We start from the raw sequence: 116,001 nt of genomic DNA, 5'->3' as shown, positions 1-116,001 counted from the left end.
TAATATAAAAAATAAATTTAAAATTAAATAATATAAAAAATATTAAAATAATATTATTGGAAGTTGTAATAGAAGTGTATGTAAAATTGTGAGTTTTCAATGTATGATTCACCAATAAAATACCATTACCTTTTACAACACATTTATTAGTTTCAAATTCCTGTCAGTCAATCCTCTTTTTCTTCTGGTCAATAGATAAATTTAAGCATTATGTAAATATTTTTTAACAGTGATATAAGTTATTCAAGTTAAAACCCCACTTAATGAAAAAAAACATGATGTCCTAGTTTTGGGTCAAAGGAACATTTCAAACAATGGCATTCATCACCTCAAAAGGGAAGAACCAAGTGCATTGTTTCAGTAATCCAACACTTCCTCGCCAGTTTTTGGAGTGAAACTAGATTCAGGCATGTTTGGATATATGTGAAAATTGTTATTTGTAAACACCAAAATTGTTTGTTACTTGCTTCCGAGTTTATATTGCACCTCATCCAAGATGCCTAAGGAAGAAAATGTTATTTTAAAATAATTCAACTCAAACTTACAATGAAACGTTTAATCTAAAATGACTTTTTGAGTCATTAAAAAATAATTTATGAAGTTTTATAATCCATAATTGTTGCTTTTGTTCTTGCTCTTCCATAATTTAATAACCCAAAACTAGGTAATCGAATGCAAATTCATTTTCATTAATCTTTTCATTAGCCGAAAAACCGTCCAAACTAAGCAATCCTTAAAAAATGAAAATTCATTTTCATTAATCTTCAACGGCTTAGCAGATTAATAAACATTGCAAAATGAGAAGCAATTGATGTTAGCAAGGATTATAACTATAATTAGGATTGATTGTGTGTATATACAAAATCCAAAAAATGTTACTCCATCCCTCCTGAAGCCGTCACTGGTACTTTTCTCTACATATCACCACCACCAAGGACTCAAACCTCGCTATCGCTATCCTCAATGCCCGGGTAAATACAGACTCTGATTTACCTGGTCTGCATGCACACCAGCAGATGCCAGAATTGGGGTACACAAAAAGTGACGACAAAAAATTACTGAAGGGCATGGGGGAGAAAAAATGAGATGTTACAATGTCAAAATTTGTACTCTTGGATATGTACACTGACTCTGATATGAATCTGGGATATTAGCCATTAAGCCTCGCTAAAAATTGACTCAGATTGTACTCCTCTGTATACTGTGATTGGTCCCATAGCTCCTCCAACCCGCCAAGTATCGATTTCAATCTCTTCCCACTGCCTACTAATTTGGCGTCTCCATCAGAATTGTTCTCCGAACTCTTCACAGCATTAACACCCTATAAATGATCACGTTCAAAGCATCAGAAAAGAAAAATAAACTATGGTAAATTATTATTCACCCAAATAACAAAAAATTCATGTTTGTTTTGTATATCTGGGAGTTCTCTCATACTACAATGGTTCAACCAAACCTCAGAAGAATGTGGCATGCTAATTCCAACACCCTAGCCCAAGACAAAAGCCACACCCATAGAATTAAGTAACGCTAATCTTCTAGCAAGATCAAATTGCAAGGAAATACATATATCGCATAGAAAAACACAGTAAAAACACATAATAATGCTCGATCTTCATTGAACCAAACAACTGACCAGATCAAACTCATTCAAAATCTAATATTCTGCATTTAGAGTATACTACACCAGCCAAAAGCACGTAGTCATACCTTTTTGGAGGTTTCTGCTGATGCAAATAAGTCAAGCAACTGATCTGTATTCATTGTTTTCATACTAGCATTTTCAGCATTAATGACAGCATTAGCCACGGAGACTTTGAATCTTTGTAGACTCATAACTTTCTCTTCCAAAGTACCACGCATTATTAGTCGATGGACATTAACTACTTTTTTCTGACCTAACCTGTGTGCTCTATCCATAGCCTGCAGATTATTAATATAAGAACCAGTAACATTACAAAAACAAATATTAGAAATTTCATCCCATGGAAAGCAAGAAAAGCTCCATGTTGTTAGCCATTAAATATATAAAGGGCATGCAAGAAGACAGTATATACCCATACCACTAACAGCTGTTAGCTTGAGCTTTTGAAAAGCTACTATAAGGTTGTGAAGAAAGAAACCACTTTCTTCTTCAGAGACTTTATAGAAATAGAAGACATTTGGCATGTGGCAGCCATAATCTCGTGAAAACACTTCCATAAAAGTAATTTTAGGTTGTTCAATTGTGTTAATGTAAAATATATTTTTCTCTCACAAACCATACATGAACAAGACTTTTACTTATTTTCATTAACAAGGAATTAAGATATTTTTGCTTAAAAAATGGTTTCCTAACTAACTGTACTTTCTCTCATTAATCACAAGTGATCATGTTCAAAAGCTATTATTGCTATTAGCTTCCAGAACAAATCTGCAATTGGATAATTTTTGGACCCCGCTCTTTTTGTCAAAAGTTGGCTCAAACAACTTCAAATATCAATATTTTATAAAAAAAAATTGATTTCTCAATATAATCTTAAACAAGCCTCTAAAGCTAGACACATGTAACAAACTACTATCTAGTACGAACAGTTATTTGAATCTTAACCTGATTAAAAAACTGTTGGATGAAATCCAATCCCATAATCAATATAAAACTCTAAGCTGACAAAATTAGGATTGTCTTGGTCTGGAAAGAAAACCCAAAGAAATCACCAAATGCATCATGATTACCTGATGGTCTCGCATTGGATTCCAGTCGTGCTCCACAAAGACAAGGGTATCTGCAGATGTCAGGTTCAAACCAAGCCCACCAACTGCAGATGCAGAATTTCATATAATTTCCAAATACTAAGCTACAATTACAAGAAAAATAATGGTTAGATTGATTAAGGCATGATGAAAAACTTTACCATGTGTTGTAAGCAGTAAGACATCAATGGTAGGGTCTGAATTGAAAGCTTTGACAATTTCAAAACGCTTCTCTGATGCAACTGATCCATCCAACCGCAAATATGTGACACTGTAAAAAGAAGGAAAAATGCAAGATGAAAACTCTGAATAATATACACCCATCTAAGATAATCATATTTCCGTGCAGAAGTGAGCGGCAACTGTTCAATAACAATAATCATTGAACGCAAAGAATTAAGCATGGGAATCCAAACCATTAATTTATTAGGTGGATGACTAGGTCCAGGATCTAACCTTTTCATGTGTGTCTGAAACAAGTCTCTTTCAATTATATCCAGGAAAGCCTGCAAAAAAAAAATCAGTTAATCATTTACTAATCTTCAGAAAATAGGTAGCTCCAAATAAAAGGCAATCATCACCTTATGCTGAGCGAATATCAAGACCCTATGCTGCCCAACGTTAACTGTACCCTCAGAACCTGAATTATCAACTCCAATTCCACATTCTTCAAGAATCTCATGAAGAGCAACTAATTTTGGGGAGTGGTGGAGTTTGTGAAGTTCTGAAACAACATCAGAGCCAGCAGGAAACAGTTCCAAGAGGATGGAAGAGAGTGAATCTGGAATCTTCTCACCAGTGACAAGCAATGGATGACTACAGAGTTTTAGCAAATATTGGAGTGCCTGAAACATGGAATGTATTTCTGGGTGTTAAAAAACAGAAGGAACAATAATTAACTGATGATTAAAGAAATATAATTGCCTGGAAAACATGTGAAGACGCTTTAGTAGAAGTGCCACTTCCTTCTGGCGCAGCAGACTCATTCGTTGTTGTTACAATGGATGACATTTCTTGTTTTACACGAGAACCAGAAAACTGTTCGTAAAGTTTATATTGTACAGGGCTCAAATCACAGTATCTGTCTTGGATTATTTTCTCTGGCAGATCAGACAAGACTTCATCCTTTGTTCTACGAAGGAGGAAAGGCATCACCTAGAGGACAAAAGTACATCTAGTAAGAAGGCAAAAACAAAAAAACACTTGTATGTTGATAAAAAAGAAAATCACCTGCTTATGCAATGCCTCCATAGCAAGTACTCCTGCTTCAGCATCCTTAGCAGAGCATTTTGGATCTCTTGCAGCTAAAAGTGGTTTTCCATATGCTGCTTGGAACTGTTAAAGCCACATTAAATGAACGCCCATTGTGAAAATAATTAAAAGAAGTATGATAAAATTGCATTGGTGCTTGGTAGAGAAAGCATTAACATTAAAAAAAATAGGAGCTAGATGGCTAAACATGCTAAAGAAACTCAACTAAATATGATAAAATGACACAATATCACGAGGGAAATTTACAAAATGCTAAAGAAACTGTTTATCTTTTCTCTGTTCTGCTTTTCTTTTCTATTCTTGGATGGGTGCCTTGTTTTATAATGGCAGCAAGTGATGAGGTGAAGAAAAGGAAGTGGAATATTTTAATTGTTTTATGCATTTCTCAATTTATTAGTTGTTTTATGCATGAATATTTTATGAAGTATGAACCTGTTTTTAGTTTGTTATGTATTGAATATTATTTTTCATATAATATGATCCTTGAGTTAGATCTTTTATTTTCTTTCCGACGATCCTCGAGTTTAACACATTGGTTGCAGTTATAATATTGTAACAACATAAAATATAATGACAAGCAGCAAAAAATATACCTGTCTGTCGGTTCCAAGAAAGCCTGGCATCAGAAAATCAAAGAGGGACCACAAGTCCATTATATTATTCTGAAAGAATGGGTAACATTTATCAGATTAGTAGTGACAGATTGTAACTTTAATGAGACATAAACTCATCACAAACCTGTATAGGTGTCCCACTCAATATCAAGCGGTGCTGGGCTTTCAACTGTTTTACAGCAAGTGTAACTTTAGACTTGGCATTTTTTATTATATGCCCTTCATCTAAAATGCAGTAATTCCACAGCAGCTGTCCCAGAAAATCAACATCTTTACGCACAACATCATATGATGTTATAATGACATTATGCTTACAAAAATGATCTCGAAGAAGCACTCTTTCCTGAGCAGAACCAACATACTGAAGACTAGATATAACAGAAACATCAATATACTTCTCTATCTCAAAGGCCCAGTGCCCAACTAGAGTTGATGGGCAGATAATTAAAGATGCCGGAAGATCCTCATTCCCAATTGTAGTCCGATGCTCAGCTATATCAGAGGCCACAATTGCTGATGCTTGAAGTGTCTTTCCAAGTCCCATGTCATCACATAAAATTCCATGAAGCTTGAAACGTTTCAAAAAAGCTAACCAATTTATGCCTTCCTGCTGATACCTGAAAACACAAGAACAGCAATAATATAATATTAAAGGTAAATTAATATAATATTAAAGGTAAATGTAAAATTAATAGATCACACATTTAAGAATATAAATAAAAATATATAAATATAAGTAATGAACAAAGTAGCTAGAGAAAAAAGAAATGGGGAGAGAGTGCATGGTCTTGGACGATAACACTTCAGAATTATCATCTTCGCCATGAAGACTTCAACACAATTTCTTTTTCTCAACTTCACCATCAAACCATACTTTCCAAATTGGAATATTGAAGTATCATCCCCTCCCCAAATAAATGTTAGCTAAATAAGTCCAATTTACCTCCTCAATGTTACTTTCAATTCAGTACACAAGTTGTAATCTTCAATATGAGAGTTATCAAGCAGTTGCTCTAAAAATTGCAAGTCTTCTGCATTTCTGGATACACCTTCCCCTAGTCCTATAGGTTGAGGAAGGCCCCGAGCCAAAGGAAGTAAAGGAACAAGAGCAGCAAAACTATGAGTCACACTCTGTCTGACAGACTGATCACAATCACTCATACACCTTAGAAGAGGAACCACCAACAGAGGAGCATAAGGTACCAACTCTACACCCAGCCCCTGAACTAGAAAACTAATCAACATGCCTGCTCCTTGTCGAGCATAAACAGATGATGAATCTTCCAACATAGGGATAGCCTTTTCAATCACAGCTCCCATAACTTTCACAGTCATTGACTGTGCCAGGGAAGTGATGCAGCGCGAAGCAGCTAATCTAACAGCAACATGAGAATGCTGAACACATTTGAAGATGCATGGAAGAAGTGTCAACAGTTTTGGCTTCAACTCCTTGATTAACACAGGAGCAACAGAGCGCACCACCTACAAGAAAACCATGTTGCATATTAAGCAGTTAAGCAGAATACTATGTGCCATAACTAAACAAGTTACAAATGAACAAGCAAGAGGAAGAATTATTGAACTAGTAAACAATCAATGCAAAAACTGATAACTCCAACCAACAAACAGGTAATATTTCTACTTAAAACCATTGACCTGCAGTGCAACATAAAACACACCCATATACAATTAGAGAGAGAGAGATAACACTTTCTAAGAATGTTTCAGGTAACCAAAAAATTTTCTAGAAATTTTTCTGCACCTTGTCATGAAAAGGAAGAAAGATTCTTTACAATGAATAATTCTGAAGAATTTTACCGTGGAATTTTTTTTTAATAGATTTATAATGAACAGCATATTTATAGTTAACCAACCACTCCAAAATAATGTTCAAAACTTCAAAAAATTAAAAAATATACAAATGCTCAGAGAAGGACATCTTTTCGACAATTTAATCCCGTCTTCTGATACTGCAGTATAACTCATTCATTCACAGCTAATGATGCAAAATCTTACATTTAATGAACCAAGAACACAGGAAAAATTTTAAAATGCCAACCTGGATATTGTTAATCAAGGTCTGAGGATCACTAACAGACTCAATAGACACATTAGCTTGCTTTTCCTCAATGATGGGTACAGGTTTAAGAACTTCAGTAAGGCAATCCCACAGCTTAGGAAGCTTGTCAAATAATGACGCACCAAACTTTTCGCATAGAAGCCTCAATGATAGCTCAGATCCTCTTCTACTTAAAAATCCCTCCACCTTTGAACGATCTTCACCAGCCAGCACATGGACCTTTGACTTCTGTTTGCTCACAGGAGTTCTAAAAGACAGAAGACCTTGGTCATCGATACTTTCAATGGTACAAAGGGATTTGGCTTGAGGGGTCTCAGAGGGATCCATGCAAGTTAAACTACATATATTTTTTATTAATTTATCATTGGGGCAAGGTTTACGTGCAACACAGTGATACATTAGCTCAGCAAGGGCCTCAGCAGACTTCATTTGGAGTATTTCCTCCTGAAAGTTGACATTTGATCAAATATCAATAAATTAAACAAGTAAACAAGCAAAAGAAAAACATAAAAAGCTAAACCAACACCTGCTCTCGTCTGATTGAAGCCATCAAAGGCAAAATGATTGGCGTAAGTCGTGTAGGAAATTCAGACATCCAGACAACTGCAGCTGCAACTGCAGATGTGACTGTAACATGCAAGTTGCTCTGCAAATCATCAGATGAACCATAAGCAAGTCAAAATCATTGGGGCAACTTAAAGCACATGAAATACAAATCATGTAATACCTACCACTTCAAGAAAGTTCAAAATAATAATTTTTTAAGTATACCTGAACACATTTTAAATATCCAGAAGTTGTCAAGAGTCTCTGTTTGGAGGACTCAATATCATCCAGGATGTTCTTTGCCAAGGATTCATTTGCAGAACTATCATTACACAAAGCTGGAATTTTTGAAGCAAAACCAATGGCATCATCCACACTCAAGCGATCCAACTCAATTTGTGTTGCTGTCAATAACTCATCAAACATACCAGAAGACTTGACTACATTTAGTAATTGACCAGCCTCACTGCGCATCTTTGCATAAGTTCTGGAAAGCTCAGCATAAGGAAGAAGTGAATCTTTTGTTGGGAATGCTGGGTCAGAACATGCTAATAAGTCCAGCAACCAACCTTTGAGGGCACCAGGGATACCATCAAGGTTTTTGGACAAATTTCTGATCTTAATCTCCTTGAACCAAGAAATAAGTACCATAGATGCAACCTAAATACAATAGAAAATATTAAAGGCAGGTGGGGAAGGCTGAAGTTTGCTTAGCTATATATTTATTGTACACAAATACATACCTGGCGTTGGACACCAGATAAAGAGGTTAGGGAGCTCCACAGTGGATCAATCACATATTTTAAAGAACCCGCTGGCAGCTTAGAAGCAAAATATCCCAAAGCAGTTGCTGTAACTACTCGGGTATGAGTAACAGACGTGTCCACATCAGCACCAACGACCATCTTAACAGAATTCATGGGAACATCTCCATTTCTATCGTGTGGAATAGTTCCTTTAATAGAATCAAGACTAAATTCCACACCACATTCATTTTCAATTTTTGCAGCTCTCATTTTAGCAGCTGCTCTAATCTGACTTTTTCGTGGAAAGGCAACAGGCCAGTACATCTTTGATGCATCTAATGCTGATCCAAATGGTGTAGATGCAAGTTCTATCCAAGAAGCCCCATAAGAACTTGCAGCCATCTCCAAGTCCTCCATAGAACACTGCCATTAATAAGGAAGACAACTAGATGGATTAGAAAATAGAGATATCAATTCAATGTATTTACATAAAATTTAAACAACCATGACCAAAGGTGGAAGACTAAACAATCACTTTTTAGGGCCTCAAGGGATGAGGTAAGCAGAAAATTCTACAGAAAAAATGAACTATCTTGAACATTTATTACACCACAACAATGATTGGCTAGAAATATAATGCATTGGGAAGATGGACTTGAAACAAAGCAAACTTTCAACATAAAATATTTTGATGTAAAAAATATAATACAAAAAAAAACAAAGTTACAGACAGTCTATTGAAGCTTAAAATAAATATTCTTTAAAAAACAATTCTAAAAAAACTCACTTATTTAAGCGGACAGAATGTGCTCAATCAAATTACATAACTTTCAAAATCCTTTCTCTTTATTTCTCACCTATTTCTAGTCCACCAAACAACTAAATATGCAATCTTATTTCTACCTAGACCACTTTTCAGAACTTCTTTATTTATATCTTCTCAATTTCTGTCCTCAGAACCAAACAGTACGCATGTAATTTTACAACTTATTTTAAAATACTACTGTACATGATTCTGAAGCCATATAAACTAATTTCTCTTAACAATCAACGTATAGTCCTGAAAATATGTTTATCTCTGCATCAGATAAGCTGACAGAATGTGAAACCAGATTAAATAAACCTTCTCTCCTCCTCAATACAACATTAAATCTGATATACCTGAACAAGGAGACTCCAAACTCTCTCAGAACATTGCAAAATATCCTCATTTGTTTCTAATAGCAGATTCTGGAATACGATTCTAAGGGTATCTCCAAATATAGAAGAGGGCCAGAATGAAGCACCAGACAACTCAGACATGCTTCTTTTATATCCAGCTTCAAGTAGCCTCTCCTGAAGATAGAAAATTTATGGCACGACATCAACACGTGTACCACCTTTTGTGAGAAAGAAACCATTTGATAAATACATTTCATAAGATGTGATTCAATTTTTTCACTAAACATCCAAGAAAGAAAATATATACCAAAGTCCGTATTGCAGAATAACGAACAGATGTGATACTGTGCCTCATAAAGGGCCACAAACGTTGTGCCAAAGTTGAAAGCACATAAGGATTTTCTTCTCCATCGTCATCACCACAACCACCTCCTCCATTTTCCATTTCCTTGTCTCCCAATCTAAAAACTTCATACATATTTGGCGCCATTTCTTCTTGAGAATAGATTTCTGCCAGTAGATTCATTACACTGCAAACAGATAATTAACAAATTAATACCAATATATTATTGTATAACGATGGTTTGGCCTCTCTACAATATAAAACTATAGTGCAAAACCTAGAATTAGAGGGAAACTTCTCTTTGAAATTATAAAAACCATTTATTCTCAGCATAACCTCTGAACTAAAATAAATTATGGTCTTGTGTTGATGTGAGTATTCAGATTCAGCTACTTCAAAAAATTTATCACAAAAAACATGGCATGATCAAACTACTGTTATAAACAATGGGAATGCATCACATTTAATTGGCAAACAAAGTTATGCTATTAGTTTAGCAAATGATAATTAAAAAAAGGTTTTAATATGTTTTAAACCCATGCAGAGATTGTTCTATCTTCTTTTAGTCCTTGAATAATTTTGTATTACTTTTAAACCCCTGACATTTAGGGTAATAAAAAATATTAAGACAATAAGGGTAACAAAAAACATTTTAAATTAAGATAATTAGATTATTTTTAACAGCATAATTTAATTAAGTAATGTATTTACTAATTTCCATAAATAAGATAGTTACATATATTTTTATTTTATTTTTAATATACTATGACATGACTAAACTTTTATATTCTTTTTCTTAAATAATCATTACTTTTTGTTCACAGAATATTATTTTAAGAATGTAATTAAGTATAATTTTTATTTCATAATTATATGTCTATCATTCTATACCTAAAGAAAGACTATTAATTGAGCAATCATATAAAAATAAGAGTACTGATTACTTTTTATATTAAATTTAACTTTTAATTTTTAATAATCAGTAATTCCAAAAATTTAAAACATTTAATAATTTTTCTATTTCTGCCTATGGAGATAAATTACTGTTTGTGATATATTAAAAAATAAATCATATTACACTCATTGAAAAATATCAAAATATAATAAATAAATTATCATTTTTAAAAAAAATCATAAGGTAAAAGTAAATTATTGAATGAAAAAAGTAAGAATAATGTATAATTAGCCTATTTATATTAAATAACAAATATATTACTTAATTGAATTACATATCTAAAAATAATCTAATTACCTTAATTTGAAAATTCTTGTTAACCTAACTATAGCTAATGATGAACGATAAAAAAAAATGAGACAGATTTAAAAGTAACAATTTTTCAAGGACACGAAACAGTCATATTTGCAGAAACTAAAGATATGGTTAAACCTCAAAAACATCTAGCAAGCAGTAAACGTAGAATTGCAATAAAGAAAACCTTCACACACACAAAAAATAGAGAAATCAAAAATAAGTATTTTAATCCTAGCAGAATAAAAATGTTGGATAAGGAAGCAATGAAGAAGAAAGGCATTTTGCGTGTGATGACCGTTACTTGTTTAGGGAAACCAAACAAAAAAACTCTATTTCATTGTTCAAAATGTTGGCTTTAGTTGAATCCTGGAGTATAACATAAGGTGAAACAATGCAGGAAGCCCCCACCTATTTCGGTCTGGGCAGGGTAAATGTGTGGATCCATAGTCAAGTCACTAGGTAATAACCTTACAACTGTTCCGAGGCTTGCACACATAAAGTATAACATAAAATTTAAATCTTCCTAATTCTTTTAAGAATATTTGTGAGTAGACAATTATTACGTCAACATTTAATCCACATCATCTAATAAATAAGCTAAGGTCCACTCAACTTATAGGCTCTGTTGTTGAGTATAATTATTGTAATTAATATTCATTTTTATCATTAATTAGCACGTACAAAATTCTTAGACTCTTGAGAATTGTATGGTCTCTTAGTCACTTGAAATTCCAGTATTAAATGTAATGAAGTTTATATTCAGGAGCAGCAATCTTCCTTTTGTACTTATCAAATTAAGAAATAAAAATTCAGTCTCTTCAAAATGTATAATTCGTAGTATTTAACGAAGTCTATATTTAGAAGCAGCTATCTTCTTTTTGTGCTTATGAAATTCAGAAATAAAAATTCAGTCACTCAAAAATCTTTAGTTTTCAAGAGGCTCTATAAATGATGGTGCATTGAAAACTAATAAAACAAACAATCCTTATTATGTCTACATAAAAGGGGACACCATAATTAAGACTGTACAGGTAACTACCAAAACTTTAGCCAGTAAAATACCTGCTGGTGGACGGACTTAAATCATCCAAGTCAAGCAATATATCCCATAAAAGCATCACAATGGAATGCAATGTTTGACCCTGCAAGGAAACAATTGCAGATGCAGCAGGTATTAAAGCATCAGCAGCAACTGCCCGGACATCATCATCTGGGTCCTCCAACCCAGATCTACAAGCAGGAAGAACTCGTCCAAGCAAATCAGAAAGCATCTCCTAGCATCAGTAAAAGACAAATCAAGCAAAACAAAAAGCCAGAAAGATCAATACAAAACCTCTCTTGAATTTTAAGCAGTAAAAAACAAAGCAGCACATCGATTAAGAAAACACTAATAGGTTTTCATAAATGGAACAACACCCTACACCCTCAGATATAGATATTTTTTCTTTCTTCAGGAATATAGATTATTCAAATGGTGTAGGCTCTCCACTCAAGAACTAACTACTACTGAATTGGATGAGGGACTTTTCCCTACTGTTTATATTCTTTGGGTATTACATTTAAATCCTTCATAGACATAATTTCAATTTGAACATATAAACAGTTGACATCACCACTCAAATCAAGCATTAAATTCAATCATCACAGACTTAGGAATACATTAAACAGCTATACATGTTGGCAAAACAATGAAACCCAATCAAAGAGATATTGGCAATAAACACACACAAAAATGTCTTGAGCTAGAATAGTTTGAAAGTCATTCATTTTCATGTTGCTGATTTATAGTTTTCAAAATATATTTACACACATATGAGAAGCACATTAGGCTTCAGTAGATCAACAGTGCCAATATAGATAGACAGAAAGAGTATCAAAGATAAATGACAGAAAATAGATATGCACCTGCCGGACAGCAACCAAATATTTTATACCAAGAAGACTGCCATGACGAATCTCCCATTCTGGCCTACACTGAACAAAAGGCAACAACAGAAGCATAAAGATTAAAAACAAAACTAAGAAGACACAAACCAAAACCCATCAGAAAAGGAAATTGCTTCAAGGAGGAAAAGCACAGAGATAATCTAAAAAAGCAAAATGCATAGTTAAGCATTGTACATTACATTATTAAAAGGAAATAACTTGCAGCATTAAACCATGTTTACCTGCATTCCCAACAATATGTTCAATGTTTCATTTACTAGTGCAGGATGCATATACTTAAATGCAGCACCTAAAGCCTGTGCACAGGTTTCACGCACTGGAGCAACAACCTGATCAGATACATAATCTCCAAAGCTGAAATAAAATAAAATGAACAAAGAAACTTGCAGAATAAGAGACAGCTTTGAGGTATCTATTTAAGAAAAGAGTCATCAATAGGATATAGAAGTACAGCACTTTGGAATCAGTTACATAAACCGAAGTTCAACAGGATCTAGTTCGTTCATTAAAAGAAATAAAAGAACGAAAAATATCATACCGATCTAGTGACAACACGCACAAAAAGCGTATCACACAATCTTGAAGAAATTCACAGTTTTGAAGCCAGGAACTTCTAGCCACTTTAACAGAGTTCATCAGCTCGCAGTTCTGAGGAAGATTTCTCAGCGCAATAAGATTTCCAGGGGGCATCTTATTGTCATCAAAATGAACCTTCTGTTCTGCTATACTAGCAGACTCTTTGCATGCATCATGTGAGCCATCAGGTTGAGACTCCAGATCCATGTCATTGGAATTACCATTAAATTTTCCATTCCCGTAATCCAATGTTAAATTGCATCCATGGGTTTCAGAAGTAATGCTGATTTTAATATCACCTTCATTGTTGCAAGTCATCACACTATCCATAAAGGTTGATGATGATACATCTTCAAGTTTTGGCCTCTTCAGGTTTGAATCAAACTCATCAGCTGAAACGTGCATATTTAAATCAATTTCCCTCTCTCTCTTCAATGTGCTTGGCATACTTTTGTCTTCTAATTCAATAAACAGGGTCCCATCCATGTGTGAGTCAGGTTTAAATACTCCAGCAGAAGCACCTTGATGTGCTAAAATCTCTCTCAGTGCCATCACGCTACCATGTCGTATCTCCCAAACTGCCAACAGCATTTGATATATAAGCATTCAAAGAACATAAATAAATGTGAAAATACAGCAGTAGATAAAGCATCATGGTACAAAAAGTGACACAAAGGGCAAAATGTTTACCAGAATCAAACATATCTATAATAAGTTGCTCAACAAAAGTGTGGAAAGGCCATTGCCCATCTCCATCATGCTCGAAGCCATCATCGTCGTGATTAACATCCATGAATACCTATACAAAATGATGCATGAAAATAATTCCAAATCATGCCTTGTCATTCTAGATGAAAAATGAATCTACTTGTGTATCAACAATTTAGAAGATAAGATCATGGTAGTAGTATCATGCGATACACGATACGAATCGTACTATACGATCCTTCTCTCTCACGATACAAATAGCTAAAACACTTGTTTTACTCATGTGCAGTTGTATCGTTCACAGAATCACAAATTGAGTTTGTATCATGTCCTAAATAGCAATAAATTTCCATTTGGGTTTTACCGCACACTGGGTCGGGTCTCGCAACTCGGTTTGGTAAAAACCTAACTTTAGTTTTTTTTAACCACGAACTGACCTGCAACTCCTTTGCTTCTCCTCCAACAGCTCAAACTTAATGAAAGAGTGGACCTGCGGAACAGCAAAGGAGCAAACGGCAGGAGGAGTGGGAGGAGCGAGACAGCAGGACAACGGGAGTCATGATAGGAGTGAAAGACAAGGGAGGAGTGGACAGCATTACTGAGTTTTTTGCGGCAGTCTTGCTTTTCAAAAATGGTAAATCAAAGAGGGACTGTGATATTACTTGGAACTATTGTGAAAGTCTTCCTATAAATAGACTACAAGTAAGATGTAATTTTGTTGACATGCTTGTAGGGGTGGCATAGTAAGGAAGAAGCATCATCTTGCTGGAACAAAAGAAATGTTATTCCTTCTTGTGGTGTCCCAAATGAGGTGAAGGAAATATTTGTGAAGTTGTTGAAAAGTAAAGAATGGGCTACTAGTCCACGTGCTACTAAAACTGAGGGCAAGCAAGTGATGAATACAGTGTTAAGTGATGGCAGATTTTGGAGATCAATTACATTTTCTAAAATGTGTGAAACTGCTTGCAAAAGTGTTGATGCTTATAGATGGTGATGCAAAACCAGCCATGCCATATATTTATGCAGCAACTACACTTTTTTTTTAAGGTTGTGTTGCTGAAATTGTACAGTAAATACATGTAGATACAACACTCTTTTCTACTATGAGGTTGTTTTGTTATTAATTGTATCTTTGCATGTTTACATATCTTATGAATTCAAGTATATGTTACATTTTTTAATGTTTATAAATCTAATAATTCACAATTCAAAACGATTCACAATTCACAATATAACCTCTCTGATACATAATTTGTATCTTGATTCAACTACCATGGATAAGATAGCATTTTCCAAGACACCAACAGACCAAAGCTTGTTCTACTGTTTAGGTGTAAAAGGTTGTATCATACAACAATAATAATAGGATAACACCACCAGTAGCAATAACAACAACCAACAAATGTTTAATAATTATAATAATTAAAAATCATTTGCTACCACCAATGACTGTAGTAGTGCAATGAAATCATAGGGATGCCCTTGAGGCCAAAAACTATCATTTAACTAATGTGCAAAACAGAATACTACCTTACTGTAATTCAGTGAATCAGGACATGTGCCTTTTGAAGTCAAACTTTGAGCACCTGATGCCTCTGTACCTCCATCTTCACACCAGGTTTTTGTTTGGTCCTTTGAGTTTATTTTCGCTTTACGCTTTAAAAGATTCAATTCTCTTGCGCTTGGCCACTTTGATTTGACACTAGGAACCATGTTTACCACCATTTTCTGGATGTTATGAGCAGAACAAGAAGTAAAAACTCTACCATCAATCCCATTCAGATGTGAGTCTGATTTCGACACCATAAGATCTTCGTCTCTTATGACATCACTGATATCCATAAATTGTTCACAGACATCCAAACCTACATTAATCGAGAGCAACTTCTTGAATCACAAGGACATAAACTTAGGCAGAATTAGTTTAAGCTTGGCAAGTGAGCAAGCAAATTCAATGATATAGTTTTCTTTGAGTGTGTTTTGCATAAACTACTCAGCTTCTATAGAAAGCCCGCAAATGCTTTTTTATATGCTTGAGCTTTATAAGAACATAATCAAAAAATAATGATGCAGTTTTTAAATTAGAAAAGCACTTAAACAAATAGATTCATAAGTGAATAGAAAGTTAATTAATGCCTTGATTCAACTACTATAGATGTGGAAAGTAAAAGGAGCATCAAAGCATTGAGCATCTATGGTGAGTCCTTCTTTTATTAAACCCCATAATACAATGTAATTGCCAACAAATCAACTTCTCAAAAATTGTCACATCCACTAGAGCAGATAATGAATAAGAATATGTCATACAAGTTTAGCAATCAACAATTTATTTATTAGTCATCATTTTAATAGCACTTACTGGCCAATTAGATACTACATCACAAGGCATTCTTACTAACCTAAACGACGGCGAAGACTTTGCTTCTGTCGAACCAATCGCTCCTTCGGGTTCTTTATATTATCATTTCCAATATCATATTCCTGAAATGGAACAAGACATAAAATACTTTTGCAATAGCACACATGCAATAAGGAAAATAGAAAACCTCAAAAGGAATTAAATTGAAGTATAGAAATACATTTATAGGCTGGCTCTATGAGAACTTGATTGCAAGAGCTTCTCTTACACTTTCATAATCAATGTAGTATCTAGAAACATCTAATTCTAATATAATGTAATTGCATTAAAATAATCACTAAAAAATTTCATGGAAACCATTGGAAGGAAGGATCCGACTCTTTGGTATTCCGCAACACATGCTTTCATTTCGTGCTTGATCCTTTTTATGGAAATCTAGATTGCCATCAAGGCTAATATCAATTATTAGACGGAAGAAACAGATTTAGATTTATAAAAGTTTTACAAAGTAGAGAAGTACATTTTCACGTTACTATTATAGTCCTTACTCCTATACCATTTACATTACTTCTGTCTGTACTATTTATTTTGGATGAAGGAAAGCAATTAATATGGTATTTTTTAATCCTAACATATTGACAACAAGTGATAAAATATTCATGTGTGAGAGAGAGAGAGTATATTGATTTACCTGACCCCCTGATGCTAATAAGGCACCAAATTCAAGCACCTTGCTCATATCAAAGCTGTCGTCAAGGGACAAAGTCAATATCTTCCAAATAAAATGTACTTGTCATAATAGAAGCAGGGTTAAACTATTTTCAAACAATATCAAGTTATAACTTTTCAGTTCGTGGTACTCTCTAGATGCAATTTAATTTGGAGCAGATTGTTGTAGTTCATTCATTACACAGGTTTGGGAAAAAACATTGGGCTAAAACACAAACATTGTGCAATTCTTTGGTCCAACAGACTGGAGTACAAAGTCGCAAGTTTTAAAGATGTCTTTTTGCCCTTGAACCTGTTTCATATAATTTTTGCTGATTCTTCTCTTCAGTATTCAGCCAACAGTTGTTTGAAGATATTTCCAGCTTTTACAAGCAAAGAATTGGGCAGCCTGGTGAGCACTGCCAGTTTTTTGTTTTTTATTATTTTAATTTTCTATGTTGAAGGATTACTCCCCTTACCTGTACCATCCTCTTTTTTTCTCAAATAGAAATATTTTTTATGCAACTACAAAAAATTGTCAAAGAATATTCTCTGTACAACCTTCTAAATGCGCTTCCTGTAAGTTTTGATTGTAAATACGGCCATGCACAAAGATCCTCAATGCTACAAGATATCCCATTCTCACTCATTTGTGATATAACAGAAGCAAAAAGTTCAGTCAAACTTATGTGCTTAACATTCTCGGCGATTGATCCAATTGCATGAGCAGCTGCAACTCGTGTATCCCAATTTTTACTGCGGAGGTATTGAGAAACCTAAGCATCACATGAACACAGGGTGTTAATACCCATTATCGCTATGAATATTAAATAAAAGAAACAATCATTAGTATTTAATGATTATCTTGCATAGCTTTCAAAACACTTTGAACTTAAATTAAGTTATTAGATGATGTTTCAACACTAACCTGCTCTTATTACAAAAGCAGGCAGTCATCACCTTGTGCTGAAATTTTATTTATTAAAAAAAAAAGCAGCAAGCAAGAATTAAGAACTTTAATCTTATTTACTGCATGAAAGAGGCTAAAAAAACATGTCAAAAAAATATTCCAAAAGCTTGAACCATTACAAGCAGGTCAAGGAATGGTTTTATATCTCAACATTTAAACATAGAGCCATCTACCAACAATTTTTTTTTGATAGCAGAGACACAGAGATGAAAGAGTACACTACATTGCCAATTTTGTTTTACACCAAAGTACACAACATAATTGCCATACAATGAAGACGGTGCATAACAGAACATATTACAACAAAACAATGTTAATAGAAATTTAGCAAAACTGATACCTTCTTGAGAAGACTGGTCAAGTCTTGAGGGTGTGATTTTGCAATGTCCCCTATCTGACGAGCAGCGGTCAACCTTGTAGCTTGGGTTGACCCAGCTTTAAAAAAGTTTAGTTAAAGAAAATTCAGGAGAAAATTAAATAAAAGATTAAGTAAATGTAAAAATAAGGAAATTGTGAAGGATACTGTCCAGGAGAGTAAGCAAACGCTGGAGCCTAGATGACTGCTGGGCCATAGCAAATCATTCCAAATGCTTTGATCCCTTGGCCTAAGATCTACAGTACCAACCAAAAAATATGCTATCGAATAAAAGCATGGATAGTACTTTTTTGCAACAATGCATCAAAGTACTTTATACCTTCAGCAATCTGCATCCACATATTATATATGAATATTATCAAAGACATAAATTACTTTAGTAACATCAAGCCATACACTTTGTAGTCATTCCTAGGGCTAGAGACACTTAACATCATGGAAATGCCAATATTTTTTATTTGCAATTTTCCAAATAACTATAGACTCTACCTGAAAGTGATACTTGATAGGAATAATACAAATGACTTGTTGGAAATATGCATGATTCACAAAGCTCCTTCGTCTTGTGAGCAGATATATTATGGAATTGCTGATCATTTGTTTTTTGGCATTGTGAGCCAGTAACTCTCTTATGAAACAATATAGTAGATGATCTTGGTTAACATTGAGTGACTCTGTTATAGACAGGCATGTCAAACAATAAACTAGGTATATATATAAAAGTGATAAAAATACTAGCGTCCTTCAACCTATAGAAAACTATGCATAAATCCATATGCAAACGGAGGGGGATTATAGTACGACCCAGGATTGTTACAAAGTAGAAACCATGCAACAACCAAACCGTTGATGGAGTTATATCCTTTATGCATGTCCATACCTTTGGGTTCTGCCGCAGGAATTTCAGTCGGCATTAGTGCTTTCAACAGTGTCCCATAAAGCACTTTTAAGGATTTGGCTTTAGCAAGGATACAGACACAATATTTGATCAAAATGTTCAGTTTTATGGTGCACATGGACATAAAGTAATGTCTATATCTTCAAATGCATACCTTGGCTGCTTAATTTGTAACCGGGGTAGGATCTGGTTTGTGGCTTCGCTTCAGTGCTCTCTTCATGGTTGTTTTTGGGGTAAATCTGACAAAAAAAAAATATAAATGATCTATGCTGCTTCATTAGAACTTCTAACTTACGTGGCTTGCTATATTCTTCTAATTTTAAACTGCAGTAGTATATGTCACCCTCCCCACCGTACTCTATGTTAACCTATGCTAATAAAAAAGAATATTCCTCTTGAATAAGATAAAGATGACAGTAATACTAGCGGCTAAATAACACATGAGCAAATGCCCAACTTGCAGCCAGATTAGTTTTTGTTGCTGCCACTAATTGGTTCTTCAGCAAAGCCACCAGTTAGGAGTTTTCTATCTTTATGCGCATTTCATCCACCATAAAAATCGATTGGTTTTTATTCTCTCTGGCATTATAGAGTGATCTTACTAAACGGTCATTATACGCAAAAGGAAAAGAGCAAGTTCAGCAATAAATTGCGAGTAAAAACGGATTGCGAAGAGTTGCATATACCTAAGGGAAAACGCGAGAGTGTAAATATTGAAAGGAACGATGAAACAAAAGAAGCAAATCGTGAATTTCGAATCGCTATTAAAGCTCCATTGTAATATGCGGAGTTGAAGGATTCGAGAACCCTGGATACGGGATTGGAATGACAGATGTATGAATTGAGAAAATAACAATGAAAATAGATTTTCTGAATCGGTACCAAAATGCAGACAGCAAGCAATAATAGATCAAGCGGTGCAGGGAAGAATAAATTGAAGAAGATGAAGGAAGAGGGAAGGGAGTGGAGAATGAGAACGAACCGGAGGGTGCGGTTTGAAGTGATCGACGGTGGAGGGCGGTGCCGGAGCGGAGAAAATCGCCGGCGAGAAGAAGGCGGCAGAGTGTGGGAGTGGAGAGAGAGAGAGAGAGTCCGTCAATAGCTAGGGATTAGTCGAGAGAGGAGGAGAGAAAGTGAGTAATGTACAACTTTCAATTTTTCCCTTTTTTATTTTTATTTTTTGCAGTTCCTACTTTTATTTTTAAGAAATCAAATTAATAAATAAATAAAAATTGTCTGGTCTAATTTTTTGCACATCGTTTCCGGTCATCAATTTGTGACCCAAAAGTTTGCTATCAACTCAACCAGTTACCGGTTAACCATTCAAAATTATATTTATATATATATATATATATATATATATATTATTATTGAATTTTTATTTTAAAATATTAATTGATATTTGTTAGACGGAATCTTCTTTGGGTTGGTATTATATCGAATTTCTATAACTTTTGTTATTCCACTCCTCGTTTTCATCATTGTCGCATATTGTCACATTTAAATGATATTTATAAAAGACACTTCGACAGACTCGATTATTTTGGATTTATTAGTATTAAACGATAACATACCTGATTATTTTGGATTTATTCTTATTTATATAATTATTGTGGATCTTTTATTATTATTGGATTAATAAAAACAAATTAACTAATAATATATCATTAATTAGTTTCGTTATTAATTATGATGATGGAGAATGTTGTTTAGGGTTTAAGATTGCGATCCTACTAATAAACTAATAAAAAGAATATGAGAGAAGAATACACTTCTTTCTTTATTAATCAACATTATCTAAATAGTATGTCAATGTTTTATTTTTATTTTATTTTATTTAAAAAGCAAAGTCTGAGGACTTGTTTTTTATTTTGAATATGAGGAATGAAATGCGTGAAGAAGCATAACGTAATTATATAATAATTTATAATGTGCTCTTTTAATTATTATTATTATTATTATTATATGTATTTGTGTATTAAAACAAACTATAATCAATTATAAAGAAGCATTGTGATATGATTTTTTAAAATGGATAAAATACATTTATAGATAAAAACTTTCGCCAGTTTGAAAAAAATATTTTAAAAAAATTGCAATATTTTTTGGAAAAAAAAAGAGAGTTTTTTTTCAATGAACATCCAAAAAAATATTTACTATAATCAGTTTTTTAAATTTAATTGTTTTCATTAATTCGTTATTAAATTATATTGACTGATAATAGTTTGATGATATGTATACACATGTATATGTTATACTTTAGATTTGTTACTAAAAATATGTCAACTTTTAAATAATTTGTTTTCTTTAACGTAATTGTTTCTATATGTATGATTTAATTACACATTTTTTTTAGTTTAAAATATTTTTTCAGTTAAAAAGTATTATAAACTTCTTCCTGTGGTGTATTTCCAAATGAAAGACATGTTTTCATCTTATATGAATTTCTGATGTTTTCATCCTTTTTGTTTTGATAGTTTCTTTCTGATCTTACTTTCCTTTATTATATTTTCCACTGGATTTGTAACCTAAAAAAGAAAAGTTAAGTTAATGTAATTTTATTTGTTTATTCAAATTCAATCATATATCATTTTGTCATTTATTTTTGCTTTTTTTTATTTGTAATCTGTTTTCAGTAACATTATGTTTTTGTTATGTTAAAAACATTTAAACAAATTATATACTATTTTTATGGTATAATATAATGTACGTGTAGGAATGAAAATCATTAATATTAAAATATTAAGTTAAAGCATAATTATCTAACACAAATTTAACAACTTAGTCAACCATTTTAAGAGATTATAACGTTATCTAATAAAATATATTAAGTAATAAAAATTGGAAAAAAATAAAGATATCAAAGTAGGATAGTGCAGTGTGCATCATTATAGTGAAGTAGAGTAATATCCTAATAATAACAATAGTTAGATCAGTATTGACTAATTCGATTTATTGAATTAAAATAAAATAAATAAGTTTTTATAGGAATTGATACATGCTTATATCAATTTAAAATATTAATTCCATGGAGATTTCAATTAATTAGTCAAACCTTTAAACTTTGATAATGACGATGTTTTTAAGTCTTTGTTTTTTTATCATCAGTAATTTAGAACAATAGTTATTTCTTTGCAAAAAAAAATCAAGAAATATAATTTCACATCAACATATTTCTTTTTTTTTCATATGATTGGATTTTTTTATAGAGTTATTGTAAAAAAAAAAAGTATACTTGCATTTTATTTGTTTGAAGTGTAGTTCTTCAAGAATTCTTTTCAAATACCATGTCTTGATAAAAACAAGTTATAGTTGCAATATTCAACTTTAATACTTAACAAACTAGCGACCACAAACCTCATCTAACAGAAATGAATTTGAATATTACTACTTTTAGGATTTGATACACTTGTCAATAAATTATTAGTAGATTACATAATTCCCAAGTGTGATTTTTTTTTTAATAAAACTCATTTTGTCATCCATTGTTTTTAGCAAAAATTGTAGAAACACAATCTACGAACAAAGAAATATGTTTTCTTGCAATTACTTGTTTGTACCTCGTACAAGCTGTTGCATTATTTTCTCCGTCATCATCAGTTATGCCTGATATGTTTTCTTTTCAGTCACTATCAAGCTCATTAGCGATTCATGTAATTGATACTAAGGTCAGAATTCTGTTGTTTAATAAAATGATTTCCAGAAAGGTGAATGCATATATAACTTTTTTTAGAAGGTGTCGTGCTAATTACAGGTTTTAATTAATTTGTTTGTTTTGGAGTAAATAAAGTTTGAGGCTGTTTCTTCCTGCACTCCATCATTTTTAAATAAGACTGTTCTACCCATTTTAAAAATGATTTCTGGATTGTTTCCAGAACATATTTTATTAATTTCAGATTTCCCAATCTAGAAATAAAAAAATGTGTTTCAGAAAGATATTTCAGAATGATTTTTTTGTCTTTCAAATTTTTTATTTTCTATTATGGAAACATTTGCTTAGGAAACTCCTATTTTAGAAATAAGTTTTGCTTACAGAACCCTTACTCAGAAATCACCAAAAACTGTTAAAAGGGTAATTTCAATATTTCAAAGAATGTAGGGTGAAAGAAAAATGGAAAGGTGCAGGAAGAAACTCTCCAAGTTTGAACAATTAATCCAAGTTCCACAGTCTACTTGCACTTGAAATTAATTATTGGAATTTTGTGAAAGTCTAAACTCATCTGCATTGTTCATCTAGTTGAAATAGATAATACATTATGTATATCTTATACGAATGTAGCTTACACGATAAAGGATAAGATACAAAATAACTACATATGAAGTGATCTTAGTATGACACCTACACTTTGTTTGGACATGAAAAATGCTAGAAACTCAAAATAACAAACAAAGGAAGCACACAATTTTAATTCATCAATTAGCAAACTAATGCAGAAATGAACCATAAACAATCAAAATACATTTGTTACACTACAACAAGTCCTACAAAATGAGGTCAAGCAAAAAGAATACCGTTTTCCTTAATAGTATCAAGAACGATCCCTAGTCTACCTTCAATTCTTTCATCCTTTCTTGGTTCATAGGCCACTGCGTATACATCAGCTTCCATTGATCGCTCAGCAATAAGCCTTCCAACAACTCTACATGCGTTGTGATCAATCAAGGATGGAAGGGAGTTTCGAAGATCCTTGGCGTTTGTGGTAGCCACACATATGACTTTGCTTGTTCCACGGTGTACCACTTTGGCATGAATAAACCTTTTTGAGAAGAAAACATTCAGCAAGAATGGTCTCATGTACATATCTGTCCTCTGCTTCCATGATTTCCTGTTCGGCTTCTTTGCAGCTTCACCACGAGATCTTCGGGTATAGGCAGCTCGAATGAAAGAATCCTACACATGTCAAGGGAAAAATATTTAGAGCATAAACTCTTTTTCCTCATGTCAAATGTCTAGATTTCATAATTCACAACCCCTAACAGAAGTTCATAGCCCAAACTGAATAAAGTGTAGAGTAGGATCCTCCTTCTACAATGTCTTTGATTGGTTAATAATAACAAGAACAATATTCTAAAATAACCTTGCTGCTGTATTGCTCTAATCTTAGATGACAACCGCTATCCGGAAAAGTGCAAGGTCTAGAGTAACAAACTCTCAATTACATGATTACTAAGAAGCCCAGACTGAAAATTATAGGACACGGGACACGGCTATATATAAATTAAAATGTAGTAATATATTTTGTTATATGAAAAAAAAATCAAGAAAAATATAATGTTTAACTTTTACTTTTTTGAGATTTTAATATTTTGTTTGAGATTTTGTTTAGATTTTATCACATTTTATCAAGAGATTTAGTGTGGAAAAGAAGAGATCTTTAAAACACTGAATCAAGTTTTTTTTTCTAGCTTTTCTGGTGTGTCCAAGGAGGGAAACGTGCCTCCTCTGACGTATCCAAAAAGAGGACCGTTTCCGGCCCAATATAAAGTGTCGGGCACGCTTCCACCGTGTGTCCGTGTCCGCAGTGTATGGGAAACACCGACGGCGCGTTTTTAGTCGTATCCGAGCTTCACAGCATGAGCATGATTATGAGTGGAGCCTGAAACCAATATTTGTGTAATCATGGACTCTGTTATTGAAAACTCTAGTAGTTTCATGTTGAAGGAAGTAATACTCTGACTACATCTTTTCTTTTTCTATTCTTCATCTCTTATCTTTCTACAGCAGTATGTATATAGACACGATACAAACATGAATATGGATATAAGTATCATCTCTAAAATATAAAACACGGACACAAACTCATTCAACACGGATATAAAACACGGGATACAAACTCATTCAACACGGATATGAATATACTTATCATTTCTAAAATATAAGACATGAAGATACGGATCAATTTATTGTTACCTGAGAGAGTGAAGGATTGGGAGGGTTTCTAGAGGAGCGAGATGCAGTTAAAGGTAATGAGGGAAATGAAGAAAGCGATGAGAATGAAAGGGAATTAGAAGTGGAATTGGGCGTGCGAGACGGAGGCAGCGGAGAAGAGAGTGATGCACATACTGATAATACTGTTCCGGAAGAGCAACTCATCTGTTCCTCAAATCAAATCGCCGACGAGAACGAGTGGTGAAGAGTGTTAGCGTTTTCTGATTCGGTACCAAAATGCAGACAGCAACCAGTAATAGATGACGCGACGGAGAACGAGAACGAACCGGAGGCTCTGGTCGAAGTGGCGGCCGGTGGATTCCGGCGATGGAGCGGAGAAAATCGCCGGCGAGAATGAGGCAGCAGGGTGTGCGAGTCGAGAGAGAGCGTAGATAGGTAGGGATTAGCCGATAAAAGGCTTCAGAGACTGAATATAATACTGGTGTTTTTAAATTTAAAAAATATTTATTATTTTTTTATATTTATAATACGATTTTAATATAATTTGAAAATAATAAATATATTATTTTAAAAAAAATTAAATTTATTATATAAAACTTTATTATAATTAAAAAATAAGAAATAAATTATTTTGTACCGTTTAAAAAAAATACTAAAACATATTTTTTTTAATAAATTTTTATTATCAATTTAAAATTATATAATATATAAATTTATATTTTTATCGTCCGTTTTAAAGATTATAGGTATCTTCAATGTCGTATCTATGTCAATGTCGTATCCGTGTCAATGTCGTATTTATGTCAATGTTGTATCCATGTCAATGTCGTATTTGTATCTATGTTATATAGACTATCACTTTTTTTATTATGATTATAATTTTATTTTTATGTTAATATTTTATTTTTAATAATTTATATCAAAATATAAATTATTATTAAGAATTTTGAAAGAAATAATAAATGCCCTCTTTGATTGGTAGCAAAATAATGGAAGTAAATATACTTCTTTCTTTATTAACGGATATGATCTTTGATTTAATAAGTAAACTCTAACTACTTGTTATTTTTTTCAAGGATTAAACTTGGAGTTTTATCGAATAGTATTTAAAATAAATAATTTTATTATTATACTAATGTTGTACTGTTTAAAACTTATTTTGAAATATCAGAACGAAACGTGTGAAGAAACACAACAAAATTATATAGTTAATTATAATATTTTAAAAGTATATATTAAAACAATCTGTATATACAATCCATTATGGAATATGACTTTTTATTTATTTTTAACTGAATAAAATCTATTACATGTATAGATACAAACTTTCGCCATAAATAGTTTTTGAAATCTAATTATTTTCATTGATTCGTTATTATATTATATTGACTAATAATTCAATAATGTATTATTCTGTTACTTATTTATTTGTTTGTGATTTTGTTTTCAATAACCTCGTATCTTTTCCTGTTAAAGATAATCAAGAATAAAGTTTCAATGTACGGATAATAAATATGAATTTTTTTTATGTGTTTGTTGCATGGAATATATCTCCCATTAATAACGGAGTTTGTTTGTGATAAAATAAAAGTTGTTTAAAACATTAATGTGTAGTTGTTAGCATATTTAATATTTAATTTAATTTAATTATAGTGAAGAGATGGTTTAGAGTGAGAATTGTTAGGAAGAAGGGTTAAAAGAGAAGAAGATTAGGAGAAACAGACGAAGAGGGTAAGGTGTTGTGACATTGAATTCAATTCCTTTATTTGCTGATTTTACTATTTATTCTTCTTCTTCTTCTTTATGATCACAATTATAATACTAATTATTGAAACATCTAGAAGAGAGAGGGGTGGCAGAGTGGAAGCAAAGGCTTCTTTGCTTGGTGGCGGAGGAAACGACGGTGGCGGTGGCGATGGCGGAAGGGGAAGAGCTTCGGCCGGACTTGCTGAAGAACACGCCTTCTAACATTGCGAGATTGGAGGACGTGATCGAACACTCCAAAGCAAGGCAGAAGTATTTGGCGCAGACGAGTAGCCCCTCTGATGGCGGTGATGTTAGGTGGTACTTTTGTAAGATCCCTCTGGCTCCCAACGGTAACTGTCTAATCCCATCCCTAGGGTTTTAGGATTTCAATTCAGGACTCGCATTGCATTTACAGTAATAGTAACTGTTTCTCTATGCATCCGGATTCTGGAGACACGTATTCCTCTTCATGAATGCCGCGTTCATAAGCAATTGTTTTTTTTTTTTTGTAACAGAGTTGGCAGCTTCACTCCCGCGAACAGAGATTGTAGGCAAGAGTGACTATTTTCGTTTTGGCATGAGAGATTCTCTAGCCATTGAAGCATCTTTCTTGCAGGTCATTTTATGAAATGTATACTTGAATATTTCGTTTGTATTTCTCTTTAATTTCAATCATGACCCTGGTGACCTTTAGTGAGATTCTGTGTTGTGTATGGATTGGTAGAGAGAGGAAGAACTGCTTTCTGGTTGGTGGAGGGAGTATGCGGAATGCAGTGAAGGCCCAACAGAACGGCAAAGTTCCGGTATAAAGTTAGATTCTGGATCTTTTTTGGAACGTCCTCAATCATCTCAACTCTATGAAATAGAGGAGGAGAGGGTTGGTGTCCCTGTTAAGGGAGGACTGTATGAGGTAGACTTGGTTGCCAGACATTGTTTCCCTGTTTATTGGAATGGAGAAAACAGACGTGTCCTAAGAGGCCATTGGTTTGCGCGTAAAGGGGGCCTGGATTGGCAACCACTTCGTGAAGATGTTGCTGAACAACTAGAGATTGCTTATCGTAGTCAGGTCTGTATGATTATTTAAATTATTCATTTCAATTCTTGGTCAACTTTTACAATTTTACAAATGATTTAGCTGTAAATGCTGTTCTTGCACACGATTAAGAAAATATATGTTCAGCACAACTATTGCAATTCAGTTGCTAGGTAAATACTGGATTTTCCTAACGCTCTATTTTTTGCCTCTTAATTTTTATTTATTTGTATATCGTTAGAAGAAAAATTATCAGATCAGAATCAGAATCAGAAGGTATGTTGTAAACCTAAAAGAGGTGAAAGCAAAATAGGAAAAACAAGAAAGGACAGTCAAATAAAGCATTTGATTTTAGTAGAGCTAATCTGGTTGCATATACCAAAGGCACTTCTCTAAAGTCAGGCAACTACTTTTCTTTGAAAATTTTAGCATACTTCTCCAATGATAAACATCAAATAGCAGTAATAAGTATTGCACTGTCAAGGGGCATTGCCGTCCTTAGATCTTTCCAAAACATTTTTTGTAAAACTGATACGAAGTAACAATGCATCTAAGTAGGTGATGTTATATTTAGCTAATTTTTCTCTTTTAAAATACTTTTTTTTTGCTAGGTTTTGATTATAATAGTTTATTTTCAATTTGTGTTCTTCATTGCTTGAAAAAGTGAAAGATTTTTTTTAATTTCTATAGGTTTGGCACCGAAGAACATTTCAACCATCAGGACTTTTTGCTGCCCGAGTTGATTTGCAAGGCTCCACTCAGGTATGCAGATTCTTTCAAAAAGAATGATACAATTTATTTGGGTTAAATATATCTTTAATCCTTGTAAATAGGGAAATGTTTTCCTTTAGTCCCTAGAAAAACAATTTCCTTTTGATATCCCATTTACAGAACCGTCTGTGGTCACTATTTCCTTAAACTGGGGACTACAAAAAGACATTTTGTTTTGTGAAGAACAAAAACCACACCTATTACATTTCAAAAAACAAGAGATAAAAGGAGCAATTTTTTCTCGAGGGACTAAAGGTTAACATTTTAAATATTTATAGGGCCTGCAACATATTTAACCCATTTATTTACTCTTGTGGATTGAATTTTATTACTAATATCTTGTGCATTATTGTATACCGGTGTCGAACATGCAGGGCCTGCATGCCCTTTTCACAGGAGAAGACAACACCTGGGAGGCCTGGCTAAATATTGATGCTTCTGGCTTTTCTAGTTTTGTTAGTTTTACTGGAAAAGGAATCAAGCTTAGGCGTGGTTACTCTCCATCAAATTCTCCAAAACCAACCCAGGTTTTCTATTTTTATTCCCCTCCTTTATTGCTATAACAATGTATAGATACAGACACTATGCCACTAGAGTGTTCCTCATTCTTTCCTTAGGAGAACAAGAGTGATATCCCAATTTTACTTTGTAATTTGATCTTATACTATTTCTGTGATTCTAAAGGTGTGTTTGTGCTGACATACACATTGTCATGTCTACCATGCCCAAATCAAATATTATTCAACACATTTTATATTAGAAAATCAGCAAGTTTATCACATTCAATGTAAGTGATGATTGAAATGGGCAAATTTTACTATGTTTCTTATAATTGCACATATATAATTAACTTGTTTTGGTAACCCGTATCTCATTTTGCATGTGTTTGATTTCATTTGTGGTAGTCATTAGCTGCTGTTGAACAAACTGTATGTGGATTATTTTTGGAAGGACATAAAAACAGATATTTCTACTGTGATTAACTTGGAACTTTTAGCAGGATGAACTAAGACAGCAAAAGGAGGAGGCTATGGATGATTATTGCTCCCAGGTGTGTAACAGAAATCAAGATTATTATCATTATTATACATATGTCTCTCACCAGTCTCGGTATAGTCCTTACATTTCTGCTGACACTGGGGGGACTCTGTTTTATCATTTTCAGAAAACTGAATTTATCAGATGGTATAGCTCCCCAGTCCTGCCTTGATTTATTTGATGTCAATTATGTGAAAGTAATTGTTTATAGGTCCCTGTTCGGCACTTGGTCTTTATGGTTCATGGTATTGGTCAAAGGTTGGAAAAATCCAATTTGGTTGATGATGTGGGCAATTTCCGGCACATTACAGCAAGTCTTGCAGAGCAGCACCTTACTGGTCATCAGCGTGGCACCCAAAGGGTCCTCTTTATCCCATGCCAGGTATTCAATAAGTTATTATCTGTGCGTTCTGAACCTTTTGTGCTCCATTATGTTTCTCCTGTGTTTTGAGGCTGTTTGTAAGGTTTCCCTTCTCTATAAAACTTAACCCTATGTCGCCTAGATTTTCTTTTTTATACTCTGAACCTTATTTTTGCGGTTAGGGTTAAAATTGAAGATGAGTTTGTGCTAATCTGTAGTTATTATATTGAGATATGTACTGTGGACCTGAAGACCTGATTCCTGAGTTGTCACTTGTACTGCACAGTAAGAAACTTGCATTAAATATATAAATCTCCTTGAAATCTCTCTCGTAGTTTTTGATTGTCAATTTCACATGCTTCCCTTTCTTACCCAAATTTTGAGCATGTGTGGTATTTTACATTTTAGTTTCCTTGAGTCATGTATTCTGATTAGATTAAAAATAATTATGGTAAATTAGATAGCATATTAAGGAATGATGAAATTATGTTTGGTAGAATTGAAATGTAGTATGGACTAGTCACTTTTACAAAATGTGCTTTTCTTTTGTTTGTTTTGACCTTTGAGCCACTTAATTTCTATGTCGTTTAGCTAGTTGCACAAGGTATGATGACGTAGGAAAGAGCAATCCTATTGAATCAACCAAAATTAATCACCAAAGAAATGCCAAGACATAAACCAATCACATACATGTTTAGGGCCACAGAGAAATCCTTGAGATCACTTCTTTCCAAGTTAATGCTTGAATGAATACATAAAGAGAACACTGCAATTTTCACACAGAAACCTGATACCCTTATTTATTACGTTTGCTAATTTTAGTCATGATCTTTTATTTAATTCTAACTAATTGACTATTTCATGTTATCTAGTGGAGAAAAGGTTTGAAGCTGAGTGGTGAATCTGCTGTTGAAAAAATAACATTGGATGGAGTGCGGGGATTGCGTGTCACATTGAGTGCAACTGTTCATGATGTGTTATACTACATGAGCCCAATTTACTGTCAAGACATAATTGACTCTGTATGTCTTCTTATCTTTTTTGAGTGTATGAGTACTGCTCTGAATCTATATTTAATTATACACAAAATGATAGCACAAGGGAGAGTATTGCTTAACTCTTGTAAGAAGTACTTAGTTATATTATTATCCAATATGGGATATTAACCCTCTTTTTGTACCTTTAAACTAAGCAAAGCATTAATGATCTTGACAGCAATGACGTTGGGAGTGCTTAAGCTTATTTTGGTTTCATTTGATTGTAATAGTTCTATACCTTGGTTAATCACTATTGTTTTGAGTGGTTTGGCTAATTAAATTCTTATTTTTGTATTTTTCAATCCTTCTGGCTTTTAAGATTTGAACTGTTATTTATATTGATACTTTTCTTGGCTATGATAAGGCTGATAAAAGGATTACTTAACTTTGTTTCTTAAACTGTGTATTTGTCTCTCAATGCTTGTATAGTCCAATGTAAATGATGAAGCTGGCTTTCATTGAATCTATAAAATAAAGGTAAAATAAACTGTAGCTTCCCTGGCATGTGATGCCTGATGCCTGAGAACTCTAGGACTGGAACTTCAATGAATCATCTTGACCTTTACTCTCTTTTCCTCTCATTTTCTAGCATTTTCAGTTGTATTGTTGATGGAACATATAGGCTTGGAAATTCATTCAAACAACAGTTAGTTGTTTCTTCATTCTTCCAATCTTGCTTTAGTTTCCTCTAGAACCCATAAATCCCAAATTCCACTTTTTAAGAGCTTAAGGAAGTTTTATATCTAGAAGCTCCCTTGCATGTGCAAGCTTGATTCCAAACATATTTTGCAATTTCAAAGCTATGCTGCAAAGATAAAGGAAACCTTTGCATTTTAGGATTGTGTGTAAGTGCACTGCAGACATCATTTTTAAAAAGTCGATGAACAATCACTTTTTTTATTTCTTTTTTCTCAGCAGTTGAATACAGGTTGCATTAAAAACTTGGATTTTATACCATTGAAACAGAGAATTTTAAAAAACACATATTTTGACCTGTGAATTTACACTTGTCTAGGTATCCAACCAACTGAATCGATTATATTTGAAGTTTCTCAAAAGGAATCCTGGATACGATGGAAAGGTACGCCAGTGAGTAGATTTCCTTCGTTTTCCCCTCTACATTTTCAATTTTTATAGTGGTTCATTTCATGTGGACTTGTGTAGGTTTCATTATATGGTCATTCTCTGGGAAGTGTCCTCTCATATGATATCCTTTGCCATCAAGATGTTCTATCGTCCCCATTTCCAATGGAATGGATGTACAAGGAACATGATCAAAATAAAAAATCACTCCCTGAAGAGGAATATAATTATGTGCAGAACTCACCAATCAATCAGGATGACACATTTAGTATGGTGAGTCCCTCTGAAGAAAATAAGAGTGCACAACATACTAGTCCAAAAATGGAGGCAGAATATTGTGAGGAGTCCTCAGTTATAGGCCCTGAGTTATCAAGTGTACATGAATTTTCGGCAGAACCTAGCTCTCTGGAACCAAGTAACAAGGGAGACGTTTCTGAGTTTCTTTCTGATTCCAGCGACGCGGATTATGAGAAAATGGGTGCATTGGATAAGCCTGAAAGCATGAATGTTGGGTTGCCAGTAGATAAGGAAGAATGTAAAGTTACAAGAAATAAAGATGAAGTAATAAACAAGCTCAGAGAGGAGGTTAGTTTCCAGTTCTACTTTTTCCATTTTTAGAAAGATTTGTTTCTGATGGTCCTTTATTGCATGCTTTCCCCTTTGAAGAGAGGATGTAAATATGAAAACAGCCTTACTGTTAACACAGGTCACTCCTTTTAAGATGAAGCAAGAATGTTCACGTGCAGTGCAACACGTTTCAATGAAATTATCTTTAAGTTGTTAGGTTCATGTCCAGTAATGATTTATTTGTAACTTGCAATGACATTTAAGGCTATGATATTTGTGCTAAAATTTAAATTTAATGATGAAGAATGACAGAGACAAGGATTAAAATTTCAGTGACATACATGATAACTTTCCTACTCTTTTATGTTGTGTATAATGCATCTTGTTGATATATTTAATGTAATTGTACTATGTTTTTTTATACCATGTCAAGTCAACCACCATTTTTCCTATTTATAGATTAGGAGCAGGCTAATATTTTATAATCCTCTAATTGTAGGGAACCATATATTGATTAAAAGTAAAAGTCTGTATATGATGAAGATTTATGCTACATTTTCTCCCATTTTGTTGGTCTGTTGGTGCTGTAAATCCTTCTTCTCACCAATAGTGTGGGAATCTGTCCCAATTTGATTTGTTCTCTAATAAAGCCTTGGGTTTTAGTCAATGTGAATGGTAGCTTGTTTGTTACACTTAAGTTTATAGCGAAACTGTTTAGCAAACCAAGATCATGATGCTAATTACTAGACTGTCTATATCTTGCTCATAATTTGTGACCATCCAAGTGTATTTGTTCAGATTGATTCATTGAAAGCTGAACTGGAATCACGTCATAGCAATAATCATACCGAGGAAGAGTTACATTCTGGTAATTACTGGTTTTCTTGTCTTGAGATGTTTTCTACGTACATCTTGATTTTTAATTTATAACACAGCAAATAAGGATGCTTATGCATTTTGCACTATGGCAGTACAGAAGTTACCTAAACAGTCATCTCCCATACAAGATGCATCCAAGAGTTATACTCCATATATAAAGTACACCAAGCTTCAGTTCAAGGTATGGAAACAGATACGAACTTTGATTCTGTCATCTATGTATAACTCTTAATGTTTTCATTGAGATTTGCATTTAACAGGTTCAACACTGACAAAAGATGGACCACTGTTAATTACTACAGTAAATATTTAGTAGTTGAGGTTAAGATGGACCACTGTTAATTACTTCTCACATTGTTTTTGTAAAGTAGTAGAAATAATTTTTTTGAGGCCTTTTCTTTTTTATTCCTAAAATACATATATAATCATTAATTATAATGTTTTTAGATATATTTTTTTTTTTCTTAAAAAGATATTTTCCTTAAAAAACAGGAACAAAAAAGTTCCCTATTTATTCTTTTGTTCATTTGTTTAACTGCATTTATGTCAGGTCGATACATTCTTTGCTGTTGGATCTCCTCTTGGTGTATTTCTTGCACTTCGTAATATCCGCATAGGCATTGGTAAGCAAGTCTTTTATATGGTATTTTACATTGAAGAAGCTCCTTTAGAATATTGGTCGTTGTATCTGTATGATGAAATCTGTACTTAAAATCAGTACAATTTAAGACTGACTTGAGGCTGGAAGCGAATCATGGAAAGAGAGGACACTAGTTGGAAGAGAAAAATGGTTGTTGAAATAAGGTGGAGTTTTTAGTTATTTAGAGAGTTTGCCAACAGAGTAGTGAAAGATTATAGAGGATGGTGCCACTTGGATACTTTGTTATGGTTTGAGGCATATAGGGTGGAAAAGAAAGTAATAGTCTACTCTATACTGCAAAGTTAATGTTGTCTTGATATGATATGAAGATCATGAAAGAGAGATGAGGGGGAAGATAACCAAAGAGATTTTATTATTCGGCTCTGGCAAGGTAAACAGGTTATTACCATCTCAAATAATGACTCCCTCACTCTCCTATTAGAAAATTATATTTATTTATAAGTCCCTCTCCTCTCAACTCCGAAATTTTCAAATAGACCTCTCTAACTACTCTAACCACCTCCTTTTCTAACCGGGTTTCCCAATTACCAGTCACCCTTACATTTCGTTGGTTCATTTGCCTCCTTGAATAATAGACCTTTAATATTGGAATCACTTGGTGAGGTTCATAACATATGATGTTTTCCAATGTTATACACAACATAAATCATTGGCCTTTATTTATGGTAATCCTAGATCATAATTCTAACTGAATAATGAATCATAGGGATAAGGATATATGGAAACTAATCTTGAGAGGTTCCCAATATATACTCAAAACTATTGTAAAATACAGTTACTATACTATTGAATTTTTGTCATGTATTCTAACACTGATCAGCTTTCGCTGTGTACTCCTTTTTACTAACAATCTCCATTCAATTTTGTTTGGCTTTATTAGATTAATTAATGTTAAACTTTATATCCTTTTATTAGCAAAAAAGTTATGACAACAAGTGTCAGTCACTTAATAACATCCAGTTTTTAATCATATATAGATTGATAACTATGTATTCTTTCTTGTTTGTTTCAGGTAAAGGACAAGAATATTGGGAGCAGGAGAATATAAGAGAAGAGATGCCAGCTTGTCGGCAGTTGTTCAACATTTTTCACCCCTATGATCCAGTAGCATACAGGTTTGCTAAAATTTCAGTCCCAATGAAGTATGCATAGTGATTATGAGTACCGTAGGGAACCTTATAATTTAATTTCTTACCATCAGTTTATTTGTATAATATTATTCTGATGTATAGATTATGATAAGTAGATATTCATACAACTCTACTTTTTCTTCTGTATCTATCTCTATGACATCATTAATTACATGTAATGCTTTTCTCTCCTTTCTCTTTTTCACTTTGTTGTGCACATAACATTTCTCTTATGATAAGAGAATTATCAAGGTTGAGAAATAAACATATATCATTTAATGATACACCAAAGCTGTTGGAAATTGGAAATTGGAAGCTTCCTTCTTGCTACTAAAATGGTGAAGAATAAATGGGCTATGGGCTATATTTAGATTATATTTAATTTTCTTTTTGGCTTAAATATACCTATATTATGTTTTAGTCCTTATAAATTTTTCTTATGGTTTGGGTCCCAAAAAAAAATTAATTTACAATTTTAATTCTTAACTGTATTTTGTTAGTTCTTACGAAATTGTAAACTATTGATATTGACCCTTCTTGTATTACAACACATTCAGTTTAGTCCTTACTATTTAAGAAACATCAGGCATGTTCTGGAATAGATGGTTGCCACATCAAAATTGTTTGTTACAGGGACTAAAACCATAAAATAAAATTTAATGGATACCACAACCATTAAATTAGTAATTTAGTATATAAAAGACACTAGAAACATTTTTAAATCTTTTTTTTATTTGTTTCCTTATTTTAGTGGCTTTGAATCTGTTATTGAAACTAGGGATTTCCGAAGCTGCTCCAGTACCTGACCTAAGTAGTAATTATTAGAATAAATAGAAGTTTTAGGTGATGGTATTGTTTGCATAATATATTACATCCCAATAATATACCGTGTTACTGTTTGCTGCCTTTTTTTCCTTTCCATAACATTAGCATGCGGAATGATAAATACTGCTTCAAACATGAATTTGCACATAATTTCTATTTAAATATTGTGCTATTTTTAACCACAGGATAGAGCCACTCGTCTGTAAAGAACACATCGGCCAACGACCAGTTTTGATTCCATATCACAGAGGAGGGAAAAGGTTGCACATTGGATTTCAGGTGGGGCAACAAAGATGATAGAGTTATATGACTTCTTTTGGACCATAATATCCATCTTAAATAATGCTCTTAAATCTTGATGTAGGAATTTACTGAAGACTTAGCAGTTCGAAGTCACGCAATAAAGAATTATATGAAATCTGCAAGGGTGAGCTCCTCTTTTTTGTACAAAAGAATAACTAAGTGTAAGAGATGACAAAAGGTTTAAAGGTTAAGTGAAAAAAATATATGTTTCAACTATAATTACACCTTGATTTCTTTTTTTCTCTCGTGCTACAGTTAATCCAATTTTCTCTTTAATAAAATGTCTTTTAGAATATTGTATCATTACACTTTGGCTTTTGATGTTTGATTTGACATGCTCAAGAAATATACAGATGGTAATTTTTTCAGTTGTCATTAATAAAGAATGAAAGGATTTTAACACGAGAAGTACATAAAAAGTAGCAATAGTTATCCCCCTTTAGCAGCAGCGAAGAAATGAAGGGTGAGACAGACAGAAACGTCAAGCCTAAGTGCTGGATGATCATTTGTTGTTTATTTTTATTGCTTTATAAGTTGCTTGCTTTTGAGTGGTTTTCAGGACTCTGGTGTTTTCATTATCTGGTTAGCAATTCTTGTTGGAAATAGAAATGTACCAAATAAGCTAAGCTTTGTTAAAGTTTTGTTACAAGCAATTCTAATTATTATGGATTGAAAACACAGTGTAATATTTTTCTGACATTCAAAATTGAAACAAAAGATACACAGAATTTAAAATAAGTCTATCAGATTGAACAGAAAAAGCACCCTCTCTTGCGTTTTATTTTCTAGTCTTGTGCATGGTAATGATTATAATTTCTGTTCTCTAAGCAGGATAAGGTAATCACAGTGTGTCAGTCGGGGAAAATGGAGAACATAGAAGGTAATATTATCATCTATGTTCATTTTTGTTTGATAATTTTTATGAATTTCAAATTCATGAGATTGAGAATTCTATCCTTTTTTAGGATCACTGGTTTAGTAGCTGTTAAAAGGGAGATTGTAATCTTTGTGGCTTTCCACATGTGGTTGACTTAGAAGGATTTTTCTTTTGACAAGCATTTGAATGGTTTTATTATTTAGCTTTAAATGCTTTTTTTCAATGTCTAACCTCACTGTAATTGACTTCAGATAAGGAATGTTCCCTTCCAAAAAAATGAAATAAACATGAACAAGTTAATTTCTCTAGGTTAATAGGTTGTATTTCTTGTCGGCAGTAAGTTTCATTGACTAACTTTTTGGCAAATATTATAGAACACAAACAAAACCAAAGATGTTAAAGTTTTTAGGATTGTATTATAATCTGTTACTAAGCCTGGAAAATAGTACGGAGCTCATAATTTTTTAAAACTTAGGGGGCCTGCTTGCCAAATTCCATGCTAAATCTTAAACTATTATCTTAGATGAGCTCATACTGACATTTCATCGAAGACTTGTGAGATTAGATCTTACTGGTTTGCTTTATCTTCTATCTAATTTTTGTTCCTAATGTAGAAATATATTTTCATGCATGCATGGTTTTTATTATGAAGTTTCTATTTGCAAAATCCATAGCAGTTCCAAAAAGGTTACGGGTTTGAGGTTATGTGTCTGATGCTAATTTTGCAAAGGTTTCTGTTTATCAAAGGAATTTACTCCTCTAATGTGTGCAGTGTGCTTTATGGGATTAAGTGCAGGGTTATAATTGTTGATTGATAAACCAATGGTTGAAATTATAACTATTACATAATTTGTTATGTGTGTGCACGTACTTAATCACAATTTCAACTGCTAATTTTTCCATCGTGGTTCTAACTGTGGTTTTACTCTCTGAAGTGCAGCCCGCCAATTTAGAGGAGGGCCACTTACTAAAATATTTATTTTTCTTAATGCTGCAACATCAACGTGACAATGGTTTTCTTGTATTTTTATTCAATTTCTTTCTTGCCTATTTGTATTGAAGGGGAGAGTTCGGAAGAGGAAGAAACATCATATGGATCTTTCATGATGGAGAGGTTGACTGGAAGCAAGAGTGGTCGAATTGATCACATGCTTCAGGTATGAAGTTATTCTAGTTAACTACTGCACTCTGGTATCTCTAGTATTGTGCAAAATGAGAACATACAACGCAACTGAGATATAAACTCTTTGGTGTAAATGAAGCATCCATCATGTCCTTGGAGATATGTACTATCGACCCTTCCTTTTCCATGATAAGTCAAAATGGCCTACAGATAACTCAATGTAATGACCAAATCTTGTATTGAGTGAGGAGCCTCCAGTCAATTTGTTAGATAAATGCAAGTTTGGCTCTGTAGATGCAAACCCTAGAAGTCAGATACCTGACGTCAGGGTACCAGTGGCCTGGTGAAACAAAAGTGTTGAAGTACTTGTATATCTCACATATCTTATTCTGGTTGTAAAGTGCTTCTTTTCAAGGAGATCTTGGTATTTGCATGAAAAATATCAATCTCAAGTACCGAGACATTAAAAATTGAAATTTTGGAAATAAAATAATTTAACAGGAACATGTTTGAACGGGAAAGGGATTACCTTAAGGGTCATACCTAGGTTCTTTCCAAATAATGACTGCCTTTGGTTTCTTTCATTTAGTTTTCTGTCCAATATGGTGTTTATTTGTTATTAATTTCACTTTTTCTTCATAAATCGTATGCAGGACAAGACCTTTGAGCATCCATATCTGCAAGCAATTGGAGCACATACGTAAGTGTGTTTACAACTGACATTCTTGTAGAGTTGTAGTTATACTATCAAAATCATAGTTATTAGAACTGAAGTGAATGAGGCAATTGGGTTATAGTTTAGGTCACCGATTGAGCTGGTATTTTTTTTAAAATTTAATACTTGACTTGTGGGCCTTTTATTTTTGCACTCAAATGAAATTTTTGGACACCTCATTCATTTCAGAATGGTTTTTCCGCAATGTATATTTTACATTTCGGGTCCATCCCAAAATGAACAGGAATGCCCAAAAAATTTATGTGATGCACAACGAAACATTATATCTTGTGCTACCTTGTGGTCACGGATTCTAGTCATGGAAACCATCTCTTAGCTTATTAAAGTACGGTTGCATACGTTTGTTCTTTCTAGAGCTCTGACCGTGGTGGTCCATCTTTCTACTATATTTAATTTTTAAAATTTAAGAAATGTGTTTAGAAACAGTGCCCCTCCCTCCCTCCTCAAGAAATTATTCATATAAAACTAATAAAATGCAATTGAATAGAAATCACGACTTATGACTCTTCTGATTAGCATATGTTTTCTTTATCCAACTACCTGGTTGATGGTGCAATTGTTGGGTCAGAATCACATGTGAAACTGTCAATGAAATCAGATGCAATGTGGTGACTGAAATGATCCAGGCCCTCTGTTTCTCATCATATTGTGTCCTATATTTGTTTAGTCTGGTTCCTGTTTCGATCTGTTTTTGCTCAATATACTTGCACGTTTGGTATTCTCTGCATTCTCTACTGGTTTCAATGAATTTTCCTCCCTTGTTATGCAATTAGGCAGTATTTTTAGAGAATTATGATTGTGTAGTGTCCTTAAAGAAGCATATCCATTAATTAACATGCCAGAACTTGCTTTGGAACTTCGTTTTTTTAACTACGTGACGATTTATTTTGACAGATTTGCCATTTATGTCTGCTTATTTTTATTACTGCCGTGTTTAATCTTTCTATCTGGTTGACAGAAACTATTGGCGGGACTATGATACCGCACTTTTCATATTGAAACACCTGTATCAAGATACACCAGAAGATCAAGATATAATAGAAGATCCCGATTTGTCAGTCATATCTAACATGGACAAATCAAAACACGAGAGTACCTCTGTTGGCTGGTATGAACCAAGAGATACCATAGAGGAAGATCTTCCGTTGACATTCTCGGACAACGTTATGGTCAAAAGCTTCTCGAGCAAAGCTAAGAAGGTTCTGCAGAAGCACACTGCGCCTAATTACTAAATGCATGGCTGCTGGTGTAATCCCTCAAGGTTACCTGCTATGCCATTCAATTGTACATGTTCGTATGATATTATTAACATCCATCTCAACCTGCGGTTACCATCTCTACGCAATGTAATCGAGATTGTAATGTATAGTAGATGATCTCCATCTTAGGATTGCTTCATACAGCTCGCTTGTGTAGTGTTGAATTAGACTCTTAACAATATACACGGCATAATTAAATATGTGATGAAATAAGGAAATTTCCCTTCTGCACGACTATTAGTAACTTAGTATAAGAACTGCATAGTCCCTAGTGATAGTTAAAGAAACTGAATAAACATTGTTTCAATTTTGTCAATTAGGTAGTCATCAAGAGATCCATTTTTGTAGCGTTGATTAAAAATGAAAAAGATTGTAAGGGAGAGAGATCCATTTATGCATAATACACAATCAAGAGAAACGAAATTGGAAATTTTAAACCTCCAGCCTTGACCCTTATTTTTTAGACATTTTTCATGTGTTGTTTTTTATTCAACTCACGTTATTTCTAGAAAAGAGACTTAGATTTGAGGAAAAATATAGAGAAATACGCGGGAAACTGAAAACATGCGAAAGATATCCAAAAATACAGAAATTGTATTGAAATGCTTATAACACTCATCTCAAATATTTAAAAACCTCAAGGAGAAAGGGGCAAGGTGCACCAGGTCCAATTGATGACAATATGCTTCATCTATGACGTGGGTGACAATCGCTAATCCAAAGAATTTGACGAAAAAGTGATTCTACCTAGCTTACCTAACCAATGCTGTTTTCTACAGAGATAACGAGATGGTATGGTTCCCCAATATGTTTGCACTCATTCAGAACAGGCATAAATGTCTATTTTATTCTTTTTGTTTGGTATCCCATTTCTTGTACTCATAACATGAAGAGAAAAAAATTTACAGGTGCATAGATGTGAACTAACTTGGTATGTAAAAACAAAGTAGAATTGTAGAGAAAAATGGCAAGACAGAAAGAAAGAAAAAATATTGCGTTTAACAGAGCGAAATGGATTGGTAGGTCACTTCACTTCTCCTCAAAGTCGACATCAATAATGTCAGGTCCTGATTTGGGGTTGGTTCTACCACCACCACCTCCTCCTCCTGAAAAGAAATCCCCTTTACCACCTTTAGGTTGCCACACAATGTTGCCACAGCCTGTACATCGAATTACTTGGTTCTTGTAGCCAGCAAATTGCATCTTGCAAGCCGGACAGGATCCCTGTCCAATTTCAATTTCAATTTTAACACATTATGAAGTAGCAGAGATTGAGAACAATGGGATGTGATGGGTACCTTGATGACTAAGGAGTTGGCCAATGTTCCAATGAGAAGAGGCCCAGCAAATGGAAGTACCCATGTTGCGATTACGAGAATGCGAAAAAGCCAACCAGAGAGCGCGAACCAGATGAAGAAAAGCGTCTAAGCAACCATAACCACTTCAAATTAAGAGTGAAACAAGACATGGTTGTGTTATACACTGATAGAAGAAGGGCGAATTTACTTACAGCGAAGCTCTTTCCGATAGGACTATCGAGAAAGTCGTTGAGCTGCTTCCTGTACTGCACCAGTGCAAAATCACAGTCAAATCAATCCATCCACCAAACCAAATCACCAAAACAAACAGGCACACTCACCTTGGGCAAGTTCCGTTGGAAATCGATGCTGAAAGTGCGGTACCGCTGTCCAATCTCAAACTCACGATCAATCTCGCGGGCTCGGTCGGCGGCGGCGCTGGCGACGGAGGAGAGACGGCGCGACAGGGCGTAGCGGCGGTCGATGCGCTCGGCAGTCTTCCTGGCTTCGAAGACGAAGCGCTCAAAGCCGTCGTTGGCAGTTCTCCAGGCCTCCCTCCAAACCCTACCCATGTCTCTACCTTTTCCATCTCCATTACCGAAGGCTTTCACCACCACACTCCCTCTTCTCTTCACCGCAGACTCAGCCCTAAACCTAACGTTGGGTGGTTGCCACCGCACAGGCACAGTTCCGGCTATCATTTTGTTGGTCACGCACTTCACGCTCCTCTCATCCCCTCCTTCACCTCACCTCTCCTCACCTCGCCCTATGTTATGTATCTCTCTATTTTCCTCTATCACCATAATTATTATATTATATTTTCTTCTGCTTTTTATTTTTTATTTTTTCTATTAATCTCTTGTTCTCCTTAATTCCAATTCACCCATTATCTTCTACTACCATCTAAGCCAAACAATACCTAAACTATTCATGTTTTTAATTTTTACATGAAAAATAAAATAATTTATTTAGACCTTCATATGAAGTTCGGACATTCCTTTTAAATGGCGTGTCGATGTCCGATACTCGTATCGGATATCGACACTCGTATGACACCTGTAGGACACGTATCCGTGAAATGTATAAATCAAAAAGTATTTGTTAGATTTATGACAATTATAGTACTGTTCTAACACAATTATAAAAAGGAAAAATAAATTAATATTTTATTGTATAATTCAAACTTTATTGTATAAATTGTTATTGTGATTATAAAAATAAGAAACAAATCTTTGTAAACCAGTTATGAAAAATATCTTTCTGCTCAAAAAAATAATCTGAAACATACTTGTGCACATAAATATTTATTGTCAATTTATATAATTTATAATTATATAATAAATAGATATGTGTCCCCGTGTCCTACATTTTAGAAATTTTAGGTATATTTGTATCCGTGTCTGTGTCGTATGAGTGTCCGTATCAATGCTACATAACTTCATAGCTAAAAATTAAAGAAAACATATTATTATCCTATCATAACCAACCCAAAAAAGCTCATTGAAAATGGTAAGAGAATACACATTTCTTCTTACTAGTACTATAATCCAAGAAAATATACATAGTTGAATGAAAATCAAATTTACGATGATTATAATGTAACAAGCACAACCAAAAGTCTTTAGGTAGGTTTCTTGTGAAAAGGTCTTTCATAAGGACTACGATTTTGAAAATTAATGGTGGATAAAATGTTAATGATAGTAGTAGTTGTGAGAAAAGCCTAATCCCAAAAATTTAGAGGTAAAGAAGCAAGTGATAAGAGAGGTAAACTAGTTTCAGTTATATGTTTATATTTTTTTTTTCAATGGAGTCATTATGTTTTGTGTGTATAGACATATACAATGATGTTATATGCCATTATCATGGAGATATAAAGTAATAAATAAAAACTCCTTAACTTTGTCAGATTATAAGCTATGTAGCACACATCCAATTTGATTTTTTGAAACGAATGAAAACATTTCATAGCAAACTTGTGATTTAAATTGTAGAAGACATATCCAAGTGTAACAAGAGTAAGCATCCACACACAATATAGTAATGGAAACCATTAGAAGCAGTCTACATGGATGGTCCTTAAATGTAAAATAGAAAAACAAGGTAAAGAGCAGTAAAAAGTAACTAATGAGTCTTAGCAATAGCACACTATCACAGGAATATTTTAATTTTTGGAAGGTGTATTACAGACTTCATAACTCAATGAACAATAGTAAAAGATGCATGTCTATGACAGGAATGCTATAGTTGAGGTTTAGAAGATAAATCAGTAATAGTATTATGAAAAATATCAGGTAAAGAATATTTTTAAGAATTCCTTGTAGAATAATATGCTTTGAAATCTGATGTTTAACAAGACAAGAAGACTGTTGGAGATCCCACATCGACTAGAGATAAGGATATTTCATAATATATAAATGGGTGCAAACCTCACCTTACTGAGTCGGTTTTATGGGGTTGAGTTAGGCTTAAAGTTCACTTCGTAATATGGTATCAGAGCCATTTCGAGCCTATTCTAGCGAGTATTTGTTGGCCTTATCAGGCCACCCGCTATCGGGCCACCACCCATAATATATAGTCCCACGCACGTGAGGAGGGTGTGTTGGAGATCCCACATCGACTAGAGATAAGGACATTGGATGCAGAAGGAATGCAAGAACCATTATTAAAACATCGCCAAACTTCAAACTAATAGGTGTATGGAAGGTTTGCAGAGGAGCACAGAGGATTTAGAGGGTGGTGTGGTAGCAGAAGACATAGACATGGTCCTGAAAAAAAAAACTCTAGATATCATTGAAGATTGATATGAGGGGATGAAAATAGAAGAGAAAAAAGTAACTTATTTGTATGTTGAAATAAGAATAGAGTGTTTAAATAAAAAACAGAAAGAGATAAACGATTCCTGATGATCGTCTAACCCACAAAATAAATCAATCAGTCTCTTGTCAGTTAACATTATGTCCACCTTAAAAACTTCATCCCTCTTTTCAATTAACATTTAATAATGCCACTGTCACAATTAACATTTAATAATGCCACTGTTCAGTGGGGTCTCAGTTTTTCGTGCCTTTCACAAAAATCTTATTTCTTTTACTTTGTGGTCCTGAGTATTACTCTAATTGTTGAAATTGTCATTAATGTTATTATAAAGATTTCCCAAGGTAAAAATATTAAACTATAATTTATTTATAAAAAATTGAAAAGACGACTATTCTGGTGGGTATATATTGAAATTTCTTAAGCACGAGCACAACGACTACTATTTACAGAAGACCATTCTGGTCAGTGATCAGGTGTGAAAAAGGAAGCCATATAATTCATTAATATCTAATAATAAAAAAAAAATAATGAATATACATGGTTATGAACATGCCACCTATAGTTTTGAAGCTTTGAGCCGAAATGGAGGAAGAATATCATTTGTCCCTACCATCAAAAAATGATTTGTCAAACAAAAATGTAGCTTTTAAAAGCCAAAGTTGTGAGAAAGCAACCAATACATTTCTGAAACGAATAGTGTTAGAAGAAAATAATTGTGAAGAGATGACAAAGAATGTGATGAACGCTATTCAGTACGAGAAGTACGGGGGAGGTTCAGCAGGATTGAAGGTTTGTTGCTTTCTTATTTTACTAGTCGATATGAAATCTTCAACACAACACACTTCGAGTTTATCAACTCGTCTTTAACACAACACACTTCTCTCACGTTGAGTCTACCAACTCGTATTCAACACAACACACTTCTCTCGTGTTGAGTCTACCAACTCGTCTTCAACACAACACACTTCTTTCATGTCGAGTCTACCAACTCGTCTTCAACACAACACACTTCTCTCGTATTGAGTCTACCAACTCGTCTTCAACACAACACACTTCTTTCACGTCGAGTCTACCAACTCAACTTCAACACAATACACTTCTCTCACGTCGAGTCTACCAACTCGTCTTCAACACAACACACTTCTTTCACGTCGAGTCTACCAACTCATCTTCAACACAACACATCGTGTTGAGTCTACCAACTCGTCTTCAACACAACACACTTCTCACACGTCGAGTCTACCAACTCGTCGTGTATAGAAGATATTATGATTAATTCATTAAGTAATGTTATTAGTGTTGTTTAATTGGAATAAAAGTGATTAATTAGTTGGCTATATTGTGTTGTTTGTAAGCAGCACGTTGAAGTTGGGATTCCGAGTCCAAAGAAGAAGGAGGTTTTAGTGAAAGTGGAAGCGGTTAGCATTAACCCGTTGGATTGGAAGATACAGAAGGGTTTGCTGAGACCTTTGTTTTTCCCCGGAAACTTTCCTCATACACCTTGTATGCATCTTTTCTCGTCTCTCCCATTCATTCTTTCCTCCCATTCACCTCTAACAATCTCTTGCTTCCAGGCACCGATATCGCCGGAGAGGTCGTTCAGATCGGACCACAGGTCAAAGATTTCAAAGTTGGCGACAAAGTCCTTGCTCTGCTCAATACTCGAGTAATTCACCTCTCATCTCATCTCAACTGCAAATACCCTTTTTTTTGTTGGAACTGTGATCGAAATTATACATATTTTTGTGTACATATTCTATTAGTATCAGTGTTGTGTTTTTTTGTGTTGTGTGTGCGATTAATTCTGTCTTTTTTGTGTTGTGTGTGCGATTAATTCTGTCTTTTTTTGTATTGTGTATGGTGAATTACGAAATTGCAGTATGGAGGTGGAATGGCGGAGTTTGCTGTGGCCAGTGAGAGCCTAACAGCTTCCCGGCCACCGGAAGTCTCGGCGGCTGAAGCTGCAGCGCTACCTATTGCCGCCCTCACAGCTCGTGATGCCCTAATTCAAATTGCAGGATTGAAGCTCGATGGCACTGGCAAACCCAAGAACGTTCTGGTAACTGCTGCTTCAGGTGGTGTGGGTCACTATGCTGTTCAGCTAGCAAAACTAGGGAACCACCACGTGACCGCCACCTGTGGAGCTCGGAACATTGAGGTTGTGAAGGGCTTAGGCGCCGATGAGGTTCTTGATTACAGGACTCCGGAGGGTGCAGCCCTGAAAAGTCCATCTGGTAGAAAATATGATGCAGTGATAAACTGCACATCCGGAATAGCTTGGTCAATTTTTGAACCTAATTTGAGTGAAAAGGCAGTGGTAGTTGAATTAACTCCTAATCCATCTTCATTTATCACTGCTGCTCTAAAGAAAATTAGCTTTTCGAAGAAGCGTTTGGTGCCATTTTTTGTAGTTGTGAAGCGTGAGGGCCTGGAGAATCTGGTTCAGCTATTGAAGGATGGGAAACTGAAGTCTCTTATTGACTCCAAGTTTCCTCTCACCAAAGCACAAGATGCTTGGGCCAAGAGCCTTGATGGTCATGCCACTGGAAAAATTATTGTGGAACCATAGTTTATAGAAATCTGATATATTGAAAACTTCTATCAGTCTACAACTTCATTTCTCATATTGTTAAGAGTGTGAGAGAGTAAGATTGTGAGAAAAAAAAAAGTGTGAAAAACGTAAGTGTATTTGGATTAACGTAAGTGTATTTGGATTAACGTACGAGTAAAGAAAATTTGATTGAGATACGTGAATGATGTGATGGTTGTAAAATTACATGTTAAAATACCTACTGAGTAGATTGTAAAGGTATTATTACTGTAGTTTATAAGCTTGGAAATATTGTAAGTCTATGGTATAAGTCTATGGTATAACTGGTCCTGCATATCATACTGTAATTCGGTTGTTTATGTTATTTTTCAAGTTTTTGTCTTCCTCATTCATATACAAACTTTTAGTTTGATTCCTTTTGTAATTCAGGTTGTTACTTGTGTTTCTTATTTCTCTGAAAAAAAAGTGAGTAATTTGAATTCATCATAGATTCACTATATGTTAATCCTTCATATGTAACTTTTTAATGTGTTTATATTTATATATGTAATGCACACATAAAATTAATAAATAAACATAGAAATACTCTTTAACCATACTCGCAATTTTAATATACAAATATAAAACAAAAAATTGATTTTAATAGATATAATATACATTTTAATATAATATTTATTTCCTTCGAAATAGTTATTATAAATTCAACTTAAATCAATTGCCAATAAATTAAAAATTTATCATACATTATATTATAAAATTGTTCAAACACAATATAATTGTCATTGTCAAGTATAAAAAAATAAAGATTAATACTTTTTTTAACTTTTAGAAATATTTAAAAATATGTTTCTTTAAACTTTAGAAAACTCTCACTTGAACATTCTTTTTAGTTCTGACAGTGATGAATAAAAAATTATTTCAAATTTTATGGGAGAAAGTTAGGGCTTTAATCTCATCCAAAACTCAATACACAATTTATGGTAAAAGTTTAAGACTAAAAGACCCAAGGAATAAAGCGTAGTAAGTCCCTGACCGAGAGTGAACAAAACTGATTTTCTGAAAACAAAACGACCTAACTTTTCTACCCTATATATCATTTTTGTGTTTTGTTTATGGACGTGACTCTTTAACTCGATGCAAACAACATATGAAAGTACTTGCATTAGAATTTTTCAACATAGTATGGACCCATAATAAAATTGTATAAAGTATTGTGAAATTTCACAAATTTTGGTAGATGATAGCCTTGATTTTCACAAAATTTCTGAAAAATTCTCCCGAAATAATATATATTTTGTTGCAATTCCATGTAAGAATATCAACTGAATTCGGGACAAAACCCGACAAATTTCAGGTTAAACCGATAAGTATTCACCTAGAAAAAATATCAAACAGTTTCACACACAAACATACATTACTTTCAATCTTGGCAATGATGAATAGAAAATTTATTGCAAATCTTGTAGAAAAAATTTGAAACTCAAATCTTAGCCAAAACTCAATACACACAATAACGAATGTCTGATAAAAATTTCAGAAAAAAAAAACCCATAAAAAAATAATATGAACTACCTTTATTACCCTATACTAGCGTTTTAACTCTAAAAACACTAATGCAACATACTTTGTTTGGAAGACATGCATAATTTTTCATTCATGACTCATAAAAGAGGAGTAGAGAGAAATTTACTTTAAATAAAAAATTGATTATATAAACTTGTTTTATTTTTTACTGGGATTTCAATAACAAACTTTGATCTTCAAAATCATAAACTAATTTTTCAGATCTTTAGAAAGGAGTCGAAGAAAGAGAAAGAAAAAAAAAAGTTTTAAAAGAAATGCTGTTTTTTAAAAATAAAACTTAAATAAATATTTTTTTCTATTTATAAACTCTTTACTTTAATATTAAAACATTTATATTCTACTTGTAACACTTCTATTCTTATAGTATAATAAATAATATGATTTTTTAATTCATTTAATTAATAGATACGAATATAAAACAATGTTGCTTGGTACGCAAACATTAGAAATGAATTCTCATAATCTCATTCAAATGCTTAAAACCATATACCACTGTATGATAAAAATATTACATTGCAATGCATTTGTTTAATATTTATAATTTCGATTGCAATAAATGTATTCAATTAATTATAAATTTTATAATTTTTAAAAAACTCTTAGTAAAACGAAATAAATAATATTTATCAACTATTAAATAGTAAAGCGCAATTCTTAAATAACTAAAATTAATAATTACAACTTTAAATAAAATAAATCTATTAACTCTTTATTTACTAATTAGAAATTAAAATTTTAAAATTAATATAATTTTGAGTAAAAAATGAAAAATACTTAAATAAGTAATTATAAATGGATAATTAGAACAATTATAAGAAAAAGATTTGGAGTTGTAATCTGTGAGAGAGTAAGAAGAGATGACAACGAGAAGCGCAACCACCACTCCCGATCTCATGAACGCACTTCACTACGACGCCTACGGCGGCGGCGCCGCCGGCCTCAAGGTTTTCACCTTCCTCTCTTTCTGTTCTGTTCAATTCAATTCACTTCCTTTCAATTTAACCTAATTTCTTCATTTCCACTATCAGCACGTTCAAGTTGGCGTTCCCACTCCCAAGACAAATGAGGTTTTGCTGAAATTGGAAGCAACCAGCATCAACCCCATTGATTGGAAGATTCAGAAGGGTCTTCTGCGCCCTTTGTTTTTGCCCAGATCCTTTCCCCACATTCCTTGTATGCTTCCATTCATTCGTTCATTCACTCTCTTTTTTTCATTGCTATTCATAATCATGAATAATTGCCATTCTTTTTCTGCTTCATCGCCATCACTGTCAGGCACTGATGTCGCTGGAGAAATCGTTGAGATCGGACCGCAAGTCAAAGATTTCAAAGTTGGCGACAAAGTCCTTACTAAGCTCACTCATCAAGTAATTCAATTCTCTCTTTCTTTCACTCCTTTTAACTTCTAATTGCAACCCTAAACAGCTTTAAGAAGGACGGAAAACTTGAATCAATTTTTTTTGGAACCACCACCATCCTAATTTGCTGTTTCACGAACATCTTTGTTGGCAAAAGAAGTAGAGCTTCATAGATAGTCGTTGTTATACAAGATACTCGCTGTTACTGCTCTTATAGTTTTTGTATGTCAAAACTACAACCACCAAAACATTGTCTTATACATTGGGCATAAGATTAAGTATTGAGTTTTAGAGCAATGATATATTGAGCTCCACTATACAACCTCTAATTGATGATATAAAAGAAGGTATTTTTGTCATTTCTTACAAAAATTGAAATTTTAGGCAAAGAAAAAGAGTTGTATACTGGAGCAAAATTATCGATGATGTATCATTTTTCTTGAGTTTTATAAGAACTTCCGAGTATGCTGACATGTATAAAAATAACACTTAGGGTTTTTTTTTTCATAAGAATACCAAATTATTTAATATATATTTCTACCAATAACCAAATAAAAACGAGAGTGTGAATCTTAAAAGACTCTTCTATTAGAGTAAAAACTACAAAAAGGTATTAAGAGTGATGTCATACGTGGAATCCACAAAAATTAAATTAAGACCTTATAGAATGTTGCAAAATATGTTTGCCACTTGAACAGTAAGGCTTTCTTAATTATTATACAATCATATTTAGACAGCAACCTTACATCATGCCAAAGCTCATCCTTTCTTAGTCACATAATAATACTGCTTCAATGTTTTTCTTTTTGCTTAAAAGAAATCACTTATTGCCCCTTGAATGAAAGTGTATTGTGCCTATAAAAAACTAGTAAAATGTAGAATATATGATGTTGCCAGATAAATTCTAGTGTGAAATAATTGGCATGTTATACCTGAACTTGTTCCAAGTTAAAGAATATTTTCCAATTCATATGCTGGTGGCAACTGCCTAATACCCATTTTGTGTTGTATGTGTTGAATGTCAGTATGGAGGTGGACTGGCTGAGTTTGCTGTCGCCAGTGAGAGCATAACAGCTTCCAGACCACCTGAAGTCTCAGCTGCTGAAGCTGCAGCATTACCTATAGCTGCACTCACAGCTCGTGATGCCCTCACACAAATTGCAGGAGTGAAGCTTGATGGGAGTGGCCAGACCAGGAACATTTTAGTAACTGCTGCTTCAGGTGGTGTGGGTCACTATGCTGTTCAACTAGCAAAGCTAGGGAACACCCATGTCACAGCCACTTGTGGGGCTCGCAACATTGAGTTTGTCAAGGGTTTAGGTGCCGATGAGGTTCTTGACTACAGGACTCCAGAGGGGGCAGCGCTCAAGAGTCCATCTGGTAGGAAATATGACGCAGTCATACACTGTACAACTGGAATATCTTGGTCAACTTTTGAACCTAATTTGACTGAAAAGGCAGTTGTAGTTGATTTAACACCTAATGCAAGTTCGTTGTGGACTGCTGCCCTGAAGAAAGTTACTTTTTCCAAGAAGCGGCTGGTGCCATTTGTAGTAACTGTCCAGCGTGAGGGCCTGGAACATCTACTCCAACTAGTGAAGGATGGGAAACTTAAGTCTGTTATTGACTCCAAGTTTCCTTTGAGCAAAGCTGAAGATGCTTGGGCTAAGAGCATTGATGGCCATGCTACTGGAAAAATCGTTGTGGAACCATAGATACAGTTTGCTTTGAGTTGTTCAATCTCTAGTTTCTACATATCAGGACACGGTTTGTGTAAAGCTCATATGATAATGAATAACTGCGCGTGTTGTATGCTTGTAAGGATTTTAAGTTAATATTTGTTGTCTGTTTTTGACACTGTGATTGGTTTGTATATGATGGGATGCTTTACTACCAGGCAACTTTTCTTGTGTCCTACTTAGTTGTTCATTAAGTTGCTCATTGATTGTGCACATTTTCTCCTTTCCTTTTCTCGTGGTTAAATTAGAACTTGTTTGCTTTAGCTTGATACCTGATAAATGCTTATTTTTCACAAATTCTCTTACGAAGATGATAAGACCAAGTGATTATGAACTTAATTTCTAACAAGTATTAGTTAGTTTTCTCGTTAGTGGATGTTCGCGTGATACAACGCCTTTCTGATCCAACATCTTTCTCATATTACGACCGGAGTTCAAGTCCAAGGCTTCTCACTTGAAATGCAAAATTAACAATCTTTATTTGTTGATTACGTCTATGACTGGGCATGTAGGTTTTGTAGATTTAATTTGTGTAATTAGATTTAAAAATCATTCAGATCATTAAATAAAAACTAATTTTAGAAACTAAATTAATTAATTATTATTTAATTAAATTAGAGATAATTTTATAAATGAAAAAAATTATTAGTATATAAAGTAGTTTTTATTAGTAATAAAAATTTACAAAATGATTTCTAAATTGCTATGTAATTAGTTATCAAGATTTTAGCTACTTATTGTTTTATATTTTAAATTAGCTTTTATTAATCTTTTAGAGACTAATTTAGAATTTAAAATAGTAGTCACTAAAACTTTCATAGCAAATTGAGATACAAATTTAAAAATTACTTTATAATTTTTTATTATTAATAGAAATCACTTTAAATATTAATAATTTTCTAAATTAATATCTAATTTAGTTAATATAGTGATTAATTATTTTTAATTTTTAAATTTAGTTACTATTTAATAATTTTATTGAGGGAGGTAAAAATAGTTGAAAGGGTATTATTTGTATTTGGGATAGAAGGAATAGATTAAGAGGGTGTGTAGAGGTGAAGGATCTTTGAGACAAACTTCAAACCCAAACTATTGATTAAATTAAGGAAAAGGGGGATTCGAAATGGAGTTTGGGTGGTCAATTAATTGAATCTTGTCTTTGACAGGAAAAGGAGGTGAAATGTGAGAAATAATGAACAAATCACACCAGCACATACTATAATCTATTCAACTATTGATTACAGTTATTTTGTTTAGATGTCTACTCTAAATTAAGCTACTTAGGCAAACTAGTTCTTTTGATCATAAGAACACGACATTTCTTTCCAATCCAATTACTTGTCCACGGTGGATCTCGAGACACCACTTGGTACCCAGCATTTGCGTACAATTTGCGAGCACCCACATCTTCTTCATAGGCTCGAAGGGCAAGAAACTCAAAACCCCACAAAATGGAAAGCATGTCGCAGGCTTTCAACAGTGCAGTCGCTATTTTCCTCCTCCTGTGCTATCAATCAGTTTCTTAAATACACCTTCACAACAACACCAGCAAGATCATTGTAATGATTATGAAATTGTGCTTAATCACCTGAAAGTTTCGGAGACTGCTATTCCTGATATGTAAAGGTACTCTTCAGCTTCAGATGGAAGATGTTGAAGCACATTTTGGTCTCTTAAGACAGTCACATCTATGACACCCACAAGCTGTTTTGCTGAATCTTGATCATCTTTTGCTGCCTCAGCTACCAAACAAGCATACCTGAATAACATGTCACACATTACAGTCTAACGTTTCACAGAACAGTTGCTGAAATTTCAATACTCTTTAGCATGGCACATGATCATTGTTGTGGTTGATATCTATTGTCACATTGTGGCGTATATAACTAAGAAATAAATAGGTGAACACAAGAAAGGTTATTGAATGCTACATCAAATTTTTTTCTCTTTTTAAGTACTTTTATACTTTTATATTACAAGTTCACATATTTGTTGACTATAATATTCATAAGAAAAGGACAAATTTACCTATTAGGTGGTGAGTTTTTAAGCTTGTAAAGGAGCCCTGAAAGCACTTCCGCCTATTGGTTCAAGGCAAAAAAAACAAAAAACAAAACAGAATAATTAAGAGGTGGGTGGGTGCCTGGTCAGAAAATATAAAGCTCAGCTTCACACAAATCAGTAGTTGAATTGAAAGCTTCTGCAATTTCTACTAAATTTCACATTCTTTCACACTTATTTCATACTCCTTAAATATAATAGTAAATTTAGTGGAAAGTGTCCTTTTGAAAAGCGAAAACAAGAGTTGTTTTGTTTACTCTTTTTAAAAATTGATACAAAAGAATGAAGTGATTTGTTTGATTGGAAAAGGAGAAAGAAAAAGAAAAGAAAAAGAGAGAAGCAGAACCTGAAAGAATTGGAAGAACAGGTCGTTGAAAATAGAGATAGGAACATGGAATGCTTCGGCCTGAACTTGAGATGCCTTCCTTATCTCTTCTGCGTTTTCAAATAGCTTCCTTACTCTCCATCCATACTCACACGCCAAATACTCAAACTGCTGCTTCAGCTTTCCACTGCTACCATTCTCTATCTGCAACCTCACATCCTCATCAACACAAGGTAGTTGCGAACTGGTGGTGCTTGTGGTTGTGCTGCTGCTGCATTGCAACACCAAACCCCCACCTCGCCTTTTCCTTCCCACTCTGTAAGAACCACTTCTGGATCCTCTTCTAGCACCGTATCCCAAGTTTGAGCACACAAGTTTGTGTGAAGCATTGGGATTACTCGCCAGTATATGAGCCATTCATGCATGAACCAAACCAACACAAGCAAGGTTAGGCTACATATACATCACAGCTTGGTTTTTGGTTGATATCGCAAAATCAAATATAGAATTCGGATCGGTATTTATTTGTGTGGCCTCTCTTTTTTCTGTTATTGTGGCTGCCAATTACACATAAATCCAGTGGCCACGTGCACTCATCTCAGCCAAGAAAACTACTATTTTCGTTTCCACTTTTCATACTACATTCTCAATCTCAAGTTTAATTCCAATCTCACTCCATCTTCACAATCCATATTCAAGCGAAAACTCCCATCATCTTCTATTTCTGTTTCACACAACAAAAAATATCAAACATTTTTCCACACAAAACATCAACATCAACAACAACCACACTCATAAGAATCTATAGCCCAGAAACAAATACACACACACGCACATTGGCATCGGTTTGGTTTGCCTCTAACTAAGTGTAACCATGGAGTGTCACAGGGTCAATCTCACAGTCAGTTTGGAATCATCCTAATTCAGTCCTTGGGACCCTTTTTGATTTTCTCTTGTAATGTTTGGACTGAATAAAACAGAACTTCTTGACAAATTTCTAACTATCATTCATGGCTTAGGATGGATAAATCAAGACAGAACACAATCAGAACCCAAAAAGTTATATATCCACCAAATACAATGCATCATATTGTGTCACGAAAATAGAAGTAAACAACATGTCAATGAAACAGAGACTTAAATTAATCACCTAAATAAAAGATGCTAATGATTCAATAAGAGAAAATAACACCATCCAGCAAAAACCGTAACTGTGTTATCATGTACAAGATGTATAATTTATTTAATTATATGTTAAATCTGTATGATTTTAATATTTATACATTTATTTATCTTCATATGACGATAATAACTGTGAAAAGTTCGAGGTTTAAACAAAATAAGAAAGACCTAGGATGGGGAAGAATGTGTGAACAGCAATTGGATTTGCTATCCATCACGAGGAAGTTGTTTCTTGTTTCTAATCTCCAGTACCACAAATACAGCGAGAGAATGATTACAGATAATAGATTATACGATAATCACAGTGACAAAGCAAAACAACGTAACAAGAATGTGTTCTCCAACGTGGGAGAGACAAAGTTACAAACATGCTTACACAATCTCTGCGGCTATAACACCAGGCCCATGGCCCAACCCATTCCATAATTTCTGTTTCTTTTTCAACCTTATACTATAATTTAATCAAACATTTTTTTATGTAAAATTATTATACTCATTGCACATATTTAAAACTCACATGTAAATTGTGTCAAGAGAAAAAAGTATTTTCTATTTAACTAAAAAGAAAAGTACAAAAAATAATTTTAAAAATATAAAATGGTAAATAATGTCTTTACTAGATTTTCTTTTCTCAAAATTAAACATTAAAATTTATTTATTTTTGTCTTACTTGTGTATGGTAAAAAAATATAATTGAAAATAAAATGTGTATGTATATGGGCCTGGGTCTGGGTCTGGGCCTGGGCCTGGGCTGGGGTGGAGAAGAAAGCACCGTAGTGTGTCATGTGTGTATGGCGTGGCATAGGATTCGGACCAACGAATCAATGAATGTTTCTTTTAAAAGACAGAACAGAACAAAACCTCTATCTTGTCTTCTCCACTCTCACTCACTCTCTCCCAAATGGCCCAAAATGATTCAAACCCTCCTCCTCCTGCTCCGGCCGCTTCACCGCCTCAGGACCCTCCGTCACTGTCGTCGGAGAATGATGCCAAAGCCGACGATGTGGTTGAGGAGAAGGTGAAGGCTGAGGAGGTGCTTGTGGATGAAGAGAAAGGCAAAGAGAAAGAGGAAGTAAAAGGTACTGAGGAGGCGGTTGTGGTTGAGGAGAAGGAGAAGGAGAAGGAGAAGGAGAAAGAGAAAGAGAAAGAGAAAGAGAAAGAAGAAGAGGTTACAGGCGGAGAGACAGAGAGCGAGTCATTGAAGGAGGAGAGCAATAGGGTTTCTGATTCGGAGAGAAAGGGCATCGAAGAGCTGAAGAAGGCGCTGAGGGAAGAGTTGGAGCGGAAGGAGGAAGGCGAGGTTTCCATCTGGGGCGTCCCTCTCTTGAAGGACCAGAGGACTGACGTCATTCTTCTCAAGTTTCTGAGAGCGCGCGACTTGAAGGTGAAGGATGCTCTTGTGATGATTCAGAACACTCTCCAATGGAGGAAGGACTTCGGCATCGAGAAGCTTCTGGAGGAAGATCTGGGAGAGGAGTTGGAGAAGGTGGTCTTCATGCACGGCCACGGAAGAGAGGGGCACCCCGTCTGTTACAACGTCTACGGAGAGTTCCAGAACAAGGAGCTCTACCAGAAGGCCTTCTCCACCGAGGAAAACCGAACCAAGTTTCTCCGATGGCGGATTCAGCTGCTGGAGCGCAGCATCAGGAACCTCGACTTCACTCCCGGAGGCATCAGCGCCATTTTCCAAATCAATGACCTCAAAAACTCCCCTGGCCCTGCCAAACGGGAACTTCGCCTTGCCACCAAACAAGCTCTGCAGTTGCTTCAGGACAACTATCCCGAGTTTGTTGCCAAACAGGTTCCTTTTCCTTTCACTTCCTTCCTTGCTTCCTCCATTTCTGTTTTGACTACCTCTAACAGAAGGGATAGTGATTCTGCAGGTTTTCATCAATGTCCCTTGGTGGTATCTTGCATTCTATACCATGATCAATCCCTTCTTAACTCAGAGAACCAAAAGCAAGTTTATCTTTGCAGGACCATCCAAATCTCCAGACATTCTTTTCAAGTTAGTCACTACTCAACTCTACTCTACTCTTCTCTCTATTATCATCTAACCTTCCGTGTTTCTTTCCTTGAATTGAATAGGTATATTTCTCCCGAGCAAGTGCCGGTGCAGTATGGTGGCCTCAGTGTAGATTTCTGTGACTGCAACCCCGATTTCACTACGTCTGATCCTGTCACCGAACTTTCTATAAAGCCAACCACTAAGCAAACTGTCGAAATTGCTATCTATGAGGTGGCTTTCATTCTACTCTTCTTTTTTAACTAGATTAGATTCTGTCATGCTCCTGTGTTATGAATCTATGAATTGAAGTGTCTTGCTAAATCGAGGCATGCGATTTTCCAGAAATGCATTATTGTTTGGGAGCTGCGGGTGGTGGGCTGGGAGGTTTCCTACAATGCTGAATTCAAGCCTGATGCTAAAGATGCATATACAGTTGTCATACAGAAGGCCACAAAGATGTCCCCCACCGATGAACCAGTGGTTTCCAATAGCTTCAAAGTTGGTGAACTGGGGAAATTGTTGCTCACCATAGATAATCCTACCTTGAAAAAGAAGAGGCTTCTTTACAGGTTCATGATCAAACCCTACTGTGATTGAGCGAAAATCACCTCTAGACTCTTCGGTGGTATTCGGTACATGAAAGAAATTTAACTTCAAGAGTGAGAAATATGCATGTTGCCTTTTGTTCTGCCCATTCTTCATCTATAGTTTTGGTCGTGAGTCGTTTGCAGATTGTCTTTTTCTGTCTTTGTTGTATTTAATACGTCATTGCAAGACAAAAAGTTCCGCTAGTCTAAATTGTTCTTTTATTTTCTAGTGATGAACAATATTGGGGAAGAGAGTAACACATGGAATTGATATTAGAGTTGGTTTGTGAGAACACATTTGTCACCAGAACTATATATCACTTTGATGGGTGAGCCAAACCAACATGTAGGAAGGATGTCTGCTTGTTAGAAGTTTCGATGTAAAATTTTGTTCCTGTACTTGTCCGGTGTGGAGTTTGGTTTTGGTCCAATTCTGAGCATTTTGCATATCATAGATATTTAATATAGAAGGAGTAAATGAGAAGTATGATTGATTTCTATATTTTCTCTCTTGCTTATTATTCTTCATTTTAATATATTTCTATTTGATTTTCATTCTATTTATAAATGAAATTAAAAGAGTAATTACTTCAGATTGGTTACCTTTGGTTGAATATTGCAGAGGCTGCTTCTGTCTTACTTCTTATTCTTTGGTTGAATACTGCAGAGGCTGCTTCTGTCTTCTTATTTGTGCATTTACCCTTTATTTAGTGATACTCGGCTTCTTCTTTGTTATTCTTGATTTTTTATTCTGTTTTACCCGAGGACTGTAAATGGTTGAGAATGTACTTTTATCCATTGGATTTGACTTCTCCAAAGTCCATGCACATTAGAGGGTAAAATATGGAACGAGGACTGTTGACTGAAAAATCAATGGTTGAGATTTTTTAACTACCTAAATGACTATAGACACACATGCAAATGTATTTTATCACGGTATCAACCGCTGATTATCCAATTAATGACTAATATGTTCAATTCAGCCTGTAAAGTGTGGGGAGGAGACAAATCCTTATTGATCATCATCTGACCCTCTGCTGCCACCATAGATAATCTGATGCCTGTTCACAATGTCAATACATCTGTAACTATATGTTCCTGGCCTATTTTTCTGGAAACAGGAGATAGCATTTTAAGGATGTTGTTTAAATGTCTTTAGACAATTTTTAGGTAGTGTTCTCTAAGTTGTTGAACTTTGATATTCTCATTCCATCATTTTTTTTTTCATATGGACAGAAAAACTTTGCAACAGCTAAGCATACTTGAGACCGATTCCTCCTTATTCCTAGTCTTCTTACATAGACGAAGCATGTATTGTGAAAGTCCACATTATAGTAATATATCGTTCATCTTAACAGATTTCATGATGACATTATTTTCATAATAGTATAAACTTTACTGTTGATTCTATCCACAATAATTGGTTTGGAGAATGACATGCAAGTCATATGTGCTGTTTCGTAAATTCTCCAGATTTTAGTCATGTGGAGAATGACATGCAAGTCTTGTGTGCTGTTTTGTAAATTCTCCAGATGCATCATGAACCTTGTTAGGTAAGGGGGGAATATTTAAAGGAGGTTCTCTGTGGAAAGAAGCTTTAATAAAGTAATTGTTTTTAGTGCAAGTATGCAAGAAATAATTGCGGTTTGCTAGTGTGGTAGTTGCTTGGAATTTAGAAAGAAGTGACCAATCAAATGTTGAATGAGTATATAGGGTTAAATTCCAAAAGTAGCTAGAATGTCCTCCCTCTAGGTCCCTCTTCTAGCACAGGCTGTGTTTTTGTTCTTTGTGCCTCTATCATGCATGACAATGGGGGAATATATGCATTCAGATTCTCATAATTACGTGTTCATGTTATGTTTAAAGTGATATAGTTAATGAAAAAAAGTTTAATTGTTTCAACTTGTGGAATGTATAAATTCCATGGAGATAAAGGTAGTTAACAATAAACCTTATGAATAATACAAGTATCTCCATATGACTCCAGCTTTCAATTCTAAGTTAGGTAAAATCTCCAATTGCAATTTCATTGGTTTTGTTCATTTTAGATATAACTACTTTTTGCATACGTTGACAGTTAGAGATCAATTATTTTGAAATTAAACATGTTCTCTCTCAACTCTTACACTTAAAACTTCATTTCATCACTTTTCAATGCGTTTTACTAATTTTTTCAATTCTAATAACATTTCATTCATTTATAACTTTCCTTCTTTGCCTAAATAAGGTATTATAGTAGCATTTGTTAACCTTTTTTAAGAATGGCTAATTATTTTCATCTTCAAAAAAGTTATTTCTTTACTCTTGTTTTCCCTATTACTCTTGACAGGAATAAACCCTAAACAACTAATTAAAGGGATCGTAAATATCCATCTTTTTACTATGCTATGTTTTGGTTTTAATATTTACACTGATTATTTCAATTTTAATAAAATATTAAACTTTAACCAATTAAAATTATCGTTATTTAAATTGCAAGTTTGTTTAACAATTAATTATTAATTTCTTACAAGTTAATTTAACATTTTTTAATGAACAGTTTGATTAAAGTTTGACTTTTTAATTAGTTTATCAGTGTCTTTTACGTAGTAAGCTTCATTTCACAATACCTAATTATTTGTTTGGTTGGAGGGAGAGAATGGGCACAAAGCGGATAATATTAATTCATTTTATTGAAATTAAAATAGGTAATATAATTAATGTTTTCCTACTTTATCTTTTTCTTAAATTTACTCTCTTTTTCTTCAACCAAACATTTTTAAACCAGTAATTTATTTTCATTTATTTGTTCGTATCATACGTTCGTAAGTTTGGATGTTAACATTGATGTAATGTAAGTTAATGAATCACTCGTGGACTAAGGTTGTCGAGAGCAGTAATAATTGATGCCATCATTTATACTTTCAAATCAATCATTATCTTTTGCAACACTTTCTTCCTTTTTCACTGTTTCCACAATAACTTCAATATATATATATATATCCATCTCTATCTACTTTTGTTTCTAACAATACCAATACAATTTTAACCTAAAAATTTCATATAAATTACTTTTTTTTTATCATGTACCCGATAATTAATGGATAAATAATATGCCTTCAACTTTGTTTTTCAAAAAAAGTTGTGTTAAAATAGTGATTTTAGGACTTTTGTTGAAGAAAAATGTGTACATAATATATTATAAGGGGTTGTTATACCAAGATGTGATTTATTATTAAAGTTATATAGAAAATGAGAAAGTTATTAAATTGAAAAGAAAGGAATGGGTTGGTTGAGCTTTCAAAGTTTTGGTGGAATGTGTATGTATGTGGGGTACCTCACATTTTGTTCTTTCTTCTTTTGCTTCAATCATGGATTGAGTGTGTAACATTACCAACACATGGCTGTAATCATTATGTTTGGTTCCAGCTGTTACCATAATCCATTCTTTGCTTTGCTTTCATTCATTCCAGTTTTTTTTTTTTAATAAAGCAAATTTTCAGTTTAGTTCAACTTAATGCTTTATTGACACTTTATTCAATATTATGTATGATGATCAATTTTATATGTTTATTTTTCGTTATTTTAATTAATGTCTTCTCATTTTCTGATTAACTACTCTTATTTTTCTTTTCACCACTTTTATTAATTATAATTGAATCAGCTTTATGGATTCTAATTTGAGAGAGGCACATATGAACATCACATTGGACTTTTGGGTTAGATCGAAAGCAATTTGTACTATTAACAATCTTGGCAATTGCTTCCTGTACTCCCTCAATTTGAACATGTAGCTCCACAGTTTCTAAAATGACTATTTTACCCTTATTTAAATTAACCTTAGTGATTACCTATTTTGCTGTTTTGAAATGTTTTTCCTTGACACATTTTTTAAAATTCATGAAATATATTTTGGAACACATTTTTCAAAACAGAGTAAAATATTCAGAACGAATGTTTTCTAAAACAAGATTTTCAGAAGAACTTCCATTATTCACATTCTTGTGCTCGATTTTCCCGCATTGCAATGCTAGTTGCGAAAGATACTCACATCCATGACTGATGAACACTGGAGCATGAGAAAACAGTGAAGAAGAAGCAGATCGATTCATTGCCCTATTGTAATAACTTGTTTATAACTTGTTTGTATCTATAAGAAAACTAAATTAATAAAATAGTTTCCTACTTTTCATATTATTCGAAATAGTAAAATAAAAAGATCCAAATTGTCTTCAATACTCAATATACTTGGCTAGTTTTATGAATTTCTGCACACCAAATACAACTTTAATTCATCCATACAAAACAGACAAAGTTTGGAACAATGAAGTAAATTTTAATTATATACTTTAGGGGAGTAAGGAATACATTATCACATTTAAACAAACTTTACAGCCATAAGAGTATCACAATGCAAACAGTCCAGAGTGACATAATTTTTGATGTACAAATGAACCCCCACACTGTTCTTCCCTCCCCACCAACCTTTCTTGGCTTAGCCCAGTTGATGCATTCCATTTCACAAATTTCCAAGCACCAAAGGTTTCATCCAATTCCAGAATCAAATAAACAAAACACCAAATTACAGTAAGAGACTAGGCAGCGCCAATGAAATTCCCAATCCCAGACCTTAAACAAAAATAATTTATGAAGCAAATAACCCAGTATGAAAGAATGAAGTCCCCACCCACCCCCGAATTAAGTTGCATAGTTGTAATGATGATGAATATACATATAACAGTAACACCCCTTTTATTGTTGTTCACCTCCACATCCTCATGAACATGAACATGAACATGAACTTGAACACGAATGGTAATTTAGAATCTGTTCCTTGATGTCACTCTGCGATGGCTTTGGTCTTTGACCTGTAGAGGAGTTTCTTCTTCTTGGATGTTTGGTTGTCTATGGTGAGTACTACCTTGCCAGCTTCACCACTTTTGAAACCGTTGCTGATTACGGTCTCATCTGCGGGAGCAATTTTCCTGTTCTTCTGCACAATGACAGTGTATCCATCCTCAGTGCTGGGCACAAATTCAGCCACATAGCTCACATCCCAACCCACCACTCGGATTTCCCAAACTAGATGGCTTTTCTGCAGGTTCAGAAACATTTATATATCAGTACCCTACACTCTTTCTACTTAAAGAAAGGGAGAAAAAAAATGATTGGTTACCTCAGAAACTGGGAACTCGACAGCATGTTTGGTTGCAGGTTTGATTGTGACCTCCGTAACAGCATCAGCAGTGGTGAATTCCTGTTCACCCTCTCTGCTCAGTCCACCGTACTGAAGCGGCACCAGCTCCGGAGCAATATATCTGTGCATCAATCATCTGAATAAGACCGAAATACATGGATGGGGAAGCAAATAGAGAAAGCAAAAGAGAGAGAAATGATTTACTTGAAAAGGGTTTCTGCAGACTTGGATGGCCCAGCAAACACAAACTTGCTCTTGGTCCTCTGTGTGAAGAAGGGACTGATCATCCTATAAAAGGCAAGGTACCACCATGGAACATTGATGAATATCTGCACAAACAAAAAACAGTTGAATAGGAGTTGAAATGATGATCAAAAAAGGTAAAGGGGTTGAAGAGGGTACCTGCTTGGCCACAAACTCAGGGTAGTTATCCTGAAGCAGGAGAAGGGCCTGATTGGTGGCTTGCCGGAGCTCCCTCTTGCCGAGTCCCGGAGAGTTCTTAAGGTCGTTGACCTGCACAATGGTGGAGATGGCAGTGGGAGAGAAATCAAGGCTTCTCACACTCTTCTCCAGCACCTGAATCCTCCACCTGATGAACTTGTTGCGCTTCTCCTCGTCGGAAAAGGTCTTGTTGTACAACTCCTTGTTCTCGAACTCACCGAACACGTTGTAGCACACTGGGTGTCCTTCTTTGTCCTGTCCATCGGTGAACACCACCTTGTCCCAATCGCTTCCAAAATCTTCCAGTACCAGAGCGTCTATTCCGAATTCCTTCCGCCAACGCACGGTGTTCTTGAGCATGGTGAAGGCCTCCTTCACCTTGAAATCCCTCGCTCTCAGAAACTTTAGCAGAATCACATCGCTCCTCTCATCCGCCAGCAGCGGAATTCCCCATATCTCCACTTCCTCCGGACCAACTTCCTCTTCCACCACCGTCGTCTCTTCTACCTTCTCCTTCTCTTCTGTCACCTCTTCTTCCTTCTTCTCTTCCGTCACCTCTTCTTCCTTCTTCTCTTCTTTAACTTCATCATCCTTCTTCTCTTCTTTAACTTCATCATCCTTCTTCTCTTCTATCACTTCTACTTCCTTCTTCTCTTCTTTCACTTCAACATCCTTCTTCTCTTCTGTCACTTCTACTTCCTTCTTCTCTTCCGTCACTTCTACTTCCTTCGTCTCTTCTTTCACCTCAGCATCCTTCTTCTCTTCCGTCACTTCTATTTCCGTCGTCTCTTCTTTCACTTCAACATCCTTCTTCTCTTCCGAAACTTCCGGTGCCTTCTTCTCCGCTTCTTCCGCGGCCTCTCCTGCTGCCACTTCCGGCTCCTTGACGGTGTCCGGTTTCTTCTTCTCTGGTTCCGGTGTGGCGGGCTTGGGCGCAGTTAGGTCGCGTTTGTTAAGCGACTCTTGAACAAGCTTCTTGAGATCCTCAAGGGCTTTCTTCTGGGCCTCGGGGAGGTCGCCGACGACATTGGTCTCCTCCTTAAACGAAACCGATTCAGAAATCTTGTCTTCAACACCGGCCTGAGCCTTCTCCGGGGTTTCAGTTTCAGCTTGAGCTTCGATGGTGGGTGGTTGGACTTCAGGTTCAGGTTCCGGTTGAGGTTGGGTGGTGGGTGGGTTGTCGACAGGAACAGGGTCGACGAGGGGCGGAACTTCCTGAGGAGGAGGTGGATTTTGGGGTTCTTGGGCCATGGAGGAATGAAGAAGAAAGGTAGAAAGAAGGTGAAGAAATGGATGAATGGTTGTGAAGAAGAAGAAGAAGAAGAAGAGAGTGAATATGTGTATGTTGTTGTCCTCTCTGTTTGATGGTAGAAACCAGTCTGTCATGCCAGCAGATACACCACTTTCTTTCTAATTTGGTGGGTCCCTTTTCCCCTAATCATTCTTCTCTCTATGGATACTAACAAACATTGCTTCTAACCTTCAATCTTCTTCCTTCCTAACGTCATTTCAATAACATTTCCAAAAACTTTACCATTCCCAATTTCAAAACCATTTTCTATGCCTGTCTCCATCGTTTACCCAATAACTTCAAAGATAAACTCTTCAAAATGCCCGGATCCAAGATTACTAATTACCTCACCAGTGTCGATAGGTTGACATCTTCTCCTTAACACACATTTAACGTTGTAAATGTGATAATAACGTGATAGAGTGAGATTGCACGCGAATGAGCATTGTAACTTCAAAATATGATAAAAAAAAATATTACATCGGTTCTTAGAAATAATCGGTGTAATATATATTTTTTTACTCATAATGATCCATATTACATTGGTTAAGTCATCTAACCGATGTAATATATGATCTATATTAAAAAAATGATTTTTTTTGGGTGGGTCATAAACGTCATATAAGTAATCACTTATAGACACACTGGTAATCAGTTTTGCATGTGTCTGTATATGTGGGAAACTCATGGCTAGGTAACCAGTTATGGTAGGGTTATTACATTGATTAAGTCATCTAACCGATGTAATATATGATTTTTATACCGGTTGAGTCATCTAACCGATGTAATACGTGATTTTTATTAAAAAAATTGATTTTTTTTCATGAAGAGTTGGTGACCATAAACGTCACATAGGTAAACACTTACCGATACACGGGTAACTAGTTTTGCGTGTCCAGTATATGTGGAGGAACCTGTGGCTCGGTAGTTTTGGTATGGTTTGCATGTGTTACGAGTTATATATTATAATATAGAGTCAATGTCACATCCTCACCAAATATTACGTCTGCAGCGTCAATTAATGTCACGCAGAATGTGTCAAGTCTGTGTTAATGATCGAGAGTGATAATAAAACATTTTTCTTAGCTCACCTAACCATTTTTAACAAATTTATTTAATTTCTTTTAATATAAACAAAACAACTCTTTTAAACTCAATTTTTTCTCTTATGACCAATCAAACATTACATGAAACTAATTTAAATTCATGGTACGCATTAATTCTTTCGTTTGGTATAATCTTAAAATTGATATTATCACGTTTACAGCTAATTGCTAATTATTTTAAAGTCCTAAAAAATTATGGTTATAACTTCCTTGTTCGTAATTAGTAACAACCAATAACAGAGCAGCAGCAAACAAAAAATAGCTGTCTACATTAAAATAACCTAAAATATTGCATATTTAAGTTATATCAAACGAAAAACAAAATAAGTTATACAGTTTAAGCTTCATTGAAAATTGCAATTTACTTTCGAATTTTTCAAATTCGATACTCACATCACATCAAATTTTATCACTGAATTACTACAATTAATAGTTTTTGAATGCACAATATTAACTAACAAAAATTCTCTTAACTACATTTTTTTTTACTTCTACAGAAAATTCTTTTGTCTTCCTAAAAAGATTTTCTCATATCCAAAGATTATAGCCTTTTAAAAGAAAAAAAAAACAATTTGGATTATTTCCCTTTTAAAAAAATGGCACTTATATATAAGTGAATCAAATATCTTAGATATGATTGTATTCTAACATATAGTGTGATTCCATAACTTCACTATATTCAATTAATTTATACAACAATATGCTTTTCTTTCATTTACTAAACAAATAAATGATTCTTTTTTGGTAGACACAAAAATATATTTATTAAAAAGTCAATTCATCACTGTATACAAATAAAGCTTCTTTATTATATTCCAATAAATTCGAATAAAGTTTGTTAGGAAAGATTCAATTTGATTTTCATATTCTTTTTACTTTTTTTATAAATTCTATGCTAGTGCACTGTTTAAAACATATATTCAGAATTATTACAAGGCGAGAGCGATTATTTAAATTTATACTGGTAAAATATTTGCAATATATATATATTTAATAAAACTTTTTATTACTGAAAATAAAATACAAAGATTAAATTGTAAATATAAATAAATAGGTTGATGAGAAGAATAATGTGATAAGGCATGTATGTATGTGTATGTATGATGTATGTATGTAAAGTAGTGGGGTCCACCTTAATATGCATGAAATCCTGGACACAGGCTGTGATTGGAATAGATTAATGTTGGCAGCATCATGATGATGACATGCTATGCAACCCTAACACGCTGCCAACAACACACATTTGAATATTTCGATTCATATCAAACAAAATGCCAACATTACAAGTTGTGATTAAGCTTTATAAGACTATTTCAAATCCTAATATTTCAAAATTAGTGTGATGATAAATTTTAATGTATAAGAATTAATTTATAAATCTTTATTAGAGAATATATTTAAGTAAAAAACAGTAGTTTTTAAACTTAAGAAATATCATAGCTTGATGATTGATTTTTCTGACTTTTATACTAGGTTGTTGCTTTTTTTAATCCTGATTGTAGGTATCTTAGGTATCTGTTAATTATCATGATTTCCGTTCTATCACTTATAAATACTATAATCAAGATTCAACTACAAATTTTATCGGATTCGACCCATGATCATACAATTCTTTAACCTCTTACATTCCTTAACCTCTTGTATAGACCAATAAAACTAAAAGGTCCTCAAACCTTAAATTTTTACCATATATATTGGAAAGACAATTCATTATATATAAGTGGGTGCAAACCTTACTCCATGAATCGATTTTATGAGGTTTACATAGGCCAATAAAACTAAAAGGTCCTTAAACCTTAAATTCTTACCATATATGTTGGACTAGAGATGATGACAATTTTTTATATATAAATGGGTGCAAACCTCATTCCATAAGTCAATTTTATAGAATTAAGTTAGACTTAAAGTTCACTTCTTAATATGGTATCAGAGTCATTTTTAAACATATCTTAACGAATATTTGTTGGACCTATCAAGTTATTTATCGGATCGTTATCAAATTAATCCAATACATTATCCCACACACGAGCAACCCACCGGTAAACAATATCGAACTTGACCATTATCATACAATTATGTTTTTTTATATATCTAAAATGAGGAAAATGAAGAATTATTGTGAGAAAAAAAAAAAACAGAGGAAAAGAATGGTTACGTGCGAAAGACTAATTGCTACGTGGTTATGCTAAGCCAAAACCCATTCATATTTTTTAATGGATAACTCTGAAACCAGTCATCGTCTAATGATTATTAATGTAATAAAATAGAAGATGATGTATTCACCTTCATTCACTATTCTGACTTTTCTTTTCCTATCAAATCACTTTCAATTTTTTTAACTTAACCCTCACAATCAATTAATGTCACAGTTTCAATCTTATCATCTCTTTCACATAAAACCCATTTCTCAACACGCAACTCCTCCTCTATTAACCTACCACCTTCAACTAATACATTTATATACTAGAAATTGGAACCCAATTTATTACTAATTTTTAAATATATTTGGTCAACAAACAACACTTCATAAAACTTTAAAATTATAGACAAAAAAAAAACTAATTATTCCTTCTGTTTCCAAATTATATTATTCAGAAAGTTATACAAACCTTATTTTAAAAAAATAATAATAATTTTGTTTAGTTAAATTATATGGTGCCACGATGTCTTGATCCCGAATTTTTTTAGAATTGCAGGAGATTTCTAATAATTTATCTTATAACACGTTGTAATTAATTATAACAAATATTAAAACGTAATATTATTATATATGAAGAATAAAAAAAACTGATGATGAAGTAGACACGATAAAAAAAAATTAAGATACTTCTTTTATGTTTCTAAACATAAACTGATAATTTCTATTAGGCTTTTTCCATTCCCGAAGAAAAAAAAAGTTACCTATATATTTATTGTTTCTACTAATTTCTTACATGTTCATCAAAATGTTTTTGAAATATAAGAATTTGAATAGATATAACACTCAAACTAATTTAAGTGATCTTATTTTTTTTAATTTGGATCCGTAACACAACACTAACGCATCATCTCTCACTTTCAAATTACCTTTAATTAATAATATTGGTTCTACCCATATTTAAGTATCAAATTTTTCTATGATTACAAACTTAAAACTAATTTTTTTTATAACATAAACATTGATACATATAAAAATTTAATTTTAAATCAAAATAAAAACATATTAACATTTTAAACTTTAAGATAAGGGTATTATCATAAATTTCTAATTTATATAATTATTTTAATATCCTTATTTAGTCACATTAATCATATAATTTACAACTTCTTCACTAAACACTACTCACTTTTAACTTGCTTTTCTTAAATTCAAAAGAATATAACTTGAGAGTATCTTTTCATTCCTTTCTTTGTCTATTCACTTCCAACCTCAATTAAACATGGTGTAAGTAAAAGATGACTTGAGCGTCTAAGTATATGAGTGCTTTAGACGGTATGACTGTTTGACACCCTTCACATTGGTCCTCATTCTTAAGGGCTAAATTAGCTCAATTCATACAATAAAATAGACCATTACTCTTAATTCACTGTCTAACTCCATGTCTTTTTTTTTAAAAACAAGTCCTATATATTTGAAAGTCCAAATACAGCAACAGGTACAGTGATAAGAGGGTTTATCTGAACAAGCAAAATATAATTTTCACCCCATATAGCCATGAAAAAGAAGGAGTGAACAGAATATAAGAACTGTCTATTGTCGTCTGATACCTTTGTTATTGTAAATGTAAGATTTACCAAAGAAAGTGAAGAAGGCCAATCCCATGACACTGAGAGCAGCAAGTAGCCAGTAAAAGTAATTAAGATGCGCCTTGTTCAGATTATTAGCAAACCAACTATCTTCTCCATCTTTGCCTGTCACTTTCTCTATCACAGAAATCAGAAAGCCGCTTATAAAGCTCCCAACACCAAATATGCTCAAGTACAGAGCAAGACCCATGCTTCTCAGTTCATTTGGGACCTGGTCATAGAAAAATTCCTGTAGACCAACCATGGTAAAAACTTCAGACATTCCGAACAACAAATATTGGGGAACCAACCACCATATACTCATCGGAACAGTTGCATCAGCTTCATCAACAACACCAGACTCTTTAGCTATTTTCAATCTCTTGGTCTCAACAAGTGCTGCAAGTACTATACTAAACACGGATATTAAAATTCCAGTTCCAATTCTTTGCAGCATTGTGATGCCTGAGGGTTTGCCAGTGATAGCTCTTGCCAGTGGCACAAATAAGCGGTCATAGATGAGACTGAAGAGAACAATGGCCACAGTGATGAGCGTTTGAAGAGAAGCAGGAGGTATGTCAATGCCGGGTAATATTGTTCTCTCCAGAGTAACCCCTTGCTTAGTAAAGAATGTTGGAACTTGAGCAAACACCACTGCATAAATCAGAGTTGAAGCCCAAATGGGAACCAGCCTTAGTACTGCTTTAGCTTCTTCTACCTCACTTGGGCTACAACTCTCCTCTTCCATGGAATCCTCGTCCTTTAGCTCCAACAACGCTTTGTTCAGAAACCTGTCAATGTGCAAAACACTTTAAAGGAAGTTGCACATAGCGTAAAAACAAAACTCAAATGGGACTAAGAATAAGACTCCAAAACCAGCAGAAATTAGCATTGTGATTCTTACTCGAATTGTTCAGAACTTTGATGAGGAAGTATTCCATCACGGCCAATTCTGCGATTTCTTATAGCAGCAACAAATACACGGCCAATTCTGCGAAAGGGTCTTTTGTCTTGCTGCTGAATGTTAAACCTGTAGGTCATTGTTCCTAACAAGAAAACAAGTAATGCAAGAATCATGGCAATACAAGGAATTCCAAATCCAAGAACCCAACTAAGGTTGTCTTGTATATAGTTCAAGACCGAAAGAGTTGCCATGCATCCAAGACACATAGTAAAATACCACCAATTAAAGAACGAGCTTCTATCTTTGTGCTCCTTTGGATGTTGTTCATCGAATTGATCTGCTCCAAAAGCCTGAACACAGGGCTTATGTCCACCTTGCCCAATGGCGACCAAATAAAGGGAGATGAAAAACAAAATCACTTGCGAGCGAGGAGGAGAGCATGATTTGAGTTCATTGTCGACTTGGCATTCAGAGTTGGAGAGAGAAGGAAGCATAGCTGATAGTGTTAACAGTCCTAGACCCTGTGATTCATATTAAGCCATGGATTAACATCAAAACAATGTAAGAACACATCCTTCACAATCAATTGTGTCAAATCAAATCATCGTATCAAACTTTTACTTAATTTTCCATTCACTAGCAATTCAAGATCGCTGAGAAAAACAGAAACATAATGGAAATGAGTGTAATCAAATCATCATATCAAACTATAACCTATTATTTAAAATAAATAATACAGAATGCACAATCTTTTCTTTAACTAAGTCGTTCATGAACGAAATAAATTTCAATGATTTGGCGCCTTCAATTAAGAAAGCCCTAAAATTGAAGTTCCTGTTCAAACATCGAAGTGAAGCAGAAGTAACCCAAGTGCAAACAGTTCGATGATAATAACATCATCTTATTATGAACGACACATTTTTTTCCTGGTCTTATTACCAAAACACCACTGAATTTAATTGCAATAGCAATTTTAAAGTATATGTTTTGAGGGTAACTAAACATATTCAAGTTAAAAACCAAAGTAAAAAAAGACATTTTAGTATTACTAAAGATTATATGTTGAAATAAATTACGTTTTTTTAACAATCAAATGAATAAATTAAATATATTAGCATTAGTTTGTAAAATTAATTGAAACCAGTTTTACAAAAATAGTATACATCCTAAAAAAATTTAAGAGAAATGTAAAAGTGTAATTATTATTACTACTATTACCACTGAAAATACGTTTAACATGGCGTTTGACTCGGCTATAAAATATATATAAAAAAATAGTAGTTATGCCAAAGTGCTGGGAAACTTTATAAATTCTTCTAGACAATGAGTAGTTTTTAACCATTCGTAATTTTAACTTTATTTTCAATTTTTTATTTACTTTAATTTTAAAGAAGTTTTTAAGACTATAGTTAAGTTAAATGTTACCTTGAAATTCAAAACAAACAAGAGTAGAAAATATATAATAAAAATGAAACTATTTAAAAAAAAAATACATATTTATTCTTATGATAGTTAAAAACTTTAATTAGATTCACTAACTAATACTTAGCAATTATTACCATCAATAAACTTGTTAAATAGTCATAACTCGAAGAAAAATTTGACCGTCTGAATAGTGAATAGTATTTGGAATTGATGAGCATACAAAATTGATATTTAAAAAAAAAATCTAACAAAATTGAAACCAGTTCAATAATAACGAAACTGGCTACACGACAATCATTTCATTATTCTCACTTATATTTTAAAAGAAAATATTAATATCAAGTCAACCTAAGGACTAAAAGTTATTTTTCCTATTTATGATAGGGATTAGTATGAATAAAAAGTAATTTACTTATTACTGTATTAAATTAGATATTCGTGATTCTTTATTATTTTAGTTGTTAAATTCAGTACTGAAGATAATAAATTATTGAAATCTATTAAATATGTTAAAATAGAAAATTGAAAGAATGAGTGAGTGACCAGGATGTAGACGAGGGAAGCGAGTATGATAGTGCGGTAGCGGCCGAGAAAGGAATCGGCGAGGAAAGCCCCAAGCAGAGGAAGCAATGAAGCAGTTCCCGACCAGACATTGATGTTCTCTGCGGCGGTGGCCGTGCTCTGACGGAGAGGTCCGGTGAGATACGATATCATGTTCCCCTGAATCCCATAATACGCAATTCTCTCCGCCACTTCCACACCTGATTCCGATTTCACACATGTTCATGTTAAATTCCTCCTTAATTCAACTTCAACTTCAATTAATCACTACCTTACCTATGATAAACCCAGCGGATCTCCACGACCCAGTTTTGGATCTCACGGCGGTTCCACCTCTGAAGTCCACCGCACCATCCACCACATCATCCCTCTCCTCCTCCTCTGCTCTCACTGCTTCTTCCAATCCATTCCCCATCCTCCGATTCTCTTCACCTTAATTTCTCACCCTTTCTTTTCCACTCTTCCTAATAAATCCCCCTAAATATCTCTCCTTTAGCCCTTATACACCTCTTCCAAACTTTCCAATTCATTTCTGAAAAAAGTTATTTTTATCCTAATCATTATTAAAAACAAATAATTGATTCAGGTGAAGGTGAAGGTGAAAGGTGGGCCCTTTGCAATAGGGTGAAGTGGATTGGAGGAGAGAGATGGAAGGTGAGGTCCACTAGTCCACTAATCCATTAGGAGAGAACAGAGGCTCTGTTCTGCTCTACTCTGCTCCACCTCCGATCCCCCACCCCCACACATCACGATCACGGCCGTGCAACCCAATTCCGCCGCCAGACTTCCCAGCTTCCGCTCAACTCCGGCCACCTGGTTAGAATCAGTCCTTCACTTTCCATTCACCTTCTCGCTTCTATTATTCCTTCTGTGCCTCATCAGCTCCTCTTAATAATGCATTTGTGTGTGTTCAGGAACGTGATGCTACTCCCCCCCCCACATCAAAATGGACATGTTCATGTTTGAGGACTCGGCGGCACCCTGTAGAGTTCGCGCAAAGCGTGGCTGTGCTACGCATCCCAGGAGTATTGCCGAAAGGGTTCGCAGGACTCGTATCAGTGATCGCATCAGAAAGCTTCAAGAACTTGTGCCAAACATGGATAAGGTTCTATTTCCGTCTTATCTTAACACCTCTATTTCATTTTAAAATTAGGAATTCGCTAAGCATTTTTCTAGATAACCAGTTAAGGAAACAAAAGTAAAAACTATTATGAAAAGGAACCTAATTATTGTATCAATAACTTACCATTTCATACTTGTTAAGTATCTAACAGTTTATTAACTGCCCCTTAACGGGGCCTTGGAAACTCAATAACAAAACCCTTCAAATTAATGTATGTTTGGAATTGATATTAGATGCTATTCATTGTGAATGAATCAACAATTGGTTGGATGCCAGAATCTTGTTGCAGGTATATTCTTTACTTAAACCAACTTGACCTCAATTCTCAAATGTGAGCTTCTGCTGTGCATTTTTCAGAAAGCTTTGATTTTCGCAGAAAGCTTAATGATTCAGGGGATTCAGAGTTCATAAATCTAATGAGTTAGTTATATGGTCATTAATCACTAATAAAGAGATTCAATAAAACTAGTCGCAATTTTGGAGAAAAATCACAAGAACTGCTATATTTGAAATTGATTGGGAAAAATACAAACTTTTAAGAGATAAATGATATTGGTTAAAGACCTTAGAATAACAAAACAACTAACTGTATCTACCAATATGGAGAAACTTACTCAATTCTAAATGTTTTAGCAAGAAACCATAAGAATGATATTGAGGTACTTTTGACTAGAACAAGAATATAGCTAGTTTTTAAGTATAACTTATTGATCATAGATTTTCCTTTTTTGTAATTATGTCTCTAAACATTAAAAAAATTTATTCAATTGTTTGAGTTTAAGAATTATTGATGAGTTTAAATTCATGGATTGAACACCATGTGAATGGCTAAAATACGATGATAAATCCTAGTATAAGTTAGACAATTATTATATTTCATGTACACCTATTTTCACATTTCTTTTCCATAACCATGGTCCAAATATAACAAATATAATCCACCTTTAATTAATAATATTGGTTCTACCCAAATTTTTAAGTCTCAAATTTTTTCTATAATTACAAACTTCAAACTAATTTTTCTATAACATATAAACATTGATACATATAAACATTTAGTTTTTAATAAAAATATATTAACATTTTCAACTTTAAGATAAGAGTATTATCATAAATTTCTAAGTTATATAATTATTTTAGTATCTTTTTTAGTCACGCCAATCATATAATTTACAAATTTTTCATTACTCACTTTTAACTTTCTTAAATTCAAAGAATCTAACTTGCGCGAGTATCTTTTCGTTCTTTTCTTTCCCTTTCCACTCTCAACCTCAACCAAACATGGTCTAAATAAAGGATGATTTGAGGGTCTGAATGCTTTAGGTGGTATGACTGTTTGACACCCTTCACATTGGCCCTCATTCTTAAGGGCTAGATTAGCTCAATTCATACAATAAAATAGACCATTACTCTTAATTCACTGTCTAACTCCATATATTTTTTTATACACAAGTCGTTTATATTTTAAAGTCCAAATACAACAACAGGTACACTGAATAAGAGGGTTTACCTGGACAATCAAAATAAAATTTTCACTCCATATAGCTATGAAAAAGAAGGACTGAACATAATAGAAGAATTGTCTATTGTCGTCTGATACCTTTGTTATTGTAAATGTAAGATTTACTAAAGAAAGTGAAGAAGGCCAATCCCATGACACTGAGAGCAGCAAGTAGCCAGTAAAAGTAATTAAGATGCGCCTTGTTCAGATTATTAGCAAACCAACTATCTTCTTTCCCTGTCACTTCCTCTATCACAGAAATCAGAAAGCTGCTTATAAAGTTCCCAGCACCAAATATGCTCAAGTACAGAGCAAGACCCATGCTTCTCAGTTCATTTGGGACCTGGTCATAGAAAAATTCTTGTAGACCAACCATGGTAAAAACTTCAGACATTCCGAACAACAAATATTGGGGAACCAACCACCATATACTCATCGGAACAATTGCTTCAGCATCATCAACAAGACCAGACTCTTGAGCTATTTTCAATCTCTTGGTCTCAACAAGGGCTGCAACTACTATACTAGACACGGATATTAAAATTCCAGTTCCAATTCTTTGCAGCATTGTGATGCCTGAGGGTTTGCCAGTGATAGCTCTTGCCAGTGGCACAAATAAGCGGTCATAGATGGGACTGAAGAAAACAATGGCCACAGTCATGAGCGTTTGAAGAGAAGCAGGAGGTATGTCAATGCCGGGTAATATTGTTCTCTTCAGAGTAACCCCTTGCTTAGTAAAGAATGTTGGAACTTGAGCAAACACCACTGCATAAATCAGAGTTGAAGCCCAAATGGGAACCAGCCTTAGTACTGCTTTAGCTTCTTCTACCTCACTTGGGCTACAACTCTCCTCTTCCATGGAATCCTTGTCCTTTAACTCCAACAACGCTTTGTTAAGGAACCTGTCAATGTGCAAAACACTGTAAAGGAAGTTGCACAGAGCGTAAAAACAAAACTCAAATGGGACTGTTACAGACAAGAATCCGTAGCGACCTTAGACTTAAAACATTTAGTATAACTAAAAGTATACTCTTAACTAGTAAATAGTGTGTGATCCGCCTATATATCTTGTTTCTTCTCCCTTTACTTTCGTTATGTCTGTTCTTATAACTGGCAGTTATATGTCTGTTCTTATAACTGGTAGTTATATCTCTGTCATAAATACTCTTGTTTATTCCTATGCTGATCACTCAGGATTTTCACGATTTGTTCTTAATGTGGTATAACAACTTTTTATAACGAGATCAGATGATGCCTCAATATACCACTTCAGACTCAGCCCATATCACTACAGGAACTAAGAATGCAAAAAAAAAGACTACAAAACCAGCAGAAATTAGCATTGTGATTCTTACTCGAATTGTTCAGAACTTTGTTTAGGAAGTATTCCATCACGGCCAATTCTGCGATTTCTTATAGCAGCAACAAATACACGGCCAATTCTGCGAAAGGGTCTTTCGTCTTGCTGCTGAATGTTAAACCTGTAGGTCATTGTTCCTAACAAGAAAACAAGTAATGCAAGAATCATGGCAATACAAGGAATTCCAAATCCAAGAACCCAACTAAGGTTGTCTTGTATATAGTTCAAGATCGAAAGAGTCGCCAAGCATCCAGCACACATAGTAAAATACCACCAATTAAAGAACGAGCTTCTATCTTTGTGCTCCTTTGGATGTTGTTCATCGAATTGATCTGCTCCAAAAGCTTGAACACAGGGCTTATGTCCACCTTGCCCAATGGCGACCAAATAAAGGGAGATGAATAACAAAATCACTTGCGAGCGAGGAGGAGAGCATGATTTGAGTTCATTGTCGACTTGGCATTCAGAGTTGGAGAGAGAAGGAAGCATAGCTGATAGTGTTAACAGTCCTAGACCCTGTGATTCATATTAAGCCATGGATTAACATCAAAACAATGTAAGAACACATGTGTCAAATTAAATCATCGTATCAAACTTTTACTTAATTTTCCATTCACTAGCAATTCAAGATCGCTGAGAAAAGCAGAAACATAATGGAAATGAGTATAATAAAATCATGATATCAAACTATAACCTATTATTTAAAATAAATAATACAGAATGCACAATCTTTTCTTTAACTAAGTCGTTCACGAGCGAAATAAATTTCAATGATTTAGCTCCTTCAATTAAGAAAGCCCTAAAATTGAAGTTCCTGTTCAAACATCAAAGTGAAGCAGAAGCAACCCAAGTGCATACAGTTCGATTTTATTATGAAGGACACGTTTTTATTTCTGGTCTTATTACCAAAACACCACTGAATTTAATTGCAATAGCAATTTTAAAGTATCACGTGAAATTGTTTATGTTTTGAAGGTGACTAAACATGCTTAAGTCAAAAACCAAAGCACAAATAGACATTTTAGTATTATTAAAGATTTTATGTTGAAATAAATTACGTTTTTTAACAATAAAATGAATAAATTAAATATATTAACATTACTTTGTAAAATTAATTGAAACCAGTTTTACAAAAATAGTATACATCCTGAAAAAATTTAAGAGAAATTTAAAAGTGTAATTATTATTACTACTAAAAGGGAAGATAAAACTAAAAATACGTTTAACATGTCGTTTGACTCGGCTAATTTTGAACTTATCTTCACGTAAAAAAAAAGTAGTTATGCCAAAGTGCTGGGACACTTTATAAATTCTTCTAGACAATGAGTAGTTTTTAACCATTCGTAATTTTAACTTTATTTTCAATTTTTTATTTACTTTAATTTTAAAGAAGTTTTTAACACTATAGTTAAGTTAAATGTTACCTAGAAATTCAAAACAATCAAGAGTAGAAAATATATAATAAAAAATGAAATTATTTAAAAAAATATACATATTTATTCTTATGATAGTTAAAAACTTTAATTAGATTCACTAACTAATATATACTTAGCAATTATTATCATCAATAAACTTGTTAAATAGTCATAACATAACTCTAAGAAAAAGTTGACCATCTGAATAGTGAATAGTGAATAGTATTTTGTCAGATTTAAAAAAAAATCAAACAAAATTTATACCAGTTCAATAATAATAAATCTGGCTACATGACAATCATTTCATTATTCTTACTTATATTTTAAAGAAAAAAATTAACATCAAGTCAACCTAAGGACTAAAAGTTATTTTTCCTATTTATGACAGGGATTAGTACGAGTAAAAAGTAATTTACTTATTATTGTATTAAATTAGATATTCGTGATTCTTTATTATTTTAGCTGTTAAATTCAGTACTGAAGATAATAAATTATTGAAATCTATTAAATATGTTAAAATAGAAAATTGAAAGAATGAGTGAGTGACCAGGATGTAGACGAGGGAAGCGAGTATGATAGTGCGGTAGCGGCCGAGAAAGGAATCGGCGAGGAAAGCCCCAAGCAGAGGAAGCAATGAAGCAGTTCCCGACCAGACATTGATGTTCTCTGCGGCGGTGGCCGTGCTCTGACGGAGAGGTCCGGTGAGATACGATATCATGTTCCCCTGAATCCCATAATACGCAATTCTCTCCGCCACTTCCACACCTGATTCCGATTTCACACATGTTCATGTTAAACTCCTTCTTAATTCAATTTCAACTTCAATTAATCACTACCTTACCTATGATAAGCCCCGCGGATCTCCACGACCCAGTTTTGGATCTCACGGCGATTCCACCTCTGAAGTCCACCGCACCGTCCACCACATCGTCCCTCTCCTCCTCCTCCTCTGCTCCCACTGCTTCTTCCAATCCCTTCCCCATCCTCTGATTTCTCTTCACCTTAATTTCTCTTCCACTCTTCCTAATAAATCCCCCAAAATTTCTTTCCTTTCTCTTTATTTCTTGATTTAGACCTCTTCCAAACCTTCCAGTTCATTTCTGAAAAAAAATATTTTTATCCTAATTATTAATAAAAACAAATAATTGATTGAGTGTGGGTGAACATGAAGGTGAAAGGTGGGCCCCTTCCAACAGGGTGAAGTGGATTGGAGGAGAGAGATGGAAGGTGAGGTCCACTAATCCATTAGGAGAGAACAGAGGCTCTGTTTTGCTGTACTCTGCTCCACCCCCAATCCCCCACCCCCACACATCACGATCACGGCCATGCAACCCAATTCCGCCGCCAGACTTCCCAGCTTCCGCTCAACTCCGGCCACCTGGTTAGAATCAGTCCTTTTGAAGGAAGAGGAAGAGGAGGAGGAAGAGCAAGAAGAAAGCGAAGAAGCTGAAAAAGAGACCTTGACCTTTACCCAGCTGCTTTCTACCATCGCAGCTCCCTCTCCTTCACGACGCCAACGCCAACACCAAAACTATGAAATACAGGATTACCCTCCCACCTCCATGCCCATCCCCAATCCAATCGCACCCAAGGTGCCTTCACTTGCTTTCGCCTTCTCGCTTCTATTATTCCTTCTGTGCCTCATCAGCTCCTCTTAATAATGCATGTGTGTGTGTTCAGGAACGTGATGCTTCTCCTCCCCACATCAAAATGGACATGTTCATGTTTGAGGACTCGGCGGCACCCTGTAGAGTTCGCGCAAAACGTGGCTGTGCTACGCATCCCAGGAGTATTGCCGAAAGGGTTCGCCGGACTCGTATCAGTGATCGCATCAGAAAGCTTCAAGAACTTGTGCCAAACATGGATAAGGTTCTATTTCCGTCTTATCTTAACACCACTATTTCATTTTAAAACCCATTATCTGCTGCATCTATTTCACCATTCACAAAGCTTAGAGGAACAAAACCTAAGCATCCTCCAAAATAGTGATATATATGACTGCTGGAATCCAAATTAAAAAAAAAAACCAGCTGTTTGTGTCAAACAAGCATGTCAGAAATAAACTTCATGGGACTAGCTTGGTCTGTAATGATCACTGGATTGTGATCTTGAGCAAACCTACCCTGGATTTCTGTTATGCAGAATAGTGTCTGAACACTGAAGAAAAGCGCCATATCCGCTTAGCAACTATTTTCCTTTTTATTTAAAAATTAGGAATTCGCTAAGCATTTTTCTAGTTAACCAGTTAAGGAAACAAAAGTAAAAACTGTTATGAAAAGGAACCTAATTATTGTATCAATAACGCACAATTTCATACTTGTTAAGTATCTAACAGTTTATTAACTGCCCCTTAACGGGGCCTTCGGCACTCAATAACAAAACCCTTAAAATTAATGAATTTTTGGAATTGATATTAGATGCTATTCATTGTGAATAAATCAACAATTGGATGGATGCCAGAATCTTGTTGCATGTATTTTCTTTAATTAAACTAATTTGACCTCAATTCTCAGATGTGAGCTTCTGCTGTACATTTTTTCATTAGTTCTGCCCCGCACAATTCTTCTAGACACTTGGAGTCAGTTAACTGACACCTGAACACAGTGAGGACCAATGTCAAGAAAAGTCTTTTCTACCGTATATCTCCCCTTGATTTTGTTGTCTTTTTACTTTATTGTGCTCAGTATCTCTCTTCCCTTCCATGGTTGGCTTTTTCGTTTGTTAACTATATTAGAAAGCTTTGATTTTCGCAGAAAGCTTAATGATACAGGGGATTCAGATTTCATAAATGTGATAGCCTTATTTGATTCGTTTCTTTTATCCCAGAACCCAATAAAATAACTGGCTCTTAGAATAATTCTTCACGCCTGCATTTGGTTTTCTCCATCACTTTAAGAGTGAAGTCTTCCTCTAAGGTTAAGGTCCGTGTTTGGACTAGAGAACTTGATGGGATTCAAAACTAAGGATATGTTATGGTCATGAAAACAGCATACTACTTGGTCCCCTGATGTAAAGTATTTTCCGGTATGATTGTGAAGTGGCTTGGCTATTTGGAATAGGCTCTGCATACTTTCTGTGGGAGCTTCAGGCTTGGCCTGCTACCTTAGGACCTGTTGTTCACTCTACACACTATATTATATAGAGGTTTTGGGAGGAAATAACAAACAAGCTTTAGGGAACACTGCTGATTTGGCCAACTATTGGTGCATAATGCTGGAATTTCTCACATCATTTCCAGCTGTTTACTCTTGCTGGATGGATTCCTGTTTCTGGTGACATCATTGGTTAAAGCCAATGGTTGACAGGAACTTTTTTTATGATTCTGTGAAGTGATTAGGCTGCTCTCTCAAGCTGTTTGATTTCTTTTCTTCTTGCTCTTTTCTCTCTGTTTCTTTGACGCTTTAGGAATGTACTCATTCTACCCCACGTTATCTCTTTCTTTCTAGCACGACCGTAATTCTTTGTCAAAGAAAACATATTTTTATACTTGGTTTAGTTGTTTTTTTCTTTTATTATTTATTTATCTTTTTCAACTAGTGTTAAATGTAAATATTAGAGTTGGAGTTTATTTTCATTTTAATGTTTCTTTAATGTTGCTTTTGTTCTTGTAGCAAACAAACACTGCAGATATGTTACATGAGGCGGTAGCTTATGTCAAGTTTCTTCAAAAGCAAATTGAGGTACTCTTATTTGTGTGGCGGCATTTGTGCTTGTAACTTTGATTTCTGTCTGGCGTTTTGGGGTTTCGACCAACTTTCATGAACTGAAAGACTTGAAACATTGCAGGAACTGACAGAGCACCAACGGAGGTGTAGATGTATGGTTCAAGAGTAAAAGGTTGATTGTACATGCAGTGGTTGGCTGACGATTTATGTTATGAATTATCAGATTTTTTGGTGATCAAGCAGACACTCCGGATGCTAATTATATATTTTTTAAACTCTCTGGATACTTTAAAGGGATGCTAATTATATTTTTTAATATCTCTGGATAAATTAAAAGATTCGTATAGGCATATTATTGGGGGTGGCATAGGTAGTACTACACTTAAATTATAGAAACTTAACGACAAGCTTGTGAATCCTTGGTTATTTGTCTAAGAAGAAAATGGTCTGATGTATTTAAGATGCTGTGTCAGTTACATAATGCTTAACTCTTTGAGATTTTGTTCCATTATCTGAAGAATTATGTCTGTCAGGTCAGGAATTTAATCAGATAGCAGTGTAAATGTTTCTTATATTGTAAAAAATAATTGATTTTTTACGACTTTCTTAATTTTATTTAACTGTCCAGTGAGTTAATAATTTGAAAACATTGACGATGCTCCCATTTACTTTCATATAATTATAGCTAATTTTGTCTTGAAAAGGAAATACTGAAACGCCCAAATGGAGATAATCATTTTTATGCAAGTATAGACGATATTATGCAGATGCTTGGTAACACACAGATTAAATAAACTTCATTGCAAGCAGTGTTAAACACTAAACAGTGTATTCATAAACCTGAAACATACAGACGGGAGTATTTGCAAATATGAACACATGATAAAGAAAAAAAGCAAGACAGAAAACAAGGATTACTACAAAAGGTAATTTGCATGGCTTAGCAAGTGCGGTGAAGCCGTTGAGCCAAATAAACGAGATGCCATGTGAGAGAGATGAGATTGAGGATGTTTAGGACAGAGGAATAGGAATTCAATTTCTTGAGCTTGTCGTTGAGCTTGATTATTCTTGATCTCACTGCATCATGATCTGTGCTGATGGAAGGCCCTGTACCATCAGGTGTGCGTTGAGGCTCTCTAACACCTGTTCTGCCACGTTCACCACTCACTGTCACATCTTCTCTGCCTCTTCCTTCCTCCTTTTCTATTTTTATTCTTTCGAACATCAACTGAATGGCAAGGAGAAAAGAAAGAAGTGAATCAGAACTTGGAAAGATGTGGAGATAAAAGAATGAAGAAGAAGATATGGGAAGCTTACCTTGGTGGCTCGAGGCTCCAAGTAAAGAGAGTTGAAGAAAAGAGTGGCGAGAGAGGCCAGAAGATTGTATGTTTGCAATGCGTGAGACTTGTTGGAGAGCAGAGTGTTCGTATTACCGAAGACATGGCCAAACAGAGCCACCCCTGTGCTATAAGCCATGGCCCTGAAATAAACAGGGTAGATTTTACTCTGCATCACTGCGAACTGATGCCTCGCCATGGCCCTGGACTGCACGTAGCTGGAGATAAACGTAACCCACACACACATCCCATAAGAAGTGGCAAACCCCAGCAAATGGGCCACCCCCATCACCGAATTCAGGCTCTCCAAGGATCCAAAACTGAATTTCAATGCATCTTTGAGGCGGCGCAAATAATCCTTGGCCTCTGAGACGTTACTAATCACATGATTCTTCGCTGTTTCTACAGTATCCTGCGCGTATTCGTGCACATCACGGGCTTTATCATGCACGCTTTCTTTTGTTTCTTTGAGTGCATCGGCAACATTATCACCCACATGGCGTGCAACCTCCTTCTTCTTCTGGAGGGCCTCTTGAGCCTTTTCCTTGGTCTTCTCCATGGCATCCGCGACTCTGTGCTTGCATTTTCCATAAGCATCGCAAATGAGCTCCTTAGGGGCATGCAGAAAAGCCGCATCTTGTGGCTGCGAAATGCCTTGACCGAGGTTAGGGAGAACGGAGGCAGCCTCTCTGATCCTGTCGTGGCCGTTTTCCGGAACTTGGTGGTGGTGATGATGTGTGGGTTGGTCTGGGGAGATTGAGATTTTGGTGTTGTGATGGCCATCTTGGTCGTATTCAACCACCACGACACGGTGGCCTTCTTTGACGATGGTGTTGGCTCCTTGCTTGTGGTGGGTGGGTGGCGGCGGAGAGAAAATGGCCGATGCGGCGAGTGAAGTGAAGAACAGAGTCACCGCCAAAACATTCATCATTTTTGTTGTTGTTGTTGTTCAAAGGTTGTTGTTGGTTGGTGTGTTTTGGGATTGGTCGTTCCGTTTTAAGTGGCATTGGACTCGGTGGAAGGTTAAAGCCACGTTGCATGCTCAAATTGAATCAGGTGCCGCCACCTGTCCTATGCCTTCGCCACTTGTCCACCAACCCACTCCTTCGTGTCGCCATCCAAGGACATTCTATTCCATTCCATTCTATTCTCATCAACTTCATTTTCTTTTACACTAACATTTTCATCTTTTCATTAGGGTTTAGGGATTTTAATCTTTTGGAACCAAGAAAGAGATTCTCTACTATTTTCAAATAACATTCTCTATTTAATCAATTGTTAAAGATAGTTAACCACATTTTATAACTATGTTAAACCATTTTTTTTAACCCAAATGCAAGATAATGATTAAATTCTCTCGTCCAAACTCTTAAAAAATAATAATTGAAGCATTGTCTTTACTTTATATGACATTCACTTGTCGATAATTGTAATTTTTAGATTAATTGCCATGATTTTTAAATTCAAATACCCATTTAACAACATTTTTAATGAATTTAACTACATCTTAAACTATGTTAACCTACATTTTCTCATATGACAATAATTAATTAAATCATGCGACCTAAAGTTCCATGTATGAACAACTATTGAACAATTGACTCCATAACAATCTATTGGTATTCTTAGGTTAGTTACCATGATTCTTAAATTAAAATACCGTTTTAACCAATAATTAACCACGTTTTAGATTTATCTCAACCTATTTTTTTTTTTCAAGTGATGTTATCTTTACCAATATTCTTTGAGCCTATGCCCCTAACCAATAACTTCAATTGATTAACTTACTTAAAAAACTTATGTCTAATACTTTCAACTCATTTTTAGGTGAACATGTAACTACAATGCCTATTTAACCAATTTCTGATCACGGATAACCACATTCTACAAGTGTGTTAACCCAATTTCTCTCGGACATGCACAATCATGTATTCAATAATTTTTTCCCACACAAAGTCCCAACGAATAAAAAATTGAACCATTAACTCCATAAAACATTCACCAAATGGTTATTATCATTCTTAGATAAATCACCATGATTTTCACAATACAATGCATATTGATCCAAATTCCCAAATGAGTTAAGCGTTTTTTGACTACTATGTTAACCAAAACATTTCCACCCAAATCTAATGCAGTAGCCCATGAATTTTAAATTTAAATACTTATTTAACTAACTCTCAAACAAAATTAATTGTATTTTACAACTATGTTAACCAAATTTTTTTCCACCCAATACAACCTGATGAACAACTGAAATTGCTCTTATTTGCTCATAAGTCATTTGTAAGTGATGTATAACATTCTTAGTTCAACATATTTAAATTTTAAAGTGTAATATTTATTTAACCAATTGTCAAATACACTTAATCATAATTTACAATTATGGTAATACAATTTTTCAGTACATTTCCTTTTTATTGTTGTCGACTGTGACATCCTTTTATCATTATACGCTTTATGAATAGTACCATTAGACGCTTCTTTTTACTTTAAGACAATTTTTTGTATTATAAAACCGTTCTAATTTTTAAGCATCTTAATCTGGAAATTTTGAAGATCTTATAGTTTCGAAATCATGTTTGAAAGAAGGGATTTTGAGTGTCTATTATAGAAATCTATAAATTTCATATTCAATAGTTATTTAAGAGATTCTTAAAATAGAAAAAGGTAATTCAAATATGAAATCAATCACCATTTAATTAAAAATCACTGTTTTCTGGAGTTCTAGTAGGTGTCTGATTAAAATCATTGGGTTCTACAATAAGCATCTAAATAAATAATCGTCTAATGTATTGTACACTAAACCTGAACTACGAGAAATAAGATTTAATAATAGTGGATGATTGAAAGAAACTGAAGTTCAAACATACTTTGGTGTAGTTTTGAAAATCATTCAATCTTTAGAAGATTTGTTCAAGTTAGATTTTGTAATTGTTGGTAAATCATAACTAATTCTTCCACTTTTGTGTAGATACAAAATAGGCACTTGCAGAAACAATAAGCAGACAAAATAAAATAGAATAATGATACCAAAATTTTTTAACAATGGAAACCTCCTCAACTTGAGAAGTGAAAATTCACGAGACCTAGTCCAGAAAATGTCTTCACTATGAAAATATGAGTACAATATTCGTTTCTCTTACTCTATGAAGATAACACTTAATCTCATCTAACTATGATAGAATACAATATTTTTCTAGCCTCTTACTAGGATTTCCCGTCTCACACGATGAGTGAATATCAATTCTCTCATTTACTCTATATGTTACTCTTCTCCCTTGCTTGACTTTCACTTCCTCACAAGTTCCTTTATACATAGAAAATAAATAATTCTTAAGAGATAATGAATGATTAATGTTTGTCACATTTTCAATATACCTTGAAAAAACTATCTTCAATTTTCTAGGTTGAACTTCATAATCTTCGAGAGTTAAGGTATAATTCCAAGACTTTGAAATTACCATTATTAAATATATTCTTTGAATCATTTACCAAGATTCATTGAACATGATCTCTTATTAATGAATGAGGGATTCCCAAAAATAATTGTCTTCTTAACATATTATGAATATCTCTAATTATTTTTAAACACCTAAATTTGAAGAAGAATTGAGATATCTTATATACACTTTACAATGAAATTTGAATGTCTAATACCCAAAATAGAAAGTTATAATTTTTTAAATTTAATACTTAATTAAAATATTCGATCAAAGTAGAACTTATTTTTATATTTATAACTGCATAATTTGCAAAGAGTATCTGCCTATACATGTATAGCTACAAAGAGCGTCTAATACCTATACTGCAACGTCTAGTCATAGAATTCTATCTAGAAAATCCCTTCATCGTTTAATGTTCAAAATGAAATTTTGAAAATAAATTGAGACATTGAAACTAATTTAACATGACATTATATCATTCTACTATACGATCCAGTTTTATCATTATATACTGTTTTCAACCTATATTACATAATTATTTACATATTATTTTATACAATATCTATTACACCAGTCTTAATAATTTTTACATCATATTTTCTTTCTAGAAATAATTTTATTGTGGGGGAGAAAATAGATTGTATACACTATCATCATGATGATGATTTTGTTCTTAGTGGTAAGGGATATTTAGTCTTTATATAAATCTTAAGATTGTTATATTTGTTTGCATAAAATTTGATTCTCGAACTTCTAAAACAAAGCTTATTTAGTCTTTTTTTTCTAATTAAGTGTAACAGAAAGAATGGATTATGATTAATTAAAGATTCATTACTATGATCACAATCATTTCTTTTTGACGATGATGAGAATAGATAATTTTAAATTTTATTCCTTTTTATAGGTTTAAAAAGGAGTGTACTTTAATTTTATTTTTTTGATAAAAAATTAGGTACGGTATAATAATAGTTAACTGCTTACGTATTGACATGGTATATAATAATGGTTAATTGTTCACGTTTTGAAGAAATATTAACAAAATTTAAAAGTAAGCATTTTAATTTAGATCTATAAAAATAAAAGAAAAATGAAATGAAAAAGAGAAAACGAAGTGAATGCGAAACTGAGATGCAGGTTTGGAAGTGGGAAATAGAAAAGTTGGTTTGGGACCATCCATTTGCATATTCCACTTTGAACCTTCAGACTTTAATCCTTTTCTTTTCACCTCTTTTAATCTCTCAAACCAAAACGTAGCCTCCAGTATATACTAAACCGCCATTAACTTTATCAACTCCTTTGAAAGCGAGATTTCTACTTTTTCTGCTTTCAAATTATTTATCAAACATTGCAGTGCTTCAATGTTTTGGTAGCTTCCGTGTGCCCCACCACCATTATTATTTTAAAACCATCCACCCAAACTTTATCTCCATCTTCAACCACACCTCCTTCATTAATAATCCAAAACCAACGACAACCCTTTTATTAATATTCATTTATTTATTCAAATCCACACCTCCTCAGTAGCTGTGCATGTTTTTGGGAGATTAGGATGTTCTTAATATTCTGTTTTGGACATAGAAAGTAGGGGAGCCAGTAGAATATCTCCCCCAAAGAAAAGGCACATGAAAAGAAGGGGCCACCACACCAAACATCAATAGCAGTGGCAATAGCATTAGCAATAGCATGTACAACACATATCCCATTTCTTTCTCTTTCTAACAAATCTTTCTGTCTTCACACTCCAAATACTCCAAATCAGCAGAGCATATGCATATCTCATCACCTCATCATCACCGCTCTCACTCCGGATCATAATTGAATTGGACCATAACCGCACCATGAACAAGCTGGTGGTAGAGGTTGTGGAGGCAAGCGACCTCATGCCCAAAGACGGGGAAGGGTCAGCCAACCCCTTTGTAGAGGTGAAGTTTGATGAGCAGCAGCACAGTACTGAGAAAAAGCACAAGGAGCTGAATCCTTATTGGAACCAGAAGCTGGTGTTCCACATCGATGACCCGAGAGATCTTGCGCACAAGACAATTGAAGTGGTTGTGTACAGTCACAATGATCGGAACCACAACAACTTCCTTGGAAGGGTGAGGCTTTCAGGTGCTTCCATCCCTCTATCGGAGTCCCAGGCCCGTGTGGAACGCTACCCACTTGAGAAACGTGGCCTCTTTTCAAACATCAGGGGAGATATTGCTCTCAAGTGTTATGCGCTGCATGATCCTCTTCCTCCCCCGCAACCCCATGACGGCAGTGCTGATCCTGCTGCTGCTGAACAACATCGCCCTCCCCCTCCCCCCGAGGAGGATCAGTACACTCCCCTGCAAGAAATAAACCCCAACATGGTGGTAGACGAGGAAAGCGTGGTTGGTGAAGGGGAGGAGAAGAAGAAGAAGAAAATGAAGAAGAAAGAAAAGGAAGTGAGGACTTTTCACTCTATACCAGCTGCAGCTGCTGCACCGAAGGCTCAGCCCCAGTTCCAGGCGGCAGTGGAAACGGTGAGGAGGGCTGACTTCGCAAAGGCTGGACCACCGAATGTGATGTTGATGCAAATCCCAAAGCAAAACCCAGATTATGGACTGGAAGAGACAAGTCCTCCTCTGGCGGCTCGGTTGCGGTACAAAGTAGGGGACAAGATATCAACCACCTACGACTTGGTGGAACAGATGCATTACTTGTACGTTAATGTGGTGAAGGCAAGGGATCTCCCCGTGATGGATATATCGGGAAGCCTTGACCCTTACGTGGAAGTCAAGGTGGGTAATTACAAGGGCCTCACCAAGCACCTGGACAAGAATCAGAACCCCGTTTGGAAGACAATCTTTGCCTTCTCGAAGGAGAGGTTGCAATCAAATTTGCTTGAAGTGACGGTGAAGGACAAGGACATTGGCAAAGATGATTTTGTTGGAAGAGCTCTGTTTGATCTGACTGAGATTCCTCTTCGGGTGCCCCCAGACAGCCCCTTGGCTCCTCAGTGGTACAGATTGGAGGACAAGAAGGGCCAAAAAGTTTACAACAATGGCGAAATCATGCTTGCTGTTTGGATGGGAACACAGGCCGACGAGTCCTTCCCGGAGGCCTGGCACTCTGACGCTCACAACGTCGGCCACTCCAACCTTGCAAACACTCGCTCAAAGGTATATTTCTCACCCAAGCTTTTCTATCTTAGAATTCAAGTCATCGAAGCTCAGGATCTTGTTCCTTCCGACAAAGGAAGAGCCCCGGACGCTGTTGTTAGAGTACAGCTCGGGAACCAGATGAGATTCACCCGCCCTTCTCAATTGAGAAGCACCAACCCAGTTTGGAACGACGAGCTTATGTTTGTGGCTGCCGAGCCATTTGAGGATTTCATCATTGTGACTGTGGAGGACAAAGTGGGTCCTAGTGCTGAAATCTTGGGAAGGGAGATCATATCAGTTAGAAGTATTCCACCCAGACACGAGACCAGCAAGCTCCCTGATTCTCGTTGGTTCAATTTGCACAGGCCCAGTGCTGTCGGTGAGGAAGAAACGGAGAAAAAGAAGGAGAAATTCTCGAGCAAGATTCACCTCCGAATGTGTCTGGAGGCCGGGTACCATGTGCTGGATGAGTCCACGCATTTCAGCAGTGATCTTCAGCCATCCTCCAAACATTTGAGGAAGAAAAACATTGGCATCCTCGAACTCGGGATACTGAGTGCCCGCAATTTGGTGCCCCTGAAGGGCAGGGAAGGTAGGAGCACCGATGCTTACTGCGTGGCCAAGTATGGCAACAAGTGGGTTCGAACCAGAACTCTGCTTGACACACTCACCCCTCGATGGAATGAGCAATATACGTGGGAAGTTTATGATCCATGCACTGTCATCACAATTGGGGTTTTTGACAACCATCACATCAATGGGAGCAGTGATGCAAGGGATCAGAGAATTGGAAAGGTAAGAATCCGGTTATCAACTCTGGAAACTGATAGGGTGTATACTCATTTTTATCCTCTGCTGGTCCTCCAACCCAATGGCCTGAAGAAGAACGGAGAGCTTCACTTGGCCGTGAGATTCACATGCACGGCTTGGGTGAATATGGTAGCCCAGTATGGCAGGCCTTTGCTTCCCAAAATGCATTATGTCCAACCCATACCTGTTAGGCACATAGACTGGCTCCGCCACCAGGCCATGCAGATTGTGGCAGCACGCCTATCTAGAGCTGAGCCACCCCTCAGGCGTGAAACAGTTGAGTATATGCTCGACGTTGATTACCATATGTGGAGTCTAAGGAGAAGCAAAGCCAATTTTCATCGCATAATGTTAATCCTCAAAGGAGTTACAGCTGTTTGCAAATGGTTTGATGACATCTGCACCTGGAGAAACCCAATCACAACTTGCCTTGTTCACGTCCTGTTCTTGATACTGGTTTGCTACCCGGAACTGATATTGCCCACCATTTTCCTTTACTTGTTTGTAATTGGAATTTGGAATTACCGGTTCAGGCCAAGGAAACCACCCCATATGGATGCCAGGTTGTCACAGGCAGAAAATGCCCACCCAGATGAACTGGACGAGGAATTTGACACTTTTCCATCCACAAAACCTTCAGATATTGTGAGAATGAGGTATGACAGATTGCGGAGTGTGGCAGGTAGAGTGCAGACTGTGGTTGGAGATTTGGCTACTCAGGGAGAAAGAGCTCAAGCCATACTAAATTGGAGAGACTCCAGGGCAACATCTATCTTCATCATCTTCTCGCTCATATGGGCTGTATTCATTTACATCACTCCCTTCCAAGTAGTGGCAATTCTCGTAGGCCTGTATATGCTACGTCATCCTCGGTTTAGGAGCAAGATGCCATCAGTACCAGTTAATTTCTTCAAGAGATTGCCTTCCAGATCAGACACGCTTATATGATGACACGTTTTGCCTTTTCTCATTTTATCAAATTATTGTGGACAAATAATGATGTATGTGTTAATAAACAGAGCTACACCATTACACGTACGTAAATTAAAGAGAGGGTAGGGCAAAGATGTGCATAGTCCCCCTCCAATTTCAGTAGCAAAAACACACTTTCGTTGTATGAAAGTATATGTACATCCCAAAGCTTCTGTTTCGGCTACGAAAAATAAATATTTCTTCATGCTCGTAACAGCTTTATGAAATTACGAAATGCTCAACTTTCTATCATTTTTAACCATGTAAAATAATAGTACAGTCTCGATAAGCTAAAACAAGCTAGTTCTCTCTCAAACCAAGCCCCAAAATGATTTTCTATGAATCGTATCATATCAATACAACTGCCGTAAATCCTAAAGCAAGATATTGAGGGGCAAAAATTTGTGGATGTTTGCGAAAACACTTGATACAACTTGTACAGGTCAAAATCGGGAATAACAGTTTGATTCAGAAGAAAATAAATAAAAACTGTTAACGGCCCTTTTACTGGGACCAAATCACTCTGAACGCAAGAGCTGCTACTAGAGCAATTATAGTAAAGATGCTGATAGACATTCCACCCAAAAGAACCTTATCAACGAAGTCCCACTTCTTCATCTTTCCTTCCTGCTTTTTAACAGATCCCGAGGCAAGCTCGCTCTCAACCTTTTTGTGCAGATGCTCCCGCTTCCTTAGCATCCATTCAAAGAAATTTCTATTGTTTTGGTTCTGTGGCACTGCAGTGCCTCTTGAAACATCACTCTTGTCGATACTGCAACAGACGTCACTTCCACAGGCACAAGATTCTGGCTCTTCTGAGAATCCACCAGCCTTGGCTGGGTTAACGCAGAGAGAATGCAAGTCCCGGTCAGGAACCAACTTGTTTAGAGCTTTATTGTCACTTGCATGGTTGACTGTCTCAATTACTTCCCCAAAGACAGACCACCTTCCCACAGATGTTATCTTAGCCATAGCTGAAGCTCCAAGCATATGGTCTGGAGCAAGTACAAGAACTTGTATATATCCTTTCGTATGACCAACCTTCGACATTGACAAATAAAATGATTAGATGATATATAACACAAACAAATACGCAGTAAATTAAAGTCTCAAGTTCAAAGGGGTGCTTCACAGGAATTTAAAAATTTTATCATTCGCAAAGCGTGCAGGCGAGAACAAAAATTAGGAATAAAATAAGAAACAAGATATTTCTTCGTCCAATCCCATTCTCTTTCATGATTGTACAAGAGGCCATAAACCTATGTTTAAGCTATGGAAGTAGACCTCTTGCAACACCCCTCATGTACTACAGATTTTTGAAGTCCGTGGACAGAAAGCAAGATCTTTTTGCAGCTAAACAAACAAAGTCTCAAGTATTGCAATTTGAAACACACTGCATGATGACTACCAAGACAGTTAAAGTTTATAAACAAAAAACCTGCTGTTCAATATTAATCATGATGAAAAATAATAAAAACACGTCCTCTAACACTATTTTGAATACACTCTTTATGATTGACTAAGATTTATTTGAAATTACAAATTTTTTAGATTCTACTTATTTAATGAGCTCTAGACATGATTTTATTGTTCTGATAAATTTTAACCAATAGGAGAAAGTATGTTAGAAAGGTTGTTGACATGTTATTAGCTCCCTCCGTTCTTGATAAATGGAATGAGCAAAAGAAAGACAGATCAGGAAAGCCTCATATCTCGCTTAGCCCTGAATTTCTTTCTTTGGAACTTTAGCAGGTCATAGCAATAAAAATATTCAGTGTTGAGATACCAGAAATCAAAGTTACAGGCTTACAGCCACAACTGCAAATGAATTGAATGCAACAAATGACATATTTAAATGAAATACATTTAAATAAAAGCAACAAAAGCAATCAACATTCAAGATCGACTACACTGCCTTACCAAGTGAATTCCATCAGATGCAACGTCAGTAATCCAAATTCTTTCCACTTTGCCTTCCATCCCAGAGTATGGTGTGAAGGATTCAAAGACATTTGTCAGCTCTCGGCTTCTTCCCTTAACCACATTACTTGGAACCTTTTTCATCCTTGCAGCAGGTGTCCCTACCATTTTATAGTAATATTACTATTATTTGTCTCAGGAGGGGGGAAAATTATATGCATCTTATATAAATGCTATCAGAACTTTGATGGTAATATAGATGGTCTAATTTTCCAAGTACCAAAATTTAAACCTGGTGAATGAAAATTCCCCAACAGCTCCATTCCCACCCCCAACCCAGTACTACAATAGTTTTTTCTTTAACCTAAATCCACACAGCATATATTGCCTAAAGTTGCCATATTCTACTCGAGTAAAAGAAAATATATTTGTTTGTGCAAATGTACAACAAGCTAAAAGAAAAGCAGTTAAGCAACATCGCCTAAGATAGATATACAGGAAGAAAAAATACAAATACACACATCGTGTATCATTGATGAACACAAATTAACAACTCTTCTTTGTTTTCTCATGACAATAAAAAAAAGGTGTTACTGATAAAACAATAGCTCACACAAGCACCTCTCAGTAACCATTTAGAAAGACACTGTATGGACCTTTATACTGAGTAAGTAGCATACAATAACACCTACAACACGGGTAAAATGAAATACAGAAGAACAGAGAACTTCTCTGCTTAATGCATCTATTATGACTATTATTATTCGGAACACTATTTGATCGAGAGAATCATTCCATTACAATCTAGGATTAGTTTTAGCATAAGCAAAAGAAATATCATAAAAAGGGTGGTTTGGTGGAGAAGGCTCTCACAAGCTTGGTGTGGTTTGGGAGGGTCAGAAAAGCACAACACACTAAAAGAATGGGGAAAAAAACCACACACAGCACCCTCTGGATCCAAGATATCATAACCTAACTTCTACACTGTACTACAGACTAGGTACCTATTTTGATTTCATCCTTAAAATGAAGTTATGATAGTTGCATTCAATAGATAGTCGTCAGTTCACAAACCTGGTCGAGGATAAAATTGTGAAATGTGAACTTGAGAGAACTTATAATCTTTAACAAGATTGACAGTCTGCACAAAATCTTCATCAGTTTCACCTGAAAATGCCAAAGAAATAAGTCTTACCAAGATCAATGCACTGATTTTCTTCTTAAACTCATTCCAGATTATCTATCTAAATTCCAAACCATTCCAATCATATGCAATTTTCACACTTCCAGTTTACAAATGCATTTATTATGAAAGTTAATAAGAAACTCAAGCTTAGACTCCTGCTTGAAAAGTTTCTATACAAAATTATTCATAATTACAATAATTATTTTTCACTGTACGTTTATTGCACATAAAATAAAACTATTCATATCAGGAAACAGTATGTTACAGGACACAAAACAAAGATCATCCACTAACCCGGAAATCCACATATTATATCAGTGGCAATCTGCATCTCTGGCACAAGCTCAGTTAGAGTATCTACAACAGTCCTGAACTCACTCACAGTATATTCCCTATTCATTGCCTGATAAATTCACAATAGTTAGTATATTATCTAGCGCATACTATAGTATACAACCTCATCAGTATTTTTTATGACTTACACTCAAGACAGTATCACTTCCAGACTGAACTGGTACATGGAGAAAAGAGTATACACATGGGTGCCGCAAAATCTCGGCTATCTCTTTCAAGTGTTCAAGGATATAAGGTGGATTGGTCATTCCAATACGTAGCATTGTGCTTGCATCAGCAGGTAGTTCTGCCACTAAGGCTTTCAACAAAGTTGGAAGATTGACACCAATGTCACGACCTGTAAAAACAACATCGTGACCCAAGATATCATTGATATAAAACCCACTCTCAATTTCAACAACATTTTGAGTAACCTGAATTGATTAGCTGTCAATTCAAGTTAATATGAAATTTCGTTAAGGTCAAGGCTGCAAATATCTTAAATTAGTGAAAGATATTGAAGGACTCTGGCCAACAATCAAAATTACCGTATGCTCCAGTGTCCTCACTGCTAAGCCATATCTCTTTAACTCCATCAGAAATGACAGATTTTACACGCCCAACCTGCACCGCTTCCAAATTAATACGTACATACTTACACACACATATAAGCAAACTGAAAATTAAAAGGAACACAAACACACATTATAATTCACTGTCATAGTACTTACAAGGCTATCAATTGTGTAACTTCCTAGGTGACCCCGAGCATGCTTTGTCTTGCAATAAGTGCAGGCACCTAAACAACCAACATTAATAGGAAGAATCTCAACAAACTTGTTCTTCCTTACCTGATACAGCAGTATAATTTGCAAAAATCAAGCTAATATGCACTAACTATAAAAAGCATAAAACATAAGATTCAAGAGACGATAATTGGGTAGAAATTCAAACCTTTGGAAGGTCAAGTGCTGGCAATGTCTTACGGGTCAAAAGGCGCACTTCGTGACCCTTTAAAGTCTCCTCTACAATTTCAACAACACGATCAATTTGCTGGACTCCAACTATGCTGATCCCTTCCAGCTCTTTCAAATACCGACTTCCTTGAGGGACACAGCCAGCAACAACTAGCGGTTTATTAGAAGATTTTCCTTTTGTTATGATGGTATCCATGGCAGATTGACTGGGGGATTTCACTGTGCAACTGGAGCAGCAATTACTTAACGTGAATATAAGGATGATGTTAATGTGAAAGCGTATGAAAATGAAGCAGGAATAGGATAACTGACGTGTTAATCAGCCAGAGATCTGCTTGCTCTGGATTGTCACTCAACGAATAGCCAAAAGCCGAAAGCTGGCCAGCCATATATTCACTGTCACTCTGTTAAATCAAACAATTATGCACCAATTAATCAATTCATAGCATATAATGCGTAACACACAATGCACAACACAACACTTGCCTGGTTGTGAGAGCAGCCAAAGGTCTTTATGTAGATAGTCTGCGAGAACAACACCAAAACAAACAAAGAATAAGAAAATAAAGAGAAAGCGGAAGAATGAGGAGAATGATCAGACCTACCTGAGTGCCGGGGATTGCCGGAGAAGGCGAAGAGGAGAGTTTATTCCGCTTGCTCCCAACGCCAACACCAACAGCTGCCGCCATTGGCAAACGGAAGCCCGGCGCAGTTGCGCTTCCGCTTCCGACCAGCAAATCTTCAATGTCCTCCATCTCCTCTCCCTTCTCTTCTCTCTCCTCTGCCCTAAACAAAAACAACCCTTTTCTCTTCACAGCTCCAATTTTCTTTTATTTAACTCAAAATATCTCTGTTTTACTCTTCATTTTATTCAATTTATTATGCATTGCTTCAATTATTTCCTAATTTTTATTTCAGACTCTAAATTCAAATTATACGCTGTAAATTGATATTTTATGATACTTTCATGTTCCTATAAACCAAAAATATGAATCTATAAATTTAAAAACTTCCAATTTGCTACAAAAAAAAATACAAAATCTATAAAAAAGCTAAAAAACAATTATCTAATTGTATATTTTTTAGTTTATGAATCTACTTAAAAATTATAAAAATAGTTAAGAATTTGCTATAGATCAAACCCTAAGTAACAAAGTATTCAATTTTTTTAGTTTAGATTTTCATAATAAACGCTCTCGTAAATATTTGATAATATTTTCAGTCTTTCTAATTGTTTGTTGCATTATTTTTTCGTGGCCATAATATTAAGAGTAAAGAGGCATTTCATAGCTCACTATTTTAAACGAAATAAAAATGAAATAAAACAAAGATTATAGAAATTAAAGTAGAGTGTGCAAATAATTTAGAATTGGACTGTATATTATTAGTGGAGTGTCATTTTTTATATGCAATGAAAACATGAGTTTATAATTTAGTTTAGAGAAAATAATAATGATGAAAACTATAATTTATTATTTGGTTTTCAAGGATGGATGAAGACTCTAATAATCGAATTGAATCTAATAAATAAAAAGGGGGAAAACTATAATGTGTTATTTTAGACAGACAAATTCTGAAGAATTCGATATTTTAAGTTTTTTTATAAATGAAAACATGAGCAAAAGTCTTAAAAGGAATAAAATCCAGCACATGAACTTGACAAGAAAGATTTGCTAGCAACATTAAATTATTATAAAAGGAATGTATTTGAATTTGTTGTAACTGTTAGTAATTATTAATTAATAGTTATCATGAGGCATACTAATGAATATGGTGCTTAGATAGAAAGAGTGAAAAGTTGTATTTACATATCATACCAAGTTCTCATACTTGAATTGTTTCTTCAACCAAAAGCTCTTCACTTATTTCTACATCACCATTCCATCTGGGAACATAGTTTTATAGAAAGTATAAACAGCACCAGCCACCGTTGCTCCGGTGTGGGACTATCAAAATGCATCATCTTGCATCACAATGACAAACATCAGAACTATGAAATCCAAGAAAGTGGATACTGTGGCCTCCATAAATAGAAAATAATGAGAGAAAGAAGTTGTAATGAATGCAGCCTCTTTCATGGTAAATCTCTTGCAATAAATTAAAAAATTACCTTTCAAGGATTATTCCATGTTGTACACAATCAATATATTACCCGATGATGTACGTGACTAAGCTTTTTTGCCACCCTCCATGCAAATATGAAAAATACCAATAATGAAGAGATATTAGCTGTCAAGAGGAAGAACTTCATGCAAATATGGAAAATACCAATAAATAAGACATATATTACTTCTCAACACGAAGAATTGGATACAACAATATACATCAACATAGATATCATATCAATTATAGATATACCTAAACTGTAATGTATAAATTGGTACAAACATAATGTATTAAATCACTTTTGAGAGATTCGTTGTATAAGTTAATTTTGAGAGTTGAATTAAGTTTAAAATTTATTATCTAAATATAATATCAAAGTCTATTCTAATAAGATTTGTTAAGTTTATCATATTATTCATTATTGATTAAACTACTTACAAATATGTAGTCTCACGCTTGAGATATTATAAGAGAGATATTCTAAGAGTGTAATTTCTTCATGTAAATGAAATAAGTAAAACTTGTCTACTAAAGGACTTTGAAGAATGTATTGCAAACACAAATACTAATTTGACATAGAAATTTCAAAATTGGAAAGAAGTAACTTGGAAAATAATAATATCACATTACTAGTTGAAGAGCTCAAGATATTATTTTGCACACCAAGAATGAAATGAATATCTTTGATAGGAAATCTTTGGTAAAGAACATGCAAGTTAATCCTTGGAAGGAAAGGAAAGATGCATACGTCATTAATGGAGTTTCTCACGACCTATATGACAATCAAGTTTAGATTATGAGCAATTTATAACCCATTCAAATTATCACATATTAAAATGTGGGACTTGGATAAAAGGAATATGGAGATCTTGCAAGAGAAAGTGGAGCCATTGGAGCTTAAACATTGTAGCTACAAGAACCTGATACTCAGCTTCAACGAAAGAACAAGTCACCATGGTTTACTTTTCAAAATGTCAACCGACTCAGGCTTCACCAATAAAATAATAGTAACCATAAATTAAACGACGAGTGTCAAAGTAGTCACCCTTATATGAGAAAATAGTTAACCATCTTTTGAATCAAAGAAGCCATTAACTTGAGTGTGAGACATCGAAGAAAAGAAACGATGAAGCTCAAGGACCTTCTTCAAATATCTAAGTGTTGAAGATCCTACATCGACTAAAGATGTGATCAAATTATAATATATGAGTGGATGTAAATCTCATCTTTCATTTTAAAAGTTGGTTTTGTGAAGTTGAGTTAAGTTTGTCGTCCACTTTCTAAGATAGCATAAGAGCTTACCATAGTAGGGTTTGATAGGTATATCATGTCACCTGCTATCAAATTACCCGCAAATATTTAGTCTCACACTCGAGATGTTCAAGCCTTGGCATTTGACTTACTTTTAATTTTGTAAACTCTATTATTACATCTATGAGGTAAGTTAATAAGAATACATGTGCCATTGATTTCAAGAGTTGTGACTTTAGCTTCCATAGCCTTTTTCTAGCATTCTACCTTGTCAACCTTAAAAAAAGGTGGGTTATTTGGCATTTTAAGACAAAAATAGGAGATAATCGAGTAAAAGAAACATATGACTGAATAGGATAAAGAGTACTTTGATGATGATTAACGTGTTTTGAGGCAATATGGAAACTCTAATCCTTTAGGTAGATTGATCTTTGTTTTTGCCACATGGATCTCCTTAAAGATGGAAATAATTAGGTGAGTAATTTCCAGTGTAGGTTGGTGGGAAGTGTACTCATCAATTTGTTGGAAAGGTTGGTGGGAAGTGCACTCATCAATTTGTTGGAAATGAGAGGGAGTTTCAATAATAATAGGTGGTGAAGAAAGGTTATGTGTAGGAGTTGGGGATGTTGAAGTTCAAATGGATCGTGGAGATGTAAATTTGATAGACTTTGTGACCTTTGATAAGTATGAAAAGACATGTTCATTAAAATTAACATTTAAGGGGACTTCAATTATTTTGTAATCAAATTGTAGACTAAATTACCTTATGTACATGACTTGTATCTAACAATAACATATTTATGGTAAATTACCCTAAAGAAGTAAGGTTCTAGCAATGTTGATGATAATTTGATGTCTCCTCTCTACTCACCTATTTTGTTGGTGTGTTTCGACATGAGGTTTAATGTAAAATACCTTGTTATCGATAGAAGGAATGTATTAAGAAGTGAACTTTAAGCTTTACTAAACCTTATAAAACCGGCTTATAGGGTGAGAAATGTCCTTATCTAGTTGATATGGGATCTCCAACACCCCCCTAACGTTGAGACCCTCCAACCCATGCATGAGACTATGTATTTATGGGTGGTCCGATAGCGACCCGATAGTGGGTAATCTAATAAATCCAACAAACTCTCGCTAGGATAGACTCTAAATAACTCTAATATCATATTAAAAAGTAGACTTTAAGCCTAAAATTTGACCTTATAAAGCTGACTTATAAGGTGAGGTTTGCACCCAATTATATATTATGAAATGTCCTTATCTCTATTCGATGTGGGATCTCCAACACACCCCTTTATGTCGAGACCCTCTAACTCGTGCATGAGACTATATATTTATGGGTGACCAGATAGAGGCCCGATAGCGGGTGGTATGATAAACCCAATCTTTAAGAAGTGAACTTTAAGTTTAACTCAATCTTATAAAATCAACTTAAAAGATAAAGAATGTCCTTATCTCTAGTCGATGTGGGATCTCTCTAATACCACATTAAGAAGTGGACTTTAAGTCTAACTCAACCTTATAAAACTGGCTTATAAGGTGAGGTTGATAATCCTAGCAAACTCTCACTAGGATAGACTCTAAATAACTCTAATACCACATTAAGAAGTGGACTTTAAGTCTAACTTAACCTTATAAAACTGGCTTATAAGGTGAGGTTTGCACCCAATTATATACTATGAGATGTCCTTATCTCTAGTCGATGTGGGATCTCCAACACACCTCCTCACGCCGAGATCCTCTAACTCTTGCATGAGACTGTATATTTATGGGTGGATTGATAACAGCTCAATAACGGGTGTCCTGAAAAACGCAACAAACTCTCGCTAAGATAGACTCTAAATGACTCTAATACCATATTAAGAAGTGGACATTAAACCTAACTCAACCTTATAAAATCAGCTTATAAGGTGAGGTTTGTTCCTTTATCATTTCTAATAACTTTAATTTTCTTGTTAAACTTCCTTTCAGTTATGCTATTAATTTTTTTTTAGATTTTGGTTCCAACAAAAGCATCCAATTATATCTATTATAATACTCTACTATGGAAAGAAAATGTTTTTGATAATTCACAATTTTCATCCTATAAGTCCCTAGTCCAAGTGCATTAAGTTAAAATGTTGTTTAGCATTAAACATTAAAAATGTTGACATCGGAAGGTGATTTTCTTTGTTTATCATAATGACAAATGTCAAATGTGATTGAAATTACAATTGTGCATAAAAGAACACAATCCAAACAATAGAATAATTTTAGAAGTAGAAATGTGTCCAAGACTAAAATGCTACAAAGCATTAAGAGAATTTCATGGTCAACGAAGAGTTGATTTGACTTAAATTAGGTGTTGCTTTGGGAGGAGATCCTCAGAGGAAATACAAGAATCCATCACATTAACAAAACCAATAATAGTAAGCTTGGACACAAGAATCAAAGAAAAATCGGCAAATATAGGACATGAGTTAGTGTGAGGTTTAGAGTGTGAAAAACATTTCCATCATGAGTAAATAGAAAACATTTCCATTTGATAACTTGACTGGGACAAAAAGAAGAATTAAAGGTTATAAAAAAATAAATAGGAATTTATCTGAACAAATGTGATTTGTTGTACCTAAATCTAAGATCTAGATACTGAATTTAAATGAATTAATACTCTAAATGAATCATTTAAAACTACCTAGGCCCTAAATCAATTGATTTCATAACTTAGTTTTGTCCTAAGGAAATAGCCAGGTTAAGACTGAAAAAGAAACATGAGAGCCTCATACTGCTTCAGAGAAATCTAAGTGTTTTGAACTATAGTTGAATCCTTGTTGACATCATCACAAGTAAAGTTTGGCGAGTCACAAATTAAGTTGTTCATGTTTTTATAATTATCCCTTTCAAATTTATTGGATAATCATGCTTGTTATAATACATGTCTTTCATGTGTCCAATTCTCCCATAAAATCTAAAAAAAAAAATATGTTGTTGTACTAAAAAAAAAAGAACCTTATTGGCATCAATAAAGGGCTCATCATTAAAATTTGAGTTCTAATGATAACAACATCAAATTTATCACGTAATAATGCATTCTTCTTTACAAAAGTGCTTTCCTTGGCGCTAACCAAGATTATCAAATTCGAGAGCTAACGTAAATTCATGAGAGTTTCATAAATTCAACTAGTAAACTCGTAAGAATTTACTACATGTGAAAAAAAATTTACCAACACCAATACCACAAAGAGTCTCAACTATCAGATGACCATCATGCAATCGAAACTCAGCGACCACTGCACAACCACTAACACGATCGTCGCATGATCAAAATTGAGATGAATGTGAGCACGAACTCGATGAAAGCAACCATAGACAGAGGTGAGGCGAGCGACCACGGACAAAGGCAAGGCGAGCGACTAGGAACACAGGCGAGGCGACCACAAACGGGATGAAAAACCACAACACAACAACCTCAATCACCACGCGAACCTGGTGGTGGGTTTTATAAAAATATATTTCTTGTTCAATCAATTTCCACTCTTTTTAGTTGGCAAGCAAACCGATTCAAATATAGTATAATTGAAGGTTGTCGTATCTTATATAAGGAAGTGATTTGTATTTTGAAGAAGTTTTTCATGTAGCAATAGTACTACTACTAGTAATAATAGCAACACTATTAAATATTTAGATCAAGAGGTGAAGTAGAGAGGTAACAATGTAACACAGATATTTGAATTGGAATAACTAGGTGAATCTCCCTTTTTATTATTATTTATAAATGAAATGTTTTATTCAAAATCTTTGTTCTTATTTTGGCCAAACCAAGTTGATTCCTAGTGCAAGGTTATCCAGAGATGTAAATCACTATTATGATCATACATCTACATTAAGATGAAACCGTTCATCATAGTCTCGGTTCTACGCTATGCGTCCATTGAATCCTATGGTTGGATGAATAGGGTTCAGAAACATGAAATTATCTTTTGATCTCATTCATTTCCTATGGGCAATCAACGATAGTTTTTCACCGTTGAGCATTAAACACACTACCCAACCCTAGGAAATTAAATACAAAATAGAAATATGCATCTATAAACAATAATAACTCCAGAAATATCATATGTCATCCAATCCCAACATAATAAATTTAACAACTCATGATAAGATCAGAGTACAAAGCATGATGAGAAGCTAAATTACAACAATCAAGGATCCTTATAATGTTGTGGCCAACTTGGCTTCTAAGCTCCCTCCTCTTTCACTTCTTCTGAGGCTTTGGCCTTCTTAACCTGATAGGATTGAAGTTCAGACTCTTTGAGCTTGAATCAACATAACCTCACTATCTAAACCTTTGAGTACCTCTTAATGTTTGGGAACTCTTTACTTCTCACTATTTCTCAGTACCTCTAGATAATTTCTCAATAGCTCTCAATATCTTCTTGATACCCTTATGATGCTTTGGACATTACCCCAACCCTAATTTGAACTTGCCAACTTGGTTCCAAACTTGCAAGTTCAATGAGTTTACAACGAGTCTACCGAGTTTGCTCGAAAAATGAGTTTGCTTTCGAGTTAAATCGTCTAGGGTGAGTGGGAATGTAAACTCAAATGAGTTAATGAGTTAACTCATGAGTTTGATAACCATAATGCTAACTACACGTGTACACTTTATATAACACACAATCTAGATAAGGCTTGAAATTATTATTTCATCCCATATCATAGTCATTTTTGTAAAGTAATGATTAACAGAATTTGCACCTTGGTTTAGGAATACTAATTCCTCCTATAACTCAAACACTCTGACTTAATTTGCCTGTGAAAAACAATCTTTTAACATTTTTCATCTTACAACAATTTCACTATAGATTATGCCTTGGGAAATAGTAGGTTCAACTGAATTGAGAATCCAAGATAACACTATTTTGTTATAGCACTCTCAAGTATCCAACAATATCCAAGGTTGGATCAGACATGTGAGGCATTGACAAAGATCCATTGACAAACTTGAACTTGTTTTTTGTCATTAAGTAACACTTCACTCCTCTTGACCAACTATAGTAATGTTTAACTATGAGCAATGGGAGACATGAGGGTCATAGAAGGATCTTCACTTGGATGAATGTAATAAACACTAAGTGGGTTTAACGTTGGATCTTGTGGTGGAAAACTCACTGGTAAAGGAGGATGTTCAATACCCTTATTACCTGAACATGTTGTTGCTAATGCTATGGTAAGTGAATTCTATAAAGCTCTAGAAATTTAATAACTCTCATACCATAATATGAACAAAATTATAAGAAATAGAGACAATTTCCAAATAAAAGTACTTTACCAATATAGACAAGCAAAACAATGAAATATTATTTTGAGAATTTAAGGAAAAGATAAACATCAATAGCAAAATGAGAATTACCAAGGTTCAATAGAAAAACAAATAAATTTTCAAAATGCTTGTTTAAATTCGTATAGTGTGGTGGTGGGCTTCTATGACAGGTTGATGTAGATTTAAAGGGTGCAATTGAGTCACTCAAAACCAATGTTGAAGAGATTGAAAAATCATTGGAATCAGATGAGGATGCAGCAGCAGATGAATTACATGATAATACTGGTTATGAGAACCAAAATTCTGCAGAAGAGTTGAACAATCTACCGGAAGGATCTGATGTTGGTGAGTTCAAAGACACCAATAATGAGGAGCCAGATCCAGAAATAACGTGCAGTGAAAAGAGAAAGAAAGGTGATGATGAAACACAATCGTCTGATGATAATATGGATAAAAAAGATAAAAAAAACAAAATGACTGAGCAAGCAGTGAATAATAAAAATGTTTCTTCATCATCAAGTTCTCTCAATCTTCCATGAAATTATGGTAGATTGAGGAGTTCTAACAACTGACTCTTTTACTTGTTTAATTATGACATGGTAGTATCTTTATTATACTTTATTATGCTGACGGTTCAATACTAGTATTGGAACTGTGCTACAATGAGAAGTTATGTTATTTTCTATTGGTTCGCTTTTTTGTTTTACCTTTTATTGTATTCATGGTTTTATGAGAAATGGAATTGTCCATGACCTTAAACCCTAAAACTCTAAACCGACCTTAAACCCTAATCGTTCAATCTGTGTGTAACTATTGTACTTTCAATATTCCCATGTGACTTCTTTTAATTTTGCAAACCCATATATTACCAATGGGAATTATTCCAAGAGGTAAGTCAATAAGAGTTTGTGTGCTTTTATTTCAAGGCCTTTTTTCAACATTCCACCTAGTTATCCTAAAAAAAGAGTTTTTTGGATTCAAAAATAGAAGTGATGTAAATAGAAAGAGCAAAAGAAAATTGAGTAAAAAAAAATTAGTGAATATGATAAGAAGTACTTGATGATGATTCATTTGTAGTATGCAATCCTTCATATACGTTAGTCTTTTTTTTGTACTTGATGGATCTCCTTGAAGGTGTAGGTGTGTAGGTGAAAGGAGGGAGTAAGGTGGGCAATGTCTAGTGTAGGTTCTAAATTGTGGGAAGTTTGTTCATGGCTTGGTTGGAAAGAAGGGGAAGTTTCAATGAGAATATGTGAAGAAAGGTTTTGAATAGGAGTTCGGGTAGTTGAAGTTGTGATGCATTGTGAAAGTGTAAAATCAACAAACTTTGTTACCTTTAAAAGGTAAGGATAGACTATTTCTTTAAAATTGACATTTGTAGATACTTGCAATTATTTTGTAATTAAATTGTAGACTAAATAACCTCTTGGACCTAATTTGTATCCAACAGAATCACATTTATGGGCTTGAGGATCAAATTTACCTCTATTAGAAAAAATAGTAAAACAATAACATAAGCACCAAAAAAAAACCCTTATGCATGAAATATCAGGAACTTCACCATAAAGAACTTAATATGTTGTTTTTGACACTAAAATATGAGCATGCACTCTCTTCAACAAGTCAACAACATGATCAACAACCAATCCCCAAAATATTTTTGGTAAATCACCCTGGAAAACTAAGGTTTTAGAGATATTGAGAATAATTTGATGTCTCCTCTCCACTTTCCTATTTTTTTAGGAGTTTCAACATATGAGGTTTAATACCTTATTCTTGATAAAATGAATAGAACAAGAACTCAATTCCTTTATTAGTTCCGATAACTTTAATTTTCTTCTTGAATTGTCTTTCAATCATGTTTTAAAAAAATTCCAAGTAAGTTTTCTGTTTCAAATTTGGGTTTTAGCAAAAACATCCAAGTATATATACTACACTCATCTACTATGGTAAAAAAATATATTTGATGATTGATGCTGTGAATCTAATAAGGTCCCTAGATATCCAAAAGGATTGTTTAGAATTAGAAGTGTCATAAAGGTAATTTTCTTTTGTTTACCATAATGGCAAATGCCACATATGTGATTAAAATTACAACTATGCATACAAGAATATACTCCAAACAACATAGTCAGTCTAGAAGTAGAAAGTATCTAAACCTAAAATGCCATAAAGCATTAAGAGGATAAGAGGATTTCATGGTTGAGGAAGAGTTAATTTTACTAAGTCACCCACCACATCAACAAAACCTAGAGTTTTCACATCTTGTATGAGACAGGTGTTAGATAAGAAAAGAAGTGAACAAGTTAAAGAGGCAGTAAGCTTGGACATGGAAATTGTATTCAAAGAAAAGTTTGGCAAATAAGGACTTGATTAGTGTGAGGTTTGGAGTGAGACAAGCCCTTTGATCATGAGTAGCTTAAACACCATATGATTTTGGTAACTTGACTAAGTTAAAATGATCAGTTAAAGGTTTTAAAGAAACAAAGTCAAAGGTTGGATTGAACGCATGAGGCATGACAAAGATCCATTGATGAACTTGAACATGTTTTTTAAGGTTAAGGAACGGTCCATTCCTCTCGACCAGCTAATGATAATTCTTAACGGTGAGCAATGGAGGTACGTGGGTCATAGAATGATTTTCACCTAGATGGAAGTAATAAACACTAAATGAGTTTAACGTTGGATCTTGTGGTGGAAAACCTACTAGTGGAGAACTTTCATTGCCATTACTGCCTAAACTTGATGTTCCTCATCCCAAGTCACAACTTCCTTTCTCGAAAAAATCATTCCAACTTGGGTTTAGGGTTAGTACGTAACAGTGAATCTTATTATTATAAATTAATGATCCTAAAATGAAAAAAGTAGTGAAATTTTCAATTCTTACAGCTTATGTATACTACAAACGGGTTCATTCTTTATTGGCCTACGTGAGAAGGGTAAAAAGTACCCATTAATTGCCCGGCACCAAAGAACAAGCTCATAGGAACTTGATCTATCTTACAGCAACTTCATTAGTTCAATACCTAAACAACCTATTTTGGGTTGAGAAATCTCACCAAATTGCTCATTCTTAAAGATTATCAGGCTAATTTCCACCTGATATAGGTAACTGCACAAATCTCGGAGGTTGAATCACAAACAAACTAGCAGGTAATTTCCGCAACAAATATTTGTCTAAAACTCATACGTCATCCACAGGTACAGAACAGTTACCAATCATGCTCATAATAAATTTTAAAGCTAGAGAGATAGCTGGCATAAAAACTCCACATACCATTATCCTAAAAAGGGTCTTTTAAGGTCTTGGACAGTTCCATTTTATGGTTTCCCATAAAAACATGAACATACAGAAAGGTAAAAACAAAGACAGAAAACTAAAAGAAAGATTATAACTTCTCCTTGCAGCACACTTCTAATACTAGAATTGAACCGTCAGCATAATAAAGTATAATAAAAAAATTACCATGTCATAATCAAACAATTAAAAGAGTCAGATGTTAAAACTCCTCAATCTACCATAATTTCATGGAAGATTGAGAGAACTTGATGATGAAGAAACATTTTTATCATCCACTGCTTGCTCAGTCATTTTGTTTTTTTTATCTTTTTTATCCATATTATCATCAGACGATTGTGTTTCATCATCACCTTTCTTTCTCTTTTCATTGCACGTTATTTCTGGATCTTGCCCCTCATTATTGGTGTCTTTGAACTCACCAACATCAGATCCTTCCGGTGGATTGTTCAACTCTTCTGCAGAATTTTGGTTCTCAGAACCAGTATCATCATGTAATTCATCTGCAGCTGCATCCTCATCTGATTCCAAAGATTTTTCAATCTCTTCAACATTGGCTTTGAGTGACTCAATCGCACCCTTTAAATCTATATCAACCTGTAGAAGCCCACCACCACACAAGACGAATTTATAAACCATATGTTAAGCTGTATTCTTAGAACAGAGACTTAAGAAAAGCTTAATTATATCACAGATATGACACGTTACCTGAATGTTCTGAAGATAATCAGAAATGTCAATAGGGCAAGAAGGACAGTGCATCACATTTTTTTGGGACCGAAGCGTTCTCCCGCCCCCACCTCTCTCCTTCACAAAAGACTGACCAGCAAATTTACCTTCCAAACAGGACTTGCAGAAGTTATGAGCACACGGTGTTGTCACTGGTGAAACCATAACCTCCTTGCATATCATGCACGAGAACCCTGCATGTACAAGAAAAATGGTAAGATAAGAAAGTATTAATGGAAGTCATAGGAAGGTCCAATGTCAATCATTGTGAAACATTTTATTAAAGTACCCATGTGCAATTTTTCCTGGATTTTCTTAAGTTCGAACTTCCTTTTTTCACTATTTGACCATGCTCTTACTCCCTCTACGGGTTCCGCACTTTGCACCTTTCGTTTGCTGGGAGGCGGTGATTTCATCCACTTCCAATGAGAATCTTCTTCCTAAATAAGCCATTCACTCGCTAAAATTAAATATATTTAAAAACTCTAATTTATATTTTAGAAATATATCTTGTACAGATTGTTGAAAAGAAATGAAAATACAACTATTTGAAAACGTAAAATGAACTGGTCAATCATCACTCACATCAAAATCCCAAGATGGAGATTCAGTTCTTTCAAATGTGACGGTGGCCTTTTTCAGTTCACGGACGACCGGCAAGGGTCTGGGCCTATCTCCACGCTCATCACTGTGTTTCCAGTTGAGAAACTTAGTAATAGAAATGGCAAGAGGCGTTTTAGCGTCAAATGTGCTACAGAATAGAAGAATGCATACCTTGTCCAGGGGGCGGGTTCATTGTCACACCTAACGAATAGATACCGGCAAACTTTGAAACCCTGGTTAGGGAAATGACATCAGATACGCTGCATGTATTCAAGCAATAGGCAAACAAAATATATCATAAAATTGCGCATATCCACCTGCACTCCTGCTATCTGCCAACACTTTTCAATTCTATAAATTCCATCATAGCGCACTCCAGTCTCCGGGGCATATGAAGATCGCTTTTCTTTGTGAGATCTGCTTATTATAGGTAAGGTGTAAAGATGGTACAGTGCGAATTATAAAAGTTCCAAATATATTGATTTAATGAAAGCTCTCGTGTTTAATTAAGCAACCCAGTCATGTCTATGATAGTAACAGTAATAATATAACACAAATCCAACACAAATTGACATGAATAAAACTCAATTCTGGTTCAGGTGGACCAGTTAGTTCATAAATAATCATGGACTTAACTTTGCAAATGTAGAAATAAATCTTGTGCGATCCGATATTACATGTTCAATTAGTAAGAAGTCACAGATAGAATTAATTTTCAAATTGAACCAGAACCAAAATTCAGTAATTAGTTTGATGGACACACAATCCAAAAAAAGGAGCAAAGGATTTCCGTGTGAACTATCGGTGAGGGTATATATATAAGTAAGAATGTGAAAGAATAGCATCAAGTAGAGTAGATGGTGACCTGACAACTCGAACAGGATAACCTTTGAGACAGCTAAGTTGAAGTGCAAGGTTGTACTTCTCAAACTGCTGGTCAAAAGAGTGACTCTTGTTGGTGCGTTTGTTGCCGCTAAGATCCTTACCGCCGCTGCAATGCAATATCAAGTGTGAATAAAACATGAACAGGGATTGAACTAGAATTGTAGAGAAATTGTTGTTGGTTATACCTTCCAGTGTAGAGAAACCACTCTCCATGATCTTCGTCATCCACGTAACCACCAGAAAGAACAACAGATTGTGCACCTCGATCTGATTGACCAGCAATGCCACCCACAGGGACGAAGTGAGCACCCCATTGCCTGCATTCCAGCCTGTCTCTCCAACTCTCACCCACCAGCAGACCCTGATTCCTCAGAGGGTCATGCTCTGCAGTGATTGGACCAAAATGATCCGTAGGCACCGTCACAAATATTTTTCCGCTGGCCGCATTGGCACGGCCAGCCCTCTGGGCACGCTCCGTAGTAAACGGTTCATCGGGTCTGTCTTGGTTGTGCCGGTAATGGTTGAGAGTCCTATCTCCTCCAGCACTAGCATTAGGGTTAGAATTGGTCCTGGCCATGCGAATTGCAAACACCAATGCAGAATTGATACGGGGCTGGCTTGCAAACTTCGCCGGAATAGCCTGGCGGCACTGGGCACAGTTCATCTTCCCTTGCCGAACCCATCTCTCAAAACACTTCAGACAGAAACTGTGACCACAAGGAGTCTGGTTCCGGTTCCGGTTCCGTCAAATTAAACAGTCAGTTATATTAAATTTAAATTAATTATATAAATGTGATATTAATTAATTAATTAATTAATATAATACATAACCCAACACAGTTCTTTTATGATTTATTTATTGCACAACAAATATGATTGGTAGTGTATAAATAAACATATTATTATTAATTGATTATTAATTAATTAATAGAGAGAGTGGTAACAGCTTAACCGGAGAAAAACGATTGGCCTCGCAAGTTAAAATAAAATAAAAATGTAATAAAATAAATAAAATAAAAATAAAAGAGAGAAGGAAGAAGAAGAGGCACACGAACCGTGACGGGCCTCTCCGGTAAGTTGAGGCAGATGGAGCATTGGATGGTTCTGGAGAGCATTTCCCAAACAGATGGTGCTGGTTTACTCTGATTTTCTTCTGTTTCTTCTTCCTCGTCTTCGTCGTCTTGTGCCGGAGCTTTTCCAGCAATGAGTTGTTGGCGTTTTCTGGCTTTCTGAGTTTGCGTAAGAGAATCGTCGTTCTCGATGGTTAACATTCCGGCGACGAGGTCATTGCGTTGGGGAGCGGGAAGAGGTGGATGAGGATCGAGATTGGAGCAATCGGGACAGGACCAGTGAGTGGTGGCTGCGAGAGTGGAGGGAGGAGTGGAGAGGCATGGGAGGTGCCATGGAGTGTTGCAGGTGATGCATAGCAGCCTCTCTTCCTCTCCCGGCACGGCCTTGCACTGCATGCAGACGCCCTCACTGTCACAGGGAAGCTCCATACTCATTTCTCTTCTCTTCTCTGTTGTTTTGTGTTGTTTTTGTTTTGGCTTGGTTTGGAGAGAGAGAGAAAAAAACAAGGAGAGGGAGTGGTTTTGAATTTAATATAATAATTATATTGTGTGCGGAGTTTAGGTTCCTTCTTTGCTTCCTCTTGCTAATTACTACACTACCCTTCCCCAATTCTCCTATTCCAATATTATCCTTCTTCCTTCTCAATCCTTATCTTTTTAAACTTCCTCTTTTTTTTTTCAATGTTAATCTAGTATTATATATATATATATATATATATATAAATATATGATAAAAAATATTTGTTCATTTGCATGTAAGCCAATATGACACATCAAGACAAAAGCATAAAAGATAATTATTGAATTTTTTTTGACATGGGATAATGGGAATTAAATCCTGTTAAATAAATTAATTAATGTGTAATTAATGTTTTTGAACTAAAATTTAATTTAGTTAGAAGTTTTTTCTTAAATTAGTGTTTTTTAATTAAAATTGTTTAAGTTTAACTTAAAATGAAAGTATTTAAAAATAAAGTCAAATTAATATTATTATTATTTAAATTAAGATGTTTTAATAGGATTTGTAACTCCTTTAATAAAAAAATTATTATATCAAATTATCTTTGCTGCAAAAAAAAACATTTTTCTTTGTTTGTAAATAAAGTAAGATAATAGTTTTTTTATAAAAAAAATCAAATAAAAAATTTATTTGAACTTAATAAACATTAATTATTGGTGTAACAAAATAATACTATCAACCAAAATTAAAGTTTTTTTTTTGTATGAGTTTGAATATAATTATTTTAAAAAGTGACAAAGTAATAATTAAGTTAAAGTTAATAAAATATATAATATTATTTTATATTTTGTAATAAATTTTTTGTTGTAATTTTGTGTCACTCAATTGTAATGGTTTGTTATTAGTCATTAGGTATACAATATTAAGATTATCTATTTTAGATTGTATAATATGACTCTATTCTATGTAAATATGTACTTTCTTAATGTTTTGAGTATTACTAAAAGAAGTATCTTAATTATTTTTTTATAATAGTTTCTTATAAATGATTAGATTGCACAAGACTATAACTCTTTAGATACTAATAAAAAAAATGTATCTTAATTATTTTTTTATAATGGGTTTTTATTATAACTCTCTAGTGTGGATGTGTACTTTTTTAATATTTAGAGTATTAATATAAAATTCAAATTATATCTTAGTTACTTTTTTTATCATGGTTTGTTATTCACAAAACTACAACTCTATAGTGTTTATGTGTACTTTCTTAATAAAAAAGAATTCTATCTTATTTGTTTTTTATAGTGATTTATTAGGCATTGGGTCACACAAGACTATGACTCTCTCTTGTGGATGGATATTTCCTTAGTATTTATAGTATTAATAAAAAAAATCTATCTTATTCAGTCTTCTTTATGAATAATACGAATCTATCATGGTATAGAAAATTCAGGTACTACTTGTAATCAATTTGTGAAAAAAAAAATATAAACTAAAAAAAAAAAGTTTACTTGATTTTTTATACACATTTCTTATTTTTTATTTTTACATATTTTTAAATTGTTTTTTACTGATTTAATATATATATATATATATATATAATGAAACTATCATTGATTATAATTTATACATTTTTAATATACATTTATTTATTTACATTTTTTTGGTAATTATTGTACATTGATAAAATTTATAGACTGCATGATTGATTTACAATATATATAGAGCTATTTTTTTAATAGTTTATATATTGATTTAAAATTAAACTTTTACATCATTACATACATGGAAGGAAGATATCAAAAGTATGAGATTATTGAGAATAGTTTTAGAAGTGAGAATTCAGTTTGTAATGCAAAAGACAATTTAATCTAATGTGGATAATAATCAGTAAAATATTTCTTAGTATTCAGTCTAATCTTATTTTTAACACATTCGTTATTTTTTAAATATATCAATAATCAAATCTCTTTCAAACTTTTCACTCTTACACGTGTATTCTTTCGCGCGCCTTACCGTTGTGCCCATTAACTACCGGTAGACCTACTCGATTCCATTTTCAAAAACAACCGGAAAACTTTTTTCCTCCATTTTAGACTTTGTACATCTTAAAATATAAAATTTTCCCATATTTTATTAATGTATTTTTTTTTTTTAGATTTTTTTTTCAAATCATATAATCCATAAAATATTGGATTATAAAATTTAGAATTGTATTTTTTTCTTAACAAAATTATATTCCAGATGATTATAGAATTTGAAATATGTTTTTTTAAAATATATATAAGAAGGAAATTTTATTATGAAATATTTTTATTTTTAGTTGATATGTGATTTTTAATCATGTATTTAAAATTATAGAGTTTAAAAAATATTTTTAAAATGTATTTTTTAACAGTGATGGTTTAAAATGTACCAAAATAAACTTTGGAGTTGTAAAAAGAAAAGAAAGAACAATAAAGAGACTTAGATGCTGGACTTATAGAACTCACTAGTTATTCTATCAAAGAAACACAAGTTCTAATAAAAAGTTATTTTGAATTCTAATGAAATGAGGAAATTAAATATTTATTTGACCACCTCTACTTCGATTTCCATAAATACTGATTCCATCTTGTGAACAGGGTTAATAGGAAATAGTGAATGCATTAACTCTTATTTGAAAATAATAAATGAGTGGGAGAGATGCCAAAACAATGGTTTTTACTTGGAAAGGCATCAGTGGTTGAAATTGGGCGGCATGCAGGAACCACAGAAGAACCTAAAACAACTAAAAAAGTTTTTAAGAGTCCCAAGACTTTCAGCCACTTCACCAATCTTACATTTATTTCTCCAAATGCAACCAAGCAAAAAGTGAAAAAACTTGAACCATCAACCTCAGGCTCCTTCTCGTTTTCTGCTCCAAATTCTGCACCCAGTTTTCCCTTCTCAATAATTCACACCAAAAAAGACAAAAACTACAGATGAAGGTTAAAACAATGCTTAACGATTCAATCTGTAGGGAATTTGAATCTTTACAATCTTCAGCAAAAATAGATTTAGGATTGGATAAAATGAAATATCAGTAACTGTTGGGAAAAACGGGTAATTTTCCCACTAAAACAAAACCCTAACAGAGCTACCCGACAAATAATATTGAATAAATAAAGCGGAATAATAAAAGAGATAAAGAGGAAAAAAACACACCCGAAAATTGTTAACGGAGTTCGGCCTTTTAGCCTAATCTCCGAGCACAGCAAAAACAACTCCCTTTTATTATTATGAGAGAAGATATTACAAATTGGGATATATAACAGTGAAGGAGGGGATGTTAATATATAACCCTCAAACCTCCTTCCCAAACAATGAACCCACCGATGTGGGACTTGGGATTAAGCCAAAATCAACAAATCTCCACCTTGGCTTAATTTCAAGTCCCACCTAAAACAAATCTTCTCAAAACATAACAAAAAAACAAACTTTACAGTGCTTCAAATTTGCGCCTCCGGGCACCAACTTCAAATGTGCAAAATATTAACCAAGTCTAAACAATATTCAAACTTGGCCCTTGTAACCACCTTGCCTTGTAGCGAACATCTTCTTTATTAGAAAATTCTTCTTTCTTTGCAAATACCCATTTGCACCCAATTGCCTTCTTACCTTTTGGTAATTGTGCCAACTTCCACGTCTTGTTCTTCTTCAAAGACTGCATCTCCTCTTCCATCGCACCCGCCCAATTACCACTCTCTGAACTCAGAATGGCTTTTGGGTAAGTGGATGGAATGTCATCAACAACTGGAAGTGCATAGGCAACCATATCCATGAAACGAGTAGGCTTCTGAATGTCTCGTCTCTGTCTTCTAACTGCAATTGGCGCTGATTGTTGTTGAGATTCTTGGGTAGGAACCTCTTCCTCATCCGACTCTTCTTCTGCCATAGGAGAGTGACTTGTGGTATTTCGTGTTGGGATCACCACTGTCGGCTCAAACTCCACCTGCTTCCGGGCACACTCCACCTGTTGTGGAGTACTATCAGCTCCTTCTGGATTTACCTTCTTTAACATGGCAGATTCATCAAAGGTAACATCCCTGCTGATAATCGTCTTCTTTGCCTCTAGACACCACAAACGGTATCCCTTCACTCCAGGACTAAAGCCCATGAAAAGAGCTTTCTTTGCCCGTGGATCCAACTTTGATTCAATCACATGATAATATGCAATAGAACCAAAAATATGCAAAGAATCATAATCAGTTGCAGGTTTTCCAGACCATACCTCTAACGGGGTTTTGCCATCTATAGCAGATGATGGCAAACGATTGACGAGATGTTGAGCGTATGTCACAGCCTCAGCCCAAAAC

General features: G+C 34.4%; 16 protein-coding genes and 1 long non-coding RNA gene across 31 annotated transcripts; 6 read left to right on the top strand and 11 right to left on the bottom strand.

Moving 5' to 3' along the window:
• Positions 1-808: 808 nt before the first annotated feature.
• On the bottom strand, positions 809-20,458 carry RGD3 (ROOT GROWTH DEFECTIVE 3). Of its 6 annotated transcripts, XM_068622764.2 has the most exons (31): positions 20,272-20,454; positions 19,444-19,528; positions 18,881-19,065; positions 18,539-18,720; positions 18,356-18,450; positions 17,607-17,821; positions 17,029-17,083; positions 16,378-16,459; positions 15,509-15,843; positions 13,961-14,069; positions 13,233-13,848; positions 12,916-13,048; positions 12,653-12,721; positions 11,810-12,021; positions 9,460-9,682; positions 9,153-9,326; positions 7,989-8,414; positions 7,471-7,905; positions 7,226-7,345; positions 6,679-7,143; positions 5,563-6,101; positions 4,744-5,236; positions 4,599-4,667; positions 3,964-4,068; positions 3,658-3,888; positions 3,315-3,578; positions 3,190-3,239; positions 2,895-3,004; positions 2,716-2,798; positions 1,711-1,923; positions 809-1,321 (listed from the first exon to the last, which is right to left on the bottom strand). In XM_068622764.2, the coding sequence occupies exons 4-31, from the start codon at positions 18,585-18,587 to the stop codon at positions 1,151-1,153; spliced, it is 6,141 nt and encodes a 2,046-aa protein (XP_068478865.2). In that variant the 5' UTR covers positions 18,588-18,720; positions 18,881-19,065; positions 19,444-19,528; positions 20,272-20,454; the 3' UTR covers positions 809-1,150. The 6 variants fall into 6 exon arrangements, with proteins under 6 accessions (XP_068478865.2, XP_068478784.2, XP_068479063.2 ...); XM_068622683.2 differs by lacking the exon at positions 18,881-19,065 and having other exon boundaries at positions 20,272-20,458; XM_068622962.2 differs by lacking the exon at positions 18,881-19,065 and having other exon boundaries at positions 18,539-18,627; positions 20,272-20,426.
• A 3,211-nt stretch (positions 20,459-23,669) lies between these two features.
• Positions 23,670-25,656, bottom strand: LOC137832919 (Ribosomal L18p/L5e family protein). The gene is made up of 2 exons (XM_068641318.2): positions 25,201-25,656; positions 23,670-24,180 (listed from the first exon to the last, which is right to left on the bottom strand). Exons 1-2 carry the CDS (start codon positions 25,381-25,383, stop codon positions 23,785-23,787), a joined length of 579 nt encoding a protein of 192 aa, XP_068497419.2. The 5' UTR covers positions 25,384-25,656; the 3' UTR covers positions 23,670-23,784.
• Positions 25,657-26,545: 889 nt separating this feature from the next.
• SGR2 (shoot gravitropism 2 (SGR2)) lies at positions 26,546-40,839 on the top strand. 9 transcript variants are annotated; one of them, XM_068641288.2, is made up of 21 exons: positions 26,546-26,915; positions 27,021-27,275; positions 27,441-27,541; positions 27,650-27,991; positions 28,649-28,720; positions 29,104-29,256; positions 29,730-29,780; positions 29,979-30,149; positions 31,001-31,150; positions 32,181-32,246; positions 32,330-32,833; positions 33,614-33,683; positions 33,787-33,875; positions 34,245-34,317; positions 35,368-35,470; positions 36,496-36,589; positions 36,675-36,737; positions 37,445-37,493; positions 38,553-38,647; positions 39,267-39,313; positions 40,308-40,839. In XM_068641288.2, exons 2-21 carry the CDS (start codon positions 27,095-27,097, stop codon positions 40,579-40,581), a joined length of 2,748 nt encoding a protein of 915 aa, XP_068497389.2. In that variant the 5' UTR covers positions 26,546-26,915; positions 27,021-27,094; the 3' UTR covers positions 40,582-40,839. The 9 variants fall into 9 exon arrangements, 7 of the variants coding, with proteins under 7 accessions (XP_068497389.2, XP_068497368.2, XP_068497334.2 ...); XM_068641267.2 differs by having other exon boundaries at positions 26,790-26,910; XR_016517157.1 differs by having other exon boundaries at positions 26,808-26,910; positions 33,792-33,875.
• A 586-nt stretch (positions 40,840-41,425) lies between these two features.
• On the bottom strand, positions 41,426-42,824 carry LOC137832910 (replicase polyprotein 1ab protein). Its single transcript, XM_068641306.2, has 4 exons — positions 42,248-42,824; positions 42,119-42,172; positions 41,907-42,032; positions 41,426-41,832 (listed from the first exon to the last, which is right to left on the bottom strand). The coding sequence occupies exons 1-4, from the start codon at positions 42,605-42,607 to the stop codon at positions 41,638-41,640; spliced, it is 735 nt and encodes a 244-aa protein (XP_068497407.2). The 5' UTR covers positions 42,608-42,824; the 3' UTR covers positions 41,426-41,637.
• Positions 42,825-45,297: 2,473 nt separating this feature from the next.
• Positions 45,298-47,698, top strand: LOC137832449 (chloroplast envelope quinone oxidoreductase homolog). The gene is made up of 4 exons (XM_068640619.2): positions 45,298-45,512; positions 46,082-46,226; positions 46,298-46,389; positions 46,603-47,698. The coding sequence occupies exons 1-4, from the start codon at positions 45,306-45,308 to the stop codon at positions 47,290-47,292; spliced, it is 1,134 nt and encodes a 377-aa protein (XP_068496720.2). The 5' UTR covers positions 45,298-45,305; the 3' UTR covers positions 47,293-47,698.
• Positions 47,699-49,653: 1,955 nt separating this feature from the next.
• Positions 49,654-52,117, top strand: LOC137832439 (chloroplast envelope quinone oxidoreductase homolog). Its single transcript, XM_068640608.2, has 4 exons — positions 49,654-49,802; positions 49,887-50,031; positions 50,134-50,225; positions 51,242-52,117. The coding sequence occupies exons 1-4, from the start codon at positions 49,716-49,718 to the stop codon at positions 51,929-51,931; spliced, it is 1,014 nt and encodes a 337-aa protein (XP_068496709.2). The 5' UTR covers positions 49,654-49,715; the 3' UTR covers positions 51,932-52,117.
• A 1,031-nt stretch (positions 52,118-53,148) lies between these two features.
• Positions 53,149-55,392, bottom strand: LOC137818404 (Acyl-CoA N-acyltransferases (NAT) superfamily protein). 2 transcript variants are annotated; one of them, XM_068621816.2, is made up of 5 exons: positions 55,177-55,310; positions 54,363-55,065; positions 53,984-54,036; positions 53,544-53,714; positions 53,149-53,457 (listed from the first exon to the last, which is right to left on the bottom strand). In XM_068621816.2, the coding sequence occupies exons 2-5, from the start codon at positions 54,756-54,758 to the stop codon at positions 53,232-53,234; spliced, it is 846 nt and encodes a 281-aa protein (XP_068477917.1). In that variant the 5' UTR covers positions 54,759-55,065; positions 55,177-55,310; the 3' UTR covers positions 53,149-53,231. The 2 variants fall into 2 exon arrangements, with proteins under 2 accessions (XP_068477917.1, XP_090153994.1); XM_090297868.1 differs by lacking the exon at positions 53,984-54,036 and having other exon boundaries at positions 55,177-55,392.
• An 873-nt stretch (positions 55,393-56,265) lies between these two features.
• On the top strand, positions 56,266-58,618 carry LOC137807768 (Sec14p-like phosphatidylinositol transfer family protein). Its single transcript, XM_068608591.2, has 4 exons — positions 56,266-57,324; positions 57,407-57,531; positions 57,612-57,762; positions 57,874-58,618. Exons 1-4 carry the CDS (start codon positions 56,425-56,427, stop codon positions 58,126-58,128), a joined length of 1,431 nt encoding a protein of 476 aa, XP_068464692.2. The 5' UTR covers positions 56,266-56,424; the 3' UTR covers positions 58,129-58,618.
• A 3,794-nt stretch (positions 58,619-62,412) lies between these two features.
• On the bottom strand, positions 62,413-65,333 carry LOC137832854 (patellin-3). The gene is made up of 4 exons (XM_068641221.2): positions 63,697-65,333; positions 63,499-63,623; positions 63,274-63,415; positions 62,413-63,192 (listed from the first exon to the last, which is right to left on the bottom strand). The coding sequence occupies exons 1-4, from the start codon at positions 65,119-65,121 to the stop codon at positions 62,938-62,940; spliced, it is 1,947 nt and encodes a 648-aa protein (XP_068497322.2). The 5' UTR covers positions 65,122-65,333; the 3' UTR covers positions 62,413-62,937.
• A 4,380-nt stretch (positions 65,334-69,713) lies between these two features.
• LOC137832812 (protein NRT1/ PTR FAMILY 5.10) lies at positions 69,714-73,374 on the bottom strand. The gene is made up of 4 exons (XM_068641168.2): positions 73,064-73,374; positions 72,770-72,987; positions 70,802-71,322; positions 69,714-70,688 (listed from the first exon to the last, which is right to left on the bottom strand). The coding sequence occupies exons 1-4, from the start codon at positions 73,200-73,202 to the stop codon at positions 69,863-69,865; spliced, it is 1,704 nt and encodes a 567-aa protein (XP_068497269.2). The 5' UTR covers positions 73,203-73,374; the 3' UTR covers positions 69,714-69,862.
• Positions 73,375-75,398: 2,024 nt separating this feature from the next.
• LOC137832830 (protein NRT1/ PTR FAMILY 5.10) lies at positions 75,399-79,169 on the bottom strand. The gene is made up of 4 exons (XM_068641188.2): positions 79,028-79,169; positions 78,734-78,951; positions 76,767-77,287; positions 75,399-76,313 (listed from the first exon to the last, which is right to left on the bottom strand). The coding sequence occupies exons 1-4, from the start codon at positions 79,167-79,169 to the stop codon at positions 75,494-75,496; spliced, it is 1,701 nt and encodes a 566-aa protein (XP_068497289.2). The 3' UTR covers positions 75,399-75,493.
• Positions 79,170-79,427: 258 nt separating this feature from the next.
• On the top strand, positions 79,428-82,449 carry LOC137832848 (transcription factor bHLH130). Its single transcript, XM_090296979.1, has 4 exons — positions 79,428-79,778; positions 79,867-80,055; positions 81,798-81,866; positions 81,973-82,449. Exons 1-4 carry the CDS (start codon positions 79,512-79,514, stop codon positions 82,018-82,020), a joined length of 573 nt encoding a protein of 190 aa, XP_090153105.1. The 5' UTR covers positions 79,428-79,511; the 3' UTR covers positions 82,021-82,449.
• Positions 82,450-82,663: 214 nt separating this feature from the next.
• Positions 82,664-84,186, bottom strand: LOC137832840 (late embryogenesis abundant domain-containing protein / LEA domain-containing protein). The gene is made up of 2 exons (XM_068641199.2): positions 83,169-84,186; positions 82,664-83,079 (listed from the first exon to the last, which is right to left on the bottom strand). Exons 1-2 carry the CDS (start codon positions 84,117-84,119, stop codon positions 82,792-82,794), a joined length of 1,239 nt encoding a protein of 412 aa, XP_068497300.2. The 5' UTR covers positions 84,120-84,186; the 3' UTR covers positions 82,664-82,791.
• A 4,286-nt stretch (positions 84,187-88,472) lies between these two features.
• On the top strand, positions 88,473-91,755 carry LOC137821456 (C2 calcium/lipid-binding plant phosphoribosyltransferase family protein). Its single transcript, XM_068626065.2, has one exon. It carries the CDS (start codon positions 88,473-88,475, stop codon positions 91,515-91,517), a length of 3,045 nt encoding a protein of 1,014 aa, XP_068482166.2. The 3' UTR covers positions 91,518-91,755.
• A 74-nt stretch (positions 91,756-91,829) lies between these two features.
• LOC137821476 (Methylthiotransferase) lies at positions 91,830-96,716 on the bottom strand. The gene is made up of 11 exons (XM_090297865.1): positions 96,563-96,716; positions 96,444-96,482; positions 96,270-96,361; positions 95,935-96,184; positions 95,712-95,831; positions 95,529-95,604; positions 95,130-95,338; positions 94,942-95,050; positions 94,536-94,628; positions 93,462-93,622; positions 91,830-92,582 (listed from the first exon to the last, which is right to left on the bottom strand). Exons 1-11 carry the CDS (start codon positions 96,710-96,712, stop codon positions 92,046-92,048), a joined length of 1,836 nt encoding a protein of 611 aa, XP_090153991.1. The 5' UTR covers positions 96,713-96,716; the 3' UTR covers positions 91,830-92,045.
• Positions 96,717-97,782: 1,066 nt separating this feature from the next.
• On the bottom strand, positions 97,783-104,823 carry LOC150022935 (uncharacterized). The gene is made up of 3 exons (XR_016517778.1): positions 104,710-104,823; positions 98,068-98,143; positions 97,783-97,920 (listed from the first exon to the last, which is right to left on the bottom strand). It is a non-coding gene; the product is annotated as an uncharacterized LOC150022935 (long non-coding RNA).
• A 3,052-nt stretch (positions 104,824-107,875) lies between these two features.
• LOC137821465 (E3 ubiquitin-protein ligase ORTHRUS 2) lies at positions 107,876-111,713 on the bottom strand. The gene is made up of 9 exons (XM_068626076.2): positions 111,190-111,713; positions 110,320-110,858; positions 110,115-110,240; positions 109,567-109,666; positions 109,421-109,482; positions 109,232-109,334; positions 108,936-109,086; positions 108,626-108,840; positions 107,876-108,514 (listed from the first exon to the last, which is right to left on the bottom strand). Exons 1-9 carry the CDS (start codon positions 111,637-111,639, stop codon positions 108,146-108,148), a joined length of 2,115 nt encoding a protein of 704 aa, XP_068482177.2. The 5' UTR covers positions 111,640-111,713; the 3' UTR covers positions 107,876-108,145.
• Positions 111,714-116,001: the final 4,288 nt, after the last annotated feature.

The sequence above is a fragment of the Phaseolus vulgaris genome, chromosome 11 (genome assembly GCF_051622355.1).
Source record: "Phaseolus vulgaris cultivar YP4 chromosome 11, ASM5162235v1, whole genome shotgun sequence".
Lineage (NCBI taxonomy): Eukaryota > Viridiplantae > Streptophyta > Magnoliopsida > Fabales > Fabaceae > Phaseolus > Phaseolus vulgaris.
This window is presented reverse-complemented; position numbering and strand designations above follow the sequence as displayed.

What these genes read in the sequence shown, in the direction of transcription:
- LOC137818404 (XM_068621816.2), bottom strand. Translation starts at nt 54,758, where the DNA reads ATGGCTCATATACTGGCGAGTAATCCCAATGCTTCACACAAACTTGTG. An exon ending in TGTTCTTCCAATTCTTTCAG is followed by an intron (nt 54,037 to 54,362) that starts GTTCTGCTTCTC and finishes TTGAACCAATAG; the next exon opens with GCGGAAGTGCTTTCAGGGCT. An exon ending in AAAAACTCACCACCTAATAG is followed by an intron (nt 53,715 to 53,983) that starts GTAAATTTGTCC and finishes CATGTTATTCAG; the next exon opens with GTATGCTTGTTTGGTAGCTG.
- RGD3 (XM_068622683.2), bottom strand. Translation starts at nt 18,587, where the DNA reads ATGGCCCAGCAGTCATCTAGGCTCCAGCGTTTGCTTACTCTCCTGGAC. An exon ending in ATTTGGTTGCTGTCCGGCAG is followed by an intron (nt 12,022 to 12,652) that starts GTGCATATCTAT and finishes TACTGATGCTAG; the next exon opens with GAGATGCTTTCTGATTTGCT. An exon ending in TGAGTGGGACACCTATACAG is followed by an intron (nt 4,668 to 4,743) that starts GTTTGTGATGAG and finishes CCATTCTTTCAG; the next exon opens with AATAATATAATGGACTTGTG.
- SGR2 (XM_068641233.2), top strand. Translation starts at nt 27,095, where the DNA reads ATGGCGGAAGGGGAAGAGCTTCGGCCGGACTTGCTGAAGAACACGCCT. An exon ending in TCCTCTTTATCCCATGCCAG is followed by an intron (nt 30,150 to 31,000) that starts GTATTCAATAAG and finishes CATGTTATCTAG; the next exon opens with TGGAGAAAAGGTTTGAAGCT. An exon ending in CGAGGAAGAGTTACATTCTG is followed by an intron (nt 33,684 to 33,786) that starts GTAATTACTGGT and finishes GCACTATGGCAG; the next exon opens with TACAGAAGTTACCTAAACAG.
- LOC137832439 (XM_068640608.2), top strand. Translation starts at nt 49,716, where the DNA reads ATGACAACGAGAAGCGCAACCACCACTCCCGATCTCATGAACGCACTT. An exon ending in ATCCTTTCCCCACATTCCTT is followed by an intron (nt 50,032 to 50,133) that starts GTATGCTTCCAT and finishes CATCACTGTCAG; the next exon opens with GCACTGATGTCGCTGGAGAA. An exon ending in TTACTAAGCTCACTCATCAA is followed by an intron (nt 50,226 to 51,241) that starts GTAATTCAATTC and finishes GTTGAATGTCAG; the next exon opens with TATGGAGGTGGACTGGCTGA.
- LOC137832840 (XM_068641199.2), bottom strand. Translation starts at nt 84,119, where the DNA reads ATGATGAATGTTTTGGCGGTGACTCTGTTCTTCACTTCACTCGCCGCA. An exon ending in TGGAGCCTCGAGCCACCAAG is followed by an intron (nt 83,080 to 83,168) that starts GTAAGCTTCCCA and finishes CTTGCCATTCAG; the next exon opens with TTGATGTTCGAAAGAATAAA.
- LOC137832910 (XM_068641306.2), bottom strand. Translation starts at nt 42,607, where the DNA reads ATGATAGCCGGAACTGTGCCTGTGCGGTGGCAACCACCCAACGTTAGG. An exon ending in TCCAACGGAACTTGCCCAAG is followed by an intron (nt 42,173 to 42,247) that starts GTGAGTGTGCCT and finishes GCACTGGTGCAG; the next exon opens with TACAGGAAGCAGCTCAACGA. An exon ending in CTATCGGAAAGAGCTTCGCT is followed by an intron (nt 42,033 to 42,118) that starts GTAAGTAAATTC and finishes ATGGTTGCTTAG; the next exon opens with ACGCTTTTCTTCATCTGGTT.
- LOC137821456 (XM_068626065.2), top strand. Translation starts at nt 88,473, where the DNA reads ATGAACAAGCTGGTGGTAGAGGTTGTGGAGGCAAGCGACCTCATGCCC.
- LOC137832919 (XM_068641318.2), bottom strand. Translation starts at nt 25,383, where the DNA reads ATGAGTTGCTCTTCCGGAACAGTATTATCAGTATGTGCATCACTCTCT. An exon ending in CCAATCCTTCACTCTCTCAG is followed by an intron (nt 24,181 to 25,200) that starts GTAACAATAAAT and finishes TGACATGTGTAG; the next exon opens with GATTCTTTCATTCGAGCTGC.
- LOC137832449 (XM_068640619.2), top strand. Translation starts at nt 45,306, where the DNA reads ATGGAGGAAGAATATCATTTGTCCCTACCATCAAAAAATGATTTGTCA. An exon ending in GAGGTTCAGCAGGATTGAAG is followed by an intron (nt 45,513 to 46,081) that starts GTTTGTTGCTTT and finishes GTTTGTAAGCAG; the next exon opens with CACGTTGAAGTTGGGATTCC. An exon ending in AAACTTTCCTCATACACCTT is followed by an intron (nt 46,227 to 46,297) that starts GTATGCATCTTT and finishes TCTTGCTTCCAG; the next exon opens with GCACCGATATCGCCGGAGAG.
- LOC137832848 (XM_090296979.1), top strand. Translation starts at nt 79,512, where the DNA reads ATGCAACCCAATTCCGCCGCCAGACTTCCCAGCTTCCGCTCAACTCCG. An exon ending in CCAATCCAATCGCACCCAAG is followed by an intron (nt 79,779 to 79,866) that starts GTGCCTTCACTT and finishes GTGTGTGTTCAG; the next exon opens with GAACGTGATGCTTCTCCTCC. An exon ending in TTCTTCAAAAGCAAATTGAG is followed by an intron (nt 81,867 to 81,972) that starts GTACTCTTATTT and finishes GAAACATTGCAG; the next exon opens with GAACTGACAGAGCACCAACG.
- LOC137832854 (XM_068641221.2), bottom strand. Translation starts at nt 65,121, where the DNA reads ATGACAGACTGGTTTCTACCATCAAACAGAGAGGACAACAACATACAC. An exon ending in CTGAGTTTGTGGCCAAGCAG is followed by an intron (nt 63,624 to 63,696) that starts GTACCCTCTTCA and finishes TTGTTTGTGCAG; the next exon opens with ATATTCATCAATGTTCCATG. An exon ending in TCGAGTTCCCAGTTTCTGAG is followed by an intron (nt 63,193 to 63,273) that starts GTAACCAATCAT and finishes CTGAACCTGCAG; the next exon opens with AAAAGCCATCTAGTTTGGGA.
- LOC137807768 (XM_068608591.2), top strand. Translation starts at nt 56,425, where the DNA reads ATGGCCCAAAATGATTCAAACCCTCCTCCTCCTGCTCCGGCCGCTTCA. An exon ending in CCGAGTTTGTTGCCAAACAG is followed by an intron (nt 57,325 to 57,406) that starts GTTCCTTTTCCT and finishes GTGATTCTGCAG; the next exon opens with GTTTTCATCAATGTCCCTTG. An exon ending in TCGAAATTGCTATCTATGAG is followed by an intron (nt 57,763 to 57,873) that starts GTGGCTTTCATT and finishes GCGATTTTCCAG; the next exon opens with AAATGCATTATTGTTTGGGA.
- LOC137821476 (XM_090297865.1), bottom strand. Translation starts at nt 96,712, where the DNA reads ATGGAGGACATTGAAGATTTGCTGGTCGGAAGCGGAAGCGCAACTGCG. An exon ending in TTGGCTGCTCTCACAACCAG is followed by an intron (nt 96,362 to 96,443) that starts GCAAGTGTTGTG and finishes TTGATTTAACAG; the next exon opens with AGTGACAGTGAATATATGGC. An exon ending in ACAATTTTATCCTCGACCAG is followed by an intron (nt 93,623 to 94,535) that starts GTTTGTGAACTG and finishes ATAAAATGGTAG; the next exon opens with GGACACCTGCTGCAAGGATG.
- LOC137832812 (XM_068641168.2), bottom strand. Translation starts at nt 73,202, where the DNA reads ATGGGGAATGGATTGGAAGAAGCAGTGAGAGCAGAGGAGGAGGAGAGG. An exon ending in ATCCGCTGGGTTTATCATAG is followed by an intron (nt 72,988 to 73,063) that starts GTAAGGTAGTGA and finishes AATCGGAATCAG; the next exon opens with GTGTGGAAGTGGCGGAGAGA. An exon ending in CAAAGTTCTGAACAATTCGA is followed by an intron (nt 70,689 to 70,801) that starts GTAAGAATCACA and finishes GCACATTGACAG; the next exon opens with GTTTCTGAACAAAGCGTTGT.
- LOC137832830 (XM_068641188.2), bottom strand. Translation starts at nt 79,169, where the DNA reads ATGGGGAAGGGATTGGAAGAAGCAGTGGGAGCAGAGGAGGAGGAGGAG. An exon ending in CTTCCCTCGTCTACATCCTG is followed by an intron (nt 77,288 to 78,733) that starts GTCACTCACTCA and finishes TATGAATCACAG; the next exon opens with GGTCTAGGACTGTTAACACT. An exon ending in CAAAGTTCTGAACAATTCGA is followed by an intron (nt 76,314 to 76,766) that starts GTAAGAATCACA and finishes GCACATTGACAG; the next exon opens with GTTCCTTAACAAAGCGTTGT.
- LOC137821465 (XM_068626076.2), bottom strand. Translation starts at nt 111,639, where the DNA reads ATGAGTATGGAGCTTCCCTGTGACAGTGAGGGCGTCTGCATGCAGTGC. An exon ending in TGGTTTCTCTACACTGGAAG is followed by an intron (nt 110,241 to 110,319) that starts GTATAACCAACA and finishes ATTGCATTGCAG; the next exon opens with CGGCGGTAAGGATCTTAGCG. An exon ending in GAACCCGCCCCCTGGACAAG is followed by an intron (nt 109,335 to 109,420) that starts GTATGCATTCTT and finishes CTGGAAACACAG; the next exon opens with TGATGAGCGTGGAGATAGGC.